This window comes from Python bivittatus, unplaced genomic scaffold (genome assembly GCF_059951505.1).
Source record: "Python bivittatus isolate LINGU-HERP-01145 unplaced genomic scaffold, Pbiv_v1 ctg000080_np1212, whole genome shotgun sequence".
Lineage (NCBI taxonomy): Eukaryota > Metazoa > Chordata > Lepidosauria > Squamata > Pythonidae > Python > Python bivittatus.
The window spans coordinates 68,300,995-68,413,563 of NW_028277035.1; the positions used below are offsets into that span (position 1 = coordinate 68,300,995).

A 112,569-nucleotide genomic window follows, 5' to 3' on the forward strand; every position below is an offset into this window, starting at 1 on the left:
TTCACAGCCTTAATTTCCCAACAGATGTTTGTACTTTTTTGGTTTCTGGGGATGGAGCTTTCAAAAATTCCTTCAGAGTTTTAAACTCAGCTCTGATTTCAGAAGCAATTTCAGCTATTATACAGAATGCAGCATTAGTGTTGAGAGATTTTGGCATGTAAAATCTGATTCCAAATGGTTCCTTCCTGAATTACTGAGAGATCTCCCTACCACACATATATATGCACACACAGATGCACACTCACAGAGAGAGAGAGAGAGAGATTCTGGCAGGGCAACCAGAATCTGTCCCTCTATATTCCTATCAGTTCTTTTAATTTGATCCAACCTTAGCTCCTATATCCAAGAATTATAAACCTGTAAAGGGTCTCTAAATCACCCATATCAATCCCACCATATTGCCCTTTCCAGGAGACGTTGTATACAGTAATTCTAGTAGCAACAGATATTAAAAAGGACCCAAGGATGATTTTTCCAAACTAAGTTTGCACAGACATCCCCCTCAACTCTCCCTATTTGCATTGGTAACATAATGGCAGATGTAACAAAAAGATAACAGTTACCTTCTGCAGTTATGAGGGCCATGAATTTTTCCTGAGCCATTCTTTGTGTTAGAGTGTCAGCTCATTGGTTCTTTGAAACCTCTTTTGGTAATCAACAGCAGTCTGGAAACCTTTTCAGGTCAGCAACCTTTTGTTCAGTCCAGAGGGAAAGCCGTTAACCAACCCAGTCACCTGGCCCCACCTTTTCCCCCTTTTGGTTTCTTCCTGCTTCTTTTCTTAGACCTGATCAGCTCTTTTATTCCCTTCTTTTCTCAGGTAGGACTCCCTGGGCTAGCAATAATTTACCTCAAGGGAGAAAACCCACCTCTTGCTGTTCTCCTTTTTTTTCCTTCATCCATAACTAATGTGCAAAGGGAGACAGCCAACCCTGAAATTCTGCTTAATCCAGAGAGATACTTCTTTGACCCCTCTAAAGCCAGACCCTAGTGCCCAGCCAGTGTGATCTCTAACAAGTCAGAGGCCTGTCAACATCCTTCACTAAGTTGGACTTGCAGTACAGTCCCAACCAGGTTGCTCAAGTTTAGAGGAGCTGATTCAACCTCTCCAGTATGTTGCCTTCTTCAATTTTGGAAGCCCAGGCTTCCTGACAAAGCAACATTTCACAGATGCTCCCATTTTACTTCCTTTCCAGTTGTGGGAGGAGCCATCTAACCCAGGCCTTCAAGGAGCAGAACCCTTTGTGTAAGCTGCAAAGAAAAGGTGACTCTTTTTTATTCTCTCTCTCCCTCCAGTCCAGAAATATTCTTTCTATTTTATTCTCCATTCTCAGTTGAAGTGGTGCCTATGCAAAGAATGGTTTCCCTTTGCATATGTGTTTTTGTTTGTGTGTGTGTGTGTGTATAAGAATGCTACATCTGATAAATTTCTCTTCCTATTTTCTGTGTCAGGAAGCCTCCAAAATTCTGTCTTTCTTGTGTCAAAACTCTCTCTATAGGTAGTCCTGATTTAGCACTGCAACTGGGACCAGCAATTTGATTGTTAAGCAAAGCAGTCACTAAGTGAAAATCACATGACCGCGACTGTGCTTACGATTTTCCTTCAGTTTTCCTTTGCTTCTTGCTACTTCCTTCAGCTGAACTGGGGTTCTTTTTCTTTCTCTTTGAAGACATCTTGGTATGGGGTAAATAAGCAAGTGAAAATAAGGCAGAAAAATGCTGCAAAGGTCGCAGATGTGAGGACTGGTCACTAAGTTGTTTTTTAGCACTGTTGCAACTTTGAACTGTCACTAAATGAGACAGTTGCTAAGTAAGGACTACCTGTATTTCTCTTCCTGCCTTCTCCTATAGCTGAACACTGGATACAGAGGATCCATTCTTGAAAACTTTCCTCATTTTCCCATCACTCTCTAGTAGGCGAGGGTAGTGGAACACATGGCATTGGATGCTAGATTGCTAGGTGTCAGTCCTTGGAGATGTTAGGAGTCTTGGAATGTACTTTAATGCAGTTAGGGTATTATAACAGTCTTGAAAGCCTATCAAAGTCCCTCTCTAACTTGTACCTAAGAAACTAAGCTAGAGTTGTTTTAAGTTTCTTTCTCACTTTCCCAGGACTAAGATAATTTTTCTGTAATGATTCTATATTCTCCTGACCGTCGGTCACACTGGTGAGGTCCTACCCTCTCTTATCAGTGCAACAGCTTTTGCAAAGAGCATGACTCTGGTCTTCTAAGGCAAGTAGCATTTGTGCCAGAAGAACTGAGCAATGTTAAGAGTTCCTTTTTGCCTGGCCTCATAGCTGGCCCAGTGACCAGCACAGAGAAAGGCACAGGATCCAGCTGGCGAAGTGAGGACTACCAAATGCCCCAAATATTCCTGATGGTGAATGTACGGTGAGAGCATAATCCATTACTGTACTTTTGAACTGCCGTCTGTGTTAAGAATTCAACTTTTCTCATGGGAGGACCGGCCCTGTAAACATCTGGGAATAAGTCCCAGTGAACTCAGTAGGAGTAACATGCAGCTGTCCTCATTGCTGAAAAATTACTGTTGGTAATTTCCAACTTGGTTAGCGTCCAGGCAATCCCTATATCCAGATCACAGAAAGTAAACACCCTACATAACTGGCAAAAATATAGCTTGATGTTTATTTATTAAACATCAGCAAACATCAGGAAAGTTACCTGGCAAAAACAGGATAAAAGGCATGCAAAAGCAGGGAGAACATAAGATAAGAAGAACAGACAAAATGTGCATGATCTATATATACCTGTATCAAAAGGTCACAGAACTTTCCAGAGCCACTGGAAACAATACTGTGGGTAATCAGCGTAGGTGCTCCCAAAGGAGTGAGCCTCGGTTGTTCCAGTTTTAACCCTTTTATGTACACAACAGTAGTGGAATAGAGATGGAAAGTAGGACACCAGGTGATTCCTCTTCTATTTTGTACCATTAAAGAAGCAACTTGGTGGATGGGTGCAATGTATCCAGTACTCCACTGGACAATATCATCTTCAGTAGAAGAAAATATGTGTAGCTGAAGGTTGAACTGTGGAGTCCTTGGGGTTCTCTGAGCTTGGTTGTTTTCTTGCAAATGTTTCATTACCTGCCTAGGTAACATCTTCAGTGCTAGGATGGAGTGGGGTTTGCATTCTAGCACTGAAGATGTTACCTAGCCAGGTAACAAAATGTTTGCAAGAAAACAACCAAGCTCAGAGAACCTCAAGGACTCCACAATATCATCTTCCAATGGAAAAAAAATTAATCTGTGCCTTAACATTTTGTAACATAGAGACATGATAAAGGAGAATTTATTATGCATGATATAATTATGCAAAAACGATACACCAAATGTTGTGCTCCTTTTGAAAACATTTCTTGGGCTGCTGTGCTTTTCCTATTTGCTGGTTTTACACTGCCACCCAGTGGCCAAAACATAATGAGCAGAAGCTAACTTTAATCATCCTTTTAGAAGACATTTTTGCTTTCGTAAAGAACATGTTACAGAATGTGGTGCTCCTTCTGGCCCCATTCTTGACTCTCCCCAACCTCCATGCATTGATCTAGAAGGTCTGAAGGGGACCTGAATATGCCTTTGTGTGAAAATAAGGAATGGTCTATTGCAGAGGTCCCCAATCTCTTTTAAGGGGCAAATTCTGAGAGCGTGTTAAGGACACACTCCCCAAATGGTTGTCACTGGGGTATGGTACGCATACACCAGTGTTGTCCAAACCTGGCCCCTTTAAGATGAGTGGACTTCAACTCCCAGAATTCCCCAGCCAGCATGGCTGGCTGGGGAATTCTGGGAGTTGAAGTCCACTCATCTTAAAGGGGCCAAGTTTGGACAACACTGGCATACACAGACACAGACACACACACTCCACATTCTCCTTTAGGATCTCTCCCTTTAACATCCTTATCTTCAACTTGGGCAAGTGGACTTTGAAACAAATCCCTAGCTTGTAGCCACTCACATTTATTTTCTAAGGCTACCTCTATAGTCTGTAAGGGCTCCCAGGTAGTGTTAGAAGTGCAGATGATGAATATGTTGCTTTGATTTGCAGCATGGTAAACTTCCCATTTATAGAACAATTTGCAGCATGGTGCCGTCCTATTTTTGGGAAAAAAAGATAAAAGTCCTTAAATCAAGCTTAGTTTTAGGATGTTTTGCAATTTTCCAGTCTATGGAAGACCCTGGTGGTCCAACCCTAAACTTAATCTACTGTACTAACATGTGAAGAAACATGTGTGAGGTCACGACAAATGACTCGGATTCCAGGATTTCTTGCAGACCACTCCAGGGTTTCAGGACTTGTTGAGAGTCTAGGTGTAGGTTTAACATATTAATAAATTATTATTACATTTTGTGTGCAAAAACAAAAGAGGAGTTGATTTCCTAAAAGCCCTTTGTCAGCTGGCCCTGAAAGAGCCTGCCCTGCTTCAAAATCTGCTTCTCTGTCTAATTCATCCTTATCCTCCGAGGATGCTGTTAATGTCCCTGATCTCAAAAAGTTAATCGGGGTTGTGCCTGGCTAGTCCGTGGATGGAAGACCACCAGGAAATGTTGGGGTTGTAGGCTAAACAGGAAGTGGAAAAGACAAGCCATCCTCAACAAAGGCAATGCAAATCACTTCCACATCGTTGCCAAGACGACTACCGAAATGTGTCTGTGAAGCCTTGAAGATTCAAGGTCATTGGGGAGATGGATACCTGTATCTATTTATATATAATAAAAAAGAGTGGGCATCATAGCAAGCATGCCTACATTTCTTTAAATAATCAGTTATCTTCTTTGCTTCCTGGCTTTTGTGTCTGCCCCTGTTTTTGTGTGAGGGAATAAAAACCAAAAAAACACACTCCCACTCTTATTCAAAACAGAAAACAGATCATGAAGACAGGTGAACTCTGCTCCAAAATGTTCAGAGTTGCTATGTCAGTGAAGAAGAACCTTGTGCAATACAGTAACAGAATTATCGTTACACAATCAACATCCTGCCGAACAACTACGAGAGGAAAAACCATTTTCAGCAGTGTGTAGCAGTGAAGTAGAAAGCTCACGGGTCTGGGTCCTTCCCTGTTTCCTTTGAATACATCTGTTTCCTTTGACTTGGAGCCTGTCTTACTCCAACCCTAAGAACTACCATACATAGACTTGGAGAGAGGCTTGTTAAAAGCAAGGATGTTTTTTTTCTCTCCTTTGACCTCCGCCACTCCTTGCAAACAGTAATGGAGAAAGACCTGCTTATTGGGTAAGCTGTGGACTTGTTTCACTGAGTAAGTCATATATATTAGCATGTTCTCTATCTCTGTCTCTATCTCTACTTCTCTTAGTAAGTAGTAGCTCTAGAACAGGAAGAAACAGAGACTTGAAATAATATAGACTAGGGATATTTAGATTTGTAAAGTTTTAAATGAAACCCCATACCAGACTTTACATTTTTTTTTCTGATGTCAGGAATGTTAATTAATGCCAGTCACCATCTGGGTGTGGTTTTGTTCTTAATAGAACAGTGCGTCTATGTTTACAGTTTCAAATTCATTTTTAGCGTATTAGCCTCAAAATATTTCCATAAGATAATTCCTTTAGAACATAGCAACCCAAGAGAAGGTAAATAATTTTGCTCATCTAATTTTTAAGCTTTAATTTCACGTTGGATGGCAATGAATACGTCTGTAACTATATTCAAACTCATATTCTAGGGTTATAAGCAATGCATGGGCTATAAACGTATTTTGAAGTTTGAAAAGGAGGCTGAACTACATCTTTAGGGAGAGGAAGATAGGTTTTTGTTTTCATGTGTAGCTGCCATTCTGCAATCAGAGCTGCACAATTTTACCAATGCGATTGCTGTTTATGCCTGGTTATCTGCACTGGCCAAACTGACATTGATGTTATTGGCAAAGGAAATGATTATGCACAGCAATGTACATTTTGATTTCTTTTATTGTGTCTGTGAATGTACCAAGTCAGCAGTGTTGAATTTGGGACTCAGTACTAAGTACATCCACCTTTCGCAGCCTCAGTTCTCTTTGCAGAACAGAGACGCCAACAACTACCATGTTTTCAGCTGACGGTACCTAGAATGAATGAATGGAGTCTTATCTGCAATATGCAGCCTTTTTTTAATAGTAGTTTTATTAAAAATGACAGTTACAAAATAAAAACTAATACAAACTAAAAACAATTAAAGGAAAAATAGAATGTGCAGAAAAAAATAGAAAGAAAAATAGAAAAGAAAGAAAAAATATAATAAAAAGCAAACAATATATAAAGAAATGACTTTCCCTTCATCACAAGTGAATATAGAAAAGAAAGAAAAAATAAGAATATAGTAAAGAGGAAGAAAAGAAATATATACAGAAGTGATGTCCCTCTTCATCACAAGTATAAACAATTTTAGTAACTTACCACCTTCTCTTAAAATACAAAAAATGATCTCTTCTTCCCATATCCCATCTCTTATCTATAAACAAATCCTTAAAGCCTCGTCATTTCAGTCCTGATGTCAGCAAAAGTCCATTAAGCGTTACCAGAGATAACAGCATATCTATTTTAATCTTGATCAAATAAACTAACTTTATATTCCCTCCTTTTACTCCTAACAATCTTGATCTTTAGTCCCTTCAAATAATGTCCTAGAACTTGATTTTTTTCATTTTTTCTTTGTCCCTTCTCACAAAATACTTCAAAGCTTTAACAAGCCTCTTTTGTAAATCTAGTATAGGAAAATATCTGGGTCACTCTCTTGATTTGTTATTTGTATAACCCTTTTAATTATTAAGACATCAGCTGGTCTCTTTTTTATGTCCAGTGTAGCATCTTTTTCTGTGTCATTCTTGTAGTCTGCCATTTTAAAATCTACTTTCAGATCAGTCTCAATCTTTTCAGGTAAAACTTGTTCCTCTTCCATAACATCTTTTAAACACGGTCTGTCTATAGAGGCAGGTACTCTTAAAATTAACTTCTGGGTCCATTGTTTAAAAATAACCTTCAGTATGTCCAGTGTTAAAATATTTTGCTTCATTCTGTATTTGTAAAACAAATTTAAGTGTTCTTCTCCTTTAATTGTAATCTTTAGTTCCTTCTAGTTTCCTCTAGTGTCCAATTTTTAAAGTTTATTATGTTTTTTTAAGAATTCAAAACAAAAGCATTTTCTCATAGAAAGGATTCTTATAATTAATTCCAAGATCTTATTTCAAATTTATCTGGACATTTAATCCATTTGTAACTAAAGATGGCTCCGCAAAAATATTACTGGCTCTTCATAATTCCTCTGTGAAAATATTATCGGCTCTTCATAATTCCTCTCTGGAGAAGGAGAGGGTGTGAGATCACTCACAAGTGCTCCAAACAGTTGTTCCTCATGAGACCACAAGACAACAGTCTCCAGTGGGTTTAGAGCTCTGGGAGACAAGAGAATAGCCATCTTGTACAACATGGAACCTTAAATTAAGTGCACAGGGCTTGGTTACTTGAAGGACTGCCTGTCTTCAGTTGTTTCTGCCCATCAAGTATATTCAGGTAGACTGGGTGCATTCAGGTCTCCTCAGTTAAATGTTGTTGCCTTGTGGGACTAAAGCAGCATGTCTTCTCTGTTGCAGCCCCTGCCCTCTGGAACAGCACCCTCCTGGAGATACTCCTTAAGACCTGGCTCTTTACCCAAGCCTGGGGTTAGGAGCCTTTGATGAGTCTTTTTTTTTTTTTAATGTTAGAAATGTTGTTTTGGTAAGCTGTGTTTTTAATTTAACATATTGAAAGTCACCCAGCGCCTTTCCGGAGTCAGGCAGTCTTAAAAAATCAGATAGATAGATAGATAGATAGATAGATAGATAGATAGATAGATAGATAACAAGTATATCATTCTAGTCTTTATTAAATTAGAGCACCAGGATTTCTCTCACATCCTCATTTTATGCTTCTACAAATCAGTGCTATAGGATAGATTGAGAAAGCGAGAAGCTGGTCCATTGTCACACTGTGGCATTTTGATTTCAGATCTAACATACCTCAGCATACTAATCACTATTCCACAGTGCATCTCTGAAATGTAACTCCTTAAATCTATGCTTCCAATTTGTTACTGAAAGAATCAAACCAGTATTGGTCATGGTGAAGGAAAATCCCGAAATGCCTAATCAGTCTAGCTATCTCTCGGCCTCAGAGAAGAAACTATGTGGAAACCCCACAAAGTATATAGAAACCTGCAGGATATGGACCATGTATCTTTAGCAGTGTATGTGCACAGACTGATATAGAGAAATTGCCTTCAGTATGTGAAGACTGAATTGACACTATCAGGGAAATTCCAGAGCTTTTCTACCTTCTGCATAGACTAAATGAATAAGCAATGGTAAGCAGTACACTAAACAGTTGTTGGCTTCTTTTAGTATGGAAAAAACCATGTTTCCTTATTTGTTACCGAAAGAATCAAACCAGTATTAGTCAAGATAAAGGAAAATCCCCAAATGCCTAATCAGTCTAGCTATCTCTTGGCCTCAGAGAAGAATGTTGCCACATTTGATCAGGAACTTTTTTTACTTGTTTTTCAAAAGAAGCTCTATGACATTGTTTCTTTTTCTTCTTCCAAACAGAGATAACAGCTGTGTGAGCTATGGAAGTGACAGTCTCCTCTCTCCAAAGACTGCACAAGGTATGATATGACAACACAGTAGCAGCTAGTTTCAAGCCGGGATTAAGTTATTAAAGCTGTTTTCAAGCCAAGAAAGCCAGAGGGCCAGAACAGTCAGTTTGTTGGCTGCTTGGCTGGTTCTGTCTGGTTCAGAGAGATGAGGAAATAGGTAAGTGAGAAAGCAATGATTGTTAAATATGAAGACAGGGACTTCATATTATTGTACCTCAGCAAGGAAGGTCACCTTGGAGTCCACCCAAGGATGACCTTAGGGTAGGAACATACAGGAAGAGACAGGAACATACAGGAACATACAGGAAGAGACATTCTTTTAGATACAGTTTGGTTTCAAATTGTTAAGGGTTTTACAGAATAGTTAAAACCAGCACCCTGAACTGGGTTCAGAATCAGAAATGATAATAATAAACTAGTTTAATATAATTACATCACCCAGTTCTAGCCAGTCCTCTTGCTACAGCAATTTGTATTGAGTGAAGTTTCTGAGCCATCTCCAAGGACAGCCCACACGTAATGTTTTTCAGTCATTTATCCAAGAAGTTACCAGGGCACGGATTACTGCTGGGCCCTATCAAAGTAGGGCTGTAGATGGTGCATCCTGTGCCTCCGGTGTCAGAGTTGGATCCAGAAACATCCCAAGCTATGCATTTCATCTTGTAGGGGAGCACAAACCTATTTAGAACAGGTTACACTCTACTCACCTGACTCATCCATAAGAGCACTTCTGTCTTGTCTGGACTGAGCTTCGATTTGTTGGCCCTCATCCTGTCCATATAGCCAGGAATGGAATTTCAGCAATTCCACTGCATTACCTGGATCTGATGAAAATGAGAGATAGGGCTGAGTGTCATCAGCAAACTGATAACATTTTACTCTAAAGTTCTGAATTATCACACTCAGTGGTTTCATATAGATGTTGAGCAACGTTGATAATAAAAGGGAACCTTGCAAATCTACACAACGTAATGGCTCAAGCAGGAGTATCCCATCATCGCCTTCTGGAGATAGCCATCTAGGAATGAGTAGAATCACAACCAGGTTGTTCTGCCTGCACCTAATTTGGACAGCTTCTCTAGAAGGATACTATCATCAATAGTTTTGAAAACTGCTCAGAGATTCAGGAGCATTAATACGTTTGTATTCCCCTCTCCTGGCAATATCATCCAACAGAGTGACCAAGGCAGTGTCAGTGCCAAAACCAGGCCTAAAACCTACATGAAATGCATCCAGGAAATCTGCTTCATCCAATAGATCTGATTAGTCACCACACATTTGCCCAGGAAAGGAATGATAGCCTTTAACCTATAATTAATTAGATCTTCTGGATCCAATGATTTTTTTTCCCAGAAAAGGTCTCATTAGAGCATCCTGTAATGAGCGTGGAACTATTCTGTGTAGGGGCAAATTTATGATTTCCTGGATCCAGCTGAACAGCCCTTCTGACCAGATGTAATAAGCTAAGAGGAGCAAGCAAAGGTGACTGCCTGAACGTGACCAAACACCTTATTCAATTAACAGGCTTTATTTACACTTAAACTTAGGTACTAATTTGCCATCTTATTTGATATCTTTGTACCAAATCCAACACTCAATAGGCCATATGTCACTGTAAAACTATTTTGCAGTCTCCAGAGTCTCCTGAAATAATGCCTCTTAATGTCTCTGACCAAAAAAGTGCAGCATTTTCCCCATCTTTTTTAGAAACAGAAATAAAAGAGAGGAAAAACTGATGTGCAAGTCTCCTTTTCGGATCAACAACCATCAATAATAACAACAGCAACCCAATATGTTAATACATCACTAGGGCCAGCCCGTACTTTCATGGCAGCTTTATGATGAAATTTATAAGCCAAAGTAATAATGAAGTCAGTATTCGCTGCAGTCAATTTATAATTGTTCTCTATCCAGTACAGTGAAGGCTGTGGTAAAATTAATGGATGTGGGAAATAGATGTTTTGATATTCCTTGATGTGTTTGTAATTCCATGAGATTACATGGTGTGTTGCAAAGGGTCAAAAAACCTTACACTTTCTTAGCTGAAGCACAAAATGTTCCATTCCACTGAATTTCTCTTCACTGGCAGCAAGACAGTGTCCTTCACTTCAAATCTAGCTTTATGGGGCTGAGTGGGATATGCACAGCATAAACAACTCTGTTTTCCATCACCTCATTACCACTCTCTATGTTAGTCTGCCTAATAGGATGTGGGGCCCAGAAAAACCATTAGACCAGTCAATAGTTTTCCTAAAACCAGGTAGCTTTTCAATTAAATATGACATTTGCATAATTCTGGAACTAAGCACTATTAAGCTTTGGTCGCAGATATGCATTTTTAAAAATAAGGATTGCTTCACGAAATCCCAAATGAATCTTTTGTAGATTTGTGATTTAAACAGGTGACCCCCAAAATTAGTCATATTGGCATTGATCCTGATTATTTATTTTCCAGGGGTATGATATCAGCATTTCATTGTATTAAACAAAGATCATAGAATAATTCAGTACAGGAATTAATGACTAAAACCAAAGATCCATGTTTACCTGTAACTTTTGGAATTATTTACAGATATATTTTTCAGCTCCCTAAATATCTTAACAGTTTATATTTAAGTAAATACAGAATAGCCTTTTCAAAAGCCAGATTAAATGTGTTACCATCAAATATGCTATATGGCAGATTTCAAAAAAACCCATCTCTCAAAGATTTTGCCCCTGTAATGATATTGACCTTGAAACAGTGGATCATATTTTATTGTATTGTGGATTTTATAAGAGTCTTTGGCAGGATGTTATCTGGCCTATTTTAAAATAAAAACAGGAAGAGATGCAGGTAGTCCTCGACTTACGACCACAATTGGGCCCAGAATTTCCATCACTAAGCAATGCAGTCGTAAAGCGAGATGTCACAACTAGAGTCTGTGACTCCACATATATTATTGGTTGTCCTTCAGAAAGTTCCTCTAACATAGTCCTCTTATGCAAGCAAGTGTTGCAACTTCCAGAGTTGAGAAAAGGTGGTAGCATTAGGGTTACATATTTACTCTTCCCTTGACCTTTCAGAACACTTTGACCATAGCAACAGCAGATTTATCTGATGTTATCTGAGCTTCGGACGCCTTTGGATGCAGAGTATATGTGGAATCTTCCATACACAGTAGAGGGTACTTAGAATACTTAGAATACAGCAGGCATGCTAGATATGTGAGAGGAGAGCTTAAATTCAAACATCTTTTCTTTATGAATTGTTTAGAGCTAAATTCAGGAGTGGCGTTTAGTGTGTCAGAACAAGAGCTGCTGCCAAGTTGCTCTTACAAAAAGGAAAGTCAGACAGCATATAAAGACTGAATCTTCCACTGGGAAGAAAAATAAACAAAAGACAAGAACTACTGCTATTATTTACACTGTGTTTCTCCTTGTAACAATGACACCATAAAAGCCAAAACAGGGTGCCTCATATTGGATGTGATGGGATACCTAGTTCATGTGATGGTCTGAAATGAAATGAAATTAGTTCTTATTCCATAGCCCAATTGGAAGATTATGTATATGAGTATCATAGTGGCATGGCTATTTTTCTTCTGCACTTTTGGAACTTTGAAAAGACTTGTAAGAAATAAGACAAAGATGCTATATATCTATTTATTCTTTTCATCTACTATCCAGAAATTGTTGATGTCTTGAATTAGTGCTGGAGCTGGTAAAACTCTGAGTACTAGATTATGCTTTAATTCAGTGAAGATGGAGGAGGCTCCTGTTGGAAAGAGGAAGGACTCTGAGTTTGGGATGGAACATGTTTTAGGTGAGGACCAGGTTGCAGCCCTGCTTAGGGGTAGCTAAGCCCAGATTAGATTGGTATATCTGCTGTATTAGTTTCTGAGAGAGAGAGTTCTGACTATGGTAACACATACCTGTCATATACATGCTGAACAGTTACAGTGCTCTCTGTTTGAGCCTACCTTAAAAGTACTTTTGGAAATTTCAGCTGTCCAGAATGTTGTGACAGATTTTTAGTATGTGCTTGGGATCATGTTACATCTATCTGAAATGCTTTCACTGATTGCCGGTTTGTTTCTTAGAACACTCAATGTATTAGCGATAACTTTCAGAGCTCTAAATGGCCAGTGTTCAGGATATATGATCAGTTGCCTCCTTCCATAGTTGCTCATTAAGAACAATTGGAAGGCTTTTAGTTGTGTTTCTTTCTATGACATCTTTCTCTGTTGTACTGTAGAGACATCTAGTCATTCATCTCTTTTTGAAGGAGCTTCTGCACCTCCTTATGAACTGATGAACAACAGATCTATAGATGAAAAGCAAGGTTCAGGAGATAATGGTAGGTAATAATAATAACAACATCCACATCTGGTGTGGGAAGATGGCCCTCTCTCCCTCTTTTATATTCAACCTGAGGAATATTTCTAGGACTTTGATTTAAATTATAACCTGAAATATATAAAAGGATTGCGTTTTTAAATATTTTGCCTTGCAATTCTTAATCACTACTGATAATCAATATGTAATTTGCAGGAGGATAACTTCCTTTTTAATGAAAAAAAAAAGATTTCTAGTTTTCGGAGTTTGAAAAGTCTCTTATTTTTTTAAAAAACAGATTGACAATCTATAGAAATTGTTTATAGTTTAGGGCTCTTGTGCATCCTACATTTCAAGATTTTCTTCAGCCATTGCCTTTTCATTGACCAACCAGGCATTTGACCATAGAATGAGACCTGGGCATATCTTGCCAGAAGAGTCAGTGATTCCCACCATATTTCCACTAGAATGCTTGTCCTAATTCCATCATCATATCTGTCTGTAGTCTACATACATAAAATTGTTGCTGACATACTTTCATCTCACCCATTCACTAGATTTCCAAACACATAATGGCTATCATCACAGTGGATAACCTTAACGTGGTTTTCAGTATGTAAATCAGTCTTTTCTGGTTCCCTCCAAATCCAATGGATCTATGACTTCCTGTCAACCTTACTAGGTAGACCAGACCAGGAGATCAACTCCACAGGAAGGCTAAAATGACTTTTATTGAAATTGGCTATAATAATAGAATCTTGCAAGTTTGATTATGCTCTATCTCCTCCTCCTTACAGTTCAGTGAATTAGGTAGGCTTCTGCCCGAGCCACTTGCTGTCTTCTGGACTTAAAATACGTTTCAGCCCCTTTTGCCTAGGTAATGGTCCTTGCATATCTCTGTCAAGGTCAGCTTCCTGGCTGTTTGCAATTCCAGAACTGTCAATCAGCATACCATTGCCACCAGCTGCAAATGCTCCAATATATCTGGAGGATGAGCACAGACAATCTGTATTTGTAAGATTCAATTCCTGAACAGTATGCAATGGCTTAATCCACTTGTATTATCCTGGAATGAAAGAAAAAGGAGAAAACTTCCACTGTCATTTATTATTATTTTGTCTCTTCTTGCACTGCAGGAAACAAATCTTTGTCTGGTTTACTTGATCAGAGCCCCCCTCGACATCTAAGTGACTGGAAGTAAGATAGTATTTGACTAACTCATTTCTGCTGATTTAATCAAATGGATAAAAATGCTGGGTAAAATCTTGAATCTATTTCTCTTCATACACATCTCCTTTTCATATGCAGGGGCCTAGGACACAACATTTATTGCAATCCCCAGCCCCCAGTGCATCTAAGTACATCATATGCCAATGTAATTTTTCTGCCATTTCCCTTGTCACATCTCCAGTAAGTGTGTGTGTGTGTGTGTGTACAACATAAAATACAAGGATACATAACAGCATAACAGTACAAGGATAGATAACAGGTAAACAAGGCACGAAGAGTTATTTAAACTCTTCGTGCCTTGTTTAGCTGTTATCTATCCTTGTTCAGTGATCAAATACTTTTCTTTCAAGGTATAAAATTAATTAATTAATTGTATCATTAATTAATTAAATTATAACCCCATTCCCTCCTCTCTCCTAGTGGTGCTGGAGGAGAGACTTCACATGTAGTACCCAACCACTTCCACATGAATTGGAACCCCTTCCACCCCCCATCACGAAAACAGCTTACCTAGAAGTGATCCGTACAGCTTGGTTTCCCACCCCATGCAGTCATGCCTTCAGCATGGAGACATCTCTTCACTTACTTCATCAGTGCTACTAGGACTCTCATGTTGAACTGAATAAGTGACGGAATCACTTGAACTGCCTTGAAAGAAAAATAATGATCCATTTGACCATTTTAAATATGGGTGGAAAAATTCCTCTTTGTATTTGGGGCCCAGCGTAGGACAACCAATCTGTGATAGGTGTTGTGCACTGAATATAATATACACATCAACCCCTCACCCACCCAGGAGGTCTTGTGTTTGTGATACTCTGTTCACAGTGTCCTCTTTTTCACATCAGAGATTCTATTTCTTTTGTAATTATATGTCAGAACAAATTAGTGCTTTGCCTAGAAAATGGTGACAGCTATAGATTTTCTATATTGATCCCTTCTCTTTACTTGCTACCTGTTTGCTATGTCGAGTTTTGATACCAATTAAGTAAAAAATAAGATAGAAACTTTACATTTGGTTTTCCCTAGCTAACAACAACAATCTTCATCTTAAACCCCCTTAGCTACCCCGGTAATTCTTTTATTTTTTATTTTAATTTTAAAAAACCCTTCAGGACTTGATTTTAATTCTCTGGCTGATAATATTAATTAGCTGGAGCTCTGCCCTTTACAATCCTGAGGACACTCTTATACATGTTAGCACTTCTTACCTATAAAAAATTCTCTTCTGGGTAATAAAAAACATGATATCGATTGGAGAAATGTATATCAGAGTAGCCTGGGCACCCGATTCAGTCCTCTGGAAACGTCCCAACATTGGTCCCTCCAAACTTGATGCTGAGGTATGTGGTGAGACTGGAAAAATTGAGCTCCGTTTTCTATGTATCAGGACAGGATAAAACACATGGCTATAAGTTGTAGACCAGGATAAAATGAACTTTACAAGAAATTGATGCATTTATATGAGTTGGAATTATGCCAGGTATCGTAGGCATCTATGCAGGATGCATAGGGTGTAAATTTTTAAATTACACTCCTTTAAACTCTGTTTTCATTAAGGCACCTGTAATTTTGTTGCATTGAAAGAAAAGTAAGTACTGTAAGGAAAATTCAAGATAATAGCCTCCACTACTGGGGCACCTATGCCAAAGATTGGGTGAAGAGGATTTGTTAAGAGGAACATCATTCTCCTTATTATTCCTAAGAAACAAGGGTGTCTCTTCCTGAATGAAATGACAGCATCTTGTTTCTGAACCCAAGGCATAGGAGTTGAAAAGAGTCTGGTCCATACTGCTTACTTCAGAAGATGAAAGCACTCTTAAGCAGGCATCCTAAAATTATTTTGGTGAACAGTAGTTTTGTGTGGAGTGCAGGAGGTCCTCCTTCACATAGGATGGTCCCTGCCACTGACAACTCATACTGGCAGACAGAGTAAACTCAGTGTTGTTCTTTCAAAAAATGTCCACCCAGTTCACAGCTTAACCAATGATTCTCCAGGTGAAGGAAACAAATTGGGGAAAATAGGAATATTTATTTACTAAATTTGTTTATATTTCAAATTTGGTCGCTGCCCATCTCACTCAAATGGGCGGTTTGAAGAATAGCAGTTCTGATTTCATTACATACGATAATTTTAAGGGCTCAAAACGTCAGGATGTAAAGCTTTCTAATAGTTATTCCAAACCTGAATGAAGTAGTGCATGTCTATTTTCTTTTCCTCAGCACACTCTCCACCTCTGAACAAGAGATTAAAGATGCATTTCTACAGTATGCAACCGCCAAGTTTTGCTATAGGACTGCCCCTGCAAAGAGTATAAAAGTCCAGAAGCTAACTCCTCTCAACACATACAGAGTATGTACTATAGTTGCACGTTCCTTGAAGATTGAACTCTTGGAAGTCTGGCCTGTGCTGGAACAAAAACTGCTCTCAGGCTTTCTCCTGGGTATCACTCCCAGTCAAGGTGTTAAACATCTAGGTTTCCTAACATCATTCCTTATTATACTTTCTTCTGTTTCATTTAGCACTCAAATTTATGAAATATTCCTTAAAAATATAAGTACCTCTTCAGTTGAGAACCAACGTTGAACTTTGTAGAGAGAACAGTCAGCATCAAAAATCTATATATCCTTTACAGTGTTTTCCCCCTAGCAGCGAAAATGTGGTGTAACTGCATAAGATTGCACTGAGAAATGGGAATATAGCTATAATCTAAGCGCACACACACATTTATTTATTTATTTTATTTATTTATCATATTTATATAGCCGCCCATCTCACACAACGTGGCTCTGGGTGGTGTACAACAATTAAAAAATAAATACCTAAAAACAATGACACATAAAAAAACTGTAAAAACACACAAAATAGGAGGGGATAAAATTAATAAGGGAGCCATCATAAAATCTCCCTGGTCCCCTGGGATCCCAGGCCTGACCACATAGCCAGATCTTGAGGAACTTACAGAATATTAAGAGGGATGGAGCTAATCTCCTTCCGGAGGGAGAAGATTCCACAAGGCGGGCACCACAGCAGAGAAGGCTCGCCTCTTGGGACCCGCCAAATGTAGTTCTCTAGCAGATGGGATCTGCAGCATGCCTTCTCATGGGGAGAGGCGGTCTCTCAGGTAACCTGGCCCCATGCCATGAAGGGCTTTAAAAGTCAAAACCAGCACCTTGAATTGGATCCGGAAGCAAACTGGGAACCAGTGCAGCTTGCGAAGCAGAGGTGTAACGTGTACCGCCCTAGGGGCACACATAACTGCCCATGCTGCTGCATTTTGCACCAGCTGAAGCTTCCAGATACTTTTCAGGGGCAGGCCCATGTAGAGTGCATTAGAGAAATCCAAACGGGAGGTAACTAGGGCATGAGTGACAGTGATTAGGTCACTCATGTTTATATACATGTTTGCCATTGTTATTGATTTGCAATTAACAAAATGTTTCAAGAAAGAGCATCAAAAAAGAGGGGCCATCAAAGAGAAGTGCTACAATATTAAATATGTCTCTCTGTCTCTCTCTGTCTCTCTCTCTATGGTATACCAAAGAGAGAATAAGATACAAGTTCAAATTCAAAACAGTATATATAAAATAAAAAAGAAGGAACATAATGATAAAAAATGAAATACATTTTTAAATGGTTATATAATAGCAAACAGTTTTTTCATTATGTGAGTAGAGAACCAATTCAAAGGCAGAGAATGGATAAAGATATGTTGTGAATTCAGGTTTCTAAATCTAGAATAGCCATTATCTTTCCATAAAAACAGAACATTTTTGTTATATTCCATATTCAATTCCAAGCTTTTCATAAATCAATAAATTCCATGTTTTCAGTATATAGTTCAATATCATATGAACCTCTTTAAATATTATATAATACCTCTTCCCCCAAAGCATCCTGACAACATTAAGAGGCAACTGTAGAACACACCCAAATTATATGTATTGAAAGCCCTCAAATCATGCCCTTACCTACTCTGAAGCATCTGATTGCATCCTGGCAGGACCACTTGAACTCAAATGCATAGTTTCATCTGATTGTGTAGCTACTGTGCTAACCCAGAGAAAGATGCAGCTTCTTTAAGAAGGTGCTAAGAAGTGTGGTACCATTTGGGCTTTGGATTCAATACGTACACTTCCCTGTAATCAAATCAGTGCACTTCTTGAACTAATATGTGAAATGGAACTTATGCTGTCCACTAGATTATGCATTTAGTGAAAGGTCTTGTCCAAGGGCATCCATGGGTATGTGTAGATGCATGATTTACAAATCCAAAATCAATATTTGCAAACAAGTTTGGCCTCAAATTTCTATCGTCTTTAGTGTATGTAAGGTAATTATTTCATAGTGAACAAAAGTAGTTTACACTAACTGGAATAATTAAAAACAAAACAGTAATTGTTTCACTTCAAAGCATTAGGGCTGGGTTTTAAAACTTCTCAAAAGGTCCAGAACCAGGTTCTGCTAATTGGTGGTTCAGATTTCCACATCAGAAGCCAGTCTGCTTTCCAAGGATGGCCATTTTTGTTCAAATACTTAAAACTTCAGTTTCAGTTTAATGAATTATTTGCTGTTTTCTGTTCCCAGTATCGGTTAGAGACTTTCACTGAAAGTAGAGAGACATCCTTGGCTAGTGAAAATTATTATGGTGAGTAACTTGTGGGAATGAGGAAAATTTTCCCGAATGACTCTTTTGCAAGAGATTACCGCTTTGAACCCCTCAGGATACCAATCCAAGTGTCAGACCATTGGTTACACTCTAACATGTGGCAGGGGAGAGCAGAATAACATTTAATGGAATCAGGACAAACTAGTAGATAGGTCTGGGACATATACTACCTCTCTCTCTGTCTCTCTATGTTTGTTTGTGTGTGAGAGAGAGTAAAAAGAATTAGTATGATTACTTGTTGTGCATTAATTTTTCCCCTTCCATCATACTAAAAGTTATCCTTTCGGAAGGGCGCCTGGCATCAAACTCAGGGCTTCAGGAGACTCCATTTGTGACAGCCTGAGTTAAAGGGCTGGACTGGAATGAGAATAAGCCTGTTTCAGCTATCAAGTGCACTAGGAGGCTTTCTTTTCTCACCCAACTTAATTGAAGAATTGACTTGCGTATCCTGAAGAGGTCCTGAGGATTAAAAGTAGAAAAACAAAAATGCAGTTTAGGAAAGCTGCCACAATTTTTATCCATGTTCCAACTGAGAAAGCAATATACCATTTCACTTTTGTTTCCATCATCAGAGGATCTGAGTTTCTGAGTAGTCGCAGGCATGTCAGTCTTTATGTAGAACTGGATACAATGACATTCGTTTATGCTAAGCCAAGGGCAGGCTGTACATCTCTCCCTGTAGGAATAAAAGTTTGTCTGTAGTCCTTTTAAGATGGGAGCTTTTTATATTGCAGGTAGAAAAAATTTTAAAAAGAAAAAAATGTAAACATCTGATTCCTTAGTTGCTATGACATTTCCATTGAATGAAAATAATATGAAGACTCTTTTCTCTCAGTTAATAAAGGCTTTGTGTACCATCTGTTCATCATTTCAGTTAATATACTTATTTGGAGGGTACCACTAAGAATGCTTTTGTCAAACCAGAACAACATTATTTTTAAAAATGTTCAGCACAATCTGAACTGAGAGGTGGGGGGGTGAAATGGGTCAACAGCTATTGCCAAACCCTTGTGATGGTTGGGGCAGGCTATGTAAGCAGACTTACTTCACTTCTGGTCGCTTGCTTTCCTGATCCATTGTCCACCTCTTGATTCCAGTTTGGGGAAGAATGCCTGGAAAATAAGCACAAGGGGAATGAACATAAGACTTAGGTTATCAGTATCTGACAAATAGCCTAAAAGTCCCCAAAGCTTGTCAAGCTCTCAGGCTGCATTTCTATTCCCAGTCATTACTGAGGAAGTCCTTTAGAGCTTCTCAGTAGATATGTCCAGGATTATACTGTAAGTTCCTAAAGAATAGATGTATTTATGTATGTATGTATGTATGTATGTATGTATGTATGTATGTATAGGGCTGACCATCTTGCCAAGGTGACCCTGAGTGGTAAATAAGTTTAAAAACAACAATATAAATTAAAATACAAAATGAGCCATACCTAATCAAAGGGGAAAAAAAAAGAAAGGACACCAAAGATAATAGCTCCAAAATAATTACAAACCACATGGGCTCCACTAACTTCCTGACTCCCATGCCTGGGTTAGGGTCAGGGCCAATCTGGTCTCAGGTGGTCGGGTGTTCCAATCTGGTCAGGTGGTTGGCATGTACCATGACAGAAAAGTCATGAATCCCACTAGATGGCATTCCTTAATCAACAGGATCTGGAGCATGTCCCTACTGTCAAATCTAATGGGGTGGGTAGAGGCAATTGGAAAGAGGTGATGCCTCAAATATCCTGAGGTGGTTGAAGGAATCCTGGGAAAATGTCTTTTTTAAAATAGCTACAGTACTTATATATGGCAAATTACTTAAGATTTTTTTTTTTTTTTTAAATCTGTACTATTTTACAGAACACCATTTAAGCAGTATGTATGGTTCATCATCAGCTGTAGCCAAATGTTTGTCTCCTTTAAGGCCAAAATAGGTAATGGGATGAGATTAATGACCATACTGATTTAGTTTTTGATTGATTGAGGAGGGTGTATGTGTTTGGTCTTCCAGGTGGATTCGTGGACTCAGCTGCTGTTGCACCCCCACCCACCCCATGGGAAATCACTGTGGATCCACCTCCCCTGTTTACAGACTGTGAAATGCATATCCCGGTACCCCACTCATATTTGCTGGAGGTAAAACAAATATTTCTTACTCTCCTTAGGATTACAGGTATATGCTGCTTTTCTAAAGTATGTGTTTTTTTGAAGCTGTGGCTATATATGAAATCAGTAAGGGAACCAAGTCAATATTTTCTGAAGCTGGCTGGGGAATTCTGGAAGCTGAAGTCCACACATCTTAAAGTTGCCAAGGTTGAAAAACACTGCACTAGATGAACCACTTCTATGACTTATTTCTTGGGCTATTTATTAATGATATGTTAATGTTTTACTGATTACTCCCACTTTTAAAATGTTCTTAGAAATGTTCAGTATTTTGAATACTGCTGTAGTCTCCTAAAAACTTGAAATAATTACTCCTAGAATATAAAATTACTATTAAAATGGTTTTGTTGGCAGTTTGCTTAAGAAAGTAGAAGCATAAGGACGTTAAAGCTTATGAGATGATTGAGTGGATTACAAATATAATAACAATAAATCACAATAAAATACCAGCAAAATTCTGAATGATCAGGTCACAATTAACTTAAGTTGACTCATCATGCAAGAACATCACCATGTTATTCCCTGAGAGGAGGAAAATGAAGAAGTGGATTCCAAAAGACATATTTAAATTCAGGGCATATATTGCTGGTTATTCTACAAAATCTAGTAAAAAGTAAAAAGAGACAGTTTTCCAATCAGTCTAGCAGCCTCTGAAAAAGGCATTGTGGGTGGGTGGAAGTACAAAAATATGTCACATGCCATTAATGGCTCTTGTTATAGGAAGTGAAAGCAAATTGTGACTCATCTTTATCTATTTCATTGGTTCTCAACGGGGGGGCGGTGGGAGGATGCTGAGGGGCAGTGAACTTGTTTTGGGCAGTAGGGGGGCGGTGGGCATGTTTTGGGTGGTAGAGGGGTGATGAGCATGTTTTGGCATTCGAACTTAATTTTAAAACTCCCCCCAAAAATTATTAAATCGATTATCCGGTTTGCACCATTTGTACCAACAATAAAACGAACTTACGCGACAGCTGCCCTCACGCACTTCTAAGAATGGCGAGACGAATTTGTATTCTAGGTAGGCTGACCTTGAAGAACTCGACACTACGATTCTTCTCCAATCCCAACCAGCACAGCGCATGTGTCAGCTGTTTTCCCGCGCGATTAATCGCAGCGCATGCGTCAGCTGTCTTCCCGCGCGATTAATTGCAGTGCGTGCGCTGAGCGTCCTTTCAATATGAATGTTTGATTTGACCCGTGTTTCTTGAGTTGCTTTTCGTTTGCTTCATTTTTTTTGCATTAGTCATTTTAATTTTAATAAAAGGAATGCAATTACCTTCCAGGGCAAAAGTATCGAGTTAAATCGAACAAATTTGGTGTGTAAGTCTACTGAAAAAAATTACTTAAAATTTTTGCCTTTTATAATTCAGTAACTCCCCCCCCCCCATACCCTAAATTACAGGATTTTCACAAAGGGTGGCGTTGAAAATTTTTCCACTCCTTAGGGGGGCAGCAGCTTCAAAAAGGTTGAGAATCACTGATCTATTTGATTATTTGCTTTTTTAAAATTGGTTACTTTAAGTTCTTTGAAATGAACTACTATCTCTAATGTGGTATTAGCTGTTTCACTCTCTGGTTTCTGATCTTGGTAGCGAAAGTGGGTTTTGCAGTTTGAAACCCAAAGATAATATTTTAGTAGATAACCTTTAAAAAAACAGCATTCGTATTTGGCAAGGAAGGTCTCTACTAGTTTATAAAGTCTTGCTTATGCTAATACCATCTCCATTTTAAAGATCTAAGTTAAACCTACTTAATTCTAATTAGCTACATGGTACTAAATGCTGTCTTTTGCCCCTTCTACAAATTGTGAAATCTGGATAAACTTTAAACATCTGTTTCAATATGAACCATATCAAATTTCGTGCTGTTAATAGTCTTGAGATCTTTACAATTACTTTTATTATAGAATTTCTGGGATTTTAAATGGAAATTATGATTTACCCAGTTCAGGGGACAATAGCTTTCTGAAATCATTTTTGGGGAGTGGATTTTTCTCTTTTTATTACATTGGTATAGGTATCCACAAGACTCCCATTGAAAAAGACAAACAAACTAAATGAAGATCATACTGACAGCACTTTAAAATTCTATCATGAGAGGAAAAAGAAATATTTTTCAATTTGAACTTTTCATGTACTGTATTTATAGATGGAAAGATACAGTTGGAAAAAAACTAAGGCATGATAAAATGGAATAACCACATGGATGTCAAAAGAAAAAAATTATGGGCAAAATTATCCTGCTTGCTGAAGTTTCCCATTATTTTAAGAAAATTAATAAAATTAAGGCTTGGGAACAGTAATTCTCAAGTGAAGTAGGGCTATCCTGACATCAGAGCCTTTCCAATGGTTTAGTTTTGTGTCCTTTGCTTTACTTTCAGAATTGCCGAAACTGCAATGGGCGTGGTGCCATCATGTGCCAATCCTGTAAAGGAAAGGGCAAGGTATGTTGACACAAGAAACATTAGAACATTCCTTTCAGATGTCAGTGCTTCCTTTTGTGGAGAATTTCATTTAGAAATTATGAGAAGAAAGACTACCTGTGAAAGAGCATCCTAAATCCAAGAAAATAGGATCAAACAAGTGAAAGTGTATTTTTTTGAAAGACAATTGAAAAGCAGGACCTGCCACAGAATGTTACCATATATATTCCTCTGTTCAGCTCCAGTTAGATAGTAATATTCTCTCCTAGGATTCTTCATTCCAAGTCCCCTACACCTGTTTGTTCTAAGGTTGTACTGAATTAAAGGCTGATTATCTTCCACACTAGCTGATATAATTAACTAGGCAATTTGACCCAGTTTGGATGGTTGTATTTTAGCTTCAAAATGCAGCTGTCAGAGACCTGGTCTTTCATTCATAAAGCTGAGGAACAAACCGCACTGTGTGTTCTGGACCTGTAGGAAATAAAACCTTCAGTCAATTTGCAAATTTGGCTGTTATCTTTAGGTCAAATGTAATGTCAATTAATCAAGCAGCGACAACATAAATATTACCATCAATAGCAAAATGAAATAAACTCTGGCACTTGGAAATTATTTAATATCATGATAACATTAAATACAATGACCTGCATATGGCATCTAAAAATTGTGATGAGAGCTCTGCAGAGTAACACCACCAGGTACAGTAGGTGTATCTCTTATAACTCACTTTGGGAGAAGGCCCCTGAGGAGGATCTGAAGTTTTGGGCAAAAGTATTGTAGATAATCCAGTGGTTTAAATAATCTGAACTGGGCTGGAAAATTAATTGGGAAGGAGCCAGTGCATATTAGCTTTGGAACCTAGCATGCTTGGTAGCTATAGAATATGAAGTGGCAAATTGAAACTGCAATATGTTGGGGAACATTTTGCTTGGCTGGAACCTAGGACAGGAGCACTTATTTAGGAGAGGGAATACACTGCCCCATTTTGTTGCAGGTTCTGCTTGTTAGCGTGTATTCATTAGGAAAACACCTGGCAACTGTGGCTGATGATGTGAATAAGAAGGCAGCTGAGGTGACATTGGTGGAAAACACAGAACGTATTTATTTAGAAGGATTATTGGCTGCCTCAACTGAAGCCAGCTCTGAGCAGTATATAATTCCCCATCTTTGTAAATTTAGATTAAAACAAAATTACATTATAAATAATAACCATGGGGAGCAAAAAGAAAAAAAATGAAATGAAAAACCAGACATATCATACTCAATGGACCAAAAATTAAAAGGCCATTTCACAAACAGGGGCCAATCATAACTTCCCAGCCCTGGTGGCCTGATGGAACAGCCATCTTTAATGGACTTTCTAAAAGCCAGAAGGGTTGTCTGGAAGCAAGCTATTCCAGAGGAGGGCTATGTGTGAGCAATGGAAAAGGTCTGCTGCCAATCTGTGCCTTCCCTGTAGATAGCAGTCCCTGGGAGATGAGATCCAGAAACAGCCCAGTTTCCTTGAAATTACTGGGCAGGGTGATGTTACTGGGAGAAGAAGACCCCGCAGAGAGCCAGGCCCTAAATCATGAAGGCCTTTAAAGATGACAGCCAGCACCTTGAATTGTACCATAAGTCCAGTGACCATATTTTCTTGGAAAAAATAAAGGACAATCCTGAAAAAGGGGCAAATCTGAAAGAAGTTCATAAGGATAAAATTTTTTAATTGTATATGTTTATAACTGCTTTGCAAAGGAAAATGCAAGAGCAAAACCAAGAAAAGCCTTTAGAAAAACACATATTCTAATAAAAATATCTAAAATCAACTTATGTAAATTTATTTTAAAAAGACAATTCAATCTCCATATTTTTCCCATAAATGGGAAAGACTGTGCATTAAGTGGTACCATTTGTATGGTAAAAGTTAAATGACCAAAATAAAGGACGAAAGTGAGTTTTTGAAAAATGAATAAATCTAAAGGACAGCTTTCTGAAATAAAGGTCTGTCCTTTATAATAAAGGATGTATGGGCGCTGAAACCATAAGCCATCTGAAAACCAGCATATCTCTCAGAGTGGAAGTTTAACTGAGGGGGTTGGCTTCTTGGCTGCCTATCTGAAAGGCCATAAAATACCCATTCCAAAATAGATTTTATTTTGTTTACTTTTGGTGCAGATTTGAATTTTACTGGTCTTAACTCAGGTTTGATGGCTTTTATTGTAAACCACCAAAATAACATGAAACATAGTTGTTGTTGTTTTTTAAAAAAATGAAATAAAAATTGCATTGCATTTCTTCAAATATAGAAAAAGTGTTCCATTTGTAATGGGAGTGGGTTGAATTCAGCAGAAGACAATGCCTGCTCGTGGTGTTTGGGTACAGGAGACAACCGGTAAGCTTTGCTCCAATCAAAACTTCATTTCTATTCCTGTAATAGTTTTCATGATAAACTTTTATTGGATGGTCATATCTCATCTAGGTCTTTCAGAAAAGATAAATTAGTGGTTTTATATATTTTTAAGATCTATATCATCTAGCATTCGTGTTTTTTTTTTAGATTTTTTTATCCTGCCTTTATTATTTTTATAAATAACTTAAGGTGGCGAACATACCTAATACTCCTTCCTCCTCCAATTTTCCCCACAACAACAACCCCATGAGGTGAGTTGAGCTGAGGGAATGACTCACCCAAAACCACCCACTGACTTTCATGCTCAAGGCGGGACTAGAACTCACCGTCTCCTGCTTTCTAGCCTGGGGTGTTAGCCACTAGGCCAAACTGGTTTCTCCTCATTTTCTTTCCCCATGAAAGTAGATCACTTGCACTAACATTCCTATAGTGAAATGTGATTCTAATCAGTGGACTAGGAATAATGATTCCTTATATGTGGCAATAAAGGACCAGAAAGAATGGAAGCAGGGAGTAAGACGTTCTATTTGCCCAGAAGACAAAGGACTGCAATATATCTACCATAAATGAATTATTTTTTAGGGTCTCAAGATAGTTTATAAAGGACAATCCTGGTGTCAAAAGTGACATCACCTTGTAGTTGTGGGGATTCCTGCAGGTAACTAATATTGAAACCTAGCATGGGAAAGATATCCCCACCTGCTTTTATTTTGACACAGCTGCTGGATGGTCGGATTGGAAACAAAATTAATTTGGACAGACCTGCTATGAACTGTTTCCAAACTGTATATAGAAGGAGACAATCAGGCATAGGCCCTCATTTGCCTCAGGCAGACCATATGCACCTTGCATATACACCTTGCACCTTTGCTGCTGTTGCAGATAAGGAGGACTATCACCTTGGTTTGGGAAAATGTAATGAATATATTGTGTCCTCGTGAAGCTGATTCACTTGAGGGCTAACTTTCACCTGGGGAATTTGCTGAATCAGTATGGCAACTGCATGAGAAAGCAGACAGCAGGGGTTGAAATCAAATGATCAGTGGGCATTTTTGGCAAGAGGCTCTTTTAAACGCTACAGATGGAAAGGGCCTGACATTTAGCAGGAAATATTTGATTGTTTCTGATCCAGAGGTGCAGATAGCACTGGACTTTATAAACAAGATTGGCCATTGTATGAACCCAGCATGTGCGCCATATTTATCAGGTTCTTTGGCAGCTATCTAAAACTGAAAGTGTTTCTTTCTTAGCATAATTATTACAGATTTCTCTTTTGTAAGATTTATTGAAAAGAAAGTGATAGGGGTTACAGGGATTTAAATAACTGAACTAATTCCCATTTAGAACCCATAAGTCCTCATTAGAGATTTTGATGTTCTTGCTAATAGAAAAGAAGGTGGGTCTTTACACTGACAACAAAGAGTTATAATGTTTATAGTTTTGTTAGTAATGCTGAGCTTTAGTTATTTCTTACATTTTATGGCTTAGATTGCTTCTATTCAGCAGTATTTTTATCTTCTATTCCTATCAGTATTTATAACACTTCATATTTTATAATGCATCTTCTCTCTTCTACGTAGTCTTATTAATATTTAATAATGATAGATGTTTGTGATATTAATGCTAATACCTTAGTTAGTTTTTGTATTTTATGGTCTAAACTGGTATAATTACTGGTGGTAAATTTAGTTTTTCATTATTTTATGCTAGTTTATGAGTGAAATAAAATTATGGTGATAATGATGATAATATTCAACCCATTGTTTGCTGAGAGAGGGAGATTTATAATATCACAGGGACTAATTCTAATGTTGATCTCTCTTTCACAGTTGCTTCAGTTGTCGTAGCAATGGGTGGCTCATGTGTTACAGTTGCAATGGGAAAGGCATGTTGCTATATCATACTGAACTTTCAATCACATGGTAAGCTGTAAAGCAAAGGAAGGAATAATGTTATAAGTCTCTTTGTTCACATGGAGGGAAAAGTATGTGTAAGCATGCCTGTAGGGGCCATACTTCTAGTTTTATTCCCAGTAATATATTCCTCAATATGACCACCACCACCATGGATACTTTGATGCATGAGATTTCAGGCTATATATATTTTGACACAAGTGGAACAGAAAAACAATTTCATAGCTTCTTACATACATACTTCCTCCCTTCTGCCATATAAAAGCCTTGACAATTGTTAAGGCTAGGGGTACTACTCAGCTCCTGATCTGTGCAGCAGCTAATAAACCCTTAGGTTTATTTACTACAGAGTACTTCGCAGATGTAATTTGCTACTAGGAAAAGATCCCAGTTTATGACATTCAATTATTCATGTGTTTGTCTAAGGCCACTTTAATATAAATTTTGATCTTATCTTAACCACTGTTTTTGAGACACTTGCATTCTCACAGCCACAAACAAAATCACATATAGATCACAGGCATTGGAAAGTCTCCTAAAGACAGTCTCCTCTTTTTATGGCAGAGCCTCTGCAATGTTGGTCACTGGCTCCAAACTGGCAGTTCTGATCAAAACCCCTCCTCTTTATGATGTATGTCACACCCATTGCAGGCGCATGAAAAGGGGTGGAGTTTTGATCTTCCAGTTGCAGCTGCAACTTTGCAGCCGGGGACCATCACTGCAGACACCCCTGGGCAGACTGAGGATCAAAGATCAGAGACCAACATGAATTCCATCTGTTTCTGCCAGGCAGCTACCATCAGGGTGCAATAATATCATGAACAAAATGTATTGGCCACAAATAAATAAAACACTCTATAGAAAAAGAATTCAGGCAGATTACCAAGATGTCATTCCAGTTAAAGGGCCAGTCCCAAACAGGGGTGGATTGCAGATGCAGGTGCAGGAGGCAAAGAAGCTGGGGTGGGCCCACATGTCTGGTGCTCAGCAGTGTGAGAAGGCCTTCCGTGCCCTTGCCCAAAGCACTGTTCTGTTCATCCTTTGGTGTCCAGGCTGCCAGTCCTCTTTTCTGCATCTGGCTCTTCTGATTGGCTGCTTACTTTGCCTGCTTTTTGCCTTCTTTTTCTCCCAGAATGGTCCTTTTGCACCTCTCACCTGGACATAGTCAGCTTGGGACTCTAGCCCAGACAACCAAGATTTTTTTTCCTGATAATATGACAGATGTCGTCCTCCTGAGCTGTGGTCTTCACCCCAGGCTTCCTGCACCTGCCTTCTTCTGCACATTCTATAGCTGTTCAGCCACTTGTGATTCCCCCATTCCCCATGAGCTAGCCAAGGGGGACAAAGCACATCCTTTTGCAGTCGATAGGTCTGCAGCTTTAAAGAGGCAAAGCTTTAGATCCAAAATTTGCTTTGAAATGCTCATCTTAAACAGTATAAAAGGAATTGCACAGGATCCCAAAGATGCAATTCTGGTTCCAAAATTTCCCAACACAGCATGCTTTCAATATGCTTCTTGAAACATTCTCAGATGTATTTTGTTCCAAAATCTGTCCTCCAATTTCCTGCAAGCTTCTTCTCCTGGGAAGGAGGCTTACTTTATTCTTAGTGTGCTTTAAAATTCCTTTAGAGTTTTTTTTCCCCAGTGAGATTTTTTTTAGTATATTTTATTGGTGGAAGGTGCAAAGGATGCTACTTATCACCCCTCTCTTCCCCTTCCTCTCTCCCTCCCTGGCTGGTGCTGCTTTCTTATTTACAAAAGACCATGGGAGGAGCTTGCTCATGGTATCTTTTCTTTCAATTTAATTTAACATGAGAAGCCAGGGAGGCTGCAGATCACTGGAGACGTTATTGTGTAATGAAAGACAGCATAATGAAGCAGTGATGAACTTTCAGGCTGAATGGCTGTGGTCTAGTTCTCTTTTGTCTTGATGTTTGACCAGTAGCTGTGGCTGGCACCTTCAGAGGCAGAGTGAGTTGTTTTGTGGAGCACCTGTTGGCAGCTCACAGACAACTAAACTAGGCTGACTGGGCTTTTGTATTTGAACCTGGCAAGCTGGTCTCTGATTGGTCCATGTCATAGGAGTCCAAGAAAGCTGGTTCTTGACTGGTTTCTTGTCTAGGTAGGCCCCTGATCAGTGGTTCACTGATGCCAGCTGTGAAAGCCTACACCACTGTAGAAGACAAGATACTTACAAGCACATCTCAACCATCTTATAACTATGCTAAGCTAACCTTTTTCTTTTCTACCTATGGAATTTTCTTATTTGGAAAAAATAAAAGAGATTTCTCTTTCAGGAAACTGAAAGAGTATAGTTGAAAAACTGAAAAGAGTATAGTTGATAGTATTGGCATGAGTGGTGTAGTGGTTAAAGACAGGGTATAAACAGGAAGACTGTGAGTTCTAGCCCTGCCTTAGGTACAAAGCCACAGGAGTGATTTAGGGCCAGTCACTCTTTCTTAGCCCTTGGGAGCAGGCAATGGAAAACCACTTCTGAAAATGTTGCCAAGAAAACTGCAAGGATTCGTGCATGTAGTTATCACAAGTGAAGATTGGCTTGAAGCCCTCCTCCCTCTGACATATATGTATGTCATGACATGTGACATACAGTATGTCATATATGTCATGTATAGATATACATATATAGAGAGAGAGCGGGGGGGATGCATGTTTAAATGTTGAGCTTGCACGATGCTTGAAGTCAATTTTTAAAAATGAATTTGTATGCCTCCTATTCAAGCAGCTCTAGAGGATATGTCCTGATACTTTAAGAAACAACTGGTTTTACTTTTCTTTTTCCCAAGCCAGTTGCAATACAGCCTTATGGATACAGAAGAGAAAATGTATTCACCTACATTTTAGTTTTACTAGTCTGCTAAATATTAAGAGGCTGCTAATTTCCTAAATGACTGAAACAAACAAGATAGGAATATTTTAGCAGGCCTGTGGAAAAAGTGCCTTCAGTCAACCAGGCTGGAATGAAGGGGGTGCCTTCTTCTGCTTCTCATCCATCTACTCATTTGCTCTTGATGGTTGTCATGGAGATGGGGCTTTTCCTTCCTCTTCATCCATCCCAGATCCATTTCTACCCCTCATTTCCCTGGATGGTGCTCCCTGTGACACACATGAAAATGTTTAAACATACTGTTATTTTGTGGATTAGGGTTTATGTTTAGTGTTTTTTCTGTAGGAATGGGGAACCTGCCTAGTACTAAACCACGTGGCTTAGTTTTGTCAGCACTAACTTTTTAGCATCCCTCCTTGGATATGCCCCAGTTGAATTTGGAATATCATTTTTTTCCTTATTCGCCTCACTTTGAATCACTGGAGGAAAATTCCTTCCAGAACAAAATGTATCCAGGCAGTTAACCAAATGTATTGTGGAATGGATTCAGAATGCAAGTTGAATGTTTGTTTACTAAACATTATTTACTCAGAAATAATCCCCTTAACCCTAACCTTTAAATTCAACGAGTTTTACTGCATAGTAATTGAATTAGGGATTATAGCCCAAGAGGGTATTTCTGTCTACACTTATCTGGCAACATGTCTATAAAATCTAGAGAGACTTTTGGTAGATATAAATGAGATTAAAGTGGTATCTTATCTTCTAGGACTTATTAATATGTACTCAGTCTGTTTTGCCTGTAAATTAGCATCTTAACAAGCAAATACAACCTTTTTTCACCATTAGGAAGAACAATATTTTAGAACACACAGCAGAGAAGGTTTCTGACCTTCCATTTTACCATTGGCAGGAAGTAACTGGAAGAAAAATACTTAGTGATGAGTATAACTTGGTAAGACATTTACTGCCACATATGTGTATGCAATGATTATTGGAAGAATATTCAGGTAGTCCTTGTTTAGCGACCACAATTGGAACCAGCAATTTGGTCGTTAAGCAAAGCAAATTGCTAAATGAAATTGCAACTGTGCTTATGATCTTCCTTCAGCTTTCCTTTGCTTCACAGACTGCAAAGGTCATAAATTTGAGGATTGGTTGTAAAGTTATTTTTCGTCACTGCCGTAACTGCGAACGGTCACTAAACAAGGCAGTCACTAAATGAGGACTACCAATATGTATAAAAGAATATTGGAAGATAATGAATGTAGACTGTATGAACTAGAAGTGCTCTTATTGATCATTCCAATCCCTTGTTCAGCTCAGGAATCTACTAAACCACCCCCAAAAGGGGTCTCTCTAGCCCTCTATAGGGTTTTCCCATACAGATGTTTCATAGCAAGTCATACTATTGATTCATCTAGCTCAGCATTCCCAACTCTGACTGGAGCAGACTCCAGTGTTTCAGAGAGAAATTTTTCTAGCCCCACTGAAAGATGCTGGGGATCAAATCTGGAAACTTCTACATGCAAATAGACCTCTGACCAAAAGCATCTTTTAACTTTGCATGCAATCATTTAGACCAGTGTTTCTCAACCATGGCAGCTTTAAAATGTGTGGACATCAACTCCCAGAATTCCCCAGTCAGAATACTTAAAGTTGCCAAGATTGAGAAACACTAATTTAGACTACTCATGTCCTCTGTGAGAAAAAGATAAGACAGCCACAGCTACATGTTATTAAATTTCTAGTGATGGATGTATGCTTTTTGGTGTACAGTTCCAAGCATTCATGAGAGAAAGCCTGACAATTCTATGCAGTCATGTTAAACAACAGTGCAGTCAAAAGTGCTAACTAATCTGATGCGAAAGAGCATGTTGTGGTTTTGATCTGCATTCCAGGTACTTCCCATAACGGATTTCCCAGAATCATCCATTGAAGACTATTCAAGGACATGCATTGCTCAACACAAAATGATGTTTGCTTCTGATGAGCATCGAATCTTGAAACAGGTGAGTGCCAGAGAGAACAACTGCATTTTAAAAATAAAACATTATTTTCTTTCTTTCTTTCTTTCTTTCTTTCTTTCTTTCTTTCTTTCTTTCTTTCTTTCTTTCTTTCTTTCTTTCTTTCTTTCTTTCTTTCTTATTTTCATTTTCACTTCATTTAAAAATCTTCTTGACTTAACTAAACAAGGTGTTTTGTTTTTTTCAATAAGTTTTGAAAATGCTTGTGTCTGGGGATGTTAATTCAATGAAGGATTTGCCAGTTAGATTATTTTCTTTTTCTTTTGCAGGATGTTTTGCAATCAAATTAATTTTTTACTTTTACCAAAGTGCAGTTTTTTCATGCTATCTTGTTTTCAACTGCTGTGAACTAATAATAAAGTAAAACCTCACTTGAATGGACCACTGAGAGATGGGGTGTTTGTTACTCCCAAATATCCATTAAATCCAACTTTATATTCTCTGCATCAATTTAGGCCAGTTTATGTCATTTGCATAATTATGTACTTATGCAATGACACAAATTACTGCAAATTACATAAATAACAGCATTTGTGTACTTAATAATAGGGCACAAATGATGGAAAATGATGGAAACAGTTTAAGTGAACTGTTCAGATTATTTCATATACAGTGGATTTAGTCTTTATTTCAGGGAATGTCTGGATGCAAATTTTGTCCATTGCACCTAAAGTCTGGTAACTCTAACCCTAATCCTTTAAAACAAGGTTTTATTGTGCACCAATAGATAAATAAATAAAAATAAGAATCAATAATGCACCACCACCAATCATTTACTTTAAGACAATGTGATGCTTAAGAGCCAAACTAAGATCTAACCCTAAAAACCTGAGGTCTTTTGAGGTCTAAGTAGTAGTCTAACCCCCTTAGGCTTCCTCTTAAAGAAGCAAAAGTGAAAATTTATTTCCATAGGACCTTGGTGGGAAATTGAGAGACTCCAGCTTTTCCTCATGGCACAATCAGTCTTAGATGATACAGACATAATGTTTAATTATTCTTTAAGCTCTTTTCCCTGAAGTTCAAAGAACACACCTTCGATAGGGCTAAACGTCGAGAAATTACTCCTCCCCCTCCTCAGCACGATGCAGTACATTAGGACTGCAGTACCTTTGGAGACCAGAGGTCTGGAGCAAGTTTTGTCTTTATCTGGAATATACAGTGGTACCTCGGGTTACGAATGCCTCTGTTAACGAACTTTTCGGGTTACGACCAGCTCCAGCCGCAAAACTTACCTCAGTTTGAGAACTCCGCCTTGGGATATGAACAGGATACACGACCATTTTCCCTCCTGTGACACGGTCCGTGGCCATTTTTCTGTCCCTGACACGTGGTCCGCAGCCATTTTCCGCCCCTGACACATGGTTGTAGGGAGGGGGACTCTCCCTCCAAGCAATAGCCTCCTCCCTGTACTCCACGCCAGAATGGATTAATGGTAATTACATTGAACCTTATGGGGAAATTTCCTTTGGGTTGCGACCAATTCGGGGTGCGACCAGAGTCACGGAACGAATTAAGTTCATAAACCGAGGTTCCACTGTAAGTTGGTTTCTGATATAAATCTAATCAGTGGCTGCTGCTATACTGCATTGCTTTCTATGCTGAACCTTTAGAACTTAACAGAGATGGTCATCTCACAGATGATACTATATACATCTTGAATAGCAATTTTATACACCCACTCCCACACCCACACAATATTTATAGCTCATCTCAATCTTATCAGACTCTGGGCAGGGTATAACGAAGTAACGAAAAATCTTCATTAAAATAAATAATAAAAATCAATGAGGCCACTACTGAGAAGGCCTGTCACCTGGCTCTTGTTCATGTTGCCCCATGCATCTTGTGAGGAGGGTGGGGGACTGCAGCCGGCCCTCTCTGAATGACAGGATGGTCAGATTCAATTTTGGTAAGAGGATTTCTGCTATACTATACCAGTGCTATGTTCCACTTTCGGTACAAGGAGGCAAAGGTCAAAGAAGTGTAACTAGAACTAAGATGCAGAACTAAGAGGAAGGAGTACTTAATGTGTTCACCTGAAACTGGGATAAAGTAAATCAAAATAAGAAAATGAAGTTATAAATATGTTTGCCTGTTCACAATAATCATAACAGATATAAAATACAACACTTAAAAGGTACAATCCACTAGTTAACCTGGATTTTCATGTTGTTCTCCTGAAAGTATCCCATCATGTCAATTCCCAAATGTTCTTTGAATTCCTCAGTTCACAGATTCTAGTGGTCTGATCTAAATATGTTAAAGGACTAAAATAATGGCATGCTGTTCTTTTTTCTAAGTAATTACATCAATATCTAGATTGCTTTTGTATTATAGAGGCATTTGATCTGATATAAACACATTCTCAAAAAAAAACAAAAAATGAGGCACACTTGCTCCAAAGATTTTTTTTTTTTAGTGGAGTTAAGTTACATGCTTGTGAATCATATATGGAAACAGAGAACTGTTCTTTTTTTATTTTTGCCTTTATTGAACAACAAGCAGAAAGGAAAGGAGGGGACCGGTGAGAATTAATAAACAAAAGAAACTAGAGTTTCCCCACAACATGTTTTTCTGAGATATACTTCAAGTGATGTATGTTGCAAAGATTACAGATTGACAATGATGCTAAATTTGTAATACTTACACCCATGAATAGTGGCAGAGTTTGCCTGGTCAGGGAATTGTTATAACTGATCTCCGCAACATGGAATTGAAAGTGGGGGTTGTAGGACTGTTCCCCAGGTTTTTCAATCTAGGAACTAGGGGTTGTACCTCTGCCTCCCTTCTTTCCACAGGCCTGTAAAAAGCTGCCTCATAATATGGGAATGATTTCAGCCTACATTTTAGAGGAGTGGGGGGGTCAAGGTGGGATGAGGTGGGATACCTCTTGCAGATACCTTTTGGAGAACCTCTAAGAAAAAGCCTGAGGCTTTCCAGTCTATTTGTCACCTTTAAAAAACATCTTTTAAAAAATGGGCTACAAAATGACCTGTTTGTAGGGATTGGCCTCCTCTTCCTATCCCCATCCTTAATTTGAATCACATTTCAGCAAATTAATAGTGATGAATGATGCCATTTTGTCACCAGATTTTGAAAGCATGGTCTTGGGGTGGTGGAGGGGCATAAAAATGGCGCTGCAGGGTTATGTGGAGCTTGCAAATCATTGGTTCCCTCCCTCCCCCCCCCCCCCAACCTGGCTATTTTGAAAATATAGGATGCTGAGGGAATGAAATGAGTCATTCCCCACCAGGTATAGCAGATTTCAATTTTTTTGTGTGTCTTTCCTAAGGGAAAGGAAGTATTTGTGGAGCCCAGTGCTCATAGTCCGGGTTAATACTTTACTGCAGTGTTTCTCAACCTTGGCAACTTGAAGACGTATGGACTTTAAATCCCAGAATTCCCCAGACAGCAAGGCTGGGGGTTAAAGTCCACACATCTTCAAGCTACCAAGTTTGAGAAATACTGCTTTACTGTCTATTTTTTTGTTTTTTTAAATTTCAAAGTATTCTAAGCATTTTAGGTCAATTCCCAAATGTTCTTTGAATTCCTCAGTTCACGGATGCTAGTGGTCTGACCTAAAGATTGTTAAAGGACTAAAATAATGTCCTTCCAAGGTGACGTTCCAAGGGAACAAGTTACAAACTGCTATCATATCCACATAACTATTCTGATTTTCTGTTAAGAGGAACATTGAAGAGACTCACCTGAGTGCCTGCGCTGGATGGAAAAGATGGAAGCACTTGGAAAGGAATTCCATAGCTTTCAGGCCCCTGATGGGAAGGCCCTTTCTTTTGTGTAGGCCACCTAAGCTAGTCTTAATTGCCAATCTTGTGTCTAGTCCTAAATGGTGGATTTCACATTAACAGAGGATATAAATGATCTCAGAAATGTAATGGTGTTTCTCTTTCCTTTTGCAGAAACAAACAGTCGAGGTGGTGCCACTCACAAAAGTTGAATATGAATGGAAAGGCAAACCCTATTCCTTCTATGTCTTTGGCAATGAGAATAAGGTATACTGCAAAGATTATCCCGCCAAATGCTGCTGTTCTATCCTGTGAAGAAGAACCACTTCAATGACAGTCCCCTATCAAATGACACAGCAGAGATGCTGTTCTCTGCTTTCGGTTCTCCGCAGCTTCTTTCAGGATTCTTTCTGGGCAATGACTATGCAAAAAAATGATATTGATTGCTCCATCCAGAGGAATTTGTGGCTAAGATTGTTCATGAGTTTTATTAATGCAGTTGGAAAATGAAGGAAACTACTAGTTCTAGTGCACCTTGAAATAGCATGTTAGTACATTTCACTATTCCAATATTTAGTTTCATTTCATGAGCCCCATTTGGACATTTTCTACCCGAAGTACTCACCACGTGAGCAGTCTGGAGAAGCCCTGCCTCATCAGCATTGTGTGAAGGAGGCAAGCTTTCCCACAAACAGGTGTATAGGCAGGCTTCTACACCAGGCAGCATTATGGGGTCCTGGATCTCATAGCAATCAATGTAAATACAATCATATGTACTGTACATCTTAAAAAAAAAAAAATAGGGCAACTGAATAGCATGTTGCTTCCTAATTTCAAGGGACCCTTGAGTCTACTGAGCTGCTGAGATTAATATGCAATTGAGACCAGAGGTTTTTCTTTTGGGACTGATGGACAAACAATTGGAAAAAAGTCATGGAACTTTGTTTCTGTACATGATAACTGGAACAAGATTATTGTATGCACAAAGATGGAAATATTTGGCATTACCCAACCATGGAGGAATGGTTGGTGAAGATGATGGAACTTGCTGAGATGGCTAAATTGACTTTTTTGATCAGAGAAGTTTATTGCTGACTGGAAACCCCTTACTGAATTTTTGCATGAAACAAAAAAAAATGAACTTATGATTTATGGTTTTGATGATTAGACAGGATAGACTATAGAAAGAAGAGAGGTATGTTGTAATCATAAAGTAAAAGGTAAACTTACAACTGTACTTACTACAACTGTTGTAAAGAAAATTGGAAGCTACTACTTTTTTTTCTTTTCTATTTTTTCTTTACTTTTTTCTTTTCTTGCACTTTTAGCTTTCTCTCTGATTTCTTTTTCTTTTTCTTTTTTTCCTTTATATTAGTTTGTATTTTCTTTTTAAAACTATTTAATAAAATTATACATAAAAAAACAGATATGTATTTGTATAACTGAACAATGAAAACTGCAGGGACTTGTCCAGGCAGTCGCTGCAGAATCGGTCATGATTGAGTGCAGGGAAACCTCCCCCCCCCCACTAATTTATAAATTTTAATTTCCCATTTCTCCATTGTTAACTAACTGATTTCAGTGTTAATAATTTGACTATATAATGTCTGCGTAGTTTTGATTGGCATAAGAGAGTTGTACATTTTTGTCTTTTTCCACTTTTCCCTTTGCATACTAGATGAAATACACAAATAACTTGAACAGCACACTGGTTGGTAATTATGGCAGTTGAAGTCCCTTTCATCTGGACGGCAGCAAACTGGAGAAGACTGAGCTTCCATTCTGTCTAAATTGCCTTCCATAATTATGTCTTATAAATCCAGCATTAATGCTTAACCTTTTTCAGCAAAAGGTGAGGCTGTTTCATGAATGGCATTGCTAAATGCAGAGCTGCACGTGCATGTCTTTGACTTAGTGTGTGGTGTTGCCCCAGCCACTTTGGGGTTTGCAACTCAGTATAATACATTAACCCGAGTAGGCTGATTTAACAAACCAGGACTGAATACCACGTATGAAAACAGACGGTATGTCGAGAGGGGAAGACGGAACAGTGAGGGACATGCAGAGTCATCCATAGGACCAGAGGCTTTCATCCAGATGATGACAGCAGCATCACAACAGTGCAGTGCAAGCTCTGCCCCTTTCTTATGTGTGTCTGGCATCACAAGGCATGCAGAAGTGGCAGGGTTTCCATTGCAGCACTGCAACACCACTTTCATCGTATCTACAAAAGCCTCCAGTCCTGTGGACCATTCTGGGGAGGTCATAAGCGGAGAACGTGAGGGAGTGAAGTTGGAGTTGCTGCTTGTGCTTTGGAAAGCTAAACTGCAACCGGGAGAAACACTTCTCACCCCATTCTCCTTGTTTCCTTGACTACTCACAAGCATCCAGGCCAGCTTTTCAGCTGCCTATGATAATGAGCTACACCCTGGCATTTTCAAGGATGTGCTGACTTCCATAAGCAGCCTCAACTCCACCCAGGATCTTAGCTGAGAAAAGCAAACATTAAGGCAGGGTGGAGGAGGAGGTGTGTGTAACAGGAAACATGACAAGCAAGCAGCCTCTAGACAGGGAAGCGGAGGCGACTATAGCTATTACAGGCAGGCAAGAGGACTAGTATTCAACCACCAAGACCACAGGTTGTGGTGAGCAGCTTATCTTGGTGGGAGTCCTGCCTGGAACTTGGAGTTTTGCTGGGAGCTCAGTAGCCACTAAAAGACAAACAACCGCACTGAAGCAGCACCTTATCTCAACTAGCGCAGGAACATTTGGTAAAGGCTTAGAGGTTGTATGCCACTTCACTGTCTTTACAAATGTTATATATTTATACAGACGTCATACATTTTATAGACTTTCACTTGAACTAAATATTACAGGACTGGGTGCTAAAGACATATTTACATGACAACATCACCTTGCAAGGGGGCAGCGGCTTAATGATGCTGAAAGTTGCCGGCCAGAAATGGTCGACGCTTCAGCGGTTCGAGTCCAGCCTTCGTGTTAAACAGGGTGAGCTCCTGTTTCCTCCCCAGTTCCTGTCAACCCAACAGTTCGAAAACTTACGTGAGTAGATAAATGGGGACTCTCACTCCGGTGGGAGGAAAAATGCTGGCGGCGCCTTGCAAAAAAGGAGTTGGGAGCAGTTGCTGGTAAGCGCGAAAAACCGCGCGGGCCCGAAAAGGGCGCGAAGCAACGGAAACCCCGCCTCCTGCGCTCGCCAGCTGGGCTCTGCCCTAGGAAGGAGGCTCTGGCAAACCACTTCCGAAAAACAGTTGCCTTGAAAACTGCAAGGACTCGTCCAAGCAGTCACTGCAGGGTCAGCAATGACTGAGCGCAGACAAAAAAAAAAAAAAAAAAAAATCACCTTGCAAGTCCTAGATGGGTGAAAAGCAACAGTCTGTTGTTGGGGGAAGGTGTGTGCTGCAATGAAATATTTTATACAGCTTTGCTATGCTGTGGTGTGTCCAGTCCCTGGAAAACAAAGAACCCTCACAAAGAGCAATGGGCTATATACAGAACAGTTCCACTTCTCAAGAACTGAAAGTATTTCTTTGGGAACTTCAATGTTATTTAAACTTAAGTGTTTAATTATTATTTTAGATAGGTTCAGTTTCCATGGTGAAATTAGAGAAGTGAAACTTCAGGTACCATAACAGACAAAATAAGATGAACTAAATCATGAGAAAAGGTCCTTAAACATGTGAGACCAGAGTATCTTTGGCCTAGCCCCTTTGCTCTCACAAGGGAATCTGTTCCACTTCAGGATCCTCCCATGCCTTTTGCTGCCTGAGGTAGCAAAATGATATAAAGGTTTGCTTGTTTGTTTTTCTGGTTTTGAAAATCTGTTTCCCCAGAGAAATTTGCTTAGTTCATGGCTTCATTCCAGTGAAACCACCTCTTTCATATTATTTAGACTGAGAGGATATTACAGGAGCCAACAAATTGATTGGGGTTTCATTGTAGTGTCCCCAAATTAGAATTTAATGATAAGAAGATCTAGAGTTAATGAAATGTTTTGGTGACCCAGACTTGCACTACAAAAATGTTCATCAGTGTTATGTTCTTATAGGATTCTTAAAGGAGGATAAGTTCTAACTTAAAATTTTTTACTACATCGTAATGTTGATACTCTTACACTTCTCCATTTTGTCACTTTTTCTATTCCTGTCTTAAGTCTTTCCATCTCCTGCCTGCTGCAATGTCTTCTGGGACTTTTAGTACTACACCACAACCAACCTAGCACTTTCCATATGTGGGGTGATTGTAACTCCCAGAATTCTCAACCAGCATGCTGGATATTGCAATCCGAAGACATTTAGGAATGTACCACATTGGGGAAGGCTGCACCAGGACCTAATGCCCTCTATGGACCCAAGCATGGAATTCCTGAGAGCTCTCCTGTTTCTCTCCTTTCTTCCCACTTCTCTTTCTCCACCACTAAATATACCTGTGTGACAAATTGACCAGCACATAAATAATAGACATTATTGTCACATGTTTGGTGTGACAATAAAAATAATTGGATGCTCTCTTTCCCCGACCCTTATGTTTGTGTGTGTATGTGTGTTGGGGATATAGCCCGCTACCACTGAAATGAAGAATACAAATCCAGTCTGAAAACAAAAAACCCTCAATATATTGCCATCCCACCATTGGGTACACTGAGCCCTTCAGTTTTAAACAAGAAGCCTTTTAATATGGTTTTGTATCCTTCAAAGTGCAAAGGACAAAGGCAGTAGACAGAGAGAGATGCAGTGGATAAATGCCAAGGTTGGTTGATCAAGAACAACAGTAATTCCACCCAGACATTGTAGTCTGGATTGTTTTAAGTAACAAGCAGAGCCTGACTGTGAAAGTAATTGACACAGGCATTTATTATCTGAAATATCAGGAATTCTGCCTAATGCAAATTTTATCTGTGAATGAGTTCTCCTTGTTCTTGGGCCAACAAATCATCTTCCTTTTCTTTAGTATGTATTTTGACAAAATGAAGATGCAACTACACATTTCCTAATCTGGTGCCTCCAAATATATAGGATTGTACTTCTATACTCTCTAGCCCATATGGCCTTTCCTTTTCCCCTTCCCTCCAGACGGTACCTTATTGTAAATCTAAAATCTGAAGCAGGTAATCACTGTATTTTATTAAGGTACTACTTTTATAAGGTCCTGCCTTAACATACAAAGGCTATGTGCTTTGTAAGTTGCACTTATGGACTTGTTTCCTCATAGCTGTGTGTTTAATGTACAATCATCTCAAAAGATATTCACTGTTTAAGGCAAAAACCATGTTATTTCAATCTCAGTTCTCTAAAACTAAACAAACTCTAAATCATAACACCCTCTCTATGTCAACACCAACTCAATGAAGAGCCTTGATTTATATCAGAACATATATTGTAGTAAACCTAGCATTCACCACTGTTTATTTGTTATCTCCCATTTATTCCGTGAATAAAGATTTCAGCACTGTTTTGATAAAATGCAGGATCTCGTTTTTCTATTAAAAAAATATTATTTGTCTGGTTATTTTTATTTATGCTTTATTATTTTACTGTGCAGTAATAGTGTTTTTCCCCAAATGTTGCTCCCTTTCAAAAGTAGATAAATAAATGACAATGTTATCAGAAAGTAACAGGCTGCTTTGTTTTGTTCTATTTATATAGCACTGTTAGAACATATTTAAGGATGTAAGCATAATTGCCTAATCAGGTTTTCATGGGTATTAATTCCAGAAAATCATATGAAAACGCTATCAGTTTAAAAGTATTCACTCTCTAAATAGCCAGCGCACTGTGGTGTTTAAAATGTGAACTTGACCTGCAGAGACCCCGGGTTAAATCTTCTTAGGTCTACCATGAAGCTCAGTAGATATCTTTAGCCCAGTGGTGGACCTGGTCACTAGATGATCTTGTGATGCTAACTGTCATACACCTTGTATACTCACAGACAGCGGGTTCAGAGAAAGAGCAGAAGAAAAATAGATCAGTTGAAGTATTGTATAAGTAGCATGGAATCCCTGTGTGAATATTTCTGTCAGATACATTGCAAAATTGATATGTGGATGGTGGTGGTGCTGCTGGTGGTAGTAAAGGTTAGTATTTGACAAGGGTTTTTTTTTTCTCCTGAGTGTAATATGTAGTGATTAATTTTTGCAGAGATTTTGTAATCCCACCACCCCCAAGACTGGTTGCTTAACGAGTATTTGATTATTATTTTACTTTTTTGTAGTATCAAACATACAGTAATTAATATTTCACAGTATCTGTAGCTTTTTTATAGAAGCTGACAATCACATACACTTGATGACAACATAAGAAATTCAAAGGTATTATTTTTGTTAAAGCATTTATATTCCTCTTTTCATTTCAAGTTTTCAGAATTGCAGTAATCTATTACCATTTCTGATAGGTAACATGCAATAACAGTTTGTGACACTTTTCTGACATTTACAAGTAACATTTTTAACTGCATCTGACGTACAGTAGTAAGGTATGGACAAACTGACACAGAAGACATAGATAACTGGAGAAAAATTAGAAAAATAGGGTTTTGTGAGTCTTTGAAAGAGGCAAATTCATCATAGCAATTCTGTTTTTTTCAATAAATACTAAATGATGATTTACAAGCAATCATATGCTAAATGGTATTGTTTGGAAGATTCTAGAAATGCTACTTGTGGTGGATTATTATTTTGTAGGCAACACTTGACTGTGTTCAAGATGCACAATTTTAATGTATGTACCAAGATGGTACAAAGATTAAATTGAGAATTTTATTTGGAGATTCAAAAAAAGGCAATTCAGACAAACCTTGGAACTGCAGTGTCAACTGAACAATGTAATTGCTTTTGTTTATGTGAAAAGCATCTTCTCACTAAAAATGATTTGATGAATTCACCTATTTAGATGCTTTGAATCATTGATCCAAATCAGACTGTTTAAATGTTTTGAATCAGAACATTGTTTCAGATCAGAATTATTTGATGTTTCAAACGTTATTTGATTGAGGGTGGTTAGGGTTAGGTTGGTGGTTAAAAGACCTCTTGTTCTTCCACTGTTTGAAACAGGTTTTTTTGAAAATGAGTTAGATGAACATTTTAACAATAATGTCTAAAAGGGTAATTCTAAAAGAATAGCATCAAATACAAATTCATTTGTAAACTAATGTAGCACGTAGAAATAATTGCAAAAAAGAACTGCAAAACAGCAGGACGTATACAGCAGCAGCGGGATTAACTTTCAAAAACTTACATAGAAGGAACAAGTACAAAAGATAGGTAATTAAGTAAAAAGTACTGGGAAGATTAACAGGTCTTGCTATAAAAAAGAGTTACTTAATGGATGTCCACTGTTTACTATCCATTTTTAAACTATGTTTATGTTTTTTTCCTTTCAGGAAGCTGAAGGGGACTTTGAGTCTACCATTTTTAAACAACTGATGGCAACATGACGTTCCTTATACTAACTATTCTCAGTAAAAGAATTGTGTGATTACAGGTTATTGGTTAACTAGAGAAATTTGTGTGGGCTTTTTCTTTAGTCACCTGAAACTGGAAGCCTTGCATTTTGGGGATTTCCTTTATTTTTGTTTCTGGGAAAATTTAGGACAGGAAATAGACACATTTAGCATTCCAGAGGCTTAACACATTACTGACCTCTGCAGTAGGTTCTCCAGGTGTTTGCCACTGACGAGTGCTTTGCAGCTTTTTCTGCCTATTCCCAGTTATATTCGGTCACCACTTGTTTTATTCCTTGAAGGTACTTTGCAAGATAGATATTTTTGTCTTGGTGATTTTTTTGTTGTTGTTGTTGCATTTAACTGGTTGTTAGCATCTACACTTGCATGGAGATTGGGTAGCCATATAAGTGGAGTAAATAAATAAACATATTGACTCAAACCCATTGAGAGCCCATTTGGTATACAGGTAGTTCTCATTTAGCAACCACAACTGGGACTGGCAACTCAGTCATTAAGTGAAATGGTTACTAAGTGAAACCACGACTGTGCTTATGATCTTACTTTAGCTTTCCATTGCTTTACAGTCCTGCAAAGATTGTAAATGTGGGAACCAGTCATAAAGTTACTTTTTCATCACTGTTGTAACTGCAAACAGTTGCTAAACAAGGCAGTTGCTAAATGAGGACTACCTATAGTGGCTAAGGTGCTGGGCTAGAAGTTGGAAGACCATGAGCTCTAGTCTTCCCTTGGCATGAAAGATGGCTGGGTGACTATGGGCCAGTCATTTTTTCTCATCACCTTACAGGGCTGTTGATGTGGGGAAAATAGGAGGTAGGGGCACGAGACATGTACGCTGCCAGCAAAAATTAAAGGTGGGCTAACCATCAATCAATCAATAAATGGAACTGCTTGATATTTGCTTTGGGTTATTCCATCTCAGTCAAGATAATGTTTCTATGCTTGTCATTCAAGCTCAGAGCAATGGATTCAGCTTGTCCAGTGGATGGATTAATTTAATTATACAATCGCCTTTACAATATTGCTTGAAAAAGTAGCACTTGGACTAACTTTTGTGATAATTTTTCATTGCCACAGCATCAAAAGGGAGTTTCAGTGAATGATGTGTTAAGTCATGTTAATGCATAACTCCAAAGTCGGCTAATTTTGCATAATGTTCTTCTCTCCAACAGATGTTAATCACAGTCCTTGGGGGAAGGGACCTACAAAAAATGATAAACACCAAGATGAAGTGCGGTGTCAAATTGGCCCCCTAAGAGTACTGTATTAGTCATACATATTAATGGTAACAAATAGTACAGAATGCATTAATGACAGCGTTACTGCTAGGAGGACCAGATGCTATTATTTACTGAAATGCTGTTGGGATGCGGGAGGCCACTCTGATTATTCGGATGTAATTTCAACATGAGAAACTGCAACAAACACGGCAATGAAATTACTGCTATTGACAAACTTAAGTTTATAATTTCCTCTCATTTTATACATTTTGGCAGTGAAGTCTGAAAAATTTACTGATTCTTATAATGAAAAACTTGTTTCATAAATTTTACTAGATGACTCGCTTGTCTTTTAAAAGAAAAAATAATTCCCAAATCCATAATTAGATTTAGTTAGATTTCCTTTTGTCTTCTCTCCTCTTCTTTCTCCGTCATTAATCTCTTTTGGTTTTTTCCCCCTGCATCTAATGCTTTTTCTGTGCCTTGCATAAAATTGATCATCCTGAAAGGGAAGAGCACGATGGGTATGCATAGATGCAATCACTGATAGCAACAGTAACAGCAACAAAAGTTCTAAGCATCCACATTTAGGATTAAAACATAGCAAATGACACTTTTCTTGAGGAAATTCAGATGTACAGGGTGGATGATGGACATGTATTTTCCCGATCTCATCTTTATGTTGGCCAGTGTAGTAAAACTGTAATACAACCAGGACTGTATATACAGTAGGTGCTATTCATATCACTCAAGTGATTTCTACAATAGAAGCTTCACTTTTTTCATCTGCCCTATGTGAGTAACTACCTACCTGCTTTTTGATCTGCACAGAGAAAACAAAGTTCTCCTATACTTTTGTGATGAGCCAGTGAAGTTAATTTTGATGGGATTCAGTGTAGCATTTTGTGTCTCATGCATAATTGTCCTGTAAAATTTGCTACCAAAAATAATATAGTGATGACATAAAAAAGAAGAATCAACCACTTTACAGAGAATAAGACTGTCCATGAGTAGTAGCTGTGAGACACTACCTCAATTATCAGAATCTGTATGTCTTAAATACCAGTAGTTAGGGAACACAAGTAGGAGAAAGTGTTTGTTCGTTGCTTTTACTTAGGCATTAAAAAGCATAGATTTTCATATTCTTAAGACAAATGGCCATACTGTTTCCATGATGTTAAGGGAGCAGCATTACAAGCTGGCTACAAATTGAATGTGTGGATTAAGGGAGAGAAAAACATGAATACATGGGTTGATAATGATGTCACCAATAGATAATCAGAGGGTATGGGAAGAGGAGCTCTCTGAGGAAAGATTCAAAGTTTCCTCATTACTATACTGAAGACCCCCTTCATGGATCACTGCCTTGTCGTGGCGAAGGGGCTTGCGTAACTCAGTGAAGCCATGAGCTATACCGTGCAGGGCCACCCAAGACGGACAGGTCATGACAGAGAGTTCTGACAAAATGTGGTCCACTGGAGAAGGAAATGGCAACCCACTCCAGTATCCTTGCCAAGAAAACCCCATGGACAATGTTAAAAGGCTAAAAGATATGACGCCGGAAGATGAGCCCCTCAGGTCGGAAGGTGTCCAATATGCTACTGGGGAAGAGCGGAGGACATTTCCAAGTAGCTCCAGAAAGAGTGAAGCGGCTGGGCCAAAGCCGAAAGGACGTTCAGCTGTGGATGTATCTGGAAGCGAAAAGAAGGTCCGATGCTGTAAAGAACAATATTGTATAGGTACCTGGAATGTAAGATCTATGAACCAAGGCAAGCTGGATGTGGTCAAACATGAGATGACAAGATTGAACGTCGACATCTTGGGAATCAGCGAACTGAAATGGACGGGAATGGGTGAATTTAATTTGGGTGACCATTATATCTACTACTGTGGGCAAGAAACCCTTAGAAGAAATGGAGTTGCACTCATAGTGAATAAGAGAGTGGGAAAGGCAGTAATGGGGTACAACCTCAAAAACGACAGAATGATCTCAGTGCGTATCCAAGGCAAACCATTCAATATCACAGTCATCCAAGTCTATGCCCCAACCACTGATGCTGAAGAAGCTGAAGTTGACCGCTTCTATGAAGACCTACAACACCTTCTAGAACTAGCACCAAAAAAAGATGTCCTTTTCATCATAGGGGATTGGAATGCTAAAGTAGGAAGTCAAGGAGTAATCGGAATAACAGGCAAGTTTGGCCTTGGAGTACAAAATGAAGCAGGGCAAAGGCTAATAGAGTTCTGTCAAGAGAACAAGCTAGTCATAGCAAACACTCTTTTCCAACAACACAAGAGACGACTCTACACATGGACATCACCAGATGGTCAATACCGAAACCAGATTGATTATATACTTTGCAGCCAAAGATGGAGAAGCTCTATACAGACAGCAAAAACAAGACCAGGAGCTGACTGTGGCTCAGATCATGAGCTTCTTACTGCAAAATTTAGGCTTAAATTGAAGAATGTAGGGAAAACCACTAGACCACTCAGGTATGACTTAGATCATATTCCTTGTGAGTACACAGTGAAGGTGATGAATAGATTTAGAGGATTAGATTTGGTAGACAGAGTGCCTGAAGAACTATGGACGGAGGTCCGTAACATTGTACAGGAGGCAGCAACTAAAACCATCCCAAAGAAAAAGAAATGCAAGAAAGCAAAATGGCTGTCTGATGAGGCTTTACAAATAGCTGTGGAAAGAAGGAATGCGAAAAGCAAGGGTGAAAGGGAAAGATATAAGCAACTGAATGCAGATTTCCAGAGAATAGCCAGGAGAGATAAGAAGGCCTTCTTAAATGAACAATGCAAAGAAATCGAGGAAAACAATAGAATGGGGAAGACTAGAGATCTCTACAAGAAAATTGGAGATATGAAAGGAACGTTTAGTGCAAAGATGGGCATGATAAAGGACAAAAAGGCAGGGACCTAACAGAAGCAGAAGAGATTAAGAAGAGGTGGCAAGAATACACAGAAGAACTATACAAGAAAGATCTTAATGTCCCTGATGTCCACGCTGGTGTGATCACTGACCTTGAGCCAGACATCCTAGAGAGTGAAGTCAAGTGGGCCTTAGGAAGCATTGCTAACAACAAAGCTAGTGGAGATGACAGTATTCCAGCTGAGTTATTTAAAATACTAAAAGATGATGGTGTTAAAGTGCTGCACTCAATATGCCAGCAAGTTTGGAAAACGCAACAGTGGCCACGGGATTGGAAAAGGTCAGTTTACATTCCAATTCCAAAGAAGGGCAACGCCAAAGAATGCTCAAACTATCGCACAATTGCACTCATTTCACATGCTAGCAAGGTTATGCTCAAAATCCTACAAGCTAGGCTTCAGCAATACATGAACCGAGAACTACCGGATGTACAAGCTGGGTTTCGAAGAGGCAGAGGAACTAGAGATCAAATCGCCAACATTCGCTGGATCATGGAGAAAGCACGAGAGTTCCAGAAAAATATCTACTTCTGCTTCATTGACTATGCAAAAGCCTTTGATTGTGTGGATCACAACAAACTGTGGCAAATTCTTAAAGAGATGGGAGTACCAGACCACCTTACCTGTCTCCTGAGAAATCTGTATGCGGGCCAAGAAGCAACAGTTAGAACCGGTCATGGAACAACCGATTGGTTCAAAATAGGGAAAGGTGTACGACAAGGCTGTATACTGTCACCCTGCTTATTTAACCTATATGCAGAGTACATCATGAGAAATGCCAGGCTGGAAGAATCACAAGCCGGAATTAAGATTGCAGGGAGAATCATCAACAACCTCAGATATGCGGACGATACCACCCTAATGGCAGAAAGTGAAGAAGAACTAAAGAGCCTCTTGATGAGGGTGAAAGAGGAGAGTGCAAAAGCTGGCTTGAAACTCAACATTAAAAAACTAAGATCATGGCATCTGGACCCATCAATTCCTGGCAAATAGAAGGGGTAGAAATGGAAGCAGTAACAGACTTCATTTATTTGGGCTCCAAGATCACCGCAGATGGAGACAGCAGCCATGAAATTAAAAGACGCTTGCTCCTTGGGAGGAAAGCTATGGCAAGCCTAGATAGCATATTAAAAAGCAGAGACGTCACCTTGCCGACAAAGATCCGCATAGTCAAAGCTATGGTTTTTCCAGTAGTAATGTATGGCTGTGAGAGCTGGACCATAAAAAAGGCCGAGCGCCGAAGAATTGATGCCTTTGAACTGTGGTGCTGGAGAAGACTCTTGAGAGTCCCCTGGACTGCTAGGAGGTCAAACCAGTCAATCTTAAAGGAAATCAACCCTGATTGCTCATTGGAAGGATCGATAATGAAGCTCAAGCTCAGATATTTTGGTCACCTAATGCGAAGAGAGATCTCTTTGGAGAAGACCCTGATGCTGGGAAAGATTGAAGGCAAAAGGAGAAGAGGACGGCAGAGGATGAGATGGTTAGATAGCATCACTGAAGCAATGAGCATGAAACTGAGCAAACTCAGGGAGGCAGTGAAGGACAGGAAGGCCTGGCGCAATATGGTTCATGGGGTCACGAAGAGTCGGACACGACTTAACGACTAAACAACAACAATACTGAAGACCATGAAGCGTGGCACAGAAACACCAAGAAAGCAGCTGGAGGTATAGAAATTGCGTTTAGAAGGACAGACCAAAAAAATAATTAGATAGAAGAGGGACTAATGTAGTCATAAGGGCAGAAGGTAAAAAGAACAGTGCAGAAAGTCAAGAGTGAAGCCATGACAAATAAACTCATAGCTAAAGAGTTGAAGCAGAGAAGGAGTTTTGAACGTTCAGTCAGGCAGGTAGAACTAGCTCAGGACATGAGCATGCCAACTCAGGGCATAAAAATAATTATTAGTAGAAGGGGAAATTGACTGTTATTTGGCCAAGGAAAAGTAGGTTTTTTTTAAATGTAGTGAGATTGTTCACTCATCAGTGAGTTGTGGGGATAGATTAAGAAGTCAGGGAGATGGAAATGCCATTGGATAGGATCAAAAGTGGACATAGACAAGAAAAAGTTGAGATAGCACAAGTAAATAACAGGCTTCAGAAGTTTGGAAACAAAAGGAAATTGAATAGTAGCTGGAGAAGGAAAGTGGGACAAAGATAGTTCTTGCGGTTAGGGAAATGCTGCATGTTTGAACACAGTAGAGAAAAAATCAGGAGAGAGAAAGAGTGAAGTGAACTTGGTCATGATGGAAGGAAATGGCAAGGAAGGAATCAATTTAAAGGGGTATGCAGATAGTTCAGATGAGGACTATAGGATAATTAGGAGAAGAAGTGAAGAGAAGGGTGAGAAAGTGAGTGAGCAGGGAAAAACATGGAGCTGACCTTAGCAAAATGTCAAAGATAGAGAATAGGTGCTGAAGCTTTCTTGGGACTACATGGTCAAAATGATATAATCATACTATTTAATCTTGTAGATCAGCAAACTGTGATGATGCCAAAATGATGACACACATGGAATGATATCATCACAAATCCTGCAATTATATACTTGCTTATGTTTGATGCAAATACATAAGTTGTGACATTTGCATGGTAATGTCATTATGTATATTTTATCATCTGCCATCCTTTGCTCCTGCTTTCCACTATCAGGTAGAAAACATGATTTATATCAAGCCAATGCTTTTGTTTGCTTTTACAGGTACATGAGCAAATATACTGAACGAATGCAATGAGCCAATGCTGTGGAGACTTAGAAGTCAAAGTTATCAAGACCGGATGAAGGGAGTCAATTGATGGTGGTAAGTGAAGAATCTGGAAAGCAGACAGAAATAGAAGAAAAGGAAAGAGAAGATAGTGCTTCAGGGAAAGTCACTAGATCAATGACCTGGAAATCACAGAAGGAGCAGAAACCAAACATGGGATGGATGTACAATATGTGATGTAGAAGGAGGCACAAGGGATTTCATTGCAGAGACATCAACACAGGTAAAAAAAGTCAAGGTCAAGACATTGCTCAGGGCTCTCCATGTACTTGTGTGGTGTGGAGAAAACAATGCCAGTCAACCTTCTTTCCCCTTTCCCTTCAAACAAACTCACCTTCTAATGATGGCAAAATAAAAGGAACAGTCAGAAGTTCAGTAGAGAGGGAAGAAATATTCTTTCCTTCATTGGCAGCTGATAGGAATGAGACTATTTCTTCCTTATGGAAGGTGAAAATCTTCCACTGAATCGAGGAGCTAAACAAAACTGAAAAATTTCAACTGAGCTGAAGGCTGAGCAGTTGAAGAGCAAAGCAATAGCCAGAGAGCAAGGAGAACAGCAGCCCAGCCAAGCTTGCCTGAAGCTGCAGTGGCAGGCGTAGTAGAGGCAATAGTAGTGCCTAGTATATCAGTGAGGGATGCCACCAAAGAGGTCTGTGGCAGTAAGTTGGGGAGTTGCCAAGGCTCACCAAAGAGATTTGGGATGGGGATCATGTAACCTACTGAAGAGACCCCAACAGATGAGGGCTACTGAAGAAACCCTGTGGTAATGACCTACAGAAGCTTTAAAAAATTCTGAGGGAATGGGTTTTAGAGATTGTGAGACTTTATCCACATTCTGAATATTCCTATTAGCTTAAGTCCAGAATGAAAATTGATTTTCCAGTCTCTATGAATGTGTCTTTTGACATTACCAGGGACTGGATCAATCAGATATATAGTACATTAGTCAACCAGATCACTGGCTGTGATATTGTTATCTTGGCACTGTCTGCATCAAATATACTGAGCTTTAAAAAAATAAAAACTCAGCTAAGAAATAAGAAAAAAACAATTGGCAATTTATTATCTGTTCCAGGACAACTTGAGGAAGAACACACTTAGAAACTGTGTTATCATCATATAACACAGACTGATGATGTGTGTATGTTTTTAGTAAAGGCAGTCTTCTCTTCCCTGACCAAGTGCTCTCTTGATATATTGCAGTTTAATTCCCATAATACCTAGATGAATAGGAATTAGGAGTTTTTAAGTCCAAGATCTAGGGGCATCAAACAGATAAAGTCTGGCTTAACTAGAACATCTCTACGCGATGTAACTTTGGGGAGTACAGCACATTTTGCTTCTGCAGCAGTGATTTTTTTCCTAAAACTTTTCTGTAAATTGAATGAATAGAAGTAAAGCACAGAGATTAAAGTCACAGTCATACATAGAGGATGACAGGATGTCTTTCCAAGTAGTGATCAGTGCAACTCTTACTGGCATCGCAGAGCTTAGACTTCATTTCCGTCGTGACCAGTGATTAATCACTAGCTTCCAAATTGTTGTATGAGTTGGGAGTGGTTGCAGGAGCTGGCCTGGGATTTTGAACTGCTGCTAACACAGAACTTTTAGTAAACAATACAAGTCCAAACAGTTGCAGTGGGACTTTGTCTTGCCTGTATTCCTTGTACCCTCTACATCATGAGAATGGATCAAGAGCACAATGGAGACAAAGACAGTAAGTAAAAAAGAAAGGGGTATCTCAGAAAGCAGAATTTTCAACCAATGACTTACAACTCGTATTTTAGAATGCTGATTTAGCACTGAAATACAATATGTACTCTGTGATTTGCTTTTAGATGGATGGAAATTTGGCTCATAGCAATGCACTGCTCTCAGAAACTGGAGGATGGATCATAATATTTATTGAAAGTCCAGTGCAGAATTCCTCTAGACTCTTTTGGCTTTCACTTGTAATTTGGGATTATGCTTGGTTTGCATTTTCTGCTAGTCTTAGTGATCAGAAAGCTCAGTGATCATTTATTATCCAGCTCATAAGGAAAATGTGCACTTAACAGCTGGGCCATAAAAAGCTGGTTATACAGCACTGAGCTATTTGAAGGCATTGTATTCATAAACATTTTGCAGAAAGCAATCAAGTTACTATTTGCAAGCAGATTTGAAAATGGACAATTTAATTTTATGCACATCTAATACATTTATCTAGTTCAATGAGATATTCAATGAGCTCCTAGATATTTGCATATAAAATCATGTTGCTAGTAAATGAATATTTCATTTTTTAAAACAAAATTAAGGATGTCAAGCTGATATTAATCTCTATCCCACCAGGGACAGAAGTATTCAAAAGCTTCATCATAGCAAGAATTAGGTTGAAGACTATTTTTTTTTACAGTAGCTGAGATTTTTGTTTGAAAAGAAAGCAATTTTTGTAGCATCAAAAGTAGTACAAAATGCTTCAGTCTGTTCAATTTACAACTGACTAGAGAAATCAAGTGGTGTAGCTTGGGCTATTTAAACATCTCTATCCACAGAAAAGACCATGTGTTCTAGCAAATCCTAATTCTTGGAGACACTCATCTGCTCTAATTCTGGTTCATGCCCCTTGACTCTTATAAATGGTAAAGACTCCTTTTCAAAAAGCCTGAAAAAGTTGGAAATGTAATTGACCCTGTCCAATTAAATCAAACTATTGCATTGTTGAATATTGTTATTTTTCTTTTATGCAGTCCAAGTCTGGGATCTTCAATCTTTAGGGGTCAGTGAGGACCTTGGAACTTGGAGAATGTATTTTGTGCACTCCCATAAAATGGCTGCTATGAGAGGGTTCCCCATTTATCAAATGAATACAATGATATGCATGACTATGCAAATGCTCATTTTCCAAAAAGCAAACTGGTAAAGCTGAAATTTGCCCAAGTACAAAGCAGGCAGGTCTGGTTCCAAAAGCTTGAAACCTACAGTTGAACCCACAGGTTTTAGCTCCAACCCTATTTTGCATTTTTGGAAATAAAGATGGCAATCGAAGCTGGAACTTTGGAGCTTAGCTGCCTAGTTACCTCTTATATTTGAAAATTATTTTAAAAGTAGGCATCAGGAAGTTAGGGATCTTGGCAGATGCCAAGAATGGTTTCATAAGCATATTAATGTTCAAGGGCAACTTACTGGGATACCCATGGGCAAAAGCTCTTACTCATGTTTAACTGAATTTGCTTCTCTACAGTGTCCACTTGGTAGTTCTAGTCATGATATTTCAAGCAGTGATGAACTGTGGCTCATTTTCTGTATCAGGACATCAGATATTAGAAGCCTGCTTTCATATTTTTCATGGTTAAAATTGCCAATCTCCAAGTCTTATTTAGTTTCTCATAGGATTTGGCGTTCATTCTTAAAATACATATATATGTATGTGCTGTGAGGTGGGTAGATGGAATTATTTATTTCTAGTGTTTATGCATGCTCCAAAAATGTTCAGATACAGATACAGACATCCATAAACATTTTGGGTCAATGGAAATCTCTGGAATTGTGAGAAATGATTGTAGATGCTCTCAGTGTGCATGCATGTGCAAACACGCACAAAGTGATGTGAAACAGTATCCAAGATCCAAGATCTTCACTTAAAAAGAACATTATCTTGACCCCATTATTTTCTGCTCCAATTCCTATTTCACAAAGTGAATCAAAGACAAATAACTTGCTGAAGAAATAGAGTTCAGAGCAGATGTGTGTTCTAAACACCAAATGCCAGATCACTTGCTGCTGCTGCCCAACACTCATACTAATAAAATTGGTATCATTGGATGATACTTTGCTTTTAACAATTAGTAGTGCCATCTTTTATTATTATTTTTAAATAAAAGACTTCTGAACAAATTGAGGGACACAAAGGTGATAAAGCTGCCATAATACAGCTGTATAATATAGCGACTGACTCATTTAGTGACTGTTCACAGTTACAGCAGTGATGAAAAAGTAACTCTGTGACCAATCCTTGCATTTACGACCTTTGCAGGTCTGTAAAGCAAAGGAAAGCTGAAGTAAGATCATAAGCACTGTTGCAGTTTCACTTAGCAGCCACTTCGTTTAATGACCAACGTTTCTTCAAGAATCGGCACTGTGCCCTTCAGCAGAATGGACAAGCAACTGTTTTTGGAGGGCAGAATCAGACAACATCGCACTCTTTTAATCTCTCACTCACCTTTAAAATGACCTTAGGACATGTTTTTCTGCTCCACTTCCATAGTACACGTTAACCTGCAGTTTTCCTATGTAAGTTAACCTGATTTACAGATCAAGTCACTTCCCAATGTGCATTATAACTCTTTCAGATGCAAGATCTTTAACACTAATAGACAACTTTTTTTTTTATTTTGCCCCATTTCTCCTTGTTTAATCGATGTTTCTTTTAGTTTTTAAATAGCTGTACAAAAGAGCTATTTAAGGTGCTGCTTGTTGGTGCCTGAATGTTATTCTTCTTCGCAGGAAGAAATTGGAATTGATAGCTCATGAACCTAAGTGCACTCATTTGATCTCTGTGTGTATCAATAAGCTGCACAGAAATTGGCTGATCCTGATTCACACCAAGCTGAGGTTCTGCTTGAAGCTCCAGATCATTTGCCCAGACTTCTTCAATTTGCCAACAGTTGCAGGAGATGGGACTCTGGAAATTGCAATCCAAAACATTTAGAGGGTACTTGGTGAAGGAAGCCTGGGAAGATGGCTTTCCTTCTCTATGTGTGCAACAATTTGCCATATCCCACCAAGAAAACAACAAAAGATTGTCATGTGGGGAATATTTCAGGAAATATGTAGGAAAACCTCACCCAGCGTGTGCCATATCACTCCAACTATAACAAGCAATATATGTCATGCAGTTTGGATGAGCAAGGCCTCAATAAGGCCCCAGACTAAAAATTCTATCAGGGTGTGGGTTAGTGACCACAAATGTTTTATACATAAATTTAATCCCTATTCCCAGAATGGTTAGCAGTTATAATAATACAAGATAAACAAGCCACTTCCTTAATAGTACTAATCAACCTTTTCAAAGGCAAAATCATGCAGCCATAGACACCTATAACTAGCCACAAAGACCACAACACAGTGCAACATTCATTATGACGCAAGTATGTGAGAGGCAGCATTTGTGTTGTGATATCCCAACGCACGTCGCATCTCTTTACCCTCCAGTCCCCACAATGGACACTTATATGTGCAGACCTGATCCAGTATGAAGAAACTATTGATGTTGTGCAAATTTCTCATATCTCCAATTTTAATGGTTGCTAGCTCTGATATTTCAGCAGAGGAGGATGAATTCAAGATTTTGTTTAATCCACTCTTTTTTATTATTATTATTCAGCAATTCATTTACATGCTAGTTCAATGTGGCTATAAAACAGTAATCATAAAACCTCTTCAGATTGACTTAAAGCTTCACTTTAGTTTTTGTAGATGCCATAGATAAGGTTAATTAAAAAGGGAAGTGTCTGTGTATGTGAGTCAAGCCACTCCAAAAATAATTTCTCTAATAAAGAACAAAGTTATAAATAGTTCTGTTTGGAGAGTGTACTTTACAGAGCAGACCTGTTGCTATAGCAATCCAGCTGGGAAAATACAAGACTATGTTGACATCCAGCCAGAGAGTATTCATGGGCCCCCACATTTACTTCTATAATGTATAAAGTTGCAGTTTTTGACCACTCTCATTTGAAACCAAGAGACCACTTCTAGTCATTTTGGGGAAAATGAATGGAAACAATAAAGTTTTTTGGAGTTACTATCTATATTTATGGAATTAATTCATTTAGTGACGGTACAGCAGGCTAGTGTACTGGTTAATTTCTTAAAATAAATTAATTACATAAGAAGTCAGAACAGGCACAGAACTTGACAAGTGCCAAGAGAGGTATCTTGGCATCAAGTTGAGGGACTCAGAATGAAATTCTCCATTTATTTAAGTCTTTTATTTTATTAATTAAATATAAATCTCATGTGATGCTGGTACTTTATAATTTTCCCATAATTTCTGAAGCAGGCTGTTGGCAGATATAACTGCATTTTGCTTATGTAACTAATAAGATCCCACCATTGCTTACAGTAGAATGATTTGCAACTCATTTATTGTATTTTACAGATATATATCCTAACCACTCATGAATGCTCTTATGCAACATATACAACATATAGCACTAATTTACCCATATTTTAGATTATAATGAATTGTAAATGCAAGTCACTATATTGGTAGGTCTTATGAAGTTACTGGCAAAATTTCTGACACCCTGAGCTATACCAGCCTGTACTGCAGAAATATATAGTTTTCTGTTCTGATACTGACTTTAAGTTGAACAAGTTAAACCATGCAGGAAATGCTGCCTGGGGAATTCTGGGAGTTGAAATCTATACTTCTTGAAGTTGCTGAGGTTGGGAAACACTGCTCTAGATGAAGAGAGCAAACTTCCAGATCTATTTTGTTTTTCATTAGAACACCAAGATATAAAGCTGTTACTTAGAAGCCAAATCAATTAATTGCAGTACCCTTTGAATCAAACACTGGAATAAGTTTCAGACAAGGAATGAAAATTACATTTGGGTTAACTGAGATCTTGAAAGTGCTGTTGTTAAGCAACTGGAGCAGAGTTGGAGCTATTTGCCTATCTGCTGCTACTCATCACCAATCTCTCTGCCCCTGAGACCTCCGCTTCTGAGTTCTCATCTCCCCACTCATGGGACACATTTGGGAGGGAGGGAGGGAGGGAGGGAGGGGCAAACTGATATCAGGCAAGTCTGCTCTTCCTGTAAACATCCAGTATTTCAAGCACATTGTCTGTAGTTCCAGCAACATTCATAAGCTATGTCGGCACACTATTTTTTTTTCTTCCTGCCAAATCCCCAAGCTACTATTACACTCTTGCTATTTTAAAAATCAGCTTGCTGTTGAAGGGAAAAAGAAAAGAAAAGAGCTCGAGGGAGAAATAAAAATGTGCACATTGGTTAGTCAAGAATGTTGCAATTTTGTCCTCCAAGACTGCTCGATTTGGTCATTTATTGAACAGCCTAGCTGGGGGAAGAAAAGGCAGGTACACTGATGTAAGAATCCATACATTTGCCATAATGTTCACATCAGAGAAACAATTTCTACCTCTGCAAGGAAAATGTTTCACAACTTCCCAGGATAGGAACTGCTTTAATCTATTTCATTAATTGTTATTTGTTCTATTGCATTATAAGATGCAAATAATACATTACAGAATGCAGATAATACCTGAGTACAGTGGCATTATATATTAGAAATTAGAAATCGTTAACGCTATGATGATTTAGATAAGTGAAACCTTTAAAGACAGGGAAAAATTTTATATCAATGTTAAATATAATTTCTAAAATGTTAATGAACATAAGGTTGCTTAAATTGTACAATTAAGTATGATCTTGATAAACAGTTGCAAAATGCATTGAATTATTTTATGCTATGAAAAAGGGTTAGGGTTAGGGTGGAGACCTTAGTATTAAGTATTAAGCTCAAAGACAATGTTTAAATGAAGGGACATGAAGCACACCTAGTTTGTCTGATTGTACCGACAGGCAGAAACAATTGGAGACAGGTGGTCCCTCAAATGATGGGTCCCTATGCAGCCCTTGGCAGGGCTAAACATTCACCAGTTCTCAGAGATTATGGATCACTTAACCTGCTGCCACCATCTTCTCTGCTGCAATCCCTTACTACAATTAGCATGCCATATATTTTATAAATATATTAAATCGGAAGTGCTGCTTAGGCAGATTAGCATTTGCTCTAGGAGATTTTGGTAATTCAGATGATTTCATTAAGACTCTAATATGTCATAGTAAGCAAATATTGAGCGATCTGAGCACTTCGTGTCAATATAGAAGCTTGCAGTTCATGTGGGAAAACCACAGTCTCAGATTAGTCCTGGAGTGACTGTATCTTCACTGCTATCCTGAATTCTCTCTACTTCAATGTGTGAGATACAGTATGTCGGGAAGTTTATGGTTATAAAGCTGGCCAATCAGTAATTGTTTTTAACTATCTAAATCAACCCCCATTGCATTACAACTCCTTCATTTCTTCTCCATCGAAAGATAAGGAAAGAACTTGCTAGTGGATTGCTTCTCCATCTCCCTCCTGAATCATGTCTTGTCCACTTACCTCATATGAAGAGGTAAATGGATGGAAGATTGTTTGCTATATAAATAAAAGTATTTTAGAATATGTTGAAAAAGGAATTTTAAAGCTGTTCACTGAGCATTGAGTCAGAATGTTGGTGGGAAGGAAGACAGGGAGATTTGACTGAGATTGTGTCACAACAGAAGCCTTTGCTAGATTCTGTTCATAGTGGAAATTATTTGGAAAGGATATATGGAAGCAGAGAAACCCCAGGGAGTGAGTGGGTGGGTGGGTGGGTGGGAGTGATGAAAAGCATTCCAGAAAGAGTACCCCTGGAGAAGTGTTGCAAAATGTCTGGACATCCAGACAATATTTGGAATAGGATAAGTTAGTTAGGAAGAAAATAAATGAAATTTTGTGGCAGGGAATGACTTGACTTGTATACTGAAGAGGATTAACATTATCAGGACAAACAGTAAATTTTTATTTACAGGGTAGCGTGCTGACATAAACATCTCAGTTCCTAGGTTTTTTTTTTAATACATTCAGGCTTATTCAGTCAAAGTTCTTGTCCAACCATCTTCCCAAAACTTTGGACCCAGTTTTGTCTCTTCTTTTTCTAGAAAAGTCCATCATGATCTATTGAAGAAAGAGATGTATCCCTAAGAATCTCAAGCAGTGCAATCTACTTATTTATTTTACTATAGACTGGGGAGAGAATTCATAATAAAAGTTACTGCATATTCACTTGTGTCATGGAACAAAGAATTCTCTTTAGCCTCTATATTCAGTTAAATTAAGGCAACCTTCAAATGAAATCTACTGCAGTTTGTTTATTTCTTCTATTCTTTTTCATGGGTAAGAAAATAGAGAGATTATTTTTTGCCTTGTGAAGAATTGTGTATGCTTTTAACAGAAAGCTCTATTTAATCAAAGTGATGAATGATGGCATCAAGTCACTTTTTTTATTGTTAGAAATGTACATTGTTAGCAAAAAGCGTTTCCTGTAGCATCCATGGGTATATATTGTTTTTTGTATGGATTTTTAAAAGGGTACAAAATACCATAGTACTTAAGAAGAAACACATTTTTTCATACGCAGTAGATATTACCAAAAATAATTTTTTTAAAGGCATTCACATTTGTTGAGGGAAAAAAAATCAATAATCCATCAAAAGCTTCATTTCTAGTAACTCTCATTCCAGTTTGTAGAATTATATTACAAATTGTTTGAAACCTTATCTGACTAAATGCTGGCAGCCATGTTTTTCTTTCCACACATGAATTGGATAATTCTGCATTTACCTCAGAATAAGAAGAGGTTCCAGAGGCAAAATGCATCATGCCACCAGGACAATCCTTTCGGACTTTTGGTAGACATTGTATCTATATTGTAAACATATTCCATATGAAATAGATTATGCACAAAAATAAAATGGCTTGACTAAATATATCATTCATCGTTTACATTTAAAATAGCTACCCTGGAACTGGAATCAGAGCCTGAAAGTCCTTCGGTGCCCCCTACGGATCTGTTAACACCAACTGGTCTCTATGCATGGACTTTTCGCGATCATGGTATGTATGCATAACCCACTGTACTTTACTGGCTGCTGCATTTATATAACTACAAGAACACAAGTTCTTCATCAGGGCAGTGTTTCTTATCTTGAATTTCAATATATGCATATTTTTTTAAAAAATTAAACATTTCCACAATATGTCAGACGATGTACTCTTGTCTGTGCAGAAATACCCTAATAGTTCAGTCTTGAACATAAGGGCATGCCTTTGAGTAGATTACCTTCTGTCTTTGAAACAACTTCAGGTATTGTCTTCAAAGAACCTTTGCTTGAAGTCCAAACTAGAAACATACAGGTTCTCAAAGCATCCTTATAGGGTTTGGGGAATTTAAAACAGTAATCTTTCAGTGCTAATATGAGGCAAGTCTGGTCCCTTCAAGCTCCTGATCTGCACTGCAGAAAGACTATGCTTTTTGTTCTTTATATGGACAAAGGATTATGTGGAGTCCTTGGTGCTCTCTGAGCTTGGTTGTTTGCTTGCAGACATTTCTTTACCCAACTAGGTAACATCATCAGTGCAAGTGAGTGTGGGGTTTGCTCCCTGTTTATATACAGTAGCATGCCCTGCCAATTTTGATGGTTGTGTGTGGTTTTCTCCTTGGTAGTTGCTTGATTAGGGTATGGTTTTCTGCTTGATTGTTCACCTGGTGTTGATTCCTGCTTATCTGGGTGCTGGCTGCTGGAGGGGATATGTTCAGGTCTTATTTCCTTCTTAGCTTTTTGTTGTCTCTTTTGAATGGTGTGTAAATATGGTTTATGTGTCTTGCTGTATGAGGCCCAGAGTCACTTTTACATGAGATGAGTGGCTATATAAATATGATAAATAAGTAAGTAAGTAAGTGAGTGAGTGAGTGAGTAAGTAAGTCTGTTGATGGCTGATTTGTCTGAACCCAAGCTTTCAGGAATTCCCTAGCATTTTTGGATTTAGCTTGGTCTAGGATGCTCAGTTTCTCAGTTGAAACTATGGTTGAGTCTGTCCATGTGATGTGAGATTAAGGAGTTTTCATCTTGTCTTCTGACTGCTAGTTGGTGTTCATGGATATGCTCTGCTAGTCTTCTGCCTGTCTGTCCTACATAGTGGCTCTTACTGTCTTTATACTTATGTTGTAGCTGACTCCTGTTTATAAAGGATTATATTCCTTTATACATTAAAGAATGGTGGCCTCTACTGGACAAAAGTTAGGCTTGTTCAGTTTGATATAACAATAACTGAAACTGAGGATTATATATGCATTGCCAGAGTAGATTTCACAGATTCTCAGCCTAGAGATTAGGAAGTATATAATACCATCTCATCTCATCTCATCTCATCTCATCTCATCTCATCTCATCTCATCTCATCTCATCTCATCTCATCTCATCTCATCTCATCTCATCACATTCCACATACAGAGATAAATATGCTCCTTTTCATCTTCCTTGCAACTGTTTCCCTATCATATTACTACACAGTGGTATGCATATACTGGAAACCTGATCTGCCCATGAAACTCATTTTCTCCTTCTAAAGAAGTACAGCTGTAATTCCCTCAGAAGGTCTCATTCACATCTGGCTTGTATTTCTGAATCCAAATTGCTTGTGAAGGGACAGGACAAAGAGCTCTTCAGAAGAAGGTCTTTTACCCCCATGGGGTGCTTTGCCAGCTATGGCTCTTCCTGGACTAGATAGTGAAGACCCAGGCAATGGGAAACTCATTCTCCCTTACTGGGATGCACTTTGTGTACAGTTACTTAATTCTCACATCACCTGAAGGTACTGTTCCACCATTCAAGGGCAGTGGTCACATATTTATCTTTTTATCTTTAATGCTACATTTTGTTGTATTTTGTGCTATACAATACTCAGTATGTTTTATGTTGTACTTGGAAGTAATTTGCTTGATTAGCAGTATATAAATAAATACATAGTGTACTGAGGGTTTCCTTTCAGTTCTAGTGGCATCTTCCATTCATTTTCCTTCTGCCTAGTTATGCTGGATTTTCCCTCTCTTTTCTATGGTTTAGGGCTAACTGTGTTACTGCTAATCAAGATTGCCTCCATGCCTTCAAATGAAACCATGGAGAGTCCTAATTAACTAATAGCTAGAAGAAAAATGTGTGCATTAATAAGAATATGGAAGGTCTTGAACCAATACCATATGAATACTCCCTTAGTCATGGTTATCACTAAAGATCTTTCATCTGAACTGGCCTTTGATCTTTGTTGGCCAGTGATGTATAAAAAGCAGCATTTTTTTTTAAAAAAGTCAAACTCTTCTGGAAATAACCTCCAGATGACACAACCCAGTTTAAGATTGAAAGATATTTATAGAAAATGTAAAACAGTAACAAATAACAGGAAACGAAATCATAATATTCTTAATGCAGTCTTTGCTCATGAATTAGGATTCCTAGCTTTAAAAATGTGGCAAATGAGTGCTGTTTCAAATATAGACTGGATTGGTCAGAGCAACACCAATAACTGAGAAAAAAATGTTGTGTTCTATGAATAATCTGTAAATTATGCCCTATGAAATGCTGGAGAAGAAAACAATGGAATTATAATAATGTAGGCTATTTTGCTTGTGAACCAGTTAGGATTTTAATGGGAATCTGTCAAAAGTAGAGAATGCCAATATAGTCTGTTTTAAGTATAGCTAATATATTTGTTTATAACATGACATCACTGGAATATAATAGATATTGGGGGATTAAAGGAAAACTAGTGAATCATATGCCATATTTTTAGGTCCCTGTGTCCTGAAGGAGTGCTGTGCAATTGAAATTAATAGAATGGAAGTGGAATAATAAACTGGTAAATGTGCTTTAAATAACTAAAACTTTTTACCTGAGGCATCACCATCAGACTTGTAAAGTGTAAAAGATCTTTGCTCGGTTCCACATTAAAATAGTATCTATAGCTTTCTGTATAGATCTGTTTTTTGTAGCTTGGCTAGGATTAAAAGCAGAAAATAGAAATAGCAGAAGGTATTATCTTATCCATATGTTGTCCTTTTCATGATAAAGTATTCTTATTAATTCTTATAAAGAATACTAACATTATTTTTAGTATGCATCAATTTATGAGTAGGTATTTAAAAAAAAAGAGGAAAAAATACTCTACCTAAAAATAGAACTGTTTTCATATGACTCTTGATAGCATAGAGGTATCTACCATGTGAATCTTCCTGAGGCACTTAGTTGGCAAATGCCATGTAACAGAATATATAACAGAGTTATGCCAGAGATCCAGATTCAAAGTGCAAATACTCTCCTGCTGATTATGCTTTATGATTTTAATTTGGTTGTAATGGTTTTACATTTTTTTTCTTTTTTCTTTGCATTTTGCTTCCTGTTTTCTGTTGCTGTTTTAATTGTGTGAGCCACCCAGAGTCACAGATATGAGATGGGCGGCTATACAAATGGAATGAATGAATGAATGAATGAATGAATGAATGAATGAATGAATGAATGATATTGTAAATAAATAAATATGATTCAGAGAGTATATAGACATACATAGCAGCAGCTGGTGAGAACACCTCAAGCATCATAAACCATCTTCAGGAGCAGCCACATGAGCACAAGAAAGGTGTCGGATTGAACATAATGTCAGTACTGAGAATGGTTTTCCCTAGTTTTCGTGTTGTTCCCATCATTGTATACATTTATTCATCATTATTCATTCTTCCTTGAACCCCCCACCCAGGCAGAAAAAAGTTATTTCCACCTCCAGAAATGATGCAAAAACTTAGTGAACAGAGGAGCAACCCTGTGTTTCTAGAGTGTAGGTAAGTCATTTTTTTGTTTGCTTTTTATCTTGGAAAATGTCCTTGCTCTAGTCCTAGTAGTATGCTGAGTTTGCTCAATTTAGCAAAAGCTAAATTAAACCCACAATTTCAATGAGCTATTGTCTCCAAGCAGGACAACACAAGATTGGGCCAAGTTAAAATCCTTGCCCTCATAGAAGTGTATCAGGTGCTGATAGCAGTCCATTGCAACATAATTTTCTTGATTAAGCCATCCAGGCACGAGAGTGTAGAAAGGAGTATAGATTCAAAGAACATTGAAAATAATTTGTCCTTTCAACTGTATTATATGTATTGAAACTAAGTGAATATACTCAGGATGTAGAAATTCTGGGATACAAGACTTTCATGAAGAGGTCTTCATTATTGCAGCCAACTCTGAACAAGAGTGTGAAAGTCTTGTTATTATTGAAGTATGGTGTTTAAAAATAAACTGCCTAGAGTCACTGGTTGTGAGATGGGCGGTGTATAAATTTTATTTATAAATAAATAAAAAAGCATGGCATTTATTAATGAAACATGGCAAAAAATGCTAGCCAATGTGATTCTTCATAGTTGGTAATTGTTCTCTGCCATCTGAGCTGCAAGTTTTGGTAATCAGATTCAACTTAGTCTGTTTAACTGGAGATGCCACAGACTGGATGCATGTATGCCTTAGAAATGAAAGTGTGCTTGCTGTCTTGTTAATCCCCAGGATCCCAAGAATGACAGATGACATGGCCAGAAGTGCTCTGCTCAGCTTCGTCAATTCCAAATGTTGCTATGGCAACAGAGCTGCAGGCGAGCTCTTTATTCGGGAATTGAAGCCACAGATGTCCTACAGAGTGAGTATTCTTGGACAGGTTACCAGTGGATGCCAGCTGACAAAGCTAGGTGGGAAAAAATCAATAGACTACTACAACTGAGACTTCTGCAAGTATTAGAAACTAGAAAAAGGTGATGTTTGTTCAGAAGCTGGACTAACTCTTGAAGCCCTATGGGATAAACAAAATGTTTCAATGGCTTCAATAACGTTTTATCAAAAATCACTTTGACAGTGGTAGATGGGGTGATTCATGAGTGAGTTAACCTGATGTCTTAAAAGATCCAAAACGGAAAAAATAATTCTTTTTCTCAGACTAAGGATTCTAGAATCAGCATTTGATGACAAGATGTGTTTCTCCCCAGTATCGGCTGGAAACCTTTAATGAAACGAGATCATGTGAATGGACATTTGAGCCTTATACCAGTAAGTAAATGTTTGAAGACATATTAGCTTTAATTCCAGCTGAATCATTATAAAGAGTTCTTGGCAGAAAAAGGCTCCGTAATCAAATACAAACAACCTGTATGCACCACTTGTAAACCATCATTTGTATTAAACTGAACATACGAATGTGTTTAGGACTCACAGTTTTCACATATGTACATGTGTGGAATTTTGCATCAAATTTGTCCAAGCATGACATTTGATACAAACCTCTGAAAATCCTAGCTTTCATGTTAGGAAACAATTTATCATGGACAACTATGAGAGACAATATTCAGCTATACAAGGAGCTAATTCTCAGTAGCATCTGTCCATGGAATTAGAAGAATGTATTCATAAAACAAAAACAAATCTCTAAATCTCCCATGAACTAATACCAAACAAATGGTACACATTCAGTGGAACTGAAAAATGAATGTTTGAATCAAAATAATTTACTCTGTGTACATAATAGATGTAATTCATTGCCACAAAGTATTGTAGTATTGTATTGAAGATATTTTGGTTGTCCAGATGCATGAAATGTCCTAAGAAGGATGCTAAAAGACCTCTGATTTCTTCTAGTTAAAAAAAGGCTGTTTCTACAAATCTCTCCCCCCACCACCACGCCTACATGTTGCTGAGAAAATTTCAACTCATGAAGGATTTTTTTTTTTTATAATCATTTATTTAATGGATCCTTCCCAGTAGTTTCAGTGACTCAAAGGATACAACAGTGGGAACATGCGCTCCTGGTAGGATCATCTTGCCTGGTAAGGTGAAAAGTGGAAGGGTGATTCACAACAGAAGTAAGGAACAGCATCAGTCTTTCATAAATAGATCTGGAGGGGATGACATGGTCAGAGCAAAGCCACAGGGAACTCTGGTCACTGATTGTGCAGTCCTGAAAGAGAAGTCCCTTGTTTTACAATGACGTATGTGATTGGAACATATAACCAAGGAAAATATTAAGTTGTGAAAGTGGAAATGATTTGTATTCAACTGCATATTTTAGGGAAAAGTGAACTTAGGGGAACTGAAATGAGACATTTTAAATCAGAAGATTATGTCATACTATTTAAAGCATGAGTCACTAAGAAGAGAATGACATTGATACTCAAAGAAGTTTATCATTAAGCATGTGCCCAGTGATAAACCTATAAGTGATAGGATTGTTATTTATTAGAACTAGTGGATATCCAGGGAACATTAATATTATACAAGTATATGCACTTATTAGAGACATAGTGATGGAAGACATTGAGATGAAAAAAAATCAAGATTTGATAAATGCAGCATTTGGAAAGGACAAATGGTGTGATTAGAATATATAAGTGGAAAAAATGAGTAACCTGATGTTAGAAGAAGATTTGGATTGGCTAAATTCAATAATGCAGGAGATATGTTAATAATGTTTTGATATACACACACACACACATAGTACTGTGCAAATGTTTTAGGCAGGTGTGAAAAAATGCTGCAAAGTAAGAATGCTTTCAAAAATATATATTGTAATTGCTTATGTTTATCAATTTACAAAATGTAAAGTGAGCGAACAGAAGAGAAATCCAAATCAAATCAATATTTGGCGTGACTACCCTTGGCTTCAAACCAGCATCAATTCTTACACTTGCACACTTTGTACACTTGCACAAAGTCAGGGATCTTGTAGGATTAGAGTCAGGTGTATGATTAACCAATTATACCAAGCAGGTGCTAATGTCCATCAATTTCATATGTAGATTGAAACACAGTCATTAACTGAAACAGAAACAGCTATGTAGGAGGCTTAAAACTGGGTGAGGAACAGCCAAACTCTGCTACTAAGGTGAGGTTGTGGAAGTTTCATGTCATAGGTCATATGCCATGGCATTAGACTGAGCACAGCAACCAGATACAAGGTAGTTATACTGCATCAGCAAGGTCTCTCCCAGGCAAAAATTGCAAAGCAGACTGGGGTTTCAAGATTTGCTGTTCAAGCTTTTTTGAAGAAGCCCAAAGAAACAGGCAATGTTGAGGACTGTAGATGCAGTGGTCGGCCAAGGAAACTTAATGCAGCAGAGGGAAGACACATCATGCTTACTTCCCTTTGACACTGGAAGATGTCCAGCAGTGCCATCAGCACAGAACTGGTAGAAACCAGTAGGACCCAGGTATACCTATCTACTGTCCAGAGAAGTCTGGCCAGAAGTGGTTTTCATGGAAGAATTGCGGCCAAAAAGCCATACCTCTGAAGTGGAAACAAGGCTAAGCGACTCAACTATGCATGAAAACATAGGAACTGGGGTGCAGAAAAATGGCAGCAGGTGCTCTGGACTGATTAATCCAAATTTGAAATATTTGGCTGTAGCAGGAGGCAGTTTGTTTGCCGCAGGGCTGGAGAGCGGTACAATAATGAGTGTCTGCAGGCAACAGTGAAACATGGTGGAGGTTCCTTGCAAGTTTGGGGCTGCACTTCTGCAAATGGTTGGAGTTTTGGTCAGGATCAATGGTGTCCTCAATGCTGAGAAATACAGGCAGATACTTATCCATCATGCCATACCATCAGGGAGGCGTGTGATTGGCTCCAAATTTATTCTGCATCAGGACAACGACCCCAAGCATACAGCCAATGTCATTAAGAACTATCCTCAGTGTAAAGAAGAACAAGGAGTCCTGAAAGTGATGGTTTGGCCCCCACAGAGCCCTGATCTCAACATCATTGAGTCTGTCTGGGATTACATGAAGAGACAGAAGGATTTGAGGCAGCCTACATCCACGGGAGATCTGTGGTTAGTTCTCCAAGATGTTTGGAACAACCTACCTGCCAAGTTCCTTCAAAAACTGTGTGCAAGTGTACCTAGAAGAATTGATGCTGTTTGAAAGCAAAGTGTGGTCACACCAAATTTTGATTTGGGTTTGTCTTCTGTTCACTTACTTTGCATTTTGGAAATTGATAAACATAAACAATTACAATATGTATTTTTGAAAGCATTCTTACTTTACAGCATTTTTTCACACCCGCCTAAACAACATAAATACACATACCATCAGATGGGCCACATAAGAATCAAACTATGTAATAGGAAACAGAAGATGGGAAGTGCAGTTCAGTTAAATAGAACACTATAGATGCAGGCTATGGAACAGACTATGAGTTTGTGGTGTCAGATATAATCTTAGAAAATTAAAGGAACTAGGTGTGCTGTCAAGAAATGGAGACTATCTAGTGAGATTGTATGGTCAATATAAGGAATAGATTCAGTGTGCTTAACTTAGGCAGAAGAGGACCTGTGGAAACAGAAGTGGAAAAAAATGGACCCTTTTTTTCCCAAAGAGATCTAAGTTCCAAGTTTCAGAACAAATGATCAAGACAGTCAAAGAAAGACAAACGATAAAAGCTTTGGGCAACGCTAATGACTTTTTTATTTATTTATCTTATTTATATAGCCACCCATCTCACACAAGGTGACTCTGGGTGGCATACAACAATTAAAAAAATAAATACATAAAAACAATTACATATAAAAAACTGTAAAAACACACAAAACAGGAGGGGATAAAATTAATAAGGGAGCCATCGTAAAATCTCCCCGGTCCCCTGGGACCCCAGGCCTGATCACATAGCCAGGTCTTGAGGGACTTACAGAATATTAAGAGGGATGGAGCTAATCTCCTTCCGGGGGGAGAAGATTCCACAAAATGGGCACCACAGTACAGAAGGTCCACCTCCTGGGACCTGCCAAATGTAGTTCTCTAGCAGATGGGATCTGCAGCTCTAATGGGATGGGCAGATGTAATTGGGGAGAGGCGGTCCCTCAGGTAACCCAGCCCCATGCCATGAAGGACTTTAAAGGTCAAAACCAGCAACTTGTATAGGACCCGGAAGCAAACTGGCAACCGGTGCAGCTCGCGAAGCAGAGGTGTAACATGTACCACCCTAGGGGCACACATAACTGCCCGTGCCACTGCATTTTGCACCAGTTGAAGCTTCTGGATACTCTTCAAGGGCAGCCCCATGTAGAGTGCATTAGAGAAATCCAAACGGGAGGTGACCAGGGCATGAGTGACAGTGATTAGGTCCCTCTGATCTAGGAATGGGCGCAACTGGTGCACAACACGAAACTGTGCAAAGGCCCTCCTATCCAAAACTGCCACCTGCTCTTCAAGCAGGAGCTGTGAGTCCAGGAGGACCTCCAGATTGCGCACAGGGCAGTGCAACCCCATTCAGTACCAAAGATGGCATAACTCTTGCACCAGAAGGCCCCAGAACCCACAGCCACTCAGTCTTGCCAGGGTTCAAGCCTGTTATTCCCCATCCAGACCCTCACAGCCTCCAGGCACCAGGATAAGACATTCACAGCACTGCTTAATTTGCCACAGGCAGAGATGTATAATTGGGTATCATCAGCATATTGATGATACCTTACCCCATGGTGATGGATGAGCTCACCCAGCGACCCCATGTAGATGTTAAATAGGAGGGGGGAGAGCACTGAACTCTGTGGCACCCCACAGAACAGGGGCCAAGGGTGGGATCTCTCCTCCTCAACCACCACCGACTGGAATTGGCCCTGGAGGAAGGAGGTGAACCAGCACAACACAGTGCTGCCCACCTCCAATCCTCTGAGCCAGTCCAGAAGGATACCATGGTCAATGGTATCAAAAGGCACTGAGAGGTCAAGTAGAGCAAGGATGGATGCACAACCCCCATCCCACCCTCACCAGAGATCATCCCAAAGTGCAACCAATGCTGTTTCTGTCCCATACCCAGGCCTGAATCCCGACCTGAATTCTGATCCCTGGAAAGGGATCCAGATAATCCACTTCATTCAAGGTCCTCTGAAGCTGTTGTGCAACCAATGATGCATGATGACTGAATGAATATTTACAACATCAAATAAAGGACAAGGAACAATATCTTAGTCACAATTGCCAATGAATAGAGGAAAACAAAAGAAAATTCAGATTTAATCTAAGACTACTGAAGAGTAATAATAAGACATCTTAACAGAAGCAAATTAGGTTAAAAGAGGATGGAAAGACTATACTGAATCTTTATACAGAATGAGAGAAATATTAATAGAGAGAAAATATATCCAGGAAATGGCTCCACTAGATGGAGAAATATGACAGGCAATAGATCAGCTGTCAAATAGTAAAACACCATGCAGAAGTCAAATACCTGTTGAACTGTTTAAAGCTGCAGGACAAAAGACAGTTAACAACTGCCTCCAACAGTGCTTTGTCCACAAAATGTGTGGTCTAGAGATTAAAAAAAAGATTGGTGTATATAGTCATAGCAAATAAGGGAGATACAATAGAATTTATCTTTATTCCTCACACAAGTAAAGTTTAGCTTAAGATCCCACAAGGAAGGATGGAGCCTTATGTGGAGAGGGAAATGCAAATGAACAGGCAGGTTTCAGAAAGAGCAAAGGAATACATGTTCAGATAGATAATATAAGGTGGACAATGGAGCGATCAAAAGAATATAGGACAATTTATCTTTGCTTTATTGACTACATAGTATTTGATTGTGTAGACAATGCCAGAATGTAGAATATACTAAGGTTTATGGGTGTGCCAGGACACCAGACTATTCTTTACATGCAAACTCTGAGAACTGAGTTTGGTGAAACTCATGGTTCAGAATAGAAAAAGCAATGTGATATAGATGCATATATCTCCCATAATCATTTAATTTATAGAGCAAATGGCAGAATTAGAAGGGATAATAACTGGAGTCAGAATTGGAAGTTGAACCACTAATTATTTGAGATATGCTGTTGGCATGATTTTGTTAGTTGAAAGTAAAGATCATTTAGAAGAACTCATTATGTAAGTAAAAGTGGAAAGTGAAAAAACTGAATTAATATTAAATATGAAGAAGCCAAAGGCAATTTCACCCAGCAGTGAAACTTTGTTTTCTTGGGCTCAAAAATAGATAGAAATGGACAGAGTGATGGAAAAGCAAAGAAGATATCAATCCTAGGAAAGAAAGCAATGACAAGATAAGATCATGAAAGATAAAGATAGTTCTATAAACAGTTCTATCAGAACAGTTAAAGCATTTTTCCAGTAGTAATCTATGGTTGTGAAAGCTAAATGTTGAAAAAGATTAAAAGAAGGAAGATAGATGTCATCAAATTATGGACTGCAAGAGCACTATGAACTGCAGGGACAACCAATCAATCTCTCCTGTCCCAAATCAAAATGGACTGTTCCCTTGAGTGATGATATGTAAGCAGAAACTCATATCCTTAGTACATGTGATGTGAGCAGATGATAAATTAGAAAAACATGACTATGTTTGGCAACATAAAAGGTGAATGGACAAGAAGAAAGAAATCACTGGGATGTCCTGGAATTATCACTAGTGTCAGGCTGAGATGGCCACCATTTGTCTGCAGTTAGCTGAGATAAGACCAAACTTGATAGCATCTAATTAAGCCACTCGTCAACAGATTTTAAATGTTTTAGCTTCAACTTCTCTGGTATTTAGAATAAATGCCATCAAAACAGACAACTGTTATACACTATAGCTTGGGTAAATCTATTCAAAGATACCATTTGTAGAAGGGAAGCTGTCACCTCCAGATATTGATCTGGCCAAAGGTGAAGGGTGCTTGCAGTTCAACAACATCTGAAAGGCCACAGCAGTGTAATAGAATTTTCGATACTTCTTGACTTGTTGAATGTATAATTGGGTTATGGCTTTAATACAGTAGAAATGGCAATATGATTTTCACCATCATACCATTATGTAAAGGAAGATCAAGGAACAGGGCCTCTGATATGAAGGTTGATTGAACACTTTTAAAACTGGCAGTGCTCATTAATTACATCCAGAGGAGCTGTCTCTCTTTCTGAATTCTCCACTGTATGCTGATAAATGAAGTGGTGGCCAGTTAGACATTAGTCATGGCTAACTCTTTTCACCTATCCAGGGAAGTAGGGGAGGAGTATCTCTTCCTTGAACAATAATCTTTGTAGAGCTGTGACGAAACATTTTCATCCCAGAATTTTAACTAACCAGAGTTAGTTGCTCCACTCACATTCCCTCTGTTCCTGTAATAGGAATCAGTTCTTTTTCTTTATTTAATCCAGAACAACAATAGACAGAGCCAAAGTTGCAGCACCCCTATAACCTTAAGAGAGGAAACAGGGACATCCATATTGGCACATGCACAAGCAGTGTTAGCTGTTAAGGTGGTCTGTCCTGAGTTCAAGGAAACTTGAGTTTCCAGTTCTTCTTTGGCCACTGTGTGACTTTGGGCTGGTCACCTTTTCTTAACTCCACCCATCTCTTCATATGGTTGCTGTTGGTGCAGATAAAATGAGCAAGGGCTTCATTCCCTCTGCCTTGAGCTCTCAGAGGAAAGACAGGATACATTTATATGCTACACCTTTCCAGCCACAAGGCAGGGAGATGTTTAGATAGGAGGCCAGCCAGCCAAACAGAAAAAAAAATGCTCTAAATATTAAAGAATTAAAGACCTGGCTCTGTCAAAGTGCATGGGGCGATATGGGCTCTAACATCCCTGGGAGTGGTTAGCCTCCTGACAATGCTCCCTTGAATTATTTGCCAACTCTCCATCCTTCTTGGAAGCTATTTATTATTAGGACTGTTTTTATATGGCATTTTAATGAATGTTATCTCTACTGTAAAATGCCCAGAGTCACTTCAGGCAGATGGGGAGTGACAAATTTGATAAATAAATAAATGTCTAAAAGGAAAAGGCAGGCACTGTAAGACCTGCCAGTCAATAAGGTTGGTTTTCCCTCCCCCAATAGAAAGAGGAAGAAGCAGAAAATGACTAATCAGGGCCATTTCCTTCTGATCCTCAGTTATCACTTGCAGGCAAAATTTCATCCTCTTCTCCTCCTACTTTTTTAACCAGTTGCTTCTTCTCTATTTCTAAAAGTGAACTAGAAATACAGGTACATCAAAAATAATTTTAACAATGATTAAAATGAGGAGGGAAAAAGAAAACATTAACAGAAAAGAAATTCACACCTACAACACTTGGGAGCATTAAAACATAGTTATGCATTGATGGATGTAATTTTAAGAAGACATTAAACTTGTTAAACTTCTCCATTCAGTAATTCTATCCCTGAAAAATTCTGTAGCTGAACGTAATCTTTTAGAAAATATTCTAATTATTTATTTTTTATTATTATTATTTCTAATTATCTCTAAAAATGGAGTAAAAAAATGAATGAAACAATTCTTAACAAAAGAGTTCTTCAGGACTCTTTGCTATTGTGTTATTTTTGTAGCGAATACAATTTCCCGTTGCAAAATGCCATTGATTCAAAGAAAATATTGCAGTATTTTCCAGTCATAAATCTGGGAGCTAACAGAAAAAATACTGATTCAGTCTCTTCTGTTGCACTGATTTATAAGTTTGCACTGATTTATAAGTTTGCACTGATTTATAAGTTTGGGGAAACATGGAAATCATACCTGTAGGAAGATTAATTACTAAAGTTTGTTAAATATTTTTTCCCAATTTCCTTAAAACCCTTTAACCCAAACGAATATCTAAAAGGGCTAGGAGAGACTGCAATATGTATCAGTTTGCTTGTAACTCCTGCAATACAATCAAGAAAAGTTTTGATCAATAAAATGTAATTCTGTGCAGTATAATACCATCTATGAATTATTTTTATGGCCAATTCAAGATGACTCACTAAAATGGATGTAGAGAGAATTTTATGCCGTAACAACTTCCAAGCTGATTCATCAAATTCAGATCACAAATTCTCTTCCTATTTTTTAAAAAGACTTTCAAGAAAGCCTGTCAATATTTGATTTAAAAAAAAGTACAGTATTGTAGTGGTTCCCTTGATTCTAAATAAAATGGGAATATACCATTTGTGAAATATTTTTTAATGGTCATAATTGATGTGATGCAATAAGCATAAAAAGAAATGGTTGAACTTGTCTTTGAATCCAGGTTGGAACCTGTGGTGAATTCTTTGCAAAATATATTCAGCAGAGACAGGTTTTCCATCTTTTATCAATCTCTGATCCTACTTGTTATCAGAAATCTTGTTTTCTCTCTCAGATCTACATCGGTAAGAAAAGTTACAAACAGCACAGAAATGAGAGGATTTATCCACCCTTTTGTTTCTGCCTTTTCTTCCTCTCTTCAGTGGCTGATGGCAACAGCCTGGCAAGTAACTTGGAAGTGGGAGAAGGAGGAAAGCAATATAAATGACAGCTGGCACAAATAATTTTGTTGCCTGAGACAGAGCAACATATGACCCTTCCCACATCCCTCCCCAGTCAGCATGTGTTGTACTCAAAGACAGGAAAATTTCAGGCAAGCTTTACTGTCCATCACTAGCAATAAATACTGTATACATCCCCCCTCCTTTTTTTTTTTTTTTTTTGGTGCCTTTGAGTCAGTGTTGACTTCTGGACAAGTCCCTGCAGTTTTCTTGGCAAGATTTCAGAACTGGTTTGCCACTGCCTTCTTCCTCAGGCTGAGAGAGACAGCAACTGGCCCAAGGTCACCCAGCTGGCTGTGGGCCTAAGGCGGGACTAGAACTCACGGTCTCTTGGTTTCTAGCCTGATGCCTTAACCACTATGCCAAGCTGGCTCCCTAACAGTCCAATATCCTGGCTAAAATGATATAATCCTGCTGAATAGACTGCAAAATTTTATTGCAGGTCCCACATCTATACTCTCAAGAGTATAGATAAGGGACCTGCAATAAATGAATGTAATAATGTGTTAAAATAAATGCAATTCTATGGATCAGCCACAATAGATATGAAATTTGATAGGAATATCTGGTGGGAATAAAAATAATTCAAATATGCACTTCTCTAAAATGTTAGTTTAATTGATTGCAATGGATTTAAATGTACTTAATGTTACATTGCATTGTTGCCTCCATACAGTACGGATAGCATCTATTTGTTTTATCTTATCAGATACTTTGGTAGATGGTCCCCAAAATGGTGTATCTCCTCGACCTTGGGATATTAGAGTCCAGGTTCCACAAATGTTTCAGGAAGACACAAAAAAGTTTCGTGTTCCGCATTCTTCTTTACTCAAGGTAATTTCATCAAAACAACAAAACAAAACAAAACAAAACACCTCCCCCCTGCCTTTGTTAAAACCATATGTTGACTAATGTCAAGGAAATTTAAACTAGTTGCAATTGCGGTACAAGTAACGAAACACTATTTAGCCTTCTTGCCTCTTGCATTTAAAATAGTGATGGGAAACTATATGTTGTAGCTGGATGTGGCCCAGTAGATCTTCTCATCTGGCTCATTAAGGTGAAGTTGCGTCTATTTTCATGAGAAAAGTTCTTTGGTGCAGTGAAAAGAAGGGAGCCATCATTTTTTGCCTTCATTATGAAGAAAACGACTTCCTTCTTTCCGTCCTTCGAGAAACTGAGTATCCTGGTCTAAGGCATTGGATTTTGCTTAGGGGCCTAAGCTTTGGGTGGGGTTTTACAGATGGAGAGTCCTGCCCATTGATGTAATCTGTGTCCTGGGAAGCCATCTAGTCCTTGAACAGGAAGAGTTCCCTATACCTGTGGTAAGATCTGCCTTCAATCTGGGATATTTAGCAATCCTTCCCACTCTTTCCTCTGGATCACTAGAAGATCAGTGCTGTGCAGTGTCAAGTCATTTGCTAAAGCATTCCATTTTGTTCTCACACATGTTTCACTCCATCATATATTGCTCCTACAGCTTTCAGGGACCATCCTTCAAAAGCTTATTTGTGCAAAACATTCCACAGCTCAAGCTTATTCATTTATCAGGTACTCCAACATCATGTGACTGCTCTGCTTAGCCATGGCAGTTCTGGCAGTCCTAGTTGCCATCGTTAAGCAAGGACTGCGTGGGTTGTTAAGTGAGGACCTCACATGACCATGACTTCTGACTTTCTGCTGGCTTCCCCATTGACTTTACTTGCGAAATCACAATCATGTGACTGCGGCTCACTGAGATGGCCGGAACTCTGAGGACCGGTTGTAACTATCACTCATTCGGTGCTATCATAAGTTTGAATGGTTGCTGAACAAGTGTTAAACAAGGACCACCTGTATTGTGCACTTCCTCTAAATCAACAAAAGTGACTGCCTGGAGAACAAAAATCTGGATTATATACATCTGCCCACCATAAAGTCACCTTGTACTTTTAGCATTTTACTCATTGCCACCAACATTTTACTCATGCACTTTCAATCAGAATTCTGCCAAATATATTCTTAGGAATGCTTAACAAACTAATCTGGCTGTGGTATTTGTATTTACTCTTGCTACCTTTCCCTTTGTATAAGGGTACAAAATTGGCATTCTTCCAGTTGTCAGGCACAAAAACAGTTTTCACACACACATTAAATGTCAGCTCCATTCAATAAACAAACCACAGGCATATTTTAATATTTCTCCCATTGCTCACCATTTTTCAACATTCTCACCCATTTATGACTTCATTCCGATCATTTTTTCTTGAACACTAATATTTACAGCATTAGTTTCAATTCCAATCTTTGATAAATCACTATAATTCCCATACCAATATTTAAAATGCTCTTTCCATCAATCCCTCATTTCAGTTTCACCCCAAATCATTTTACATTTTTATTTTTAATTCCATTCACTCTGCTGGGGGGCCCTTATTTAGCCCTCTTCTCCCATTTTCAACACATCTTTTGTTTCCTTCACAATCACTGTTTTCTCTGCCTCTTTTAATCTTAACCATTCTTTACTCTTTTTAGCACTCCCTAACATAATAATTTTCACTGTGTTCTAAGCAGCTTCTACTTCTTATCTTACACTCACATTAATTCTATTGCGAGAATAATCTATCTTCTATTACTTTTTCATGACAGACTTATACTTTCTTTTCCTGCAGTCTCTTCCGTATTCACTCTAGTTTCTTTAATTTCTTTCTTTTTCTTCCATGTCCATTTCCCTCCAGATCCATTCTACTAAAATAAGCTATTCCACACTCAGAAATTCTGATAACTCTTATATCCTTGATTAATTAACTGAATTGTTCATCATAAATACAGAAAACATGTTTTAAGATTTATTTCATAGAATCATGGAGCAGAAGGGACTGTAGGGATTGTTTAATACAATCTCCTGCTCAGTGCAAGATCCACTAAAACATTTCTGACTATGTCTATCCAGGTTTTTTTTTATGACCTCCAGCAAAGGAAAACTCACCACTTCATGTGGCAGCCTGTTCCACAGCTAGCAGCTAACAAAGTCAAGGAGACCCTCTTCACGTCTAGCCTGAACCTAATTCCTTGTGGAATTAGCTAATCTGTCCTGGTACTGTCCACTGGGGCAATAGAAAACAGGCCTACTTCCTGTTCTGTGTGACAGCCCATCATACATTTGAAGACTATTGTATTTCCCTTTAGTAGTCTTTTCTGTAGACTAAAGGATCGATACGAGGTCCTTTAACCATTCCTCATAGGTTTTGGTTTCCAGAGCTTTCACAGCATCGTGGATTTGGTCAGTTGAGGGTTTCACATAATGCCTTTTAATAATATAGAGAAGGTATGGACTAGATTACCAGTTACCACATCTCAAAACTGCTAATAATATAAAAACATTGAGAGTATGAATTGCCTTAGTGATGCATTTCATGTTGTGGAGGCATATTGCTCTGCCTCAATGAAGACCTGAAGTGGGGCTGATCATGACTGGCCTTCTTCTCTGTTTACAGTGATTTCAAAACATAAATAGAATCTGCTGTTATGGAGCAAGATAAAATGTGCACTGCACTTCCCTAATTTTAAAAAAAGTCAGTAAAATATGACCTTTCAGTCCATGTTTCCTTATACTATGTTATTAGAAATCCCTATAGCTGCTAGTCTTTTGTAACATGAAGAAAGCTTTTCTTCCTTTGCCATAATTAATATATAATAGAATAGATGTGTGCTAGTACCTGAATTAGGTAAGAATAACTGTCTAGGTTGACAGTTATCCTTGCCTAATTCAGGTATTACCATATACAGTATGTAATCTGTTTTAAGTGAATGTATGTAGGTGAGTTATTTCTATTTCAGGAATGTCATAAATGCCATGGCTGGGGCCGATACAAATGTAGTGGATGCCACGGTGGAGGCAGGGTGAGTACTGATGGTGTTTTTATTACTCTTTGGTGCTAAAAGAGGCATTACGCAGGCTTCCTGTTCAACAGCATTGCTAAGCAACGTAATGCTTATCTATCTAAAACAGGACAGTTGCATGTAACACATTGTTTTCTCCAGGTGGAATGAACTCATATTAATTTCTTTTCTGAACACAAATACTCCACGTACAAAAACACTACATAAGGAAAAAAAAAATAGAGGTGGTTCAAAGCTAGGGGCACCATTCTGTACATCTAGTTTTCTGTTTGAAGAGAATTACAGACCAAGCTAAAAGGGCTTCATCACAAACCAAATAAAAATGTGCCTTAACTATTCTGTTATTCCAGCTTTCTTCATCCTGATGTTGGGTTAGCTATTTTGTGTCCCCATAGATGAGGTGTGTCACATGTAATGGAGCCAGAAAAGCCAAAGCCAAACATTTAAAATGTCATAAACGGTGCCAGATGTGCTCAGGTACAGGTCGCAAAAGGTAAGAACTTTGAGAAAGTGATAATGATGAAAATAATGGTAATGATGACAATGGTGGTTGCACTCATTTTATACATACATTCATATACATGAATCCATCATACTATTCCCTTTCAGGGTTAGCAATATTATACAAAGTGAAGAAAAAAAGAAATACTAAGCAAAATAAAGGGAAGAAATAAGAAAAAAAGGAAAGGAAACCAAAATCTAGTTTAGACCAGCATTATTCATTGTATCCCTTCACGCGTTTCTGTCTCTCTTAGCCATCGTTGCTTCCAAAACTTCCATATACTGCCTTTTGTTTTTTAAAATTCTCACCTCTCTCTTCTTGAGGATCTGACCAACTCATTCAACCTCAACTTCCTTCATCATCCTCTTCCTCTTGATCCATTTGTGTATTTGTTTTGCAATTAAATCCCCATTTAGCTTCTCTACAGAGAGTTCTTCAGCTTCTGCTTAGCCCAGTGCCAACACAGGCCACTCACTGCTTTCTGAGTTCAGGAACAGATGATATAGTTGTCCTCCCACTCCCAACCCACTGCAAATGCACCCCAGCTTTGATTCGAAGCTGCTGTTTTCCAACTCGAGCCATTTAAAACTTTGCAGAGTGGATGTTCTCCAGCATTTTGTTCTGTTGTAACAGCAGCCCCTTCTCTGATTGTCTGCAGTGCCTGGTATGCCACACCCCCTCCCTTCTAGCAAGCGGTCATTGCCCTGTGCAGTGATTTCATTCTTGGCTGTTGGGCTGCTACCTTCTCTGCTAGCTGACTGTTACTGTTTTGTTTTTTTTAAAGAATATTATGGTTGATCCAGCGATGGTCTGTTAAGTCAATTAACTATCGTCCACCCAAGAAGCTCATGCTGCATTTAAACCTTATATCTTCCAGGCAAGAAGCAGCAGAATGTTGGCCATAGTCTAGACTGAGTGCCAGTCTGGCCTCAATTCCAACCCATAGCAATCCAGACTGGAATTTCTGAGCTTGGCTTAAGAAACGCCTGGGAGACAAGCAGCTTAGGCTTCAGTTCAGGATTGCTTTATAAACCCTTAAATGTACTTCTGCGATACTGCTGTTAGTGTTAAATCACTCATTCATTCTTGACCCAACAATCTTATACTACCACATTTGTTTTACTGCATTCAGCATACTTTTATGTTTCTTGTGATGTGCCCAGCTCTCATTTCCACATAAGAAAGAAACACAGTCATTATTTTAATTAAAACATCTGAGATTATTTCTGGCAATAGAGAAATGTATGTCTTTATATCTGAAGAGTCATACTTTAGAATAATATTGCTTCATTGTCCATTGTCCCTTTCCCAGAATAGAAGATATGCACATAAACATCAGGTTTTTCTTTCTCTTCCATTGTAGCTGCTCTTCACAGATTTCTCAGTAGCAGTTACCTCATTACTACCACCATCATCTAGAGGGACAGTAATATGACAGAGAGGTTTAGCTCCACTAAAGCAGTGAAGGAGATGTTTTCTTTCAGGCCAGACTGTGGAGGTGGAGTATGGATGGCTTTTCATTAGGATTGGAGAGCTTCTATTCTGAGAATTTTGAAGTGTTCATAAGACTTTCTTCCTAGTTACTGCATCAACCTGCATTTTTAGAAAACATACAACGACAACATGATGGCTGAAGGATTATACACTATGATCAAGTAGTTCAAATGAGATTTGGTTTTCTTCCAAAAGTGCCCTGAGTGAAGCATTGCTATTTCTCATAAACTATCTAGGCTTTAGCCAGGAACATTCAACCCCATGTATTTCATAGGAGATTGGAGAAAAGATAAATCACAACTTGGAGACAAAAAAGGAAGACTCCTGTCTCTTCAGCTAAGACCAGAAGGGAAGTCAACCATGAAGAAAAGATATTGTCCCAGTTCCTGAGGGAAAAGCCCTCTGAATGGGCTATACATGTTTGCCATGAGTTTTCTGCCAGGTTGAAGATATTAGTGGTGGCTAGAAGCTTTCTTCAATCTCATTTTCCATGAGATATATTTCAACACATCCAAACAAAGTAGGGAACCCAGCAGCCCTACTTCCCCCTACAGTTATATTGGCAAATAAAGCAGAGGAGGAGGAAGAGGAGGAGAGTGAATGTATTCTGTTGAACCCAGTAGAATCCCCCTGCACGTGCAGGTACAGAAGCAAGGCAAATAAGAAGAAAAGAGCTAAGAAAAGAAACATCATTTCTCTGCAAAATGCTATTACCTTTTTCTCCTATTTTATCAGTTGATTCTCTAATAACAACGCCATGCTGTCTCCATAAAGCACGAGGAATTGAATTATTATTTTTTCCAGTGCAAATAGAACTCAATTGAAAATGGGTATAACTTCTTAAATCATATTAGGAAAGATCAAGATATCATGTTCAATAATAATTATCTTGTGGGGGGAGAGCCAAATCTCAGCATGATAGGTGAAACTTTTTATCCTACTGATTTTAGGTTTCCCACTTTTCTACCAACATTTGTTTTCACCTGACATCTATTTATTCAAGGTTATGTGCAGCTCACAAAATTATTATCTTTTAGTTTCTCCAGCTGCTAAAATACTTGGTGTTCCCATGATCTTTAAGGAATGCAAAATACCTCTCAGTTCTTCTAAACTGTTTTATAAGGCTCCATTAAGCTTAAAATAACAAAGAATAGATAATCGAGGCAATAATTTGAAAATGGGGATCTTTGGGGACTAACGACGCCTTAAAATGCTTTAATAAATCAGTAGGTAATCGCTGCTAATCTGCATCACATTGATGCATTATACATTTGCCAACAATAAACATATGCCATCTGCAACTCTTATAGACAGGATAATACATTCCTTGAAAGGGTCACCTAATCTTCCACAGATGAATCTGGAAATAGCCATGGTGTGCAGATGTTCATATTAATTTCCTGTGCTACCATCTTTGTTTTCAAATGATCTCAATACTGCTGGCATAAATCACAGTTTAGTCAATTAGCTGTTGAGTCAGAGTTAATTAAGAAGCAAACAAGATTTTATCTCTTTAGCTCCTAAACTTTTATCTTAGTAGTCAGAATGGTAATGTCACACAGTGGACCTATATCAACCATGCTACATTTAATTCTTCCTCTCCTTCTCCGTTTCCCATAATTCCAGGGTTAATAAAGTTGTATAAACCATGATAGTGTCAGATTTTACAAATATCCTCAGAACAGCTTGGGTAACAACATGCATTGGTAGGTTATGTAGATCAAATTATCTGAGAAGTATGGCTCATCTTAAGGCCAAGCTAAATGAGAGAAGGGAGATCCATATTTACTTTTCCTCCTCCTCTTCCTCCTCCTCCTCCTCTGATGGATTGTCTCTTTAAATGTCAAAAGGTGGGGAGAATGAATTTTTCCTCATCTTCCTGGCCTAAATTAAATGCTTACTCCACTGAAGCAATTAGCAAACACTGGGAGTTAGATTGGAAAAATGCTACTCAATAAATAATACACAAATTCTCCTTACTAGTATCAATACCTGTTCCAATTAAGGATCCACTCTCACTACTGTCTGGTTGATTTCAAATAGTGTATGCCATTTCATCTCAAATCTCCTGCATCTTTAGTCTTTCTTCTGGTTTTCCTATATGTCTCTTTGATATTTCAACCAAACAGGATTTTACTTTCAGTGGAATTTGCTAACAATAGAAGTCACATTCTTTTAAGCATATGTGTACATGTATGCACACATCTAGAGATTTTTTTAAAGAAATAGGCATTTTATATTTAGCTTTATATTTAGCATTTAAAATAAATCAATAAATACGCAGGCTCCATTTTTATATCTAAAAGGTGCAGCACCTGTTCTGGAAGAGGCAACAAAACCTGTTCAACCTGCCAAGGAGAGAAAAAGTTGCTACATTTCATCCAGTTAATAATAACTTGGTATGTGATCCTGTTGTTGTCAGTGTTGTTATGGTTGATGTTAGCATGAAAAATCAATTGCTGCAATTGCTAAAGGCTTTTCAAAGAGCCAGACCTATGTGATGAATTTTCAATAGCTCTTAATTTCACATCCTTTTCCTGTCTGTCTTCATTTTTTGTTGTTGTTGTTGTTGTTACGGTATAAATCCTCTTTTTCTTTGTCCAGCTGTACTCTGTAGTAGTCCTCTTTTCTGATACTCAGCCTGATATTTCAATGGCTGTCCTGGTGTTGATATGTTTGGTGCTTCACAAAAGGATGGGATATTATTGATTTGTTGGTTTTTATTTTTTTAATGTAATTTAGTATACAGTCTGGTAGCCATAGGACTATTCAGATACTTCTCTCTGAGGTTGGAGGGAGAGATTTATATATAATTATTTTTATTTATTAAAGTTATATGCCCCAAAATCCACACCCACTCACAAAGGCATATAAATTTAAGATCTGACTTTGGTACCCCAAAACCTCTACCATCCTCCTCAAAATAGTCCCTAAATCTGCTCTTCTTTTGACCTCCTTTTGCATGGTTCATGCCCTCTTTTTTGAAAGCCAAAATACAAATAGGGATGGTAATGTGGTGAAACCACACAGAAAGTGCTGGGCTCTAATTGCCAGAAATAAATGCAACCCAGAAATACAGATACAACAGACAGACCATAACAGCACTTCAGTTCTCTAATATAAACACCACAGCTCTCTGCCGTGCTCTTTTTATTACAGGATTTACATGGTGTTGTTATCTGACTTAATTGTGCTGAAGCTGCGTAAGCATTTGCATGGTTTTGCAGACACACTCATTAAGCACAGATTAATTTACAGTGAGAATATATGTGTTTCCCTAATGAAGATATTCTTCCAAAATATGTGCACATGCACATCATCATGATTAACTCATAAGAACGTTGTTATATTCTGAATGCATATCACATTTAAATTTGGGGGCAATTTGTGCTTTTTTTTTTCTTTTTGGCAAAATGTGACTGATCACCCTGTGTTGCATGTTCAGCCAGTATGTGAAGGAGAGCAGAATTGTGGCTATTATCTTTGTTGCACTTTGGGCAGATTATGAACATAGACTCAAGAGAAGAAGGGGGAAAACAAAGGTGTGGATGGCTATACATATCCCCATGCTTATAAGCTATACTCTGGCATTCTAAATCAAAGTTAAAATAAAATATTGATGTTACTAAAACTTTGGAGAGTTTTTAAAGAAGCTTCAGGAGTTGAGAAGGACTATGCCAAAAATGGGAGCATAGCAAATATTCCTTGACAGGATCTTCCTGTTTTGAATTGTTTATCATTCCTGATAGGATTATGACCTTTAATTCATCTTGATTAATATATAGACAGAGGTCTAAATCTGAATTCAAATTACTGCTGATTACATGTAAAACTTGAACATCCTGAAGGGCTTTGAATAAAAAATTAACATTCTAAAAGATTTTAGCTGTATCAGAATGAACTGGCCTAGATTAAGGCTCCAACTGTACGAGGGGGGACCCAAAAAAACCCGGAATTTATTTATAAAAAATTGTGTATTTATTTTTACATGTTCAGACTTCAGTCACCTTCAAAGTACTCTCCGTTTGATGCAATACACCTATCGAGATGTTTTTTCCACTGCTCAAAACAGGTTTTGAACTCGTCAATTTTCATGCCTTTTAGTGCTTCTGCTGTTTTTTGTTTCACCTCCTCCACATCGGCAAAACGTTTCCCTTTGAGGACTTTTTTCATCCGGGGAAACAAGAAAAAGTTGCACAGGGTGAGATCGGGTGCTTAGGGAGGGTGGGGCACAAGGGTCATGCCGTTTTTGGTTAAAAACTGCTGATCACTCAGCGCGGTGTCTGCAGGTGTCAGGGTCAGCCTCCAACTGCTCCTTCAAAGCACGGCACACAGTCAAGCAATTGTCTCTTTGTTCAGGCATGAGCAAGACAGGCATGAATCACCTATCATGAAATAGGCAGATGCATTGAAAGAGTCTCTAAAAAAAACTCGCTGAAGCTGAACGCAGCCTCTCACAACAACCCAGCCGGTACCCTGATGCAGATGGTTCCTAGAACACTCACCTAGCAGGGGAAGCCTGTACTACAAGGGGCCCGCCCTCCAGAAGATAATTCTGGTTTGTTTTGGGTCCTCCCTCATATACATTTTTATCTAATAATGCCATGTTAAACTCAATGAGATTAGTTATGAAAAATTTACATAGGACTGTACCTTCAGGTGCCTGAATAGAGTCAACATTAACACAGCCTACATTAATGGTTGTCATTTGAGCTATTTGGTGTGAATATGGCATAAAAACAACAACAATTGTATGATTTTATGTGACATTAAGGAAGGCACAGAAGTTGCATTACTAGCATGCCATAGGATTTTGCACTTGTAGTATAGTAATTCTCATCTTTTCTTTTTGAGACAGATCCTTTCTATCTGATTCTTTTGCTATTCTCTTGGGTTGCATAAAATAAGCAGTAATGCCTTGCGGAGAGCAGGGAGATGACAAAGCCCCGTGTTCAGCAGTAGGAGCATCCATGGAGTGGGTGGGCGTCAAAAACAACCAAGATAGCAGCCATGATTGCACGATTGAAGGCCCAAGATAGCTTTGATCTCATGGTTGTGACCACCAACTTGCATTTTTTTACCCTCCCTGTAAATGCCCCTGTTCAGCAGAGAGCCTTGCAGGGGCCTTAGATCAAAATGGCCAGTGGAAACGTCTATTCTGCTTCCTGGCCATTCCTCTTAAGCTTATGTTAGCCATAATGCCACAGAGAAGACAATTCTCACATTACATCAGCACCATATGAATTACTTATAACATGCAAAAGGGATATTTTGGAAAATGTGCAGTTTATTGATAGACATGCATGTCTTCCCTAACAGGGCAATCTGCAGACAGAAGTATATGACATTTACACTGGAAAAATGGTGCAGACAAGAGCAAGGGGCTCCACAGTCTTTCCTATTCCAGCACTGTTATCCTGCAATAATTTGGCAGATCACCTCTGTTTTTAAAATGAATTGGAACTGATAAGAAAACTTATCTCTCTGGTGAGGTTTAGCTCTAGGATACACTTTGTTTTTAGACTTATTGAGAAATAAAGCCTTTGTCACTTGACTAAAACAGTATGTGACAAACACTTAATTGTAATAAAGGGCATGATTTCTGACAAGAAGACCGTTGCCTTTATTCAAAATGACATTTCTGCCATACTTCCCTGTCAGTTCTTTAGCAGGCTAATAACTACGATATTTTGTATTCAGAAGCATTCAGGTAGGATTGGTTTGTATTTCCAAAATTAAATGAGAATATCAGGAAGCAATCATTTGTTTTCAAATGAGCCTTTTGCCATCTCTCTCTCTCTCCCTCCCCCCTCCCCCTATAGGTTTCAAGACAATTTCACCTTTCACCTGTAAATTCTGCATATTTTCCAACCACTCCTTCCATCTTATTTTTAACAGGAAAAAAAAAAGCTGTTGTTCAGACAGCAAAATAACTTACACTGATGGCATTTACACAGAAAGGGCCCTTCTATCTTGGTAGCAAACAAAGAACTTGGCCTTTGAATGATTCTTTCTTTCACTTTTAAATCCACATTCATCATTTTTGGTTCCTCTGAATCTCATTTTGACTGTGGCTTTTCTTATGAACTAGCCTAACTTAGCTGACCTCTCTCTTCATTGCCATGCAGCTCTCCTCTTATCTTCTCTCTCTCATGTACTGATTAGTTTGCTCCCTTTCCAGTTATCCATTTAACACACAGCAAACCATTAATACATACGTTTTTGTATTTTACCATTTTAAACTGTGTTTTGTGTGTAGAACCCTAATGTCTTCTGGTACCTTTAATAACGTTGATTTTCATTTAAGTCCTGGAATTGGCCTTCTATCACCTGTCTCGGCTTGGCGGAGCTACAGACTCCCAAAGTTTCTCCCCCCTCTGTATTTAGCCAGACCCAGGGATTTCCACTTCAGTCCTCTTCTTGTTTCTCAGAGGGCTGGTGTGGAAGGGAGAAACCAGTTTATAGTGAAGGGGTGGTGGCTGCAAAGAGACCTAATTTTTCAGTAACTATTCACCTACAGATGTGGGTGACCTGAGAACCAAAGGACCTCAGAGGAGAGGCTAGTTCAGTGGCTTTTCCCTTATTACAACATCACTTAACCCATGGTTGATTTGCCAGAATAATGAAAGGTTGATAGCTATAGCAGTAAATTAGCATGACGAGCAGCAAAGATTTTTATATTTGGTCTTGGGATTGTATCTTTGGTTGCAGCTATTGGTGGAAGCCACCAAGGATTTACAGTAACATGATGATAGATTTGTTGGATTACCTAGTGACATATTTTAAGCCAGTCTTTCCCAGGCTGCTACCCTCCTGATGAAGGGTATAACTCCTTCAACACTTTTGAGAATTCTGGGGGTTGCAGTTACAATATACTTGGTGAGCAACAGGTTGGGGAAAAGGTATTAGAAATGCTATTCTAGCTCTTCCATCAAGGTATAACTAAAGAAAACTTTCCCTAACAGTCAACAAAAACAAATTATTAAATCAATGGACATTTTGTTTACTATTCATGGAGGGTTCCCATAACAGAGGTGAGTAGTACCTTAAAACATTTAGGCTTCAATTCTAAATGTGACCGACACAGAATGGTTTCTTAGGGCTTCATTTGGAGTAAGAATGCAGAAAATTGAGTTGTAAAACAATACTGAAATTGTAACTTCTAAAACAAGGAGCAAAAAGATCTTCACTGACAATATAAGAATGTTAAGGGGTTTTTTTATTCTTTACAGACTTTTTCTGTAATTAATATATTATTCATAGTATAGCCAGTTTTTCTTTGTTATATTCTGAATTCCAATGGGTTTAGAGCAAATTTTCCCAAACAAATCCAAAAATTCTCATTTAGACCTTACTTAAGTTTGCCTGCTAATTAAATAATGCTTTGTACCTGTCCTTCAGAAAAGTATCTCATTCATATATTTTTAGTCACAGAGCCATACGTCTATATACTTTTGTGTGTGTGTATGTCTATATTTATGTATTTATTTTCTGCCTTCGAGTCAGTCTTGACTTCTGACAGCTGCAGTCCCTGCAGTTTTCTTGCCAACATTTTTGGAAGAGGCTTGACACTGCCTTCTTTCTAGGCTGAGAGAGAGTGACTGGTCCAAGATCACCTAGCCGGCCTTGTACCTAAGGTGGGACTAAAATTCACACTCTCCCAGTTTCTAGCCTGGTGCCTTAACCACTTCACCCAACTGGTCCTTTCTGTATATGTATGATCTTAGATCAGGGGTTCCTAATTTTTTTGCCATCACACCTCCCTTTACTGTAATCTTCATGTACACCTGCCCTAAAAATCCAAACACCAAAATGAACACAAATGAACAATGAAAGCAATACAATAAAACATTGGGAAAGGTGGGTTTATTGTAACAATGTAACTAAAAGGTTCTTCATACTTCTTCTGGACTCTGTCTGTATCACCCCAAGGGAGGTACACCTCATAGTTTGGGAAACCCTGTATTAGATCTGCCTGTCTTTCTAATCCTTTTTACCTTGCAGGAAAAACAATGTATATGAGTTCACTTCTGAACACCAACTAAGCTTTCCAAGAGAACTGCTCACTAAAGCTATGGGTGAAAATATACTTAAAGATGAAAATACTCTGGTGAGTATAATAATATTTCCTTAAGGCAAGGTTCCTGGTATCTGCAAATGATGCCTCCAAATCCTTATTGTCTTTCCAATCATCACCACCACCACCACCACCATCACCAGCAGTAGCAGTAAAAAAAAAAAAAAAAAAAAAGTAACTGGGAACAACTAAATTATTTAATGCTATAATTCATTCATTACTTCATGTAACTTCATCTAACATTAATATGTTAAGAAATGTAGTTGGGCATTCATTGAGATTTCAACTATATATTTAGACTGGATTCATATATTGGCCACTAATTACTAGAATGGTCCTTCCAACCTCTAGTTTTTGGAGCTATAATAACACCCAATGGAAAGGCAACACATTGGATAACTGGACTACTTGTGCTATTTGCTTTTGCTTTTTGTAGCAAGACTCAAATATCTTCCTAAGTCTTGGTTTAGTATCTAGTATATTTGGTCTTGGTTATACTTGTAGCTTGGCATGTCATCAACATTTGGAGAATGCTGTCTTCTAATTTGTTAAATTGATATGTCTGTTCTATTTGCCACTACAGCTAAATCTAAAAAAAATATAATGATAATATTATGTATTAAGACATAAGCACCAGAAACAAGATGCACTTACAATTTCTACATTTGTGCTTCAAGAGGTATTGATGATGACTCAGAATTGTTCTTGTTGGGGTTAACAATTCTAGAATTACAAAATAAATGCACCATGTCCTGCAGTTTCATATTCATCATATGCATATTACTTATATTGAGATAATTCTCATTTTAAGGTATTGGAATAGGCAGACTCACTTAAACTCTGCAGCTCCTAATATTCTGCTTTTGTACCTTTAGGGACTGAGCAATTTTCCTGAAACTGGTAACAGTGATGGGTGAACTTGGGAGGAGAAAGAGATTGTAATAACAGCATGTTTGTTCTGATTTCATCATGCTTGACAACGTATTATGTACAATGCCTGGAGCAATTCCATTATTTCAACTCATGTACCTAGTGTGCTAATAAAAAGAATGGATGGGCGCACATGATCAGAAAGGAGAGAAGGGAAATAATATCATCATCATCATCATCATCATCATCATCATCATCATCATCATCATCTCACAGGAATAGAACCAATAGTTTTTGAAGTTCTTTTTATGTTTCAGGTGTATCCTCTTGTTGATTTCCCTAACCCTGAGATCTCACTGGCTTCGCAAAGGGCTATTGCAGAGCATCATGACACACTCACCAGCACATCTCGTGTTCTACGGCAGGTATATCAAATTAGGTCTTTTAAAACTTGAATTCTACCAATAGCTTTAAACTTACTAAATATGAGAAATTTGGGAATCACAATGCTAGGATAGAAACACAACCAGTTAAATAATTAACTAATTAAAATAACTGATTACGATATTTCATGGTATTTATGGGTCTGTAAGGAAGAAATGCATGATCCCTAAGCATTGGCTATTGCAAGAACTGAGGACCAGCCAAGCTGTGACCTGGGAGGTCATAATGTTTATTTGTTTTACTTGTAAAGAGCCAATTTAAGAAGTGGTGTTGGCAGATGGGGAACATAACCTTTTTATCTGCATAATTTGTTTATGCAACACATTAAGCTTAAACCAAACTGAACATATGATGGCTTTGAGTAATAAATGACCCTACAAGAAGTTGATTAATTCACCAATTAAATTCATTTAACTTTCAGGTTAAAACTATGTTAAACGTACAGAACATTAAGACAGAAATAAAAGTCAGGTTTAAAAAAGGTAATGTTGAATAAATCACTATTGTCTCACACAGCTGTTGTAAACTGTAAATTAATCAGATGCTTAATGGGGAAACCTGAAGAGTGTTTGCTTATAATTATGGATAACTATAGGAACTAAAACATCAGGATCTATAAAATACCTATGTAACTGAGAACATACTAGAAATCCTATTTGGGGATGATAAAATATCTCTGAAAATGTGAGATGTTGAAGAATGGCTAGAGGCAATTTTGGATCTTTGGAAATAAAGATGAAGCTGGACATTAATTCTTCATGAATCCTTTGCAATATGCCATCTTTTCGTGATATATGATAGATAGATAGATAGATAGATAGATAGATAGATAGATAGATAGATAGATAGATAGATAGATAAAAAATCAGGTATTGCTGGGATCTTGGCAGGGGATATGAGATCAAGAGAATTGTACATGTTGCAGTATTTCATTTATGCACTGGGTGGCAGAATGGCTACATGATCAGGGAGCCCTTTCTCCCTCATAAGGGATTCACACTCAGTCTTGCTGTTAAAACCTCTCTTGCCAAATATTATTAAACAAGTGTTAATTGAACACTTGTTTAAAAATATGCTTTGTGTTTTAAAATGTCTAGCCCTCTCACAACTGCATAGAATATGGTCATCATCCCTATTACTTTCGGGTATAATCATAGTTGTTCAACAATTTGATGTACATTATCTTCATAACCTGGGTAAGAACCCAGTAATTGTGGACAAAAGGAATTCAGAAATCTGAAGACTAATACTATATCTTCTGCTACATGAAGAGATGACTCATCAATCTATCAGAAGGTTCAGAATTAATTTGGAATAAAACCAGAAATGTGATGAATATATATGAAACTAGGAGGAGCTGTTATTAAGCTATTTTGGAAATCGAATTAGTTAAAGAATTAGTTACATTTTTCTAGTTCAAGAAATTTAATTTCTCTGGCACAGAGAGACTATATAGTTGCATCTTATTCTGTGGTTTGATTTGCATATTTTATTTAGTTAATATTGCCTTTATATCTCTTCCTCTGAGCCCAGTGTAGTGTGCACACAGGTCTCTTTTCGTTTTGTATCCACAACAACAACACAGGCAATTGGGTTGAATGAGTGTGACTGGCACTGAGTCACCTCGTGAGCTTTGTGTTGTCCTACATTACACTGCCTGTGATTTTTAATTTCTCCATTGTGTTCTCATGTCTCAGCAGAAGTTGGTCCCTGGCTGTCCTTATTCTGGCTCAGTAGCTAAACAGGCTTAAATCCTAGGTGGAAGAGAGGGCTGGGAAGTTGAAAAACGTGCATTATGTATGTATGAGGACTCAATATATAAGTGAGTGACTGTTATGAAAGAACTATGTTGAGATGGTTTGGCCATAGAGAGAAAATGAGTGAAGATTAAATTGCAAAACAATATATGAAGGAAGAGTGAATTGGTAAGAGGAAAAAGGAAACTGAGGCAGTCATAGTTGGGTAGAGATCCTAAAAAAAAGGGTGAGATGAGAAATTTAAAGAACAGCATATGGACATGGTGGAAGCGAGGATGGGTTGCAAGGATAAAAAGATATGGAGAAGTACAATGAATTGATTTATTTTCCTTATCTTATGCCTTTAACTTCTCTGATTTAGCATTTCTTTTTTTTCTGTGCTGGCCATGAACTTGCTTATCCTGAGGGGAAATAGAGTGTGATAACTATTTATGTAGTAAATATGTATTACAGAGGCAAACCACTTCTGGACGATTTCTAAAAAAACTGCATGGATGTGTCAATAACACCACCAGGACTTGAAGAAGATTTTATTTTCATTTGTATTTGAGTAGTTTAGACTTGAAAAGATGATCCTTGTGCGTAATACAACTTCAAAATAGAAATCATTTACTAGGACAAACAAAGTCTAGTATATCTACAAATAGCTGCTGTAATCCCTAGTCACAGTTTATGCAGTTCCACCTTTCTTGATTTTTGTCTTTCACGCAGGCCAATATGCATATTTACTCAGGAGGAGACTTGAGTGAGCATCAAGATATTTGCTGAAATAATCAATTACTGTTAAATGTTTTGAAACCTACGAAAGCCTCTGTGTGACTATAATGGTTAAAGGATGCAATGGGTAGGCAGCCTTTTCTATTTATCGTCCCTTTCTCAAGAGGAGGATTGATGGAGGTACTAAAGATTAGAGAAGCTTTGAGGAACAGCAAAGAGGATAATCCTATGTGAGTGGAAAGAAAGTCACTCTCCTGCTTTTAAGGAATGGATTAAGGCTACGAGTTCATTATCTACTTTTGAAAAATCTATGTGCTCTAAAAATGAGGAGGTGACACATTATACTGTTATATGATCCAGATTAAAGTCAACAATTGAATGAATTCCATACAGGTATTTATACATATGGAATCCTTATATGGATCATTTTTTGTTGTTGATTTTTTTCTTTTGTTATGTATAGTACATTTAACCATTGTAGTATATTTAATTCTTTAAATAATAATAATAATAATAATAATATTATTCAGTGTAGGCTTTTTTTCTTTTATATGCCACTATTTTAATAATAACAATACCCTAAAGGTTAGGAAAACATTGAGCAGCTTTCACCTCTCCATCATTCCATGAAAGATATGCCAAACATCTTTTCTCATTGAGATGGATACTGCTTATGATCCAACTGTAAATCCATGTGAGAAAAGTTATAGGTGGCACTCCTATGGAAGGACGATTCTGTAGACCACAGAATTACTTGTCCTTAGAGAGCTCTGATCCAACACCCCAAGAACCAGAGGATTATGTGAATTTCTCATCCCACGGCCCTGTAGTTTTCTTGATGGTGTTCAGCTGTACCTTAACATTAAAGGCTGAAGAGCAGGGCTGAAAGATCACAGCAGCATGATAATGTGACACATGTTAATGCTGCTAAAATTCTTACTGCTTTCTTATGGCTCCTTATACTGTTAGGAGCAGGTATGTCACTCGTGTTTTTATTCTGGTCATCTTAAATTCTAGCTGATATGAAGCAATTCAGACTGGAAGTGGGAATGTCAAAAAAAGGAAAACTTTTTTTTCCCTGTCTTAATATGGACAAAATACATTACTATTATTGTTACTGCTGCTGTGGTGATATACTAGAAAAAGGGGGATATAGAGACCCCATACCACTGGCGTAGATTTGGTTGGTTAAGCCAAAATTCCACAGTTGTGCTTTCACTGCTGCAATTTGTGATAATCTTGAAGTTATAGCTAGAATATAGCTAAATGTTCTCGGTTCTACTTCAGTAACTCTGGCATCTGCAGGGCAGGGTGTCAATAAAAGCAAAAGGGTGGTTGTGGTAGCACCAGGGAAGCCCTTTCTAAATGCGCATGACACTGACCTGTGTGCCAAAGGAGTGGGGCTTCCATTGTACTAGTGCCGCTACCATTTTGCCTTTTTTGAATAATTTTATTGAAGATTATATAAAACAGATAAAACGAGTACAAAACCAAATAAAATTTTTTTTTTTATCATTTAAAATATTTTAATAATAGTAATTATTTTATTATATTTATTTTTATCATATTAATAATTATAAATAATTATTTATTTTAATTATTATTATTATATTAAAATAATTTTAAAATAATTTTAAATATTATTTAAAAATCATATAAGAAAGTGCAGGGAAAAGAAAAAATATCCCCCCACCAAAAAAGTAATAATAAGAAGAAACTTCCCCCTTCATCCCCAGCAAGTATGTACAACATTAACAACTGATTACTGTCTCTTAAAATACTACCAAATACATCTTCATTCCATACTTCACCCCATTTTCTATAGATCCATCTCTAAATCCTTAGCTCTTTTTATTAATCAACAAAATCTGTAGAGATTAACAGACATAACTAGCAACATAGGTATTTAGTCTCCCTTTCCATTTAAACATAATCCCCCTAATCCCTCTCTTGATAATCAAAATCTCATCCCAACTGATATTTAAACATTACAAATGAATAAAAAAATTAACCACTAATCATCACCCGAGATAGTAACCCGTCATTAATCCCAATTAACAATTAAACATTACACAAAAATAAAAACTGTTAAACATTACCAGAAATAATAATCCCTTATTTGTATACCAAAAATAGTAATACAGCTATTACAAACTAAGCCATTCCATCCAAATGAATATTTCCAAAAAAGAGTTATCCAGTCAAAGTAACCATTAAACATCACCAAAAATAACAACCCATTACTTAACCATAATCAAATAAAACGGTTTTGTGTTTTTTCTTCTTCCTTCCATCCGTGAATCCCAGAAAGTTCTGACACCTGTCTTCTATTATCCTTGTCTCTTCTCTCAAAGTCCTTGTCATCTTTATCAAAGTCCATATGTATTTTCAATGTAGCTACTCCTATAAGTTTCGTATATTCCAATTTAAACAGGTAGTCCACACCCCTCTTTTGATATATTATTTGTATATCTTTTTAAATTTTCAGATGATCATCCAATTCCATTTGTAAATCCAATATCTCCATCTCTTTCTTATAGGTTACAATTTTTAAGTCCACCTTAAAATTCATTTCACCTTAAATTTCATTTTCCAAGGAACTTGTTACTGTTCTCTTCAGTAGCAACTTTTGGTTCCAGTATAGGGTTAAATATTTCAAGCATTCCTTGAGCCAATTTATGAAATGTTTCCTTTAAGGTGGCCATCTGGTGCTCTCTAGTGATTAACTTTCAAGGCTTTGTTATCAGGTCAAAATGTAAACATAAAGTTCTTTCCCACATGAGAGGATCTTTTTAATTAACTTCCAAGTCTTTCTTTAAATCAATTTCATCCAAATCCTTAGTGTTTAAAAACTTTCCAAAGAACAACACTATAATTACCCTTTTGTTATATATTTCAAAAAATAAAGATCTTACAAAGCTGGAAACATGTAATTTTCTTGCTTCTTAAATGGATTGAAGAGAACTCACCCAGCAAATGTCCAACTTGCAGCTTGGAACGTTCTTCAATCTTAAAGAAACAGTGAGAAAAAAAAATTAAACTCCAAGGTGATGAAAAAGATGAGGTTTGGATGAACTTTAATTCCTTAAAAGGCTACAGAGGCTCAGAGCATGATGAAACCCATGATTCCCAGCTGATTGCAAGCAGCTGCAAAAACAACCAGCTGTCCAGAATGCATGAGAATAATCTCAAGATCTCTCTTTGGTCTAGAGAGAATTATGGGCAGTCTGGATCCTGCATCCAGCTGCCTTTCAGCAGCAATATCTCCTGTGAAGTGCGGGCATCAGTTCTCCAGCCTCACCAGAAGTATACTCTCCATCTTGCCTTTTCTGAACACTTGTGTTGGTTCCAGTGCAGACAGATGTATTTGGGTGCTCTGGGAAAATCTGAATTTCAAAAACTCCAATCCTGGCACCCTTATTTGGGAAGAAACCTCTGTAGAACTCTCTAAACTTACACCTGGCACACAGCCAAAGGATATGGTTTTGTAGTCCTTAAACTGCTGAGAGGAAGGGAACACCCCCCCCCCCCCGCTTGGAAATGCTTTTTTTGTTTTGCTTAAAAGGGGTAGGACCCGGGGCAGATGAAGTCCTCTATGGATGACATTAGCTAGCACTATGGTCCTGGCAGAATATCTCTGGAATTATGGCATGCTGAGTCTTTTTTATTTCTTCACTCTGGTTTGCTGTGAGAAAGAGAACATTGTTGTGGAAAAAAATGAGTTTTTCACTTAATGGAAAGGTATGCTAATGTCAAAGATAGGATAAATAAAGGTAAGTGGCTTTAAAAGTGTCTCTGACACCAGCTTTTTCAAGTGAGAAGTATTTTTCCTGTTAAAAAATGTATTCTATTAGTTGGGGATGTATATAAAGGTGAAAAAACCCTGAATAAAATGTTTTCTAAGCAGAAAATTGAACCAAAGAAAATATGTACTGTTGATTTCCCCATCTCTATCAACCCATGCAACTCTTTCTTGTAAATATCACATACCTTTTTTTCTCAACATGAAGTCAGGGTGCAAATATTTCTAATACTATTTCTGCTTCTAATACAGGAAAATATTAGAATGAGTGTTGGAGGGATATTAGTGCTTCTTATAGCCAGAGGGGAAAGTGGATGGGTCATGGAACTAAGGACACATTGCTGTCCTGGCCCAGCCAGAGATAGACTGAAAGGCCATGGCAGCTGGAGAGGTTGGAATTGGAGGAATACCGGGACAGAGACAGAATATTAAAGCTACTTGGGAAAGCCAAGAGTTGTTGTGTCCAGTTAGGTCTGTTTCTGACTTGTTGGTCCTGCTCCTGTCAGAGAGGCTGTGCTGGTGGAGAGGTGGACCTGACAATGCTAGCAGGAAGAGGAGATGCTGCTAGGGAATAATCACATGAGAGGACATAGCCCACAGCTGCATAACAGGTGGAGAAAGAAACTCAGAAAGGAACCTCCCTAACTTCTCATGCTGTAAAAGAGAGGGCAGGAGATTTGTACTTTCAGACTTGCAAGATTCTGTTAAGGTAGCCTTACAATAAAGTAGAATTAGCTCATCTGGTTGTGTTTCATGTCTGATCTACCTGGGAAGGCTGACAGCAAGGCAGCAGCACTGTGGTCATTGGAAGGGAGACATATGGCATAGGCAGCATAGCAACTCTATCCTGGTAGTATTGGGCAAGGGGAGTATATAGGGGACTAATGGGTGAATTGTTCCAGGTGAATGGAGATCTTTGATTTGGTGGTGATCTCCACTTCTGACCAGGTAACTCCTTCCAGGGACCCAGGTCATCAGATTGTTAGTATTCCTTGGTTCAAAGTGTTGCTGGTCAACACTAGATCTATCTGTAATAAGACTTCATCCATCCATGACCCGCTGATGGATGAACAGGAAGACCTCTCATATATAAATGAGACTCAGCTGGGCAAGGACAGTGATGTCATCCATATGAAATCTGTCTTGCATCAACCTCAGGTCAGAGAAAAGGGGTGGCGTTGATCTGTCATAGGTTCTGAGGTAGTGAGATGTGAATGCCTATGTATTAGTTGGATTGTAGGTTGAAATGTGGTTGACTTTGTCCATGTGTTGAGAGATTAAGAAATTTTCATCATATTTGCTGACTATCAGTTGATTTTTGGGGATGTATTCTGCCAATCATAGATTTTTAATTTTTGCCATTGATAGTATGTGTGTATATCTGTGAACTGCTGAATGTCTTTGAATGGATTGCAGTGGGAAAATACTACTACTACTACTACTACCAAGGCCTGCAAATAGAAGTATTTGCCACACAACTGGGGCAAAAGAAAGCAAAGATAGTACCAATAGTAACAGGCGCCTTGGGTGCAATCCCAAAACATGTGGAGCACCACTTGAAGCCCATCGGGATTGACAAAATCACCATCAGTCAATTGCAAAAGGCAGCTTTACTTGGAACAGCTTACATCCTGTGACGATACCTTTAACACCATCAAACAACCACATCTGCCTATCCCCGGTCCTTGGGAAGGACTCAATAGATGGATAAAAATGCCAAATCCAGTCTAAACATCTGGCTGACTGTGTGACTAACAATAATAATGACTACTTCGCCTCCCCCAGGAGTGTGTATGTGTGTGTGAATAATTTATCTTGCAGAACTTACCTTTCCCATTGTTATATTTAGTTATGCAAAAACCAAACAAGCCCCCCAAAATAATGGCACAAAAAAAGCTTCCACTTTTTTCCTGCTGAATGTCAATAGCAGGAACCGAGGAAGAGGACTGGGATCTGCATGGAGTCCATGGGACATGGCATAGGTGTCCATGGGGTATCAAGGGAGAGCCAAAGAACCTCAAAGTTTTTGATATCTAATGATGCAATACTTGGTTTGCCTAAACCAAAAAGAAGTACACTGGCTTAGTGTGACATCTGACCCTGGCCAATATCTCTCCAAGACTGAAGGAACAATATTGCTCAAATCTGTGAAGGTTCTCATGATGGAGCTCTTTCTTATGCCAGTGTTGCCTGGAGTTGTGGAGTGAGAAAGCTTGAGAGAGAGCTGCGTTTTCCATCTGATATAGAACTTCTGGCATATCAGGGTGGCCCTAGGAGGAATCATGCAGTCATAATGGTTAGGTACTTAAGCAATGTATTAAAACAATAATTACATTTATCCTTCTTCTTTTATCCCTGTGAACAAAACAATTATGTGGTAAAGTTGCAAGAACATTGCAGAGTATGTGCCTTCTGTAAAACATATTTCTTCCATGCACAAGAATCACATCAACAAATCTGTTCTCATATGGCAGAAAAATGCAAGTCCTTATGTTGTCCGTCACCTATAGCAGCCAGCCCAGTAAAGCAGTATTTTGTGGGATAGCCACTCTGATCGTATTAGCTGTCCACCTGCTGAGTGACTCAGCAAATTCTATATGTCCGTTATACAGTCAGCACTCTTATATGTTATTTTAGATTGTGTGGGAGGGGGCGTCAAATGTATCATGCTTATATATAGGAACATATTCAATAATAATTTCAGTTTAAAGTGACAATTATTGAATATTTCCAGTTTTGACTTGTGCTTCAAAAACCCAGGAAACTGAAAGATATGATATGCATTTTATAATCTGCCCCACCTAAACTCTAAAAACTTTGTCGAGTTTTTTATACCATGATGGCTTTAGAAGTCAGAATCCACAAATCCATACTTGGTCTTCCAGGTAATTTTTCTCTGGCGAGTGGCACATTTAGCAGACATAGGCACAGTTTGCCAAATCCCTTAATAGAAAGTCTCCTGATACATTTATGCCATACAAAATAGAGAGCTCCCCCCAAATTATATCTAGTATATTAACTCTGCAGATAAAAATTCCATAGTCTACAATCCACTTGTTTCTTACTATATATTTTCTATACATGCAAAATACACACACAGAAAGAGAAGTAGGGAACACAAAATATACTAGCATTATCTATTTTATTTTCTGCCTTTTACTGTTGTACATAGTAAATTTTTTGTAATAGTAAAGTTTTTATTCTATATTATTATAAGATAAAAGGTGTTTAAAACAAACGCATAACTCTAGAGTCCACATTAGCATGTCAGAAAGCTCAACTAAAATAATATTCATGAGACGCTCACTGTGCACGCACAAAGTGTGCATTTCTTTTGATAAAACAAGAGATAGAATTCCCAGTAGAGAGCACAGAGCCATTCTTTTGTGGAAGATAAGACCTCAACATGAGGACGCCATTATATCTGATTACAGTTATATTTTCTTTTTTTTTTTCTCAGCGACAGACCATAGAGCTAATTCCTATGACTGAAGTCCACTACCAATATGCTGCAAAGTCATATATTTACTATATCTACGGAATGGAGAACAAGGTCTATGCCCTAGACTATCCAGAAAGATGCTGCTGTGGCTGTACCATAATCTGACAGTGGAATACTGTCTGAGGATTCCTTACATAAAACAAGCTATTTTTATGTCTGAATTATCTACAGAGTGGGATGATATGGGTCCCCTGCTTAATGCTGTGATAAACAGGGTAACCTTTTGTTATCCTGTTTCTCCAGACTAGGAAGCTGAAGGCATGGTAATCAAACCTCCGAAGTCTTATTTCTTCTATCATTTAAACAATATGTATCTAAATATGTATCTCAAAATATGTGTGTCTAATATACATTTTCTGGAAAAGCACCTTGGAGTGTAAACTACATGTCTATTCTCTCGTAAGTCTACTGTGTTACTAGGGCAGTCGCTACTGAATCTATAGGAGTACAGCCTGAAGCAGGAGGTGTGAGATGATGGAAACAGGAATAATTCCAGAAACCTCTGGAAAAGCAAGTTATGATATATGAATTGATACCATTTTCTTTAAAATTTGAATTGTTTTGCATCTGATTTTGGTTAAGTGAGAGGCAAGGGGCTTCAGTTCCCAGTCCTATAGCTGTTAGAAAATTGTTGCTTGTGCACTCTATAGAGAAATATGTAACACGAATTTAGTTCTTCCAAGATATAGTAATGAACTACATTACAAGCTTGAGATAAAACACTTAGAGTATATTATACTGAGTACACAACATATTTTTATATGGAAAACACAAATGTATAATAAAATCTATTTCTCATCTTTTGCTGTGTACATGTTTCATCAGGATTAGGCAGAAAGAAAACAGCTTAAGATTTATCTGTGTATAACTTTCAAACTGGCAAGCAGAGTAGACAGGTGGTTGAGGGCTTCATAGTGCATCTCACAGCCAATGTATTTTCTGGAGATTTGGGTTTAAGACATTGATCCTTAAGTCCTGGACTCATTCATAAATATGTTTGTCTATAATGTTTCCTTAGAACAAACATATGGCTAATTATGAGACATTATATTCCCTTCCCCCAAAAAATCCAGGTGTGATCCCAACCCCAACTACTTCAGAGTCCCCTATTCATGGAGTAATTATTTTCACCTATCAAAACATTATTGCAGAATTGCTAGGTCATATCTGCAAGTGAATGAATCTACCCTATCTTGCTTACTCATAATTTCAGGCTCATTTTGCTTATGAAAGAAAGGAGATGAATAAAAGGGAACGTTCATTACTCTGCTTGTAGTTCATTGTATTTTATGTAAGCTAATAGGGAACTCAGCTTGGAAATGCTGATCCATTGACAGTGCCTGTGGCCAAGAGGGAGTATTCACAGGCTTGAGGGAACTCATTAAACTAAAATAACTAAGAGACTGGAGGCTTCAGTGGAGCTTAAAAAACCAGGGGGAGGAGGACTGGAATGGATAAAAAGCCAGAAGTGATGCTTTCTTATAAGTCCCACTAGTTTCCTTTACAACTTCTAAGTGAGCCATTGATGATTTTCCATATACCTCTGCTCATTGTTATGCAGATTGATGGTATTAACAATAGTTTTAGGAAAAGACTATGAACATAGTCCCACTTTAATGATTCTCCACTAGGGGGAGGCAATGACAAAAAAATCAGTTTTTATTATTGATGGAGAAGTACATATCTGTAAGACATTTTGCAAATCCACCTTGGATGAATGTGTTTGTGTCCCTGCAGGCATATGCCAACTTGCATTTAGATGTCAAACAACTGTACATATAAGCGTTTATGTCATTCTTTCCTGTACTTATATGAATGTAATACTGGATGCTATGGTATAATCCACACGGCAGAAAAAAAAAATCCAAAATCCAGACTACAGCAGAAAACATTGCATTTACAAAGTCTATTCCTTCTTTCATAACCCGAATACTGGTTTACGGTATAAACAGTGCAATGTTTTGCATAGTTTACTCAAAAGTAAATTCCACTGAATAAACTTTGCCCAAAAGTTAATGTGCAGAACTGTATACATAATTGTTTTTCAGTTTAACTACCTTTGACTTTGGTATTTTTTGCTATGTCTGTTTAGATGGCTTCACACAACTGCCAGCCCAAGATAACAAAATATAATGCTTATGTTTGGACATCATATGACTGCGTGTCTAAACAAATCGTTGTATTCAAGCTTTGGCTCATGCAGTGTACTAAACAAAGGCTGGCACCCATAGCATGTAAACTACTAATTACCCAACTTAAATTATAAGTTATAATTTATCTAAGATTTTAACTTGCATAGTCACCGATTTGTACATGACTCTGGGCAGCTAACATGGGTTAAAAACAATATAGCAATTAAAATGAAATTCCAACAGCCATATCAGGGGGAAAACCATACAGTTTCCCCTCACAGAACCTTGCTGGTAGATTCCCCTAATGTCCGTGCCCAGTTTCTGCAAAAAGAAAAAGGTTTTCAGAACTTTCTTGAAGGCAGGCAGTGTTGGGGCTGTGGATCTTTGGGGGAATGTTGTTCCAGAAGGCTATGTGAACCTAGCCCCAATCTGACTTGCAAATTTTATCAGGAGTTCCTACCAATGCCACTAAGGACACACACACACACACGCACACACACACACACAGAGAGAGAGAGAGAGAGAGAGAGAGAGAGATTATTTTAGAAGATGGTGATCAATGATAATGCATTTCCAGGCAGATAATGAACGATCTGGAGTTTAAAGATATACATGCTGATTTCTGGATAGAACATCAAAACATAGTTATATAGAATTACTATTTTGCAAGTTCATGCCTTTTTTCCTAGGAACTCTGAAGAACATTTGGAGTGAATCTGAGAAGCAAAAGAAGATTTTCCAGATGAGACAACCTGTGGAATCACTACTACCTATATTCATTTATCCAGGACTTGGCAACCTGAGAATCTCCAGGAATAATTGAACTTCTATTCCCAGGATCTTTATCATTTGTGATATGGGCTGGGGTGGCTGGGAGGTTATCCATCCATATTATATTATTTTCAGCAGCTTGCTTCTCAGATGCAATGTTCCTGTTTGGGAGCTTTTCCAGTGTACAGTATTATAGTGAAATACTTTTTAAAACATCTAAAATGTGATTTCAGGCAATAAAGATGATACATTCATTACTGTGATTGATCTTGTAGTGCATGGTCTCCTGCTGTCTGCAATGAAAGTGCACTTACTGACAAAAGACAAGAAGCCAATAACTAACTAATCTCTGGATGGTTTTGATAGGATTGCAGAAAACAGCTTTCCACTCTGCCTCTCTCTTCAAACATGTGCAGCAAAATATTGCTAAGAACCCTTGGACTTTTTCTAATAAGTTTCTTGGAAAGGGTAGAAGATTTTCATTTTTGTAAAATAATAATAAGCATATTCTCCCATGAATTGATACATTAAAAATGCAGAAAGGGGGAGAGGTTGAAAACTTAATTCCTTATCCTGGAGCATATAAAATCTAGAATATGTTCAAACTGCTTATGTGCATATGCTTACATAACCAAATACCATTTTGTTGTAGTTTTCAGGCTGAAGGGTCAATAATAGAGTTTTCCCCCACCCCATGCCTGCAGTATAAATCAGCTGCATGTAGAGGGAAGGTAAGAGGCATGACGAGGGAAATGTTTCTCCTTGTCCTACTGTTTCTGGCATTCAGCAGTATCTGTGAGTTGCCTAATTTTTCTTGGTGCTTCTAAAACTTCATAAACTGAACCAGAAGACTTTAACTGAGGGATACTTCATGCCTCGAGAGAGAATCTTGCATGCTCTCTCTCTCTTTCCTCATCACTGTCATCAACACCATGCAACTGTAACACCAGAATGTAGAAATTGTAGGATTTTATATTTTAGCAATGCATGGAATAAAAATGTATAAAAGACCCCACATCAATATGCAGAAGAATCCTGCATCTTCTGAGATGAAATGGCAAATATAAAGAAAAGGTATGTTGTGAATTGGTCTATTCATCTAGCTCTGAAATTCTTCACATACTGACCTCCTGACTTAGCTCATTTTTGTGGAAAAAAAGTTCCCCGAATTGGATGTTTTCTTAGCTTTCCAAAGCTTAGTGGGTTCCCTCCTAGACCCAACTGTCCAGGAGTAGATATATTTAAGGGATTTTTACACTAACAATGTGGTCTACCCTGTCTGAAGAGTGCCTTCATTAATCTCAATCAAAAATCCCATTTTAGGACACAACAGCAGACTAATTTATTGCCATATTTGGCTTTTTCCTTTTGGAGATACACATTTTCTTCCTAGTGAAACACAAAAATATACTTACATCATCCTCAGAGCATGTGATTGAAAAAGTGAGTCAACTTTGGTATCCTGGCTAACACACCATTTATTGACATGATAGGTCAAATTGCAGAATTGAGTCAAGTGTCATCTGGCTATCAAAAACCCAACCAGAAGCTGACTTGATAAAATTACATTGCTTCTTTATATATTATTATGTTATTATTACTGTTATTATCATTATCATCCCCATGATCATTATTTTTGGATTTCACAATGAAAAAAGGAAGAGTTTTTAGAAGGAAATTATAACACAAAGCACTGTTTCTTGATGTGCCCTATCTTCCTTTCTCCCAGCTGTGTATCTTTTCAAGCTAAGCAACCAGGATAATATTTAAAGAACACATGCAAGAATTCATTTTAGCTTGCTATTTTATACGTCTTTTAAAAATACTGTTTCTTCTTCCCTTCCATTAATTTAAGATAAATCTAAATAATTATTTCTACATCATATGTTTATAGTACAGAAAAAAATAGTTTCACATCTAATAATAAGAGTAATTTTATGTAGTGTATGCTTAAAACCAAGGACAGTACAGCATTATGTCCAAATTAAACTTAGTTTCATTCAAAACCCAATTCTAATGTTATTTTCAGGCAGAAGAATAAGCAATTCTACAGATGTTGCTTTTTACTTTACAGTATGTTCAAAATATGATAAGCTATCATACCTTTATGGGTCTCAGCACAGGAAGCATTTTCTAGAAAAGAAACAGCAGATTGAGAGAAATGGATCACATACCAGGATTTATTAATACAGGAAGAGGGAAAACTTAAGATGAAGTCAAGAGAACAATTGACTGCAGAGGGATATAGCTTCCTATGGTTTCCATATGCACAATCAAGAGAAAGATTTAATATAGATAAAAGGGAAATTGGAATCGTTCAACATAAGACAATTTGAAATGAATTATGTACAAATGATGAACATGCAATTGCAAAAATGTATAAGCTTTTATTAAGGTATGAAACTGAAGAACAAGTTAAAATTTGCATGATAAAATGGGCTATGAATTTACTTTATAAATACAAATGGACAAATGGGAGAGAATGTGGGTAAATGGGATGAAATTCACACTGAGTTATAATTTAAGAGAGAATTTGTAGAAAGTGATATACTGTTGGTATATGACACTGGAGAAACTATCAAAGATGTTTTGAGTATAAAGATACCTCAAATCAATGTTGGAAATGTGAAAAACGTGAAGGGATATTTTACCATACATAGTGGACTTAAAAAAGCTAGAAAATTCTGGATGCAGATACATACAACGATACAACAAATATTAAAGATTAATGTTGAGAAGAAGCCAGGACTTTTCTTATTGGGATTTATGGATAGTCAATTAGAAAAAGCTCATGGAAGATTGGTTTTATATATGGTAACTGCAGCAAGACTATTATATGCATAACAATGGAGGAATACTGAAATTCCCACAATGGAGGAATGGGTTGTGAAGATGGTCTGGCTCACCAATAAGATTCCTCCCCTCAATTCAACTCCCACTCTTCCTCACATTTTCTCACTTTTAAGTAACCATATGAGCTGATGTGTACATTGAAGGCAGTAGAAAAGTTAAAATATTGGTTGAACTTCAGTCAGCCATATGCTAAATTAACACTGTCTTCTCAACATGATTCTTAGATTCTGACATACAGCTGTGTTCTCCTAGAATCCAAGAGAAAAAACACTGATTGTGGTTTCTTATTTTTTATGACTTTGAGGATCAAAACTATGGCTTTTCTGGCCAACAAATATCATTGAGTCTATGTGGACTTCACTAAGAGCATCTAACACTATTGATAAATGGTATATCAATATTTGTAGGTAAATATTAGTATAAATGAGCTCATAGCCTCCCCCACTGAGAGGGGCAATGTCCATTCTCGCTGAGGGGAATTGTAGTCTAACTTACCTGGAGTAGGTCAATACGGAAACCTCAACAGAAACTCCATGTGCAAATTCTTGCTCTTATGCCAAGGTTTACATATTTCACCAGTTCTATTACATGCAAGAGGGTGCCACTGTTCCTGATAAATGCCATTCTGTTTGGTATTACAACTAACTTAAGTCCAGGATACCAGAGTTACATATGTAAGAGGGGCGGCTACTTAAATTTGATAGATGGATGGATGGATGGATGGATGGATGGATGGATGGATGGATGGGTGGACGGATGGACGGACAGACAGACAGACAGACAGACAGATCTCCCTTGGTTTGCTAAATCAGCCATTGCCCCAGATGAACACCCTCTTGATCTGTGGAGTTTAGCAGCCAGGATTCCCATTCTGCAGTCAGCATAGTCATCACTGAGATCATCTGAATGAGGAAGGTTGACTTCTTGTAGTACAGAAATAAATGAATGTGGTAGGATTAATATGTTACCACATTTCCATTATAATCCCAAGATACTAAGAGAACTGGAGCTGCTAGTTTTAGCTTGGTATTGGTGATGATGTGACTACCAGCTACAGTGAACAAACAAAGAAACAGGATAACTGTCTCTATAGTTATATCATCATATGGCTTGTTAGGGTAACAGTAGCTTTGTGGGTAACCACTGTTAGAAAGCCATCTGGCCGTCCATTAGAATATAAGACAGATACTATTCTATGCAAATACACAGACACATACCCAAGAATTTGTATTAAAGACTAGGCTGAAATACATTTCCTTCCCCAACCTTATCTTGTTGTTTCTTCCTTTCCCAACCCAGCTCTAATAGCTAAAAGGAGAAATGTGCTTAAAGCTACCAATTTAAGATCAACATGAACACAGATTTTGCTCCCGTCTCTTGGATGCTCCTTTCTGTAAAATCTTGCCCACCCTGTAGGGAAACAAGTCAAAGTCAAAGATACTTTCAATATACACACACTTTTCTGTAGATTTAATCTGTCTCTTAGATTGGAACAGATAATTTTAAACCGCTCATGTTCAGTGTCTATGTATGCATATGTAGCTGACATGTATGTGTTCGTATGCAGAGCCTCTCTTCCTCTGCTGCAGCATGTGGATGTGATTAAGGGTGCATTCCCAGCCTGGTATGTTAAGACCTCATGTATACTTAGAAATGAAACAGGCAGTTATTCTCTATAAAAGGAAAGAAGGTTCTTTGTGGTATTAACAGAATGAACTGGAAAGTTCCTTTCTCCTCCCCTTCTCAGAGCCAAACAAAAAGAAGTCAGACCAGTTTTTTTGTTTTTGTTTTAAATTGTGGTCTCGATCTTAGAGAATGTTTTTTAGTGTGCTTGTACGACAAACTCTGTTTATATTTTGTTCGCTCACTGTGCAGTTTGTAAATGAAAAGGTAGCTGAAATTGTATCAAGGCTTGGACACATTCCTTTAACAACACTGATTGGTGGGCTTTGGAAATAGTCAGTGCTCAGGTATGATGTTTGGATGAACTTTGTATTATTTCTTTCACGTTGTCCATGAGTAAAAGAGTTTTTTCTCCCAAATCTCCAAACTGTATAAAACAAGAACAAATTTAAAAACAAAACAAAAAACAGCAACAACAACAAAAACAATAACGTGAGCCTGTTTCTAAGGGAAAGTCCTACTTAGAGTCCTGTCTGTGAAAAGAGGATAAAACCATTGATACACTCTTCAGGTTATATGTCAATGTGTATAACCACATACACAAGGAGATATGAACAGCCCTTCCAGGAGCAACCTTAGAAGAAGTCAAAAAAGTCAAGTTGGTGGCTGTGACTGTGTAATCAAAGCCACACCCCTTTTTAAATATGCTTTGCAGAGGTCATAAAAAAGAAGCAGAGCTTTGATCACATAGTCATAGCCACCATCTTGACTTTTTTGAGCACCCATGCAGACACCCTTGCAGCCCTTCCCATTTCCAAGTCACGTTGGGCACGTCAACTGTGGAGACTGCTGCTTCATTGACATCAGCAATTCCCCTTGCAATGGGAACCAGTTGCTTCTTGCTCCCGGTATACTCCCAAAGGCTTTGAAGGATCAAACGTTCTCTGCAAGCCTTCCAAGGTTGTGTTTTCCTGCCCAAGTGAACTCTGCTGTTATATTTTCATAAGCAAAGTATAAAAGTGTATCCATTCGGCCCAAAGACCTGATGGTTCACATTTGAAAGCACACGTAATTTATGTACTATGCTGTATGCTGCTGTTAGTGGTAGCATTTTATTATTTTGATTATGTGCCATCAAGTTGGTGTCAACTCTTAGTGACCACATAGACTTGTTGCATGACAGTCTGTCCCTAACTTGGTCCTTCAGATCTTACAACAGTATATCCATTGCCACTGTAACTGAGCCCATCCATCTTGCTGCGGGTCATCCTCTTCTCTTTCCTTCCACCCTTCTCCAGAGAACTAGCTCTTTGCGTAATGTGTCTGAAGTAGGATCATTTGAGTCTGGTCATTTGTACCTTGATTGAGAACTCTGGGTTGATTTGTTCAATGATTTATTTGTTTTCGTGGTTGTCCGTGGTATTCTCAGGAGTCATCTCCAACACCAAAGTTCAAAAGGTTCAATGCTCTTATTCTGCTTCTTTAAAGTCCAGCTCTGCTTCCATAGAGTGCTACAGGGAAAACCATGGTGTGAGTGATTCTGATCTTATTGGATTATTGTTTTCTCATTGGAACCAGTATTGTAATGCTTTCTGCTGTTAGCCGTTTTGAGCTTTGGGCAGGGCAGGTTATCACAAGCATATGTCCTTGCTTTGACATCTCAGTTGCCTTAGTGCCTGTTTCCCTGTGATAGAATTTGATCTTAATGGTCCATCCTCTCCCCAGATTTCCCCAACCAGTGCTTCAGTAATGTCTTTTCTTCATTGTAATGAAATCAAACTGCCTGAGTTTTATTTATTTATGGTGGCAGCATTTATAACCTTACCTCCTTAAACCAAGCTCAGCAATCAAAATCTTTTCAATTCAAACAGATTCCTCCGTGCATGAAACCAACTTATCTGTAAAAATAGGAAATTGGCTCCAGGGTTTCTGGTAAATCAAAAAACTCCCCCCCCCCACGCCATTTCATCAGTTGGTTCAAAGGACAGGAGTAAGTGTGACTTGAGGGGCCAGGCACAGAAAGTATATTTTAGATATTTTATGTAAATATCTAAACATACTCATGTATGTTATTGTTTAATTTGTGTTTTTTGTTCATATTTTATTCCTACCAGTCTTCTATGGTCTCCCAGCACAGTTAACATTTTCTATTATACAAGCCGCTAGTGGAAGTTAGAAAGCCAGTTTGGTGTAGTGGTTAAAGCATCAGGTTAGAAACTGGGAGACCGTGAGTTCAAGTCCCACCTTAGGCACAAAGCCAGTTGGGTGGCTTTGGGCCATTCACTTTCTCTCAGCCCTCAGAAGGAGGCAATGGCAAACCACTTCTGAAAAGCCTTGCCAAGAAAATTGCAGGGACTTGTCCAGGCAGTCTCTGAAAATCAGATTGAATGGATTTTTTTTAAAAAAAGTGAAAGTTAAGCTGTTATGAAGGGAGGCACTTACCAGCATCATTGCAGGCTACTTAAATATGGTACTGATATGATGCTGATATTGTTGCATATAACTCTGCATTATTAATATTTTTCAATTGTTGGCAATGTACTGAACAAGCCTGGGGGCAGAAAAACAACCCTCCCCTCCATCTTCCAAGACAAGTTGGACTCTGAACAGAATAAAGAGAATAAAAAGAGTGGGGAAAACAGGAAAGGAGATAGGAAATGGATGATGCCCGAGAGCTATAGAGTGATGGAAGAGCCATGGAGAAGAAGCGAAACTACAAGAAGCTAAAATCTGCATCATAATATAGTGCTGTGTTTATCTAAAAAAAAACTACTCCCCCCCCCCAAATAATTTGTCTTCAAAACAGGGAGCATTGACTTAGATTCAGTGAGAATAAGATGATGAAGGCAGATGATGGCTTCATTTTTCTTGAGAGGGAGTATTTTTAAGAGTTGTATTGGCATATACAGTATTAGGATCATACATATCAATCATTTTTATAGCAGCTTGTGTTTTTTTAGATATTGTGACAAGAGATGAAAAGAAATCAAGATAGATTATGAGCTAACCCAGAGAATGATAGGACTGCATAGGCTGTCCCTTTCTACAACCTCAAATGAAAGGAGTCATATCCCGCTGTAAACTTCAGCTCAGTATTTTGGAGAGAGGGTGCTCCACATATGCAGATGTGCGACTGGCTCAGCTGTGGTTTGCCATTTTGTCTTCATCTCTGAGATCCTGTCCCCCCCCCCCTTCCATTTTAACAATTAAAGAAAAGATCTTCCCCACCCTGTTATGCCTGTGATGTATTACGTTTCATAATCTTCCAACCAGCTTTGGCTATACATGGTGAACATTATGGAAGTTTAAATCCCTTGGGGAACATCTGGGAAGTGAAGGCTGTGTTAGCCTACACAGATATTTAAGCTACCCACTGAAATGCTAGGACGGAGAAGAGGATGTGGGTATATACGCAAGTCTGAAAGTTTCTTGCCTAGTACTGAGAGGATACTTTTCTTCAGGCAGAAGGTAGAGAACAATCATCTCTTGATTTTGTCATTACCAAGAAAGAAAGTCTTGTGGTTGGGACTCAGAGTGGGGTCTTTGTAGTAAACCTTCATTCTGAAGCTTTGCCCACTCCCATTTTCCACCTTGCTGGTTGTTTGTGAGGGCAATCCAGTCCTTGGATTGAACTGGGTTCCTATCTTTGAGTTGCAAGCAAATGAGCACCTTGGAGGCTTGCCCTACCTGAACTCCAAACCTGAAGGAACCCCTACCATGCCAAGAATAGTTGTGCTGTAAATTCAGGTGACCATTCTTAGCACACTTACCCAGGAAAGGCACTCTGAGGACCATGGGGCAACTGGGATTTCTGGACATAAGCTTGGGTGTCAGTATTGTACAAATGGCACAAATTACATATCATGATGTGACTGATGTAACTTATATAATTTGAGCCATTGGTCTCTGAAATGTATACAGCTGTGTCTGGGAAAGGCACCAGAATCAGATGTAAACTCATTTTTGCATGGTTTCTGCTTGTATTAAATGGCAGATCAATTTTCGTAAAAGTGACCATTAATTTTCTTAAAAGCAACAATTAGTTGTAGTATTAAATGGCAGGAAGCTCACAAACTCTTCTCTGTCTCTGGAAGGGTGGGAACAGCTGGCATGTTATGGCAAAACACATGTGTCAATACTTTTTGTCTCATAATTGCCTTTCTCCATGTGTGCACCATTAGGTATCAGATTGTTTGGACATACTCCATTTCGATTGACTGAGACCACCATGTCTTTGCTTAAAACAAAAACCCTTGTCTCCCTTTTCTTTTAAATTCAGAGCAGTACAATAACAATCTCCAGATGTTTTGAGAAAGGCAAGTGCACTGGGTCATTTAATGTTCTCCACCCTGCACTTGAATGAATTAAAGGAAATATCCCAACGGAAGAGAGCAAACATTAGTTTGATGTCTCTTATAGTGCCATAAAGGCTGGCAATAATTTTGAGAGCCTGCCTCAGACAGTGCTATAGGAGAAGTAGTGCATGGGAACTGCCATAATACAAGACTAAAGGAATCTACGTGACTTAATTCCCGTAGTTGTATAAGGAGTATCGCTTGTTTCCCAGAGATATAAAGCTGTTAATGTAGTCAAGTTTTGTAATTATGAATCTATCTATCTATCTATCTATCTATCTATCTATCTATCTATCTATCTATCTATCTATCTAATCATCTTTGCACCAACCTTTAATATGGATCTAGTGCCCGCATTTCAGAATTCCCCATTGTTGCTACAGTTGGGGGCTAGCATTTGCTTTGGGGGAGTGGCGATGGGATGATAGCTCCTTGTGCTATTGCCTTTTCTTCACTTGGATAAAGCATTATTGGGGGGGGGGGGATAAAATCCCCTTCAAGTTAAGCTTAACTGCTGCTTGCATAGCTCTTCCTTGCCGCTGCCTTTTTCTGGAATGTTTTTCAACCTCAAGTCTAGTCTTGGGATTCCCTAGTGAGCTTGTATCTCAGTACTAGCCAACGTAGCTTTTTCAAGATCTGCCAAGGTCAACTAACTGCTGCCACATCCCTCAGACATCAGGCACGGCATCCTGATGAGCCCCATTACGAATTGCAGAACCAAAGGGATTTCAGTCAGCCTGTTGCCTGAAGTTTTGCCATCCTCCTCCACCCAACCTCTAGTTTGTATGACTGTGGGGCAACAAGGCCTGGCACAGGGCAGCCCACCAAATGCGGGGCTTCCCATTCCTGCAGCTGCTCCATCCAGAGGCATACAATGAAGGAGCCATCCGTCCCATCATTTTGGGAAGCAATCAAGAATGGGGCTTATACTTTCTATCAAGTTGAAAAGTGATATCTTCGCCTTATTTCTTGTGCTAAGCCAGACTCTGTGGCTTTTTGACAAGCCATGGTTAAATATAGCTTAGTGTGAAGCCAGCTAATATTTTGACAAGGATGTTATTTTTGTAA

The 112,569-nt window shown here is 38.2% G+C and overlaps 2 protein-coding genes across 4 annotated transcripts; both read left to right on the forward strand.

Annotated features, from left to right (window-relative positions):
• Positions 1–5,050: 5,050 nt before the first annotated feature.
• On the forward strand, positions 5,051–37,688 carry LOC103054523 (protein SSUH2 homolog). Of its 2 annotated transcripts, XM_007439698.3 has the most exons (13): positions 5,051–5,247; positions 8,591–8,649; positions 12,878–12,979; positions 14,094–14,154; positions 16,411–16,540; positions 18,776–18,836; positions 20,856–20,980; positions 23,391–23,453; positions 25,724–25,809; positions 27,657–27,749; positions 31,436–31,541; positions 32,488–32,598; positions 36,534–37,688. In XM_007439698.3, exons 1-13 carry the CDS (start codon positions 5,225–5,227, stop codon positions 36,672–36,674), a joined length of 1,161 nt encoding a protein of 386 aa, XP_007439760.1. In that variant the 5' UTR covers positions 5,051–5,224; the 3' UTR covers positions 36,675–37,688. The 2 variants fall into 2 exon arrangements, with proteins under 2 accessions (XP_007439760.1, XP_087990443.1); XM_088134317.1 differs by lacking the exons at positions 5,051–5,247; positions 8,591–8,649; positions 12,878–12,979 and having other exon boundaries at positions 14,093–14,214.
• A 14,632-nt stretch (positions 37,689–52,320) lies between these two features.
• LOC103055298 (ssu-2 homolog) lies at positions 52,321–102,909 on the forward strand. Of its 2 annotated transcripts, XM_007431736.4 has the most exons (12): positions 52,321–52,482; positions 60,379–60,477; positions 64,171–64,252; positions 64,965–65,094; positions 65,438–65,498; positions 75,430–75,554; positions 78,540–78,602; positions 78,998–79,095; positions 82,905–82,997; positions 88,603–88,708; positions 89,863–89,970; positions 99,726–102,909. In XM_007431736.4, the coding sequence occupies exons 1-12, from the start codon at positions 52,446–52,448 to the stop codon at positions 99,870–99,872; spliced, it is 1,149 nt and encodes a 382-aa protein (XP_007431798.3). In that variant the 5' UTR covers positions 52,321–52,445; the 3' UTR covers positions 99,873–102,909. The 2 variants fall into 2 exon arrangements, with proteins under 2 accessions (XP_007431798.3, XP_087990444.1); XM_088134318.1 differs by lacking the exon at positions 78,540–78,602.
• Positions 102,910–112,569: the final 9,660 nt, after the last annotated feature.

Coding starts and splice junctions, on each gene's coding strand:
- LOC103054523 (XM_007439698.3), top strand. CDS start 5,225: ATGGAGAAAGACCTGCTTATTGG. Junction 12,980..14,093: donor GCAAGGTTCAGGAGATAATG/GTAGGTAATAAT, acceptor CTTGCACTGCAG/GAAACAAATCTTTGTCTGGT. Junction 18,837..20,855: donor GGCTAGTGAAAATTATTATG/GTGAGTAACTTG, acceptor TTGGTCTTCCAG/GTGGATTCGTGGACTCAGCT.
- LOC103055298 (XM_007431736.4), top strand. CDS start 52,446: ATGAGAATGGATCAAGAGCACAATGGAGACAAAGACA. Junction 52,483..60,378: donor GCACAATGGAGACAAAGACA/GTAAGTAAAAAA, acceptor CATTTAAAATAG/CTACCCTGGAACTGGAATCA. Junction 64,253..64,964: donor CCTGTGTTTCTAGAGTGTAG/GTAAGTCATTTT, acceptor GTTAATCCCCAG/GATCCCAAGAATGACAGATG.